Raw genomic sequence first — 144,179 nt, 5'->3', positions numbered from 1 at the left:
TGCCTGCCACAGTTGCTGGCGAAACGTCAGGAAAGAAAATTCCAAGACCACGGTTACACAACCCGGATAACCTACAAGAACCAAAGAAGCAATAGCCTTGCTGATACCAAAGGGAACTGCAGTAATCCAGATCTGGGCAGTTTGCTGATGCAATGCTTGGGAAGGTCCACAGGTGGCCTAAATGCAGATCAGGTGCAGTGGGTGTATATAAGGCTATGTAACTGTGATTCTGTAACACACCTATCTTACTTGGAAGAAGCCTGGAAGTAGTAGTGGAAGTAGTGTACGTGATGATATGTTTTATCTGTGCACTGTAAATAAAAGACACCGTTTCTTATAAAGCAAGACTTCTGGTGGTATGTCCTGGAGGAACTCCTAATCCACTTGCTTCCACGTCAGAATGATATTTAGGGATTTGTTGGCTGACACAGGAATCATGTCAACAGTGTAATTAATAATAAACAGAACAGTGTGTTTGCATAGGGGACTTCATAATGGTTACTTTTGATGGCATGTTTTGGTCCAGCAGCTCAACTCTTGATTTAAAAAAATCTGACCATCTCACACCCATTTTAAAACAACTTCACCTTTATGTTTCCAGGTTCAATAAAAGGAGCCAGCATGGTGAGTGGTTAAGAGCAGTGGACTCTAGAGAATTGGGTTTGATTCCCCACTTCTCCACATGAGTGGGGGATACTATTCTGGAGAACCAGACTGGATTCCCCACTCCTCCACATGCAGCCTACTGGGTGACCTTGGGCTAGTCACAGTTCTCTCAGAACTCTCTCAGCCCCATCTACTTCACAAGGTGCCTATTGCGGGGGCTGGGGAAGGGAAGGTGATTGTAAGCTACTTTGAGACTCCTTTTGGTAGAGAAAAGCAGGGTATAAAAACCAATTATTATTATTATTCAGCCTTTCGAAACCCAGGATATATATACTCAAAAGACCATTTCTCCCAATACGAAGCATCACTCTTCACAACCATTTCTCTGCTTGTTCCTCCAGGCTACTTTACTGTAGCTGTAATTTAATAGTTGACACTCACTCACTCGCACACACACATCAAAAATGAGCAACAGGGGGTTACCGCACTTGTATTCCCAGCGATGTATTAAGAGTTTGGAAATGTTGTAAAAAATACTGTTCGCACTTTCTATGTATTTCCACCAATGTATTAAGAGTTTGAAAACGTTATAAAAAATACTGGTTGCACTTTGTTTGGCCCCTTTAGCTGTGAAGACGTCTTCCAACCATTTATAAGCTGTGGTATCCAAAAACCCTTTTAAAGCGATGTTTTTTTATAACATTTTCAAACTCTTAATACATCACTGGGAATACAAAGTGCGGTAACCCCCACAGAAGGAAAAACAGAAGTTCATGTCATTTCAAACTCTAGTACTATGGTGTGCAAAAATATATTTTAATGGAACTTAAAAAAATAACAAACATTGCCAATGAAAATATACTTCCATTTTGAAAATTCAGCATACAGGCACTGAGGATAACAAAAAGTAGATTGCAAGAACACTATCTATCTAGCAGACTGTAATCTCAGCCTTTCTTTGAGGAGTTCTGGGCTCCATCCACGGCACTTCTTTATCCGCTTTACCTTCATAGCAATCCTACGAGTTATATGTGAATGAAAAACTGTGCAATCCTAAAACACTTTCCCTGGGAGTAAAGTCCCATTGAATAGACCTGAGTAGTATTCTCAGACCTGATTAGGATTGCTCTGAGTGACTGGTTCATGGTGTAGTGGTTAAGAGCAGTGGTTTGGAGCGGTGGAGTCTGATCTGGTGAACCGGGTTTGATTCCCCACTACTACACATGAGCTGTGGAGGCTAATCTGGTGAACTGGATTTGTTTCCCCACTCCTACACACGAAGCCAGTTTGTTACAGTTCTATTAAGAGCTCTCTCAGCCCCACCTACCTCACAGGGTGTCTGTTGTGGGGAGGGGTAGGTGATTGTAAGCTGGTTTGAGTCTCCCTTAAGTGGTAGAGAAAGTCAGCATATAAAAACCAACTCTTCTTCTTCTTCATGGCAGAATGGGTATTTGAACCCAGGTCTCCCAGATGTCAAACACCTTATCCACTATACCCTACAATGCAGTCCAATCATACTATGTCCACATTGCTGAGGAGGATGAAGTCTGTGGAGGCTGAATGAATCCTGCCATGTAATAAAGTCCACTGCAAGGCTCACCATTTATATATGGTGAACCGAGGTGGTTTGCCATTGCCTGCCTTTGCACAGCAATCCTGGACTTTCTTGCTCTATTTGCAGAGCCTTTGGTATCCCATCCAAGTACTAACCAGTGCTAAGCAAAGACTTCAGAGGTTCCACCTTCACACTTTATTGGTGCAATAAATCATAAAAAGAGCTCTCCAGAGCAGTGCTACCCAATAGACGTGTTGCTAAGAGGCAGTAGGGCAGCAAAACAATTACGTGAGAATTGTTTGGAAATGCCCTCCCTGCTGTCCATGCATTTGCCACTTCCACCCCCGTCACAAGGCAAAAACAAGACTCCTGTCTCACTTGAAAAACAGTACAGAAACAGGCTGATAACCATGTGTAATGACAAAAGTATATTGAATGTAACAATGTGCTACCAAGCCTATTGCATAGATGTGTGTGTGTGTTAAGTGCCGTCAAGTCGCTTCCGACTCATGGCGACCCTATGAATGAAAGTCCTCCAAAATGTCCTATCTTTGACAGCCTTGCTCAGAACTTGCAAATTGAAGGCCGTGGCTTTCTTTATTGAGTCCGTCCATCTCTTGTTGGGGCTTCCTCTCTGCCCTCCACTTTTCCTAGCATGACTGTCTTTTCCAGTGACTCTTGTCGTCTCATGACGTGACCAAAATACGACAGCCTCAGTTTAGTCATTTTAGCTTCTACGGTCAGTTCAGGCTTGATTTGATCTATGACCCACTGATTTTTTTTTGGGCCGTCCACGGTATCCGTAACACTCTCCTCCAGCACCACATTTCAAAGGAATCTACTTTCTTCCTATCAGCTTTCTTCACTGTCCAGCTTTCACACCCATACATAGTAATAGGGAATACGATGGCATGAATTAATCTAGTCTTGGTGGCCAGTGACACATCCTTATGCTTCAAAATATTTTCTAGCTCCTTCATGGCTGCCCTTCCCAGTCTCAATCTCCTTCTGATTTCTTGGCTGCAGTCTCCCTTTTGGTTGAGGGTGGAGCCAAGGAATAGAAAGTCTTGAACAATTTCAGTTTCCTCATTGTCAACCTTAAAGTTGTGTAATTCTCCTGTAGTCATTACTTTTGTTTTCTTGATGTTCAGCTGTAGTCCTGCTTCGGCACGTTCTCTTTTAACTTTCAGCAGTAGTCGTTTCAAATCTTCACTATTTTCGTCCAATAATGCAGTGTCATCGGCATATCTCAAATTATTAATGTTCCTCCCTCCAATTTTCACTCCACCTTCATCCAAATCTAATCCAGGTTTCTTAATTATAGATTGAAGAGATAGGGAGATAAAATACATCCTTGTCTGACACCTTTGCCAATTGGAAAGAATATCCTTTGGTATACATGGATTAATCCAGTCTTGGTGGCCAGTGACACATCCTGACGCCTCAAAATCTTTTCTAGCTCCTTCATGGCTGCCCTTCCCACCAATGTATATATATATACACCAATTGCATAGATACAACAAAGTATTTCTCGGTTCTGGGTGTATAACAACGTGCTGTTAGTACAGCCTGTTTCTGTACTAACTGAGGTAACAGCGCAGAGGTGTCGGTTTCTGCCCGCTCGCTTGAAAAACAAGCGGGCTCATCAATTACAGCGGGGATCGATTGCCTCTCCCGCAGAACCCCTCGCTCATCGGCGAGGGAACCCGCTCGATTCGTCAGCCCTGGCGGAGGAGATCCGATCGTTCCCCCTTCGCCCGATTCCGCCGCTAGAGGTAGCGCGGGAGCGTCAGGGTCGATTGGTTTAGCCTGCTCGTAACAGACGAGGGCGGGTGGGGGGGGAGGGAAACGAGGCGAGCCGTTTCTCCGATCGATCCAGGAAAGGTAGGATCGATTAGTTGCCCTGGGTTGCCGTTTGACGGGCCGGAAGCGGAGGTAGGAGCCTGACGGGCAGCAGCCCCTTGAGGTGACCCGCCTCCCAAATGAGGGGGGTCGTCTTCTCTCCCCCCCCCGCTGGTGACTGATGGGCGACGCGCTCGTCTGGCGTCATTCCCACACCCCTTTGTCGGCCCTCTGCGGAGAACTGGCGCTGAAGTTCCTAGAGAGGGGCTCGGCTGTTCCAGCCTTAGGGTTGCCAGGTGACTCCCCCTCCCCCCCCAGGCCACCGGCAGGGGATGGGGGGAGGGGCGTGTTGTGATGAACACTTGTGTGTTCGTCAGCAAGAAACGTGCTACGCGACCCTTCTTAAAGACGAACTAGGAGTTTTGCGAGACTCTAAAGACTTAGCCGCATTTTATTCCAGCCTCAACTTGGGTGGGTTAGAGCCCGCTTCTTCCTAGGGAATCCTTATGACGTAGGCCTTTTATATTTTATATAATTCCCAGCGGGTCGCCGTGTTAGTCTGTCTGCAGGAGTAGAAAAGGGCAAGAGCCCAGCAGCACCTTACAGACTCGCAAAAATATTTTCTGGCAGGGTGTGAGCTTTCGTGAGCCACAGCTCACTTCTCTTGCTGTATGTAGTAATAGAAAAGAGCAATAGAAAAGAGCAAGAGTCCAGTAGCACCTTAAAGACTACCAAAAATATTTTCTGGCAGGGTGTGAGCTTTCATGAGCCACAGCTCACTTCTCTTGCTGTATGTAGTAATAGAAAAGAGCAAGAGTCCAGTAGCACCTGAAAGACTAACACAAATATTTTTGGCAGGGTATGAGCTTTCGTGAGCCACAGCTCACTTCTTCAGGCACAGCTAGAATGTGAATCCATCTGTCTTTAAGTAGAGGAGAGTGAATTCAGACAAGCATCAGTATGTAAATGTTAACAGTACGTAAATGTGAATAGCAGGCGTGATGGGATTAGGTGTGGGTTCACATTCTAAGCTGTATCTGAAGAAGTGAGCTGTGGCTCACGAAAGCTCATACCCTGCCAGAAAATATTTTTGTTAGTCTTTAAGGTGCTACTGGACTCTTGCTCTTTTTTATATTTTACATATTTATCTTAGAAATAAAAATAAAGAATAGCGTAATGAGGTCATGGTGCTACTGGACTCTTGCTCTTTTCTATATTTTATATATTTATCGTAGAAATAAAAAAAATAAAGAATAGCGTAATGAGGTCATGATTATACAGGAAGCGCCGAGTGAACTGCCATTGCATAATTCCCAGTGGGTAGCCGTGTTAGTCTGTCTGCAGTAGTAGAAAAGGGCAAGAGTCCAGTAGCACCTTAAAGACTAGCAAGAATATTTTCTGACAGGGTATGAGCTTTCGTGAGCCACAGCTCACTTCTTCAGATACAGGATTCACATTCTAGCTGTATCTGAAGAAGTGAGCTGTGGCTCACGAAAGCTCATATCCTACCAGAAAATATTCTTGTTAGTCTTTAAGGTGCTACTGGACTCTTGCCCTTTTCTACTACTGTCATTGCATAGTGTTGCAATTTGTGTGATGACGTTTCACTGTGTGTTTCCCCGCATTTCATGGCCCCTGGATCCTGATGTATGTTTCAGACCTGCACCTGCTACATAAAGTGATCACACAGTAAGGATCCTCTCATCGCACCTGTGGGAGTGGGCGCTGGTCTTACAAAAGTTTGTGCTGGAATAAAATTTTGCTGTCTTTAAGAAGGTTCAAGACGCTTTTTGCTGCAGCAGAGTAACATGGATTCCCCCTCTGGGATTCCAAGACTTGTTACCTTGGATGAAGGTGGTTAAGACACAGCGACCCCTCTGGGATTTATTCACATTTATACCCCACAATTTCTCCAATGGGTTTAGTGTGGCACACAGGTGCTTTAATCCCTTTTCATTCGCAAAATAGCTGTGTGAGGTAGGCTAGGCTCAGAGAATCTCCTGTGAGATGACAAAGTGAAATTCATAGCTTAGTGGAGATTTGAACCCAGTTCCCCCCAGTTCTAATATACAAGCTTCACAGGCTCTCAGAATTTGAGTTAATTAAGAATATCAGGGTCTCTCTCAAACACGCTGGTTACTTTTCATAAATCTTTTGCTCAGGCTTCAATACGTTCCTTCTTTGGCCTAAGGAACTGAGGGCTTTGGTTGTATGATTTCATGTTGAACTTTGAATTGGGTTTCTCATCTCTAAGTGTACATGAATCACCCAGTGCAGCTTATTCCTACAAGCATGCTTGCTGAGAAATACATTACACTTTGTGCAGTGGGATTTGACTTCAAAGGAACCATGCATAGAATTGCAGGTTTAAGAGGGCCCTTAGAATACAGGTCACTTGTGCTTTTGATAACTGAGGAAACGGGGATTCCCATACATACCACTCATTGCCTCACAGTACCACAAAAGGTACCAGTGCGCTCTCTACTGGTGCTTCCTGTAAAGCTAGGACTTTTCACCATTATTTGTGTTGGGGTTTTACAAGCTTTTTCCATAACCTGTACAGACTAGGAACTGCTTAACTAAATTCAGACTTTAATTTGAACCTTAGGGAGAAAAATACAATGGAGCTGTAGGCATACAACCATTTAGAAGATTAGAGTTGAGGTCAGGTTCAGAATTGGCACATTTTGCCATGTTCTTCTGGGTGACCTTACATCATTTATTTTCTTGTGCTGCATACTTGATATTAAAATTAAGGTAAAGTGGAAATAATTGTTCTGTTTTTTGTTGAGCAGGTTCTAGTAATCGTTTCAGGGAGAGAAGAGTTGGGCATGTGATGCACGCTAACACGTGGCATTTCAGCATAACTCAAATCCATAATAAGTCGCAACCAGTCATGCTGGTGTGATTGTCTCTTGTTTCAGAGAGAGAATCATCCTTGGAACAAAGAGGCCCATGGAAATGGCCAGTGTAAGTAATATAGCCATGTTATTATCTTTTAAAAACTTCCTTTATAATAGCAATGAATTTCTACTGTTGTGCTAAGGCTCGAGTAACTTATAGGGTGTATGAAAAGTGCTTTTTTCAGTTCTTTTTGAGAAAAGTTTGAGAAAACAGAAATGGAAATGTCCAGACTAGAATTTTTAATAAGCCACGATGTACTGCCTTTGGGAAACTGAACCCGTGTATAGAAAGAGGGAGGTCTGATTCATGAAAGCTAATTCTGCAACAAATTTTGTTAGCGTTTAAGGTTCCACTAGACTTCTGTTTTATTTTGTATGAAATGTAGGATAAAATTATTTCCTTCACTATTGAACTGCCTTTGAAGAAGACACCAAACTGTTGTTTACTAAAACAAAATCATCTTTACTCAGAAGTAAAACCCACTGAGTTGGTGAGGGGTTAACTCCCAAGTTAGTGTCTGTAGAATTGCACGTTTACAGCCTGATGTTGTACATATTTACTCAAAAATAACCTTTACTTTTGTTAGTAGAGATAATGTGTGCATAGGATTAGGCATAAGTCTGCAATCATAAATTGTTTCTATGCCACGGTTTTCAGTGGGATTTTTATAGCTGTGCCAAGAAGTGACATTCAGTCTAAACATGATGAATATAGCTAATTCTCAACATGGCCCCACCTGTGAATACTTAAATCTGGAGATTGGGGGCATGGACATACAAGACCAGAAAAGCCTCAGATTTGCAAACAAACAAACAAACCTGAAATGTAAAAAATAAATAAATTGGGGAGTTAAAACTCTCCAAAATGGTAAAACAGCTCCTGTAGCTTTAAGAAATAAATGCCTCAGTGGCCATTGTTAGGCAACCACAACAGTATCGCCAGACTTCAAGCTTAGTTTCTGACTGAAAAAGACACAGGGAGCAGGGCCCTTTTGGCCTTTGAGGGAGGACTTATCAGAGCCAGTCCCCGCAGCAGCCATCCAGTGACTTACTACAACAAAACTTGCACAACTCACGCAGGCCCATCTTCTTGCTACTCTTTACAGCAGCCACCCTATGACATCCAGTGTGGTGCAGTAGTTAGATTTTCAGATTAGGTTCTGAGAGACCCAGGTTTGAATCGTCCCTGTTGCAAGGAAGCTCATTGAGTAACCTTGGGTCAGTTGCACATTGTCAGCCTAATCTACTTTACTAGGCTTTTGTGAGGAAAGAATGGAGGCCAGAGGCATTATAAAAGGTGCTTTGGCTCCTTTCTGTTTGTGGAGAAAGGCAGGGTATAAATGATCAGGATATGGGGAGATGCTGCAAGGAGGAGGGATAGAGGAATTCATATGGGGAGGGGGAAACAGGGCAAAGTGAGGTTCCCCCCCCCACAAGTCCACTGTACAACTGGGCCCAGCCTGGCCCAACAGTTGGCACTACACAACTTGACCAGAGTTTTCCTAGGAAAAGGCTGCCAGGGGGAGGAAAGGAGGGAATGCTAAAGACCGGGGGCGGGGAGAGATAAAAGTTGATTGTTTGGTTGGTAGGAAAGAGAGAAGAAAGCAGGGAAGGGGAAGAAGCTATGGGGACTTCCAGGAAAGGGAAAGAGGAAATAGTGGGGAGGGGAAAATGAGCCCCCCCCCCAACAAACCCTGGTATGACTATAATCTCATGCATGGAAGTCCAATATCTGCTGCAGACTTCAGAAGTCCTTTTCTGATTGTGATTTTCCCTCTCCCCTGAACCCAACTGCTTGTGGAACTCGGGACTCTAAGGGATGATCTCTAATACGACATGAGGAGCTGTGATTGAGTAGGAAATTAGACCAAACTAGATGTTACATTTTTTAAAGTGTTCCCGGACTTGACTGTCTCCTCACAGCCACACAGAAGCTGTGGAGACCATCTGTTTAAAAGTAAATGAGAGCCTGATTGAGCTGGGAACTGCAGGGGGGCGTATCTTGTCTTCCCTCTGTGCCTCTTCCGGACCAGAAATGGTGTTTTTGGTTGGCTGTTTCTGGCTGGGGAAAGGCATAAAGGAGAAGGCAAGAGCCCTTCCTGCCCTCACTTCCCAGCTCAATTCACTTTCCGGCAGCTGCTGTACTATGGAGAGAGAGTCAGACTCATTGGTGTGTGTTTTTTAAGCCAACATCTGGTTTGGCCCTCAGTGTACAGGCAAATAGTGTTGTTTATTTTTAAAATAAGCATATTCATTGTAATTTCAATTACACTTCTTCCTGTTGATTCTGCATGTAACAGGGACCATTTTCATTAAATCAGCACTATAGCATGTTACAGTCAGTTGAAAAGAAATGGTTCCGGGTTTTCTATGATAGATGCAGAGTAAAACACATCAGTGTCCTGCTATCAGCTGTTCACTAATGGCTTCTTGATATATATCAAGTAAATATTATTAAATGGAGTAGATATTATTAAATGGAGTTTTTCAGTTATATTTGTTTCAAGGAAGAAATTTTTATTAAAAGTGTAAAGAGATCTTTTCCAGAATCAGAACCTTAAAACGTAGACTAATTTGAAGGTAGTCTTTTTTTTTAAGTTCATCTTTTAAAACCAGTGCCTTCTTGCAACCTAGATTTATTCTGCTGCAAGTCATGACGTTTTCGTAGCAATAAATTGTTCTAGCCATGTGTGCGATTTAAATAATATCTGCACTGGCTACAACTATATTCACAAACGAAGGCTGCGCTGAATGAACATAAAAAGTAATCGTCAGCTGAGGATGGTTGAATTGTGAGCTCACAACTGTTTTGCAGTAGTTTTTGAAGAGAGGCTAAAGGTTATGTAAACCGGGGAGTCTGGGACTGTCAAATAAACACTTGAACACAGTGTCAGCCAACACAGTTGGTGGTACATTAGTTAATAATGCTGCTGGTTGTCGTTAGACTTCGGAATAAAGCCACATAGAAAAGGTACCACACATCTGAGCCACTATTGGTTCAAGCTGTTTTCAGATTCAGGAAGAAAAACTGAAGCTGTTTTACACTCGGTTTGTCTGAGTTTGTTGTCATTTTTAAGCTTAGGCATGAGTGCAGTTCAGTTGCATGAGGCCAGGGTTGAATTCTTTACCTCTAGTCACAATGGCCAAGCATTGCAGTCAGCTGTCCCTTGCTGGATTGCCAGCTTTGCTGTGGGGAATGTGAAATCTCAAGATAAACGAGTGTCACTAGCTTGTCATCCTCTCTGCTTAACAAGCCTGACCAGTAGAAAAAAATTGTTGCACATCTGCTTGCTCTCTTGATGCATTTTGCTTATCGGAGAGTAAACATGTATCTTCTGGTTTTTTCACAATACAACAAATGTTATTTTGATGCTTCACCATATAAAAAATCATGTCCAGAATTCCAGTTTGCAAAAAAAAATTCCGACTGAAATGTTAACGTTCAGCTACGTTCAAAGAAAACAACTAAACTAGTAATACAAAGAGCTAGGTTACACAATGCAGCGAATGGGTTTCTTTTCTCTTTTCCCCCCTAGAACGAGGCTCTGTGTACTAAGTCGTTGTAATTTGCAACCTGTGCTACATTCCGTTCTCTTTGTGTCCTCTTTAGGTGCTTTGTAACAGAGCTAGACTGGTGACGTACCTGCCAGGATTTTATTCTTTGGTTAGAAGGGTTGTAACTCCCAAGGCTTTTTCCACAGCAGGATCATCTGGCTCGGATGAGCCTTCTGTTGCTGCTGCACCTCCTGATATATGTAAGGACAATTCCAAGAATTTATTTCACTTTAGCTAATGTCTGAAACCGACTATCCGGGATCAGAAATCAAATACTTGTTTTAATACATCTATATCTTGTGGAACCTACTGCCTGATCCTAAACATACCTGCAGGAGTGAACCCCACTGAATTCAGTGGGACTGACTTCCTGATCAGTATGCTTAGAATTACAGCCTTGGGTTTTTTACTTGAACTTTACTGTCCTTTTCTTCTAGCAGCAGTATGTGCAGAAGGGTTCATTGTTTTGCTACTGAAAATAATGACTGTGGTTTTTAAAACGAGATACTCATATAAACATAATTTTTATTTTGACAGGTCCAAGAACTGTGTGGCCAGATGAAGTAATGGGGCCTTTTGGTCCTCAGGACCAGAGATTCCAGCTACCGGGTAACATAGGCTTTGACTGTCACCTAAATGGTACAACATCTCAAAAGACAACGCCAGTCCGCAAAAGATTGCCTGACATTCTAATGGAGCCTTTGGCGAGTGAAAGGCATGAGTTTGTGATGGCTCAGTACATCAATGAGTTTCAGGTAAGGATCCAGTGACTGAGTCAGATGGGGGCCATGGATGGTCATACAAGATCTGGAAAATGCATTGTCCAGCTCTGGAGCGAGTGCAGTAAATGACCAGAACCAGATGAGGATCCTTAAATGCTTCTGGAGGCAGAAATCTTTCATCTATACAGTAGGCAAGGACACAAGGCTATACTTAGGTCATTTATGCATGGTAACTTTAACCTCCTTTATTCCCCATTTCAGCCAGGATCAAAGTAACCCGGGTTGGGGGAAACTATGCATTGGCTGGAATGATCAGGGACGAAACAGTGTGCTGATGGAGGCATGAATACAGAAAAGCAGTCTCCCAAGTTCAAATCAAGTCCTGCCCCTTTAAATGCTGCTCTGTAATTGGCTGACTTCACAGTACTCACCTTGAGAGAAGATTTCCTTCCCCCCAGACCCAACTGCCGCATAAAAAAGCATTTTAAGAACAAAAAACGGAGCAATCTGAAAGAAGAGAGGGAGAAAGCCAAGCCTCGTTTTAAAAAAGCCTTTCTTTTGCTCAGAAAGAGCTCCCAGGAAGCAGGAAGCACTTGAATCCCTGCCTCTTTACACACTGCTTTGTGATTAGCTGTGAGAGAAGCCAATCTTCTGTGCTTCCCCTCTTTGGCTATGTGCATGCTGCCTTGAAGAGGGGTTTGGAAAAGGGTGGGGCGAAGCTCAACCCGAGAACAGAGTATACACGCTCTGTGACTCCAGAATGAGCCAGGATGAATGGTTTTAATTTGGGCCAGAAGAGGAATGGGAATAGGCGGGTTCGTTTTGGGTTGAAACAGCGTTGAGCTTCCAAGGAACGAGGTAACGTGCGTTCAGAAAAAAATGATCCTGGCTGAAACAGGGAATAAAGGAGGGTAAAGCGACCATGCATAAATGACCTTAGAGTATTTATACCTGATCAGGCCAGGTCTCATACTTCCTGCCAAGAATCCATGTTGCCGATTTCTGTTCCCTCTGTTGGAAGCAGCTCATGAGATCTGAGTGAACAAAGTCTAGGTAGTTCACTAGATTGAGTCCTGGGCTGCAGCAGGCTCCAGACTGACAAGAAGATTTTTTTTAACAACAAGATAGTTTTGGGTGGGTAGCCATGTTGCTGTGCAGTAGAAGAGCGTCCGACAGCACCTTAAAGACCAGCAAGATATCCAGGGTATAGATTTTCGAGAATCGTGAGAGCTTTGACTCCTAGGTAGAGTCCTGCAGTTCATCAAGAATAGAATTGCACTTCAGCTGTCCAGAAGCTGCCCATTATTTTGGTGAACTGTAAAATTGCAAATTACGGCACAAAATTCTCTACTAAAATACCCTGTCACTATTGGTGTTGTATTTTCAATGGGGTGGAAATTATCTGTTTTTCTTTCTTCAGAGTACTGATGCTCCTCATAAACAACAAGTTAATAATGAGAAAGTATACTTTGAAGCTGCCAAGGTAGAATGTGCAATACAAACATGCCCAGAACTGTTGCGCAAAGGTATGGATTTTGTCCTTATGTTTTTACCCTTTTAATTGGCTATAGTAGACTTTCAGTGCAGTCCTGCATAGGTTTAGGGAGAAGTAAGCCCCATTGTTTTCACTGGGAGTTACTCTTCAGTTAGCACGCATTATGTTTGTAGCATCTATGAATTATCATTGCTTGCAAAGAGTATTCGGAACTTTTTTATTAATAGTATTTGAATTAATTTCCTTGGGCCTTTTGTATGTGAGCAAGACATTTAACACAGCAATCTCAGAGTCCACTCAGGAATAAATGTATGTCTTCATTCTGGCTGGTAACTGTTAGGAAAAAAAATTGTATTTAAAATCAGGATGGAGGAGAGAAACATAACAATGTTTGAAGTAATTCACTTTGTTTCTTTGATTTCCTCCTTTGTAGATTTTGAGTCAATGTTTCCAGAAGTTACTTCCAATAATCTAACCATACTAACAGTAACTCAGAAAACTGCAAATGATATGACTGCCTGGAGTGAAGAAGTTGAAAGTGAGCGAGAGACTCTCGTAGAAAATGTAAGTCAATGTTTGTATGATAATAGAATACCTTTAATTTCCATTGAAGGCAGGATTATATGAATGCCCATGTATAGTATCATGTTAGTCCTGACACTCCATTGGAGGCGAGGCATATGTGTGTTCTTGGCTCTCTCACTGCCATGAAGTTCAGAGTCTGTCCCAAAACGGAGCTATGATACTGTGTTAACCAAGCTCTCTTCAAATGGATCAGAACATATGCGGAGAGCACTGGGAGAATTTGGTGTGCTTAGCATTTTATACCTGTCATGACCACGCAGGGCAAAAATAATCACTATAATTATATTTGGGGGGTATTCGCCTCCTGGCACTACATGACTTTTTCCGTGATTTTTTTCCTGCTTTGATCTAGAGTATGTCCATTGTTTTACTTAAAGCTTGCTACCCGGATTCTTTTCTCCCCAATCCAGTTTGAATTTGCTAAACACAGCTCTTACCTCTCACTTTGCCCAAGTGATTGTTTACAGAATTGCCACTAGAGGTCATCCTTCTTATGTTATTGACTTCTTTGTTTTTTAAAAGTATTGGTAGTTATATTGTGGCAAACGTTACTGCTGCTAGGTGTTCTGCATACAGCAGTACATGTTATTTCCCAAACTGTAGCTTAGTTACCTTTTTAAAAAATGGCTTTATCTAAACCTACCGTGTTTCCTTTCAGCACAATGATTTTTTTTTTTAAAAATGCATCTAATGCAGCTTATAGGCAGGCCACCTTTGAGACAGTTTCACTAACTCCTTTTGAAGGATTTTGCAATTGCCGGTAGCTTTGATGTAGCCTTTTAAGGTTATCTGATTGGGGGTGAGGGAAGAGTGTAGTATTCCAGCATCACCACGAACAATGCACAGAGAGGAAATCTCCATTTGAGTGTGTCGCTGGCTCTGTGTTAGTCATGGTCTGTTGGTTTTGGCCATTGTAATCTGGTCTAATTACATCTTATTTGTCCTCGGTCTTCCTTGCCCACCTTCCTGTCAATTCCGATACAATGACTGTAAGGGTGCTGGGATGGAAGACGTAACCTTCTTGCCTAAAGGTTCCCAACAGCATATTCACAGTAGAATGGTCTGTTTGTTTGCCTTGTGACAGTTCGGAAATCAGCTCAGGAGAACTAGCTTAACATGAGAGGCTTTGGGTGAAGTAGTGACAGTTTGTTGCAGGCGACGGTAGGTGTTGGAGCACTGAAGCCTCAAGCTGTTTTAATTGACATCGGCTTGAGCGACTGTTGTGGGATGGTAACAAACCACGATCAAAAGGGTCGAATCCATCAGCACTGTTGTCTAAATTATTGCTGGGGCACCAGCGACTTAAACTAAAATTGAAATCAACAGGTTGTTACAACTTGCAGTTTTACAACTGAGTGTTTGTAAAAGAGGTCCTGTACTGAGCGTAAGCTTGTCTCTTTTTAGGTTGTTCAGACTCTGAACTAGTCTCTATGTGAAACTGTCTGTGGGTTGTATACTTAAAGGAGAAATGTCAGGGTTTTTTATCCAAACCAATAGAAGGGCATGACTATACCATGCAATTTTAATGGTTCAAATTTATGTAATAAATACATCGGAAGGTTGATGGGATCTTTACATTAGAATAGATGGAGGCAATTAGCAGAAAATGAAAGCTGTACAAGTGTAATACGTGTATTGGTTTGAAAGCTACAAATTACATCATATCTTTGGCTCAGTTCAGAAACCATATAAAACTGTGATTTGATTAAGGTGACTGTGGTTGGTGTGATTGTTGAATGCAGGCTACCCCGCTAACTTTGGTTAGTTAGGCTCTGTCAAACCAGGATCTGCATTGGTTTGTTAACTGCAGTTAGTTTTAAAAATAATTTCATATGATGTATGAACATGTTGGCCAGCATGGTGTAGAGGTTAAGGTGTCAGACTAGGACCTGAGAAACCCAGGTTCAAATCCCCACTCATGCCATGGAGGCTTACTGGGTGACCTTGGGCCAGTCACCCACTCTCAGCCCTGACCCTTGCCAGTATTTGGATGGGAAACCTCCAAGGAATACCAGGGTTGTGACGTGGAGATAGGCAATGGCAAACCACCTCCAAATGTCAACCTACAGAGTTGCCATAAGTCAGCTGTGACTTGATGGCAAAAAAAGGACTCAGCCATCCTGGCTTAATCCTGAGTTGTTCCCCAGCAAGGCCTTTCAGGCTACCAGAGGAGGGGGGGCATGATTGCTCTCTTTAAGTATTTGAAGGGCTGTCACTTAGAGGAGGGCAGAGAGCAGTTCCTGTTGGCAGCAAAGGGGAGGACTCACAATAATGGGTTTAAATTACGGATGGAAAGGTACCAGCTAGATATTAGGGGAATTCTTTTTACAGTAAGAGTTGTTCAACAGTGGAATCGGCTATCTAGGGAGGTGGAGAACTCCCTCTCACTGGCAGTTTTTAAACAGCAGCTGGACAGACACTTGTCAGGGATGCTCTAGGCTGATCCTACATTAAGCAGGGGGTTGAACTGGATGGCCTGTATGGCCCCTTCCAACTCTGATTCTAATATAGTGAAACAGTATTCTTTGAGTGATTATCTGTGGGTGGAATCCTAGTTACCATAGATTAAGTTAAAATAAATCATGGTTTTGTGTTCTGTCTGAACAGAGCCTTCGGGTTGCTACATTAAGGCAGAAAGTGACTTTATCCTAGTTGTACTAAACTATATTAATCCCTTTCTGACTAAAACAAAGTATTTTACCTAAAACTCATGTGACTGGATTCTCCCCAGATAGGTTATTAAATTTAATCTTCTTAGTACTGTCATTCAGGTTTTTTAACCACAACTCTGTTCAGTTTTACAGCAATTTGGTGTAGGGGAAATGAATATGCAGTCAGCATAAAATTATATTCAATGTATGAGGACCTAAATTGTAACATCTCTGTTTCCCCTCTCCTTAGTTTATCAATGGTGCTAAGGAAATTTGCTACGCTTTGTTTTCTGAAGGCTATTGGGCAGATTTCATTGATCCAACTTCAGGATTGGCAGTAAGTAATTCCATCATCTATGATAAGAAAGGACTATCGAACACCATCAACTGGCAATGGACTGTAAATCCTTTTGCTGTAATTTTAAACTGTTGGTCTAAATTAGTTTCTGGAATGTTTTTTTCATTTCACTGTGACACTGAGAAACTGTCCCTATAGCTAGAACCTTAAGGAGCAGCCAAACAAAGGCAGACGAGAATGGCTTTTGTAGCACCTTAGACTAGTTACGCACTCTTAGCCTAACTTACTTCACAGGGCTGTGGTGGGGATAAAAAATGAGAGGAAGAGGATGAACATGATCACGAGGGAGGGTAATATGTAATATATGGACACTTTGCTGTGTGCTGATCACAGAATGACCTATTATAGTCTGTGCCTGGCTAATCTCTTATAAAACATATTTTTCTTGGTGTATAAATATACAAGGAATTTAGACATTTGTTATTGCTGGTGGATATTAAGGGATGGGTGCGTGGGCATCAGATGATCATGCAGGGACTGTTGACCATGGGAAAAGGCACTGTTCACTGACTCCTTCGTAGAAATGTCAGTACAAAAGCAGCAATAAGAACAGAAAAAGTGAAGTAGAATATTAAAAACAGGCACAGTGCAATAGACTTTTGCCCCTCTTAACCCGCTAATTTGAATTGACTTAGAAGGATGTTCCTCTGCTTAGGGATTTACTTTTACAGCCCATTCGTGAAAGGGGGAACAGTTAGGCCGTGCCTGGGAGCAGCGCAGCCACACCGCCTCCACAGAGGCTTCCTGGCTGGGAAAATAAAATTTTAAAAATGGAAAAATCCAAACCCCATGAAACTAACCCATAGAGTTTCACGGGGCTGCACCACAATTTTGCAGGTATATCTCGCCGCCTGCAAAATGGCACATTCCTGCCCAGAAGGAGGATTGGAAGCTGCCTAAAGGCAGCTCTGCCCCTCGCAAACGCCCCCCCCCCGGACACCAGTACAGGGACATACGCCAGGAAAACTCCGCTGGGGCAACAGAAAAAAACTCCGCACCATCCTCTATATGACAGTATGTTATCATATCACCTCTCAATCGTCTCCAGGCTAAACATACCGAGCTCCTTCAGCCTTTCCTCATAGGACTTGGTCTCCAGACCCTTCACCATCTTCATTGCCCTCCTCTGGACATGTTCCAGCTTGTCTATATCCTTCCTAAATTGCGGTGCCCAAAACTGACCACAATACTCTAGGTGAGGTCTAACTAGAGCAGAGTAAAGCGATACCATCACTTTGCGTGATCTCGACACTCTACTTCTGTTGATATAGCCCAAAATCACATTTGCCTTTGTAGCTACCACATCACACTACTGACTCATGTTCAGTGTATGGTCCTATGCGCCTTGCCCCCCCCCCCTTGTGGATTACATGGTTAATTTTGGATTTTAAACCAATTATAACTAATATATTGAAATCCTAATGCATTCAGCAGTGTGATTAATAATTATGACCCATGCTTCGTTTCTTTTCATTTCTCCAGTTTTTTGGCCCTTACACAAACAACACCCTTTTTGAAACAGATGAACGTTACCGCTGTTTAGGATTTTCCATTGAGGACCTTGGCTGCTGCAAAGTTATTCGGCATAATCTCTGGGGAACACATGTGGTGGTAGGAAGCATTTTTACCAACGCTGCACCTGACAGCCCTCTTATGAAGAAACTCAGCGGAAATTAATTGCATGGCACCGTGCAGTTATCTTACTCAAGCATTGGTCAATAAACACTGTTGGAAAAAATCAAGTGTTAAATGACACTGATTGGAAGATTTTTAAAAATCTATTTATTTTAGTCATAGTGGGATGTGTGTTGTCTCGACACAATCTATAATGGTAGTTCACTTTTTTATTTGAGAGATGCATATATGTAATACTAAGATATGTTGCTCCTGTTATAAATGAAATGAATATTCCTTTTTTGGAACACGAATCCTTGACATTCTAATACCATTTTCATCAGTATGTCTCTGACCAAATCTGTCATTTAGGTAAAGTTGCAAAATATTTCATAAACTGCAGGTACAGCAGTTTTAATACAGATTACAAATTAATTGGGAGTTTCTCTAATTTTGAACAAAACCAGTTTTGAGAGAAGAACATTCACAGTTGTACAATTGGCTATTATTAAAGAAAACTAATCACAACCCTTGATTTGTACCAGATCCCATATTATTTTGTTTCTGTTTTCTGTATTTATTTGGGGTGTTTAATTTATTTCAAGTCGGCATATATGACATATTTGAAAGCAGGGTGCTATTTCATGATGATTACAAAGCGCAACAGATATTGCAGAAGTTAAGTTTTACCCATTTTAACGGCTTTGGTCAGCCTCGCATTCAGTTAGTACAGTGAATCCATGGGTCGGATCCGCTGACCCATTAGTGGAATGTACAAGCAAATGTGGATTTTTGTCATGGTGTCAAAATGTGGGTTTTTGCCAAATTGCTTCCCAGGGTGGTGGGATCTGTGTGGATTAACAGCCATGAAGGTGAAGGGGCTAAAGTAAGGGGGGGGGGGAGTCCACATGAGTTCCACAACCCTGGGAGTCAACCCTGTGGATTAACAGCCATGAAGGTGAAGGGGCTAAAGTAAGGGGGGGGAGTCCACATGAGTTCCACAACCCTGGGAGTCAACTGTTCTGGAGCTGGAAGAGAGACCGCTGGGAAGCAGAAAATGTGACAAACAGCTACATTTTTTCTGCTGATATCTTCGCTATATTCAACTCCCTACCTTGAAATATGTTTCTAACAAGCCTAATAGGCTTAACCACAGAAATGCTCACCTAACTGCAGTATCCATTAACACACATACTAGATGAATTTGATGAAATCCTTTTTTTTTTTTTTTTTTTGAGGGGGGGGAATGACTGAAAACTCTTTTAAGATCTCATTGCTGCTGTTGGTAAACCATAGAACACTGTTACATCTTCCTCATACTTACACGCAAGATTCCTGAGATTCTCTTATCTCATGGCACAAATTTGCCCGAATGTTGAATACAGGTATGCACTGAATTCTGTCAATGGATGTCTTGTTTTGTCTGAGTGATTTTGGCTGTTGTGGAATTAGGGTGGGTCGTGTGTGTTTTATCTTGGTTCTCTGCGGAGTACTAAGAGATTAATCAACTAAAGGCCAGTGCTGATGTTAGATCTCCTTAGTATCATGGATTTCTCTGGTTATCAGTCATTATCTGGCTTCCTCCTGTTGTGCCAAACATGTCAATTAAAGAGGTAAGATGATATCCAGTAGATTTCTATGCAAATAATGCTTGCCATGGTTAAGTGACTGGAGGTCTGCCTAGATGTATGTTTCCGGTGGGATATTTTTTGTTTGATAATGTATTAATTTTTCCTAGTGTAATCTTGTTTACAGAGGTTAAAGGTGCTACGCGATGTGCTCTCATTATCTGCAGCCTGCTTTACACACAGAGCAGAATGAAGGGTCGGAAATGATATTGCAGTTTTGAATGATCATCTATGTAAAACAAATCTGCATCTAGAGAATGAGTGTAGAAGTGAGTAGACTGTGCTAGACAATTCCTTTCTGGTGCACTAGTTTGTTTTTTACTAGTGTGGAATTTGTTTTCACATGGGGAGCATTTTTTTTCAAAACAAAAACACACACACAAAACCAAAAAACACACAAACAACCCCCCTCCCCGCCCCGGTAGCGGTCTGTCCTCGCACCTCATTCTGCTGCATGTATAGACCAGGCTTCTTGATAATAATGTGTTTAAAACCCTCTTCAAAATAGTTTGCTTGCATGGGGCATGGCCCTTTCTAAATGCCTCCCTGATTCCTAAACTGGCATTTTACCTGCTGTCGAACAAGAAGATTGCACCTGTATATCTGCAGAAGCAACCCTGCACCACTAACACAGTTAGTGCCAGGGAAAACGGGGCTGCTCAGTTGAGAGTCTGGCTCACTCTTTCAACCGCTTCCCCCACACACACCCCAGCGTCTTTTTGTGACCAATCTGTAACACACATTGGGAAATCCTGAGTGCTTGAGAAGCCACACCAACAATCCATAGACAAGGACTATACACATAAACAATGGTGCTGAACAACAAAAGTGTACTATATACAATATTTACAACAGACACATCCATCAAGCTATTCAGCTTACTGATACTAATAATGTCCGTAGACTCAAAGCGCCCGGCTTCATCTGTTTCTTGATATTCCCTTAAAAGGGTAATGCCAAATGTCCGGTGGGGACCACAACTAAATCCAAATTGTTCAGAACCAGATCAGAGGAAGGAACGCAGATCCATGGTATTCATAGCGTTTCACCTAAGGCTTCATCAGCCTCGATTAGTTTCTCAAGTCGCCCAGTTCACATCAGTCAATGTTCAAAAATACATGCTCAGAAGAGATAAGTTGGTTTTCCAAGGCATCTGGTGGTGACTATTTGTTGTAAATATTGTATATAGTACACTTTTGTTGTTCAGCACCATTGTTTATGTGTATAGTCCTTGTCTGTGGATTGTTGTTTTGAATACACTTGATACTGTTTGATTAATATTGAGCCTATTGTTGTAATTTGTATTGAACTATTACAGCACAACTGGGAGTAATTTTGTTTTGAGAAGCCACACCTGCAGCAGCTGCTGGTCAAGCTTAAAGTTGTCATCGACTCTGAACAGGAGCACAGAATTTGTGCTGCACTGTCATGTGGGCTTTGGAACAAATTATTTTGAGAGTTCAAAGTGAAATGTTCCTATTATGAGCAGCATACTAAAGATTTTGCTTGTATTTTTCTATAGATATAAGTTTATTGTAGTGAGGTTATTGTTTTATGGAAAAAATGGGTTTTAGGCTTCAGTCAGATAGTTTTAACCGCTATTTAAACTATGCTGGATGTACACTTACTATTACACTAACCAAATGCTCCAAGGAGTGTTGTGTGTCAATGCTTACTGCAAGTGTTAACATTCTTTCTGTGAGTTGTGTGGTAGTAATACTGGGAGTGGTGATGTTGAACTCTTGTAGAAGAGAGCAGCCTGCTTAGTTTATACCTCCCAAGAGCCACGGATTCAAAACTACACTAACATAGAAGTAATGTGGTTACCATTAGCAGTATCCTTCCTGTATTAAGGCAAACTCTTCACGTTGTCAGCTTTGTACTGAATACAAGGGGAATGATTTACAACTAAGTTATTTGTTACTGTTGGTTTTGTTTTGTTTTTTGCCGATTAGGTACATGGTTATTTCCTAGCAATTTGTCAATACATCATCTTTCCCCAAAAAAGTATTATTTTATGTTTTTGCAACCAAATGGTGGGATCTGCTTGTTGAGTTATTTGTTTCAAACACTGTAATATTAGACACCATGTCATAGCTCTAAATGTTTGACTGGATGTTCAGGTTTATTGTGTGTGTTGCTGGGAAGCTTTGCTGTTCAGTCTGGATGCAAAAATAGCACGCATGAGCGAGCGCATGTCTAGACATGAATGTGATGTGTCAAAGGTAAGAGTGGCTAATAAACACCTTTATTTGGATCAGCCAGAAGACCACAAAGTAGTTACCAGTAGGAGTTACCAGTAGCCTTTGTTCAGGTTAAGTGTTACAAGCACAACAAAAAAGGAGTGGAGATGGATTATGTGGTTGGGCCTGAAGGCAAGCTCAAGTCTCCAGACTACCAGTCTTAAAATGGGAGTGCAGGTGGTGTGCTGGGTGCAAGGAGAGTTCTTGGGTTGTACCAAAAGCCACTAGGGCAAAGATGCAACAGCAGATCTCCCATTGACAATATAAATGGCAGCAGTAATGGAGCTGACATTGTAACGGTGTCTCAGTTGCCCTTGGGACAACTTGGATCCTTTTTTGCATTCAGAATCCTTCATCTAATCCTTCATTGCCCCTGTTGTGCTTCTGTTTAAGCTAATTAATCTCTTATATCCAGCAACCATTTATCTGCTTGATAGCCTTCCTGAAAAGTTCTAGTGAACTTCAAAGCTTGTTCCCTGCAGTGTAGCTTCCCATCCAGGGTGTAGGGATGCACTTGATAGCTTTTCTGCCCCTTCTCAGCTCATTCAAGGTGTGTGCTTTCACCTGCCATGTGTTTTCCTCTCCATTATCTTCCCAACTGGCATTGTATTTCACAGTCATTCACACATATATCCCACCCACCCCCATTAATCACAAATTCTCAGTAACCTGCTTTGTCCTCATCTGGCCATTCTCTACATAAGGCTTGCTAACCCAACCACAATTACTCCCAACATTTGGGACTGAGCAGCAATCTGCATATTGGCAGTTGTGCTGGTGCCTCAGTGTCTGGCTTCAGTCTCCCAGGCAGCAGAAGAGCCTGGTGCGGCAGAGAATTAGTCAGCATCACCAGATATGTGCGTGACAGGACCACTATCCAATAGAAGAGTTCCTGTTGATCAGCATTGTCCTCGGCAGGGCAAGGAGGGACAGGGTTCACTTGTACAAGCTGTGCTGGGTTGCAGAATGGAGGAACAGAGGCAGATGCTCAAGATATGTCCCCTCCCCTGTCCATAAGCATCTTACCTGTCCTGTAGGGAACATGAACACATGAAGTTACCTTATACTGAATCAAACCATTGGTCCATCAAGGTCAGAATTGCCAACTCAGACTAGCAGCAGCTCTCCAGAGTCTCAGGCGAGGTCTTTTGCATCACCTACTACCTGGTTCTTTTAACTGGTGGTGCCAGGGACTGAACCTGGGTCCTTCTGCATGCCAAGCAGGTGTTTTGCCAGTGAGCCATGGCCCCTCCCCTTAACAATAAGCATCTTGCCTTTCCTACTTGCAAATGCTGGCAGAGATGTAGATAGATCAGTAGGCAGGCAGGTTGGTTGAGGGGGGAGGGAATAGAGGCAGAGTCTGTGGCTTCTCCATTTCCCAACATAGCCTATGTTCCCTTTTAGGCTAGAGGAAAGCACTTTGCTTACACACTCAGAAGGGCTGTGAAGATGGAGAAGAGAGAAAAACACAAGCTTTGTCCCTTCAGCTATGGGGGGGGGGGCAGGGGAGAGAGATGTACCCCAACTCATTTATGTGTAAAGAAAGTTGGGTCCTTGTAAAATCAAACTGCATTGGGCAGGGGAGCTAAATCCTGTCCCATCTTAGTCTAAGCCATGAATCATGTTTTCTCCCAGCCAGATTCTAATGCGAGAAGAAGTCGGCTTGACTGGGTGAACGAGGCAGAAAGAAACAGAGCCGAATGCGGAGAAACTGAGTGTGGTTTAAGTTCCCATGCACGTGTGCTTTGTTTTTGACAAGTGAAGTCAAATGTGTACACCGTCTGAAAAGGCCGAGGGAACTGCTAACTTCAGTGCTAATTTATGCCTCCTTGTGCCTGCTCCGAAAGTGAAAATGTGAACAACCGAGAAACAGGGATGCTTACTCCTACTTGCCCAGAAGGTTGTGAGGTAGGACAGGCCCTTTAGTGAGACTTGTCATTCTTGAGAATTTCATCTAAGTTGCCGGGGGGCGGTTACATCTAGAAGTGTCTCCCAATGGAAACAGCTATCAAAATGATCCCTTAATATGAGTAGCTTTCAGAGCAATCCTAAGCGGGGGGTAGTTGGGATGGGCCTGGGGATGGCTTTGCCGCACTGCCTCCGGAGCGGCTTGGTGCCTCAGCACAGCAAGTTGAAAATGTAATTTTAGAAAACCCTGTGAAACTTCTCCATTGAGTTTCATGGGGCTACACCTCCCTTTCTGCAGGTACAAGTTCATGCCGGCAAAAGGGGGCATTCCCAGTGCAAAAGGCTTCAAGGAGCTGACAAAAGTCAGGAATGAGACCTTGTGCCGGGGAAATGCTGCCACGGTGGCTGCACCAGCACCCATGTGTGGCGCTGCTCCCCGGTGCCAGCGTAAGTGGCCCTGCGCCAGCACAGTGGTCACGCAGGATCCAACGATGTTTCGCGCCCCCCCCCTTTCAGGATTGCTCTGCCCATGTTCTTATATGTTTACAAACCACCCTCATAGCTCCATAACAACTGAGGGAATCGTTTTAACGATTTTTAGCTTTCTTGTCTCATAAATTTTTCAGAGCTAAAATCAAACGGCTCCTGCTAGGTGAAACAAATTTAACACTGATGTAAAGCTTTTGAAGTGGAGATGCTTGATAACTTGCTTCCTATGTTCTTGTGATTGAAGCTGGTTTTTATTAAGAGCTGCCATTATACACAGCAGGTTTATGCAACTTGTGCAAGGTTGTCAGTCAAGGTAATCCCTTCCCTCTGTGATTCAAGAGAGCACGAAAAATGATCTAAATAGTTGATCAGATCTTATTTAAGAGAGTGTAAAGTGTCCTAATAGAAAATTCTAGGCTGGATTACTGTAACTCGCTCTACATAGGGCTGCCCTCGAGACTGATTCGTAGGTTGGTTAAGAATGTGGCGGCAAGGCTCCTTACGGGGATCTCACCCCGAGAATGTATACAGCCGGTGCTCCGTCAGGTACACTGGCTCCAGCTGGAGTATCGGATCAGGTTCAAGGTGCTGGTTTTAACCTTTAAAGCCTTACACAGTCTGGGATCCTTATATCTTTGGGACCGCCTCTCCTGGTCATTGAAGAATGTTACATTCAGCTGGTCGCCGTTGTTGGTCGCCGGCCCGAGGAGTGTGCGGCTGTCCTCGACGAGAGCCAGGGCTTTTTCGGCCCCGGCTCCAGTCTGGTGGAAGGCTCTGCCGAGTAACATCAGGGCCCTGCGGGACCTGAAAGAGGTCTGCAGGGCCTGTAAGACAGAGCTATTTCGCCAGGCCTACAACTGAGGGCAGCCGCAGGTGTTATCCATGCTGGCCTCTCTAGCCCCTCCCTCTTTTTTCATCATTGATTCTGCACATGTATTGATTGAGGGCGTCCTGCCTGCATACAGCTTTTCAGCGAATGCCTTACGATATTGTGCGCCATCTACGGTTTTACTAGAAGATTGCTGTAGCATGTTTTAGTGTTTTAATTGTTTCATTGATATATTTATATTGAACATATGTTGATTTTATGGTTGCTACCTGCCTTGAGTCTCGGCCAGGGAGGACGTGATATAAATTGAAATAACACATAAATAAAATATTGTCTGATTACCATTACTATAATAAATAAAATAGCCTCAAGATACCTGGAAAGGTCAAAGACTCATTCAAGGGAAGACAAGCTCTAGCCTTTGACTACCATCATTGCAGGCATCTCTGCAAGTAGTTGAAGAATCACTCAACAAGTGATATTGCAGTTAATAAATTTCGAGCAAGCAGCCAATATGAATTCTAATGACTGCCATTGTTCAGAATCTTCTGAGCAGGCAGCCAAAATTATTTGCTGTAATTCACAATCAAATTAAATAGCCAATAAATGGATGTGCAGATCTTATCCTGATATTCTGAGAACTAATGTGGGATGTGTACAGGGTTAGCAAAACGTTCATTTCACCTAGCTAATGCTGACCTGAAACATGCCTCGTAACTTGTGGACAGAGTAATTCCTGAAGCTGGATGTGCTAAGAAACATGAGAAACGTAGATGTTTCTAAGAGTGGAGTATGGTTTTAAGGTCTATAAACTGAGTCTTAAGATAGAGCTGGAGAACATTCTTGGAATTTTCAAATTATTTTTCCTGTTAGGATTTTGTTCATGTGTTAGGGTTGCTTATTAAACAAAGATAATCTGAAACAAAAAGTTCATGGCAGGACTTTCTATGAAAGCTTGTAGTAGTAAGCCCTTGTAAGACAGGACGAAAGAAAAATTAAAAGAACAGAATGATGTTAGATAGGGGTTAATCCTCTGTTAGTCTCTTGCCATGAAAACCCCAAAAGGGGTTGCCATAAGTCAGCTGCAATTTGACGGCACTTTACACACACACAATGTGTATGGATGCTGTTCATATTAGATTCTGGTTCATATGTTTACCCACTGGCGTAGACACTAGGAAGCTGAAAGACATCGCTATGCAACCAGCTGCAACTATACTTTATGTGGGGGGGGGGGACTTCTTGGCCATTTATGCATGGTAATTAGCAGCGCGTTCCAGGCTGAATTGCCCTACATATTTTTTTAAAAAAATTCACGCTGAACCGTCATTCCAGAAGTGACTGCAAAGCCAGCACGCACCTGCTTCGCATTACTTAAGAACCCATTTAACACGACCTTTGGTGTTTGCCCTGAAGAATCCCCTCAAGGAACCATGCAAAATAACAGCAGCGCTTTAGCTATGCACATGCTAATGGCTATGCAAACAGGAACGAAGGAGCAGGCGAGTGGGATGAGTGGAATTTCTCCTTTTTTCTTGGGGACTGTGAATAGGCATTTTTAAAGTCGCATTTAAAAAAAGAGCTTTGAGCGAGCATCAGAATTGACCATGCATAAATGGACCTTGACATAGTCATCCAAAACCATATGGAAAGCTTGTCAAGCAAACAGCTGACAGAATTCCCATGCACTTCAGCTTTCCAGTGGACTCTACATCACCTTAATATTGGTTGGACCAGCTTGCAGTATTTCTCTGTAGTGATGGGCAATCTGAATGATATTTGTAAAATTTTCTTCTCTCTCTAGTTACAGAACTCTGATCTGGGACTGCTGACTGTCACAGGCGTCCAAGAGGCCAGTCCTATTCATTTTCTGCCCATTATATACTCAGTTCATGACTGGTCTGATGACTTTCTTCCTTCAATAGAGAAAGACTTCCTGCAATAGAGAATTACCTTTTTCTGATGGAGAAAAGCTTACTCTAAGAAAAGTTTCGTTGCTGAAGGAAGTCTTTCTCTGTTGGTAGAAAACTTGGTGGAAGGGAGAAAACTTGGTGGAAGGGAGCCACAGGACCCAACCCATACTCTCAAAACTTAAATCTCTCAAGCCACTTTTATCTGAAGGTGGCACTAGACAAACAAGATGGTGACCTCCATGTATGGCAACCTGTCATTCTCCTATCAAAGCTATTAAAAGCTCAGGTGGCAGTATCTCTTAATGATCAGTATTGACAGGGAAATTAGCTGCTACAGCCTCAATCCACATTGGACCTCCCTTTGACTGTTTTTAAAGACAAGACATCTGAAGATCCGATCTCCAGCATCTGCTCTAGTTGAGCCATAAGTCTGCAGACTAAGACTATATGACCAGTGCTACATCCATCCTCCTCTAATATTCCCACTGCTAAGTGTTTGGTAGAAATGCAGTTCCAGTTTTACCCCCATCTTCCTTTAGAAGGCTTATAGAATCCCAGTCATCTCACATCCTGACATAGATCAAATCAATGGCTTCTTAGCTTCGTCATTGTTATAGAATCACATCATTGTATTATTTAGAATTACAAAATAGGGCTGATTTCCTCCATTGCCTCAGTTGTATCCTCAATTTTGTTGTGTCATACCAATTTGTCTGTGAATGAATGGCATTTATTTATTCATTTACAGGCATATCTTAGAGATATTGTGGGTTCGGTTCCAATAAAGCAAATATCACAATAAAGTGAGTCACACAATTTTTGGGGTTTCCCAGTGCATATAAAAGTTATATTTACACTGTACTGTAGTCTATTAAGGGTGCAATAGCATTATGTCTAAAAATGTACATACCTCAATTTAAAATAATTTATGGTTAACAATGTGACATAAAGATATGAAGTGAGCACATGCTGTTGGAAAAATGGCGCCGATAGACTTGCTTGACATAGGGTTGCCACAAACCTTCAATTTGTAAAAAAAAAAAAAAAAAACAATATCTGCAAAGCGCAATAAAGCAAAGTGAAATAAAACGAGGTATGCCTGTACTTCATTTATAGCCTACCTTTCTTACTAAGACTATAAGTCAGTAAACAATGCAATAGGATGAGGTTTCCAGAGTTCACAACTCATAGTCTTATGTGGAGACAAATTATCACCCATTTTCTGCCATTATCCAAGGACTACAATTACATCATTGGAAAACAGTGTAAGCACACGGCTTTCTAAGGCATGACATGCTAAAAAGTAGAAAGAGGATTACAAAGGCAGAAGACAATACCGTACAATCCAGGTGATACAGACAATACGCATTAAAATGTACTACAACACTATATCCCCTGATCAGTGGATTCCCAGATAAGTCCGCTGAGTTCCTGTCTAAGAAGCTTCTGATGGGGGAGATTCCTCATCTTTCGCTCCCCACTGCTAAATTCCGCAACATTGCAATTAAAATACGCAAAAATAGGGTGGAAAAAAACTCTTTTATACTTTTATATTTTTAGTAATCTTAAATTGGCAAGCCATTTTGAGTCATGCACTAATTTTGTATATCTTATTAATACCAGATTTTTTATCAATTTTTGTAGTTTGCAACAGTTTTTACAGTTTTATCAAGTTGGACAATATGATAAACTAACTTCTGGCTGGTCAAATAGACCGTATTAATAAACTTGACTTGAGACTACAATACTATTCCCCTATAAAAGTACTTCTGAGCTGTCCCATTATACTAGAATTCTAACCCCTTTATAAAATGCTCTCCTGAACATTTCTGCTTTGCACAACCTGCAAAATGAAAGTGTGGAAACCTTCCTGATGTCCTCGGGTAGGCCATCTACAAGGTGGGAGTTACAACAGAGAGGGCACATGTACATAGCCGATCTTACCCATTTGCAGGGTAACACTCTCAAAAGGTTTTGCTCAGGTGAGCGTCACCTATTTCACAGTTTATCAACATTCTTTTTGGCCTCTCTCTCTCCCTAGCTAGTCTCCCCTCCTCAAAAGAGGCCTCTAATGTTGATTGTGTGTAATTTTTTTCTACTTTAGTTAACAGCTACTATGGTTTCTGAACCATGACAAATTAGACCCTCAGGGATTTATCTACCTTTTCATGGTCTTTTCCACATTCACTTCAACGATTGCTCATTCTTGTGTAACATTCCGTTGTAATGCTTGCCCATAACTAATGAAACTGGGCCTTGATTATATTAGTGTTTTGTTAGATGCTTATGAAATGCTGTACTTGCTATACAAATTGAGACTTCACTGTAGGGAAAGGAGAGAGAACAGTGTAATCAGACCTCTTAGGTAATAAGCAGCTCACACTGGTAGATAAAACAAAATATTTTGCTCAATTCGTCTTGAAAAGATCTCAAGAGGGGAAATAATGGCACGACTCCAGTATTTTACTAGGTATCCAATAGTGCATCTGGATATGATTTTATTTCCCTATTGCCCCTAAGTTCCTTGAGGCTACTGGCGTGAGCACAATGTGGATTAACTGGGTTCTGCCTGATTTCATTGGTAGTATAATTTAGTACATTGTGCTGTGGGTTGCAGATAATTTTCAGGTGTTTATACTGATTTTGATACTTTTTCTATGCTAAATATGTAGCTTTGTATAACAACAAGAATGTTTCATTGTTGTGGTTTTCTAGAGCAGGGAGAACGTGATATACAAGTAAGGAGTAACTTGGGATGTTGCTTTTTCTCATGTTATTCAGCCCCTTAATTAATAGTTTACTCTTGGTGAGCTCCCTCCTCTTTCCATACTGGGATGGTTTTCCCATGTCAGGTATAGCCTATGGAATCAACAAGATATATGAGTGTCAAAAGATGAGTGTAGTCAGACCTTGACTAAGAAAAACAAAATTGCTGTGATTTGCTGGCAAATAATATAATTTAAACAGGGTTTTCTAGAAGTTATTTTTTATAGGATCGTAATTATTATTGGTACAAGTAGGAACCCTCAAGGACTTGTGAGAAGCATCTCATTTCCCTCTCCCCTTTTTCCGTTTCCTTCTCCCCTTCCCACCTAACAACCAACCTACAGTTATATGCCCCTTTGTCTTCAGGTTTCCTTCCCCTCCCCCTGCACCTCTACCTAGGAAAACTATGGCCCAATTGTATGGTGCTCCCAATGTTGTTGTATTTTAGATTTCACATTTTTCTGCAAACCTGGGATGTTGTCCAGGTTTGTAGAAAGATCTGTTTTGCCCATTCACAACTCCAGTCACCAGATTTAAAAAGGTAAAGGTCCCCTGTGCAAGTACCGGGTCATTCCTGACCCATGGGGTGACGTCACATCCCGACATTTCCAAGGCAGACTTTGTTTGTGGGGTAGTTTGCCAGTGCCTTCCTCAGTCATCTTCCCTTTACCCCTACTCATTTGACCGACCTCGGAAGGATGGAAGGCTGAGTCAACCTTGAGCCGGCTACCTGAACCGACTTCCGTCGGGATCGAACTCAGGTCGTGAGCAGAGCTTTTGACTGCAATACTGCAGCTTAACACTCTGCACCACGGGGCTCTTTCCACCAGATTTAAGTATTCTCAAATTTAGCCAACTCCGCTATTAGAATATACAAGTAGGACCCACAAGGCATCTCATTTCCCCCTCTCCACTAGTTCCTTTTTTTTCCCTGAAAGCCACCATAGTCTCTCTTTTTTCCGGCCTCCTTTTCTCCTTCCCACCCAACACCCAACCTACATTTATCTGCTCCTCTGTCTTCAGCTTTCCCTCTCCCTCCCCAGCAGCCTCTAACTAGGAAAACTATGGGCCAGTTGTGTGGTGCTTGCCATTGGGCTAGGCCCACTTGCATGGTAAGGAGCCCTCAAGGATTTGAGAGGGGGCATCTCACTTTCCTTTCCCCTACCATTTACTCTTTCTCTTTCCTGAAAGCCCACATAGACTCTCCCCTTTTCCTGATTCCTGTAGCGTTGCCAGCTCCAAGTTGAGAAACTACTGAAGATTTGGAGGTGGAGCCTTGGGTGGAGGTTTGGGGATGGAAGCAACCTCAGCCTATTGCTATATAGACTGCTCCAAAGCAGTCTTTTTCTCCAGGGGAACTGATCTCTGTCATCTGGAGAGCAGCTGTAATTCTGGATGATCTCCATCCCCCACCTAGAAGTTGGCAAACCTAGTTCCGCTGGAGGAAATGGCAGTTTCTAGGGTGGAGTCTATGGTATTATACCCCTCTGAGGTCTCTCCTCAAACCCCACCTTCCCCAGGCTCCACCCTCCAAATCTCCTAATCTAGAGTTGGTAACCCTATTTCCTTCCGACTCAATAGCCAACCTACCTTTATCTGCCCCTCCCTGCCCCCCCCCCAGCCTCTACCTAGGGAAACTGTGGCCCAATTTTGTGATACCAGCCACTGGGCCTGGCTCACTTACATAGTGGGGAACCCTCAAGGACTTGTGGGGTGGCACCTTACTCTCCCCTTTTTTTCCCTTCCCCCCCACTCTATTTCCTCTTTCCCCTGGCAACCCCATATCCTCTCCCCTTATTCTTTCCAACCTATCTTTTATATACCTCCCCTATTCTGCTATATTATTTATTTACTTCTTTTTTACCCCACCTTTCCCCACCATGGGGACAAAACCAGCTGAAACTGTGACCCTATTCTGAAGCTCTAGCTGCTACACCACACTGGCTTTCATAGGGTGCCTGCTGTTGAACAGTAGCAAGCAGCCAGGCCTAGTTGAGTCATGTAAATTGGGTGATATCAACCCAGAGGTTGCCGCCAGGCCTGGGGTTGCCAATCTCCAGATCGAATCTGGAGTTCTCCCAGAATTACAACTTAGCTCCAGACAACCGAGATCTGTTCCCCTGGAGAAAATAGCTGCTTTGGAGGGTGGAGTCTATGGCATTACATCTGGCTGAGGCCTCTCCCCTCCCCAAACCCTGCCCTCCTCAGACTCCACCACAAAATCTCCAGGAATTTCCCAACCTGGAACTGGAAACACGAATCAGGTCTGGCCCCAATGTGCCCTGCCTCTAAGGCTAAAATAGGCCTGGAAAGGACTCTGCACTCTCCCTCTGCCTTTTTATTCCAAGAACCAAGCCTGGAATCTGTGGTTACCTAGCAATGGCCACTGAAGGAATCAGTTTCTTAAAGCCGCAGATGCTCCTTTTATCATTTTTGGGTTTTTTAAACCTGCCCAATCTTTTTTTTTTTTTAGATTTCACATTTTTCTGCAAACTTGGGGCCTAGCATGCCAACTGAAGAAATGCTACTGTTACTATTCCAGCCTAAATTAGTCGTGCTACTGAAGACCAAATGTTCTCACAGATTTTAACTTTGCTTTAAAAAACCAATCCTAAACAGGTCTACTTGGAATTCTACTCGGGTCTATTCAGTGGGGGTTACTCCAAGAAAAGTGGTTTTAGGATTGCACTGTAAGAATACTACCTAAGAAAGTTAATTTAAAAGAAACAGGAGAAAACACTAAGATTTCTCATTGGTAATCAGATGTTGACATAAATAAAAAGCAAACAATATGCTGTACTGTATTACTTTTGTTAGTTTGCTTTATTGTTTATTGGTAGGTGGTTATATTACCTTACAATGAAGAAAGAAAAAGGTCACAATCAACCAGCCTGAAAGACTTTTCAGCTCCATTGATTTCAGTTGGAGAGACTGAAGTGCAGACTTTCTACTCCCAGTGGGATGCAAAAGTGCTTAACTTTGACCAGATTGTGCCCAAGCAAATTTATTTTTCCAGGACAAAATATCCTCAAGAAAATTCAGTCTTCAAAGGGAATAGTCAATCAGATGTATGAATGCCCAAGACCAAGAATATGGCTTCTCGTGAAGAAAATACAGAACAGAAATGCAAATAATGATAAACAGAGACAATAAAATCGGGAGAATACAATAAACTCACTGAATCATAGACCTAAAATAAACATGACTCTAATATCCAAGCAAATTAAACTGGAGGCAAGTGAAATCCACCCCTAAAAAATGTTTAGAAGCTAATAACTGTGATGACAATACCAGGTACTTCACATTCTCATAGTATAATTGTGGGGAAGGGGAAATCGGTAATGATATAAAAACAGGTTTTATTGTTGTTGTCCAGTGAGGCCATGCAGTAAGAAACCCTTTGTTCCATATTATTTATGAAGTAATTTTGTTACATAATTTGCATACAATGAAAGAGCTAGGTTTATATCAGATAGGAAATGGCCATTTCATTCAATTTTATTTTTATGTACCCCATCTTTCTCCCCAGTGGGGACCCAAAGCAGCTTACATCGTTCTCCTCTCCTCCATTTTATCCTCGGATCAATCCTGTGAGGTAGGTTCGGCTGAGAGAGTATGACTGGCACCAGTTCACCCAGCGAGCTTCCATGGCATGAGTGGACATTCAAACCCGGGTCTCCCAGATCCTAGTCCAACACTCTTCACCACTACACACTGGCTCTAATGGAAAGAGAAGTATAACAGATAGGAACAGAGGCTGCATTCAAGGCTGAATGTTTGACAGTGGCTGTTACCGCACTTGTCTTCCCAGCGATGTATTAAGAGTTTGAAAATGTTATAAAAAATACTGTTCGCACTTTCTATGTGTTCCCACCGATGTATTAAGAGTTTGAAAACATAAAGAATCCTGTTCGCACTTTGTTTGGCCCCTTTAGCTGTGAAGACGTCTTCCAACCATTTATAAGCCGTGGTATCCAAAAACCCTTTTAAAGCGATGTTTTTTTATAACATTTTCAAACTCTTAATACATCGCTGGGAATACAAAGTGCGGTAACCCCCAGTGACCTTCAGGCATCAGCTGTGGACACTGATATCTTGATACTTTAACAGTGCCTCTTTCTTTAGTTTCATGGCTTATTTGCTAAGAATATAATAGGTTGGATCCCAGTAGCTTTTTCACAGTCAGAAGAGGAAGGAGGAGTTGTCTTGTTACTGAGCCCTATGCTTGGCCAGGTATATTTCGAAGTTTTTATCAATGACTTGGATGATGTGTTGGAGAGAATCCACCACATCATTCTCAAATATGCAAATGGTTTAAAAAAACAACCCCTGGAAGGATAGCTACTAAAACCTCAGAGGAGAGAGGGGGGAATCGGAATGGCCTTGATGGATTGGGAAGGTGAGCTGAAATTAACAACATGAAATTCAATTGAGACAAAAGGTATGGGTATCTGGGGAATACTTAGCTTGGCAGCAATACATGTGAAAGGGATCTCAGGACATAACGCTGAGCAGAGTTATGTGGTTGCAAAAGGCTAATGCAGTTTTAAGATGCATTAGCAACAGCAGTAAGATGTAATATTTTCACTCTACCTCTGGGCCATGGCTCAGTAGTAGAGCATCTGCTTGGCATGCAAAAGGTCCCAGGTTCAATCCCCGACATCTCCAGTTAAAGGGACTAGGCAAGTAGGTGAAGTGAAAAACCCCTGCCTGAGACCCTGGAGAGATGCTGCCGATCTGTGTAAATGATACTGACTTTGATGGACCAAAGGTCTGATTCAGTATAAGGCAGCTTCATGTGTTCATGTGTTCACTCTATAGTATGCTAGACAAATCTCACCTGGAGTCCTGTGTCCAGTTCTGAGTGCTACGTTTGCAGAAGGATGCAGGTACTGGAATGGACTCTGCGGAGGGCAACAAAGATGGCCAGGAGTCTGGAACACAAGTCCTAGGAGAAAAGGTTGAAGGAACTGGGTACGCATGTGATTGGATCACCAGGTGATGTGTCCTGCGTCCCCCTCCCCCTAGCAGTTCTTTTGGATCATGGGGAAGTGTATTCCTTTAGTTGCTGGACCTACACGGAGTAATGGCCATGCAGGTCAGGAGGCTGCAGCGAGGAGGAGGAAGGAGATGAAACCACCTTCCTGCCTCTTCCATCAGCATAGCTCTGTGACCCTAAAACCCTAGGAACAAATTTTCCTGAAGATGGAAATGGCTGCCAGGAATGCAGGTAAGATCCTCGATCCTTGTGTCCATGACTCCCTGGATCCAACCCATGTGTGTGTGTTAAGTGCCGTCAAGTCGCTTCCGACTCATGGCAACCCTATGAATCAAAGTTCTCCAAAATGTCTTATATTTGACAGCTTTGCTCAGATCTTGCAAATTGAGGGCTGTGGCTTCCTTTATTGAGTCAATCCATCTCTTGTTGGGTCTTCCTCTTTTCCTGCTGCCCTCCACTTTTCCTAGCATGACTGTCTTTTCCAGTGATTCTTGTCTTCTCATAATGTGACCAAAATACGATAGCCTCAGTTTAGTCATTTTAGCTTCTAGGGTCAGTTCAGGCTTAATTTGATATATAACCCACTTGTAGGGGTTTTTTTTGCATTCCACAGTATCGTAAACACTCTCCTCCAACACCACATTTCAAAGGAATCTACTTTCTTATCAGCTTTCTTCAATGTCCAGCTTACACACCCATAGCCTAGAGCATACTGGGAGCCCTAGTGTCAAACAGAATGCTTGACTAGATGGGCCACTGGTGTGATCCAGGAGGGCACCTCATATGGTCTAAGTGACCTGAAGACAGTAATGGATAATTTCCCCCATATTTTAGCATTCCTACTTTTGAATGTTCCTTGGGTTTCACTACTACAACATTCTCAGCCTGAATTATGCTAAAGAGGGGAAAGGGCCCTCGTTTCCTGAAGCATAACGTGTTCCAACCTTGCTACTGTGCATTGCGGTTCAGATGTATAAAGTAGCTATTGTCAAATATGTGACTGTACATATTTTTGTCAGCAATCTGGCTTCTGTATCTGAATATTTAAACACCCATACGTCATACTTAGTGAGCATCTTCTTTTCTTTTCTTTTTTCTTGTCATGAAAATGTCATCGCTAAGTACTAAGTTGGTCCAGTTTGGTTTTGTTCTTTTATGCTGTCTGTCAAGACTCCACACGGAGGTGGTATGGCTTGAGGCTGCATCAGAGCAGAACTGGCAAAACAGATGCTTTAGCTGTTAAACACACCCAAGGAGGTTTGCAGCCAAATGGGAAGAAGACGTTCATTGACTTCAATAAGGCCCAAGGGCAAGATTTCTACAAATCAGGAATGCTGTGGGTCGTGGGTTGTTTATCTTGAATGCATTCCTTTGGTGCACATACAATACAGATTTTGCATGCTGTGTTCCATTGAATAAATACATGGTGAGTGTATTTGAACAGGGAAACCCTGTGCTGCAATAGGAGGCCAGAATTTGGGATCAAGGCCTTTTGCTGTGACCCCCTGGTGTTTGGCGTTGCAGTTACAGACAAATATCACCAAGCCAGTGTATCAAAACTGCCAAAAAAACAAATCAGTGGGTTCTAGATCAAATCAAGCCTGAACTGACCCTAGAAGCTAAAATGACTAAACTGAGGCTGTCGTATTTTGGTCACGTCATGAGACGACAAGAGTCACTGGAAAAGACTGTCATGATAGGAAAAGTTGAGGGCAGCAGGAAAAGAGGAAGACCCAACAAGAGATGGATTGACTCAATAAAGGAAGCCACAGCCTTCAATTTGCAAGATCTGAGCAAGGCTGTCAAAGATAGGACATTTTGGAGGACTTTCATTCATAGGGTCGCCATGAGTCGGAAGCGACTTGACAGCACTTAACACACACACACAGTGTACCAAAATAGAAGTGAGGAGACCCAGATGCCAATTCCCCCTCACTCACTCAACAGTGCAATTAACCTTACCAGGTCTCCCACCCCTAGTCTCTGGCTTCCCCTTGCTTCATGGTACAGCAGTGGGGGGCGGGGATAGAGGGGAAAGTGCTGTCACGGTGGTGCCATGACTTCACTTCTGGTTGCATAACCAGAAGTGATGTGATGTGTCACCACAACAATCTAGTAATCCCCAAATCGCTGTAGTAAAATCATAGAGATTTAGGAGATTGTTAGAGGCTCATGGTGACTTGTGACATCACTTCCTGCTATGTGACTGGAAGTGACACCGTGACATTGCACAATGCCCAATTCTGCCTCCCAAACCTCCAGGTAATACAAGAGACTAGGGGTGGATCCAGCAGCGGGGAGGGGTCATGGCTCAGTGGTAGAGCATCTGCTTGGCATGCAGAAGGTCCCAAGTTCAATCCCTGGCATCTCCAGTTAAAGGGACTAGGCAAATAGGTGATGTGAAAGACCTTTATCTGAGACCCTGGAGAGCTGCTGCTGGTCTGAGTAGACAATACTGAATTGGATGGACCAAGGGTCTGATTCAGTATAAGGCAGCTTCATGTGTTCATGTGTACACTGACCAAAGGGATTTCCATCAACAGTACAGGACTTCCTCACCTCCTTCCCTTTCCCAATGCACCTCAAAATGCCTCTCATAATACCACTCCTGAGGAATGGGAGCCCAAGAACAGCCTGAGGTGGCCTGCAGTGGAAGGGGGAATCAGTGAAAAACTGGCAGCTCCTTTCCAACAGCACTCAGGGTGGCCAGCCAGCAGCTGGCACCCAGCGGGAGACTGGCGAGTCAGGGATGGGGGCGCCATCACTTGATGGCATGATATTTCCCAGGCCAAACTCAGAAAGTTATGTCACACCACTCCAGGATTCAGCAGAAACTCTATGGTTTCACGACAGCGTTCCTGCTGAATCCTAGAGCAGCGTGACTGACATCACTCCTGAATTTGGGCCAGAAATGCTTTTGCCACAACTGCATTTTTTTTCTTTAACCCCCCACCCCCCCACCGCCGTTTACCAAGCAGCAGCAATGGTCTGGGGGCTGCCAACAGAAGGCAATGCTAAATAGCAGAAATCTACTACAGGATTCAACCCTCAGTGATATTCGGCCAGTTGGTCTCTTTCACCCTAATCTATTAATAGGATTGTTGTGAAAAACTTTTCCCTTCCCGAGTCCCTGGAGACATACTGCTTGTTAGTGTAGACCAATGAATCTTAATAGGGGATATGTTCCTAGGGTTGCCGGGTCCCTCTTTGCCACTGGCGGGAGGTTTTTGGGGCGGAGCCTGAGGAGGGTGGGGTTTGGGGAGGGGAGGGACTTCACTGCCATAGAGTCCAATTGCCAAAGTGGCCATTTTCTCCAGGTGAGCTGATCTCTATAAGCTGGAGATCAGTTGTAAGAGCAGGAGATCTCCTGCTAGTACCTGAAAGTTGGCAATCCTATATGTCCCCCCCCCAACAGGTGATCCGCAAATCTCACAGTTCATTCAGAGGGGGAGGGCAATGGACAGGCAAGATTTTAGCCTGCCCTTCTCCCTTTTTGCATCAGCTTCTGTCAGAAAGCGAATTATAGTTATATATACTGCTCACCCCAAACCCTTAAAAAGGAGTCACGCAGCAAATAGGCATCACAGCTAAAATTAAGGTGTTGGCCAGTGACCCTCAGTTGCCAAGGTCTCATTGAACATATGCTTGAGATTTATGGATCATAGAAGATGTATCGCATAAATAAAGACAGCTGCTTTGTTTGGAGTGCTGTTTTTAGGAGCTAATTTTTAAATGGTTTCCTTGTTACAAGCCACCTCAGCACCCCTCAGGGCCACCTCATGGCTCTTTTTCAGAGGCAGCTCTGCCATTATGGAATGTACCCTCCAAAAGGCCCTCAGGCTGTTTATCCTTTACAAAAATTGTAAGGCTGTTCTTTCTTTCTTTCTTTCTTTCTTTCTTTCTTTCTTTCTTTCTTTCTTTCTTTCTTTCTTTCTTTCTTTCTTTTTCTTTTTTGAGGGTATGTTGCAGTTAATTGCATAACAGGGTTGTATAGCTGTGCTTTTCTTATCTGCTTTTAAAATTTCATTTGTTACCTTGTGGGTCCAGTTTTTTTAGTAAGCTGCCTTGAGCCACCATGGGCGGTGGGAAAGAAATTATAAAATATTCTAATAACTATATAAACACACAAATGAATAGGGGGGACATTTGATTTTATAATAAAGCTATATTCTGGGGGAGCAATGTGGATTAAATAACCACTGGAACAGACAATATTGAGCAAAATGGACTAATCAGATTTATTTTACAATACTTTTACATGTTCATGGTGGAACTTTTAATGAAAGTAAGTGTAGCTGCTCAATTTGGCACAAATGCTTTTCACCGGTGCATGTTTTATGTACAGCTTGATTAAAGCAAGAAATAAAATACACCGCCCACCCTTCTATTGTATGTGTGCATATGCATGCCTTTCTGCTCCCCCGATCAATCATATGCTTCCTCACTTGTGCTAACTGCCAGTTTGGGAAACCAGTGGGATTAAGCCCTTATTATGTTCAGGGTATGTGTTTTGGTTCCCTGGAGATCTTCCCTTGGAGCCCTATAAACCAGGCCATGCTCTGTTTCTTTTCCACTGAGCTGCTTGGCACCATGCCTGAGATAACAAGAAACTGTACTGGCCGAGTCAGTTGTGTTTTCCCTTCACCATACTCTTGGAGTTTCTGTCAGCCTGCCCTTGATCGTAGGAGGCTTGCTTGGACATGGTTTGAGACTTCCTTCTCTAATGCTGCATCTGTCCCATAGCAGAGTCAACATATCATAAACGGGCCTAAATGTATTTCAAGTGAGCTCATTATGGAACAGAATGAATAGGGGGTATTCACTCAGCAAACATGCTTCAGTTGAATTTAAATAAGTTGTTTGATTAGTCTTTAGTTACAGGATCCTAAAATAAATGAGAATTCTTAGAATAGACTAGTATTGAAAGTGTATTTCATGAGTTTAGAGTAATTTGGCTCAAGAAAGCTCTTTCGTACATTTTTTTCATCTTATGGTACCAGCAGCTTGTGGCCAAGCTGGAATTTGATTAGATAGGCTGGTTTATGGCGGCAAAGGTTTTTGTTTGTAAAATAAATCTTTACAGTTCGACATGGCCAAGACTTCTCATGTGAATCTTGTTAAAGTATGCGCTACACCTGTGGTGGGATGAGATTAAGACTTAAAAAAAAAAAACAGATTTATACCTGGGCAACTTTTCCAGCCGGGCCACAACATTCTTTTTGTGCTTGTCATTTTGTAGCAAACAAAACCACACTTATAACAGACTGATCCCGGTAGAAATTCAAGACCCTGATATAAAAATGAGAAAGGTGGGGAAGAAGGTTGAATGAAAAGCTCACACCGACGAGCTGCCAGAAACAACAAGGGAAAGAATAACGAGCTCTGTGTTCGACTGATATAGTCATTTAGAGATTAGCCCAGCTTGGCTATTGAATCAGATTGCTACCCAAGTTATTCGGCTCTTTTTACATGAGTTGCATACGATCCTATGCAGTGACCAGAAGATAAAATTAATGAACCCTCCAATGTGGTAATTGCACATCGAGGTTTTAGATGTTTGTCAGAGTTCCTCGACTTCCATGCTGCCACTCCTGTTTTCCAGTGAAGGACCTCAAACAGGTTGTCATCCCCTGAATTTTTTTATTATGTTTTATTTTTATATTGTGGGGTACAGAAAGAAGCAAGGGGGGAGGGGAAATCAGAAGAAAAATATGTCTGTGTCCGAGCTTCAAAATAATAATACATACATGCACCCTTCATCAGCGTTAAACTTGGATCGCTAGTTTCTAATACTAATTATTCATTTAGCAATCTTCATGATTACACACTGAAAAACGAAAAGGTTTGAAGCACTTAATTGATGATCAAATAGTGACTATTTCAATATAATACATACCCATTACTATATCAATTAAACTAAGGGCAAAAACGCATGTTCACTTTAGCCTCCTTTATTCCCTGTTTCCGCCAGGATTCAGCCAGGATCGAATGCAGTTCAGCGAAAACGCACATGTTCTATCCTGGCTGAATCCTGGCTGAAACAAGGAATAAAAGGAGGCTAAAGCAACCATGCGTTTTCGCCCTAAGACTACAAACTAATACTAATTTGACATTCTTCCTCTTTGCACACTAAAAAACTAAAGAGCTTGGGGAACGTGAAGTACCCCATATTTTTGAATCAAGTGTGAAATGATTTAACAAATTAATTTCATCCCATTCACTGTGTACCCTGTCCAATATACCCTTGCTTCCCCCCCCTCGTGAGCATCTTCAGTCCCCGTTTCCTGTTTCACACAACTGCCCATTAATGTGTTTGCCACGGATTCAATATTGATTTACTTGTGAGAGTCCTGGAAGTTTGCAGAAATTGCTGTGCTGTTTCCTGCAGGACTCTGAAAATGTTTGTACCACTGGAAGGATGTACCCTTCATGTCAAGGAGAAGGCAGGGATTCCCCCTTTCCCAGAACTCCACGCTTCAAGTCATTTCTATTAATGCCAAGTCATGTAAATCATATGGTATCTGTTTTCGATAATTTAGCATGGGTGATTTATAGTTGCTGCTCATGACAAAATGTCCTTCTCTAATTCAGAAATCGAATGTAGACGATAATTACATTTGGAGTTGGTATCATGTGATCGGGACCAGGGAGCATACAGGGTTTCTTCTCAGTTCTTCTACAGGTTCTCAGCCTTAGCTTTCCTTCATCATGTTTTCTAGGCCAATATTAATACAAAGAAACAGAATCCTTTAAAAGTTATTATCCCTTGTCAGAAATCGCCTCTTTTTCAGTTTGAAGACTTAAAATTCTACCTGTGAAGAGGTCCGTGTATACAAAGGCTGTAAGCACTGTGAATACTTAGAGATGCTAACAGGATTAAAAGAGTGAAATTTCAGGTGCCTTGTACAAAAGATAACCCCCCAAACCACAGAACTCAGTCAACCAAAAAATCAAAATCTCTGTTACTTCACTGTGCACTTTCGGTTGATTGTTCAATGCAATTTCACAACAAGCCACAGAAAATGGCAAAGCAGGAAACGGTGTGTGTTTCACAGAACATACAAAAAATTACAGTAAGTGTGTTACATTCAACAAGCCATCATAGGAGCAAAGAGTAATATGCACTATGATCTCATGCTACAATCTGTTGCAGCTGAAAACAAGATATCTAGTCATCATTGCAGTGACCTCTGCAAAGTTGGCAGAGTGTAGCATTACAGAGCAGTCCCCACAAGACCACGTCTCCTGCTGGGCATCTCTGCAGCAATTCCATTCAGCTGACTAGGAACCACTGGTCATTCCCTCCTACAGATAGTAGTAGTAGTAGTAGTAGTAGTAGTAGAAGGAAGAAGGAAGAAGGAAGAAGGAGAAGAAGAAGAAGAAGAAGAAGAAGAAGAGTTGGTTTTTATATGCCGATTTTCTCTACCACTTAAGGAAGACTCAAACCGGCTTACAATCTCCTTCCCTTCCCCTCCCCACAACAGACACCCTGTGAGGTGGGTGAGGCTGAGAGAGTGTGACTTGCCCAAGGTCACCCAGCTGGCTTCGGGTGTAGGAGTGGGGAAACAAATCCAGTTCCCCAGTTTTGCATCCGCCCCTCATGTGGAGGAGTGGGGAATCAAACCCGGTTCTCCAGATCAGATGGGTCAGACCCTCCGCAGCCCATTTTCAGGCATTCTCCATAATTGCCTCCCTGCTTTAAATTAGCTTTCCTGAACATACAAGGAGGGCACACTCACATGGTTTTCTAGAAAATGCATATTCTTCAGTGTGGTGCCAGGACAACAACAATAGGAACAACAAAGAATACATACCCAGTTCTTGGATAAGGGTGTCATAACACAATGTAACACAATGTTGTAACGCAAGAGGAGGACAGTGGAGAAGTGGCTGAGGTCTGGTTTCTATCCTGTCTCAAAATAAGCTGCCACCTATGTTCCACAGTCCATTATGACTTTGTGTCACCCCAGATTGTGTTAAGGGAGGGAAGGGCTAGACCTAGCTCAGCCCAGAGAGGGGTCTCATCACAACAATGGAGGGGTGGATCTTTCAGAATTCTTTCTGAGTTTATATTTCGCTGTTAACCAATGAACCTATACTATTCCATGCAATTCCTGGACCCTTTCTCCAGTCCTTCCGCTACTTTTTTTCTCAGACAAAGAACAACAGGCATTGCTACATCCATGGCAATTCCCCACCCCCAATTACTGGAATGAGAGAGAAAAACAGAATCAAATTGTAGGAGTACAGGGACATTTTCTCAGAACTCCTGGAGGTTAATGAAATTGAACCAGGTGTGCATGAAATATGGTAGTTCAGCTTTTCTTTTTCAACAGCAACCTGCTGCATCTAAGCACCACATATTTTCCATAAAGAAAGGTCTTGTCTCTTTCTGAAAGCATGTGCGAAACATGTTTAACTGACTTGTTAAGCCTTCTAATGGCTTCTCTTTTTGTCTGGGTTCGTCCCCCTCTGAAACTGTAACATTCCTTTTGGATCAAGGTACTTTCTGCCCATTCTTGGTCTCTGTGTTACTCGTCTGGTCTTGCTTCTCCTTTAAGAAAATTCTCCAAGGGCTTCTTTTCTAATCTTGTCTCCCTTCCTGAACATGCTAGGAGGGCACTCACATGGTTTAATTATATATTGCTCAGAACCCTAAGACAAAAACAAGTCCTCTTTGTAACCTTTGACCTTTTTTTCCTATAAAAAATAAACCACCCGGGATGTTTCCTTCTATTATCAAAAACTATTTAAACGTGTCTCAGTAAAAGCTAGCAGTTGGGTCAGGCATTGATCTGATTTAAATTGTTCTTCAGTAGAAGAAGACCAAATGGTAAGAGCCAGTGTGGTGTAGTGGTTACGAGCGGTGGTTTGGAGCACATTATTTTTGCTAAATTGTTTTTTGCTGCCTGTAACTAAGGAAGCCAGTTAATCCTTCCAAAGCATGGCCTCATTTTCTATACAATTATGCCTAGTATGTTGATACAGATACCAATATGTTTACCCCCAATGGGCAGATAGCAGATCCCCAAATAATGGCAGCTTTCGGATCACTTTTAATTCATCCTCACATGCCCCCACCATGGTCCTGATCCAAACTGGCATCCCACATACCCAGGGACTGAGGTGAGGCAGCTGCTAAGGTCCATGATTTCTGGCAGGGCCCACTACTAGTGTTGCTGGCTCTGGGTTGAGAAATATCTGGATATGGGGGGTGGGTGGAACCTGGGGAAGGCAAGGTTTGGGGGAGGGAGGGACCTCAGCAGGGTACAATGCCATAGAGTGCACGCTCCAAAGCAGCCCTTTTCTCCAGGGGAACTGATCTCTGTAGGCTGGAGATCAGTTGTAATAGCGGGAGATCTCCGGGCCCCACCTGGAGGTTGGCATCCCTGCCCACTACTGATGACTCTGTACTCTCTACTCACACCCTTCCACTTGCCGCTTGTGGGTGCTTTGTCACCTGTGCTCCCAGCTTCATATGCTGCCTAACCCTGCTGGAGAAGGGCGTGTGGGTGGTGCCCAAAGCATCAGCATTCCTGGCGGCCTCCTGGCACTCCTAGCTGCACCCACCCCCCATCACCCTCAGCAAAAGGGAATGCAAGCAGTGTAGGCAGCTGTGACTGCAAATAGTGTGAGAGCTTGAGAGTGGGCAAGGGATAGGGGCTTCCGGTGGTGCCGCTGGGGTGAGTGCCACGTTTCCCCAGGCTGTCCTGGGGGAAATCCAAGTTTGCGTTAATCCTGGGATGCTATATGCACCCCAACCCGATCCTTGCAAGTGGGTCGGATAGCAGGAACTCCCTGCAGCCCGCAAAAGCAGTTTGACCTCCCAAATACTCTGAGGGAGCTTCTTTAAGTCCCTCGGAGTTTTGGACGCCGGTCCTGCGAGGGCACCAAGGGAAGAAATCGCCAAAACGCAACTTCGGCACAAGGCTCTACCCTCCACCACCTTATAACCACCACAAAGACTACTGTAAGATAAGAACCTCACCTCTAGACGCTCAAGTGAGTACGCAAGAACCCTTCGTCTTTTATTGATGTTACTGAATAACCGGGGGGTAGATGAAGACATTTCCAGAATCCTTGTCCCTCCCTTAATCAAACTGGATAAGTTTGACCTATAAAATCCATCAGGATTAGAGGCAGGAGCCTTATCAAGTTGATCAGCTTAAACTAAAACAAAGAGCTAGAAAGACGCCTATAAGATGGACTAAAATCTCCACCAATGAGAAATACTTTTGAGGGAAGGGGAGGGTGAACTTCTCTCTTCCGGTGGAAGAAGAAAACGAAAAAAGGAGTCCTCCAGCCACGTTTGCAACAAGGAACTCCTTAATTCGGAAGACCCTCTATACCACCCTCTCTATCATCTGGCTTACAACAACAGGAAGCAACTCGTAGGACCGGATACACGTCGCACTCGAGCAACATAGAAATAGTTCCTGAAGGGAACAACCATCGAGAAGAGGCGGTAGAAGGTCCACGGTGAAATCAACTTCCGGAATACTTCCTGATTGATCCGACCTAGAGCCGCCGGCAAAACTCGCTGGTATTTCAAAACTTTAAAAAGCGGTTTTAAAGTGAAATAGGGGTCTTTTCAAAGCGAAAAAATTATTAAGCTGATCATTGAAACATTTTCTATCAACAACTAATCAGAGGGTCCTGATTGAGGACATGTATTTTACCAGCCTTACTTCAATGTAAATGTCTGCATCCCGACCCCGTTCTGGCTCATTACATAGCCCTGCCTATACAAAACTGAAAAAAGTGACACAAACCTTAACCATGGAAAAGAAGTTGCAAGACATGTTAGCCAAGCAAACAGAGGCAACAACTAAGCAGTTTGAACAGATGTCTACACAAATGACACAGCTGACTGCTATGATGACAAATCTTGGCCAAGCATCTCAAGCTATTAACCAAAAGCTAGATGTGGTTACAGAAGACCTTAAAGTTGTAAAGACCCAAATGAATACTATGAAGACGGATATGCAAGCAATGGATTCATCAGTTAAGAAAGTGATGGAAGAACACAAGGATACAAAGAAAAAATTAGCAAGCCAAGAGAAGCAGATTGAAACAATACAAACTAATCAGACAGCTGTTAAAGATCAGATAGCAATGATGGAGATGAGAGTTAGAGAAACCAACCTTCGTCTGCGCAATTTTCCAGATATGATGGGAGACAACAAAGAAACTGTAGTCCCAAATCTGGCTTATTTATTTCAAATAGAAGAACAAGAATTGAACCAAGCCATCAACAGAGTTTACAGAATACCATTACCTGCTAGAATGAAAAGATCTAAACCAAGAGATCTCATGATTGTTTTTTATGACACTAGGATCAAGGATAGGATCATGAAGATCCATTATGACAGTCCGGTTTCAGCAGGAGATATTCCTCTAATATTATTAAAGGACATACCAAGACATTTACTCTCACAGAGGAATAATTACAAAGAATTTGTGTCTGTCTTGAAAGCTAATGGTATCAAATATCGTTGGATTATGCCACAAGGCTTGGCTTTTACCTACAAAGAAATGAAAATGACAATCTTATCTCCATCGGATGTGGGAAAATTTCTGAGGAAATACAAGACAGAGCTTAAAGGACTAACCCTGGAACAAAAGGAAGAGGAAGAAGAAGAAGAAGAAGAACCACAGGGAGCAGAAGGAGGCACTGTGTTATAGACTGAATATTTTGCTTCAATAACTACTACATCATGGCAAAAGTAATTTCTTGGAATGTGAATGGTTTGAATGAAAAAACCAAACGGGCTAGAATTTTTAAACATTTACAGAAATACAAATACTCCCTAATTTGTCTGCAAGAGACTCATATAGCAACAAAACAAAAAATACCTGGATAGGCAAATGCTTGGACAAGCATTTGTTGCATCGGCTAAAACAAAAACAAAGGGAGTTGTGATATATGCTCATCCTAGCCTTAGTCCTGAACTACTGTACAAAGACAATGAAGGGAGAATTGTAATTATCAAGACCAAAATACTGGGGCAAAAGACGATTGTAGTAGGAATATATGCACCTAACGAAGGAAAAGCTAAATTTTATGGACAACTACATGAATTGATTTCTCAGTATGCAAATGATCAGATTCTTTTGATGGGCGATTTCAATGGTGTCACTCTCCCAATCTTGGATAAAAAATCAAAAGCAAAAGACGAAAATGAAGGATGCTTACCTAAAACCTTCTTCACCATGGCTTCAGAATTGGAAATACAAGACATCTGGAGAACAATGAATACAACGGCTAAAGAATATACTTTTTATTCAGCGAGACACGACTCACACTCCAGAATAGACATGATATGGGCTAGTAAATCTATTTTCACGCAACTATGTAAAATCCAAATTGTACCAAGAACTTTTTCTGATCATAATCCAGTTACATTTGAATGGAACAATAAACAAGCATTTAGATGGCGATTAAATGATAAACTTTTAAAGGATAACAAGATTCAAAAAGAACTACAGGATTTAATTAAAGATTTTTTTGAAATTAACCTTAATGGAGAAACTTCGCTGAATACAGTTTGGGATGCATTTAAAGCTGTTCTAAGAGGATTTATGATACAGAAACACACGGCCTGGAAGAAAACTCAACTACAATTTACCAATAATATACTTTGGGATTTACAAAATTTGGAGCAAAAACTGGTTATGGCTTTACATGAAGAAGAGAAAAATGATATACAAATAAAGATTTCTGTATCTAAACACCAACTAAATTTGATAATAATGGAGGAAATGAACAAAAATTTAAAATCTGCTAAACAAAAATACTTTGAACATGCTAATAAACCTGGAAAATTTTTGGCGACCCAACTGAAAGATTCATTTCAAAAGAAGATTATAACAAAAATTCAATCCGCTAAAGGACCAGTTTATACAACTACGGATATACAAAAAGAATTTGTTTCATTCTATACTAAGTTATATCAGAAAGAAAATATCTCAAAAAAGAAAATAGACAAGTTTTTAAATTCAATACAGATGAATGTCCTTTCAAAGCCCCAACAAGAATGGATAGATGCACCAATTACAAAGGAGGAAATACAAGAAGCAATAATGAAACAAAAAACGGACAAGACACCAGGACCAGATGGAATTACTGCACTATTTTATAAAACATTTAGTGACAATTTAGCGAACTTTTTTGTATTACTTTGTAATACAATTTTGGATAAGGGAGCATCCCCAGAGACTTGGTCACATGCATTTATATCGTTGATACCTAAGGAAGGAAGAGATCCAGAAAAAACTTCAAATTATAGACCTATCTCACTGTTAAATGTGGATTATAAGATTTATGCTTCAGTCTTATCGAATAGGATAAAGCATTTTATTAAGGACCTTATACATGAAGACCAAGCGGGTTTTGTTCCAGGAAGGCAAATTAAAGATAATGTAAGAGTTTTATTAGATTCATTGGAATATTATGATCAGAATATTCAACAAACGGCGGCCTTTGTATTTTTGGATGCAGAGAAAGCCTTTGATATGGTCTCCTGGGACTTTATGAAAAAGATATTGGAAAAATTAAATTTTGGAGACCGTTTCTTGAGAGGTATATCGGCCATATATACATCCCAACAGGAAAAAATTCTGGTGAATGAATCGATGTCTGACAACTGCGCAATCAAAAAAGGAAACAGACAAGGATGTCCTCTGTCTCCATTATTATTTTTGTTGGTGTTGGAATCACTATGCTGTAAGTTAAGGAGTATGGAGGACATTCGCGGAATAAAAATTAAAAAACATGAATTCAAATTGAGAGCATTCGCGGATGATCTTCTGTTAATCTTGGAGAACCCAACACAATCAATGAAGATATTGTTGGAAACTTTGGACGATTTTGGAAACGTATCGGGATTTAAAGTTAACCAAGAAAAAACAAAGACAATATTTAAGAATTTATCAGAAACAGAACAACAGGAATTCATATCATATACAGGTTGGGAGAAGGCTAATAAGATCAAATATTTGGGAATCTGGATCTCTGCAAAGAATAAAGACTTGATAACCAATAAGTATCTTAAACTATGGGACAAAATAAAAACTGATATGATCATTTGGTCAAATAAAAAATTGTCACTTTTGGGACGTATATCAACAGTCCAAATGAACATTTTACCAAGGATGCTTTTCTTATTCCAAAATTTGCCTATAATATCACATGTTAAATACTTTGATACCTGGAGGAAAGACGTATTAAATTTCATCTGGCAAGGGAAAAAACCGAGGATTGCTTATAAATATCTGGTGGACTCTATAAGTTAGAGGAGGTTTAGCACTACCTAACTTTCAACTTTATGCTGAAGCGGCCGCTTTAGTATGGCTAAAGGACTGGATGAACTTATCCAATTCGCGTTTGTTAGATCTTGAAGGATTTAACAATATAAGTGGATGGCATGGTTATTTATGGTATGGTAAAATTAAGATACAAGCATCATTTCGTAACCATATAATCAGGTCCTCCTTATTTCATATATGGATGAGGTATAAACATATTCTTGAACCAGCAACACCGATGTGGATATCACCTCAAGAAATGTTGAAATTACGCCCACTTAGATTTATGGGGGAATGGGAGGCTTGGATGAAATATTGTGAATATGAACTAGGACTGGGGAAAATGGAAGAGTACCTTTTAATCTGATCTAGAAGACATTGTTAACATAAAGAAACGTAATCAATTATATTGATAGTATAAAGTGATTGAAACCTAATTGAGATATAAGAATAATTAAGATCAGACCATATCACGATGGGATAGAATACTTTATTAAGAGGCGGACGGAGGTGATGGGGAAGTCAATAAATTTTCCTTTATTTTTTATTTTTATTTAGTACTTAAACAATTATAACAACATTACCTATGATTTAGTTTTTAATATTACGTATATTGTTGTTTGTTAACATGGAAAATTTATATTATAAAAACCAATAACATTTTCAAAACAAAAAAAAGAGAGTGGGCAAGGGATAGACACAGAGGCAGGTAGGGCACGCAGGTAGGTGGGCAAGAAGGGGGGGACAAGTAGTGGGCATGGGGGCCACTGAGCACTCTCGGCCCAGGGCCCCGCAAAACCTGAAACTGCCTTTGCATGTACCTGTTTTTGGAGAAAAAGAACTGCTGGGAACTGCTGTTCATAACACTCACAGCATCAGGCCTGTCTGAGCCCATTCATGAGGGATGGGACAGAAATTAGAGGTCCCCAATGGTTACAGGTTAAGTTAATTCTAGATGAAATACTAACATCTTATGTATTCAGACTGCAGAAGAGCCTTCATCCAACCACGTCATGCTTAAATCCCATGAAATCCCTTGGATTTCACAATAGTTGGTTGTGACTGTTTTGTCCATCCTCCAATTCCTATTAGTAAGGTATAAGAATTTCCCCCTTTCCCTTTTACCCTCCCAGCCTATTTTACTGATTTATCAGATCTTGAGTATAGAAAGGCCTTTTACTAAGGCACGTCTGGATACTTTACAACTGGCAACGGTAAGAGGTCATCATAATGAGACCCCATATAAATGAGGAAATCTGCTCTTGCAACCACAGGTCCACTGAGGATCTGGCTTATGTGATCCTTTGGTGCCCAGGGTTCGCAGTACATAGCAAAAGATATCTTGGGAACATTTTGTCACGATGTTCCAGGGAAGTCAGACCAGAACAAACTGGTGATACTCCTTGCAGATAAATGGGTAACACTTCAACTGGCCAAGTTTGTGGCCCTGGTTATACAGATACAAGCAAAACCCTCTGATGCAAGTTTGGTCAATGAACAGATCACTGGCTTTACCCTGGATCACTCCTTATTTTCATGGGAATAGTAAGTTATTGTTAATTCTGCTTCTTTTAGCTATCTAGGTTATGTTTTAAACACGTATTTTAATTGGATGTTTTATGGATTTTACTTGATAACGTGATTGCCTTGTTTTGTTTGTTTGTTTGCTATGGCTTTGAGTTAATGCAATACAATGAACTGATGGTGGTGGTGATGATATAAGCAAATGAAACTTTAGTTTGGAATTGTGAACAGTAGCCCTTATCTAAGAGTCTTGCATGCACCAGCAAGGGAAGGGCCTGTTGCTGTGATCAGACTGTCTTCATCAGTGTTGACGGTAGGGTAATTTGTTGCCCAAGACATCATCATATTCAATAAATCCAAGTTGCATGGAACAGAGCCAGCAAAGTTAAGATTAGATGTTCCAGAGAAACAAAGCATGCTCGTTATTACAAATGAAATCTGTCTCTCTCTCTCCTAAGGCACCAGAGCAGAGTGATTCTCATTAATAGTCCTCCTCTCTCCTGCTATGTACAACTGATCATAGTTTAGTAGCCCAAAAAATTCACTTTTGCTCATACTATGTTTCATTCAATAAATGAAATAAGTGATACATTTTTCTGAACTGAAATTGCAGCCATGTATGTAACTTCTAAAGGTTTACTTTCAAACAGTAACATACATGGCAGTGCTATTAATTAAATACCATTGGTTATTCATTTCAAAAAGTATAAATGGAAATCTTTCCATTCCCCACATATTCAAAAGACAATCCCAAACAATGAGGTGAAAGATATGATCCACAATGTACCCTGCAAAGTAAAGATACCGCCCCAAAACGTAGATCTCAACCTACAGAAGTTTGAATGAGTAATGTACATAGATATAGCCTGATCAGCTACATTCAATATAATAGTCCACTCTATGCACAGCCCAGGACTAAGTTTCTGGATGGGCTACTAGTGGGTACAAACCTCCACTCAGAAAAGGAGAAAATCATATTCTTGTTGTCTGACTCCAATGAGTATATTTCTCATAGAACATCATTGTTTGCTCTGGCAGTAAGGAAAATAAGAGCTAAGATAGTTAGCTCTAGAGCAGAACCCCACAAATGATGTTGTTTTTGGTGCTTCGTATCCATGTTAACTCTACTAGATTTTATTTTCTTGTACATGTCTTTTTTAAATATTGTATTACTTTGTGGATAATGTTTTGTGAAGGCCTATGGCCACATACAAATAAATTTCTCTCATTCTCTCTATAATATTCATATGCAAACATACCATAGATTGAATATACCATGTCCAATCAATAGAAAAATCCAATTATAACCAATCTTTAAAGCTGTGATTCACACATCTGTTTGGTTTGTTGAATTATTGCTTTGAAGTCTGAATATATCTGAAATGACTTATTGATGGGTCAAATTTCATTTACTTTCAATTGTATGTTTGCATATGGATATATTAAAGATCACTGAACCTGGGTATATTGCTAAATCAACACAGTAGTTAGGCCAACACAAGCCACTCAAACTATATCTTCCATAATACACCACACCCAAAGCAGACACACACACTTTAACCACACACATTTGTATTTTAGTAATTCGTGTTGTATTAAGAATTTAACGCTTGAGATACGGGACTTTTACATAAAATGAACTTTTAACTTATAAGCAGACTTTTCCCTAGCTAGAGCCTACTAGTTTAATGTCTTCACAGGCCTTTACTACAACCGCTGCTTAAAATCAAATTAACACTGATGAAATCCAGAGACCACCTATTAAAAGTAAGTGGTCCATTGCTAAATGTACATATTTCAGTTCCTCATTCCTGGACTGGAGTACCTTAGTATTATTACTTCTGGTATCCCTTTTGCCTCTGCAGAGACTATCAAAACAAAAATTCCTTTCACATCCTCTCGGACACCCCAACTAGCAGTGAAATATCCCATCAAGTTTGTTTTCTAGGATACTTCCTCCCTTCTACTAAATATATATAATATTATCTACACACTCTTGCAGAAAGGCCCAGGGCAGCAACAAGACATGCTGAAGCAAAGGTTTCCAGCTGCTTATGTGCGCTTATCTTTCTGGCACCTGAAGGCTAAGCATTTGCAATATTTAGGATAAGCATAACATTTCCCAGACATTGCTGTTAAAGGCGAAACTGGAAGACAAAAAGAGAGTGCTCCTATGTGACTTTGAAATACATTGGCCAAGTTCCACTGATTTCAATGAGATGTAGGACTGCTGAATTCTACACAGCCAACAAATATACATAGCTTGACATAGCTTGCAGAATACCTCGCATACATAAATTTAGCTGGGAAAGCTTTTCCCATCATTTCCGCTCTGAAGATCCAGGAGAAGTTTCACCTGTTTTCTTCATTCCTCACAGGAGGCCGCCCAGAAAAAAGAAGTGGGAGCCCTAATCACGAAACAAGTGGAACTGAAAGAGTCTGTGAAGAGACAGCATGTCTTTGGACAGGGTAACACTTTTCATTTAGTCATGTACATCAGCTAGAAGTAACAACATGCGCTTATTTTTATGTATAGCTGATACTGCAGAAACACAAGGAACTTCAAAAGGAACACATTCCTCTAGGTGTATAATTAGGGCAACAGAAAAAAAAAGTGAGGGAAAGAACCATAAAAGTACAGGGAGCCTCAAAGGTTGAGCTGGAAACTATAAAATCTTATAAAATAATTGTATTTATTTAGTGTACACAATAGAAATGATAAAAACACTGGGCCTGGAGTACAGGCTACATATAAAACCTCCAGTATAAAACATTACAGAAATATTCAACACAGTTCATAGAATCATAGAGTTGGAAGGGACCACCAGGGACATCTACTCCAACCCCCTGTACAATGCAGGAAATTCACAACTACCTTTCCCCCACACCGCCAGTGACCCCTACTCCACGCCCAGAAGATGGCCAAGATACCCTCCCTCTCATGAACTGCCTAAGGTCATAGAATCAGCATTGCTGACAGATGGCCATCTGCTTAAAAACCTCCAGGGAAGGAGAGCTTACCAACTCCCGAGGAAGCCTGTTCCACTGAGGAACCGCTCTAACTGTAAGAAAATTCTTCCTAATGGCTAGATGGAAACTCTTCTGATTTAATTTTAACCTTTTGGTTCTGGTCCGACCTTCTGGGGCAACAGAAAACAACTCAGCACCATCCTCTATATGACAGCCCTTCAAGTACTTGAAGATGGTTATCATATCCCCTCTCAGTCTTCTCCTTTTCAGGCTAAACATACCCAGCTCCTTCAACCTTTCCTCATAGGACTTGGTCTCCAGACCCCTAACCATCTTTGTTGCCCTCCTCTGGGCACGTTCCAGCTTATCTACATCTTTCTTAAATTGTGGTGCCCAAAACTGAACACAATACTCTAGGTGAGGTCTAACCAGAGTAAAGCGATACCATCAGTTCACGTGATCTGGACACGATACTTCTGTTGATGCAGCCCAAGATCGCATTTGCCTTTTTAGCTATTGCATCACACTGCCATGTTTAATACTTCTGCTTTGTTCTGACAACAGCTTTGTTTCAGATTTCTGCACCCCTAGCCCTGTTTGTTGCTTATTAGATGTAACATCCTACTGAATGCATTGACTTAAATGGTGTAATATACATTCAATCTCTGTGAGAAACGCAGACGATAAATAATGTAAATAAAATAGATGAATAAATAAGCAAGTACAGTGGTGCCCAAGGAGGAGGAATGTTGATCAATTTCATATTGGCCTGCTTTTTAGCATGTTAAGTTTTCCTGGTGCTGTGCGCTAACTCTGCAACAAAGGGAAAGTTTCTTGGGCACTGAATATTTTAAGCTGCTTGAGGTGGCGTTCTAATCTAGCTCCAGGCAATGTTTGGAAACCATCCAAAACCTACTAGCCGCGTCATGCAACATCTCACGGATGATCTTGCAAGAAATTGTCAGTACATTCTGGATGACTTCCAAAAAACACTTTCATTGCAAGAAGCTCAGACTCCCCCCCCCTTTAAAGAGCCTCATTCATATCAAAGAAGGAGGTTTCAGCCCAGCCCCAAAAGGATTTCTGTCCCAAACAAAAAGTCATAATCTCAAATACTGCAGATATTGCTAAACAGCAAATTTGTTTGCAATCAGCCAGGTCAATTGACATATTTGGGTTAGATTGAAATAATTGTGTGTTAAAAAAAACAACTATCAGCAGCTACTACAAACAAATTGCTGGATGTTTCACCCTAAGCTACCTTAATAGTTTGACAGAGGACGGATATAAATGCATACATTTAAAACATTCAAACAGGAAGAGAGCACCATAATTGAAGAGGCTGCATTAAATGAAGTGTGCCCAGTGAGCAGGACAGTGGAAGGGGAGGGGCCATGGCTCAGTGGTAGAGCATCTGCTTGGCATGCAGAAGGTCCCAGGTTCAATCCCCAGCATCTCCAGTTAAAAGGACCAGGCAATTAGGCGATGTGAAGGACCTCTACCTGAGATCCTGGAGAGCTGCTGCCTGTCTGAGTAGAGAATACTGACTTTGATGGACCCAAGGGTCTGATTCAGTATAAGGCAGCTTCATGTGCTCAAATCTTCCTGTCTTCTATCTTTCACACTCCATCAAAGTAGTAAGTAGACATTTAACTAAACAATCTTCCTTATTTATCCAGAGGTGCAAGAGCTGGCTGTAAATAACATAGCTATTATATTTACAGTGAATTCACAGTACCATAGGCCTGCGACAGAGTACCATGGACCTGCAGAGTTACTGGCATAGGATGTGTTCTTGCTGCAGTGTTTCCAAGGCATCTCATGGTGATGAAGAGGCAGGTGGTTGCCTGCTTTTGAAAAAATTGCAAAAAACAAGAGCATAATCTCTCCAATCCTGAGATTTTCCTGTGTTACAACAATGAATACATCTCTTCTGGCAACAAAGAACGCTGAGCATCGGTTACCAAACATACCTTTGAGCAGGAACATTCCCAGTTTCAGAAATTATGTATCCATCACTTGCAACATGAGAAGTCAGCAAAGTTAAACCTTCTCTCCACTGAAATGAATGGACACCAGGAAGACGCCAGCATTGTTCCCGTTCACTTACGTAAGGCATGTATAGAGATATTCCCCCTTTTTGCCTCACATGAGAAATACTCAGCAGACTTCAAATTTCATCCTTCGGATCATCTTGACGTCAACCTCAAAAGTCAGCATAAAATGTAAAGTTGCTTATTCTTGCTTTAAAATTTATTGGGGGGGGGCAGAGCACCTGCTGGCACAATAAAAATCCACAGTTTTAACATGGCTGGTTATGGAGGGGGGGAAATACATGGGAAGGAACAAACTTGGAAAGGCATTACTCTTTGGCTTGGAGCCATAAAGCGCTAAAGTTGCAGCCTTGCACCCTGCATACCATTAAAACCCTAGATGGCAGAAACGGAGGAGGAGTGAATGGGAAGGCACTTGCTTAGCGAGATGACCAAGAGCCAAAGTACAGGTGGCGTTTTAACGAGAACTCTGCAGCTCCAAAACTGGGCAAATAACTTGCCCCCGGAGCCATTCGGGCACAGGAAAATGGTGCAGGAAGGAAAGGGCTATTCTTTCCCCACACCCTGGTCCCCTGGGCCAAACTGGGTTCTGTAGTTCCTTAAGCTGTTCCCCACAACTACTATGTGGCTACATTAAAAGTGAGTCAAGTCTGGAGAACCTGGGCCTAACTTATTAAAAAAATGTAACATGTAGTTTGGCCCTAACAATGTAGTCCCAAACAGAGGCTGTTACCGCACTAGGTATTCCCAGCGATGTATTAAGTCTTTGAAACTGTTATAAAAAATACTGTTCACACTTTGTTTGGCCCCTTTAGCTGTGAAGATCCACAGCCTCTGCCCAAGTGCTGGGCAAGAAGGAAGCCTAAGGTTGCAGATGGTATCAATCCAATGGGGGCTGCCTAAGAAACAAGTAGATGAAGAGCAGGCCAACAAGGGGTGGGTGCAGCAAGGGGTGGAGGAAAAGAAGAAAAGCAAACAGTGGGTAAGAGATGGGGGTGGGGGGAAAGGACTTGGAGAAGAGAAACTGAAGGGATGAAAAATTGCACACAGATAGCATTCCATAGGAGTGAGGGAGAGAGAGAGAGAGAGAGAGAGAATACAAGAGTGCAAAAGAGTCCTAAAAAAATGGAGGAGATAGCCAGACAGAATTAAGATGGTTATGGTGGGGAAGAGAAGGAAACTAAGAGGGAGTGCGGGAAGAAAAAGAATCTCCCAAAATACTGATTCCTTCACAAGTGTCTTAAAGACCCTGATGGATCACAGTTGTACCCTGTCTTCTGGAGCCATTGTTCATCCTATCCCTAGTCAATTGGATAAAAGAAAGCATTTTAGCATATAATGTTTAAAACATCATTTATTTATACAATATACAAAATGTACAACATTAACAATTGGGAGCACTATTTACACAGGAACACACTGACAGGATACAAAGCATTAGAAGAATAACAAGACAGAGAATTGCATAAATTTGGTTTTGGCTAACCCTTTACTGCATATCCATTTAGGGAATAAAATGGTAAGCAAAATCATTATTCGCAGCCTTTAAAAAAACCTCAAAATGATGAAATGATGTTCAAAACATCGTCATGCTTTGAGAGTAAAATTTTAAATTAAGGTTTACTTTTAGAAACCTGTCACAATTCAACTCTTACAAAGCATTACACCACTTCCCTGGCTAATGTGTTGTGTTCATGGCCACAAATAGAACAATTCAAGCTCTCTTGCTTGTCAACATTAAATGAAGCTGGCATACGAGGGAGTTCAGGGATGTTACATACAACCAGATCATGCAAACGACAACAAACCCAGCAGCGTTACAGAGAATTCACAACGCAACATGCATCGCCTTGTAAAGTACAGACATATTATCTTAGGGCTGATCTACAGATGGACAATCACATCATGGGGAGCAATCGATCATCATCCCCCACGATGACTTTTTCATGACACCACTGTAACGTAACCACAGATAACCACATTTCACCCTATTCTCAGGACAGCATCAGCTGACCAACAATTGATGATAGTGAAACATGAACTTCAGTACCCATCACAATCATAGTGATGAGATGCTAGGTTGGTGATTTTTGCCCATTTCCCTTCCTCCTGCTGCAGACCTTCACTATCTACCCCACATTGTTCCCGGATCCCTTGATTCCCAGGAGCAGAATTTCAAGGGGCTCAGTAGGCTGTAGTGGGTGTGTGTGTGTGGGGGGGGAAGGGAAATCCTGTTCTGCCAGTTTCATTCTATTGGCAGTACTTTGACTCCAACCCATTGTTTTTAGCCATTTACGTGTGAATGAAGTGGGTTGATGGTTCTTGAGTTGCCAGATAACATACTCCCTTTCTCCCAGTCTCTCAGGAGGAGGAGAGGAAGATCTCTATCCAAGATACTGATGTATCCTACGTATTGGATGTACAGCATTAAAAGTGTGGAAACTGAATCCAGGAGTCTTTATTTTTGCATGTTTGTTTCCTCGCACTAAGTTCCCCCCAAAAAGTGTATGCGTTTTTTGACATCATCAGGTCATCACTATGTGTATAAATCATACAGCACACATATTCAATACAGACAGATCTACAAAACCAACACTGACAGCAGAGGACTGAAATCTCAACAAAAATAGAAACACAGAATATTCGCTCATCCATAGAAGGAGCTACACAAGCTTTTATTTCCAGCATTTAATTAACGGGACTGCCCATGATGCCACATGAAGCGGTTGGATTGATTTAAAAGCTTGAGGATATCATTCAACGCAGAAAGAGGATGGAAGATTGGTTTGAGACAGAGATTTATCATCAAGCACCTGGCGTTAGCGAGGGCTTCTTCATTCTTAGAATACTTTTCATCGTATAAGTTCTTGCCTTCCTTTCTCTCTGACTCACATGCGCACACACGCATGCATGAATCTGTGTTGTAACTTGATAAAGTGCCAAGTTCCTCACTGACTGATGGTAGCCCAAAACAATGATAGAAATCATTATGACATTGGCCAAAAAAACAACTCATAAAAATCATTAAAAAGTATGGTTACATGCCTGTACGTCATATAAAGTTCCACCTAGCTTTTTATGTTGCAACCAGGCAATGACACATATCTGAGTTTACCTTAACCTTACTAATGTCTTCATTTTTATTTTTGTACCACTGTTTAAAAATAAAAAAAATGAAGGTAAATTATCACAAAATATATTTTACATGTCACAAGACTAAAGCAACTACAGGTGATGCTACTATTAAGAAAGGAACATTTTACAATCCATTGTCCATCTTATCATACAAAAATAAATACTGTGATCTACAAGTAAAATAGGGCATATTGTGTGACAAAGTATCACCAGGGCCAGTAAAAGAAAATTTGTACTTTTGGCATTTCCTTACTGAAAACAAGAAGTTTGTCTTCTGTCATAGTACTGATTAAAAACAATTCCTCTTTGTATTTGTTTCAGAGTGAAAATTATGGCAGTCAGATACTTCAACAGAGAAAGCTCCATATGGCCAATGGGGCTGGGCATATAGAGCTACTCTAAACACTGAATTATTGGGGTCGCCTCTGCCAGCTCTACAGAAATAAGGCTGTAACATGTGAGGCACAATCCTAAATAGGGATGTAAAGGCCCACAATAAGGGGGGAGGGGATGGAACACACACCCCGCCAGCCGTTGTGTCCATTGTTCCCACAGAAAAACTAGAAATTTGGGCGCACAGTGAAAAGAGCTCCTATGAAAAAATATTATTTTGGAATAACTGAAATAGAAGAAGAAGAAGAGTTGGTTTTTATATGCCAGCTTTCTCTACCACTTAAGGGAGACTCAAACCGGCTTACAATCACCTTCCCTTCCCCTCCCCACAACAGACACCCTATGAGGTAGGTGGGGCTGAGAGAGCTCTAACAGAGCTGTGACTTGCCCAAGGTCACCCAGCTAGCTTCGTGTGTAGGAGTGGGGAAACAAATCCAGTTCACCAGATTAGCCTCCACCGCTCATGTGGAGGAGTGGGGAATCAAACCCGGTTCTCCAGATCAGAGTCCACCGCTCCAAACCACCACTCTTAACCACTACACCATGCTGGCTTTCTAAGCCAGTTTTTCTTGCAATGAGCAGCAGAAAAAGTTTTCCTCTTTTTTAGATCAGTATTAGATCATGCTAATTCCTATAGACATATCCAAGGATGGTTTTTTTGTTTAAATGCAATAAATTTGGGCAACAGTGTGATTATAATAAATTACTGAAGAGTTCAGTTGTTTCCATGTTATAAATTTAACTGTATATCCACATATGTGTTGGTAATCCTGTGACTGTGTGAGAATGTGGCTGCATCCCAACAGCAATGATTTTCCATGTTCCTTCTGATGCTGCTGCAAACGCACAGGAGCAACATATTGTCCACACCATGCTTGACCTTGCACTTTCCTTGCACCAGCACCCCACAGCCACCATTTTCCTACCATCACCATGGTTTTTGGGGGGTTATTTAAACCAATAATTGACACAAAACTATAGTTAAACATTTGTAACAGATATAACTTTCTAGCTGAATGCAATAGTGATAAGTCAATTACCATTTTTAAAAAGCCCCCTGGTGGTACGGGGGTGGGGGTAGGAAAAGCAGTTGTGGGGCCTCAGTCAAAGAAAATGGCACTGCTGTGGGTGGGGCCTATAAAATGCACACCTTCTTTTCCAAAGCGCAAAGGCACTTTGACTGTGCCCTTTGTAAAAAGACCGCGCCAAAGCTGGTTGGGAAAAGATCACAGCAAAGCAGGGGGAAACACAAGAAACAGACGTCTTGTGAATGCTCCCCCAACACACCTGTTCCAGGTTAGACAAAAAAGCAGAGCAAACCTGCCATCTGGAAGCAGCCTATTTATATCCAAATAATATACTTCCTGAGGAGCCCCATGGCGCAGAGTGTTAAGCTGCAATACTGCAGTCAAAAGCTCTGCTCACGACCGGAGTTCGATCCCGACGGAAGTCGGTTTCAGGTAGCCGGCTCAAGGTTGACTCAGCCTTCTATCCTTCCGAGGTCGGTGAAATGAGTACCCAGCTTGCTGGGGGTAAAGGGAAGATGACTGGGGAAGGCACTGGCAAACCACCCGCAAAACAAAAAGTCTGCCTTGGAAACGTCGGGTTGTGACGTCACCCAATGGGTCAGGAATGACCCGGTGCTTGCACAGGGGACCTTTACCTTTACCTTTAATATACTTCCTATTATCAAGTTTTATTTTTTTCCTGCTAACATATATGTGATAAGGTAGCACAGGGAGCAACAGCTTGCCGTTCTCTCTCAATTATTGGGTACATTTGTGATTTTGCTTGTAGAAAACTAAAGCATTTATACATTAAAATCCATAAACATGCCAAATAGTACAATTTTAAATGTTAACTGATTTATAAATGATGTTTTTTTTATCTTGCTAAAGCCGTTAAATATGTTTGCTTGATAAGGATGTATTGCCTATTTTTCCATCTCCTGCCCTCCCCTCCAAATACAGAAGAAACTTTTCACATGGCTTCACAATTCCCCCCCCCCAAAAAAAATCATTTCTAATCCTAAGCATGTTTTCTCAGACAGAAGCTTCCATTCAACCCAGTAGGACTAAGCATGCACAGAACGTCAGCCCTGGTTGACTAACAGGTCAGAGTCATCCGTTAAATCATTAAAATCAATTTTAAAAAGTGCCTCCGTTATCAAACAGCAGGTTTTTGGAACATTATATTTAAGTATAAATGCTTAGAAAAACTACCAATGATGGCCTTCATCAAGCAGAGATATTATTCCTTTTATCAGGTAGAAAAAGAACTGTATTAAAACACCCTCTTTGGATAGAATGTTAAAGAGACCGCATGATGTGGTCTCTCTGATATTCACATATATCTGAGGACCCAGCAAGATTTGCCTTCGAAGAACTGACAGACAGCAAACTTCCCTCATTTTCAAAACACACAGATCAGAAAGTATGGCTTTCAAACCATTCAAGGCTAAAACAAAGTCAAGAAGTAAATTTAGAAATGTGAGGAAAAAAAAGTAAGATTTGAAACATATATTAAATTAAGGTAAAATATTTATGCATAAATATTTTCATCCTTGATGCACAACCAGCAACTTATCCTAGGACACCCATGAAGCAAAGGCTAACAGAAGAAGCGACATCATCACCGATGCATTTTCCCAATGTCTTTGGGTGTGGTTTATGGGGGTCGTGGTGGCAAATACTGCATCGCTTGCATTTCTGGGCAATGGCAAATTGCAGATGTTTCCTTCGCAGCAAGAAGTGCAGATCTGCAAGAAAAAACAGGACTTTTAGTTGGAGAACTGGCCCCATTTCTGAAGACCCCTTCAGCGAACAGCAAGTTCATTGTACGAGCTACATTTCCAGCCAACTTCGAGGGAGCTGGAGAAGGTGCTGCTGCCCCCAAAGAACGGTTGTGACCCAGAGGGACAACTAGATCTTATTACCTGGGATGGACTAGGCAAACATCTGGCTGGTGAACTAGCGGGGGTGGGGAGGCAGGATCTTGTTATACTATCTTGGAATGTAAGGGGCTGGCTCAATAGAACAGCTGATCCAGATGTTCTTAGATACCTCACTGGTTTCGATATTATTATGGCCCAGGAAACATTTCCAGGAAGAGATGACTGAGGGCAGAAATGGCAGGGGAGGGGTGCTTAACCCTTTACCTATTTGCCTTTATTACACTCTCAATGTATTCCTCAGGCCTTTGTGTCCTCTTTAGGTTATAAAAGCACTGCTGAAACAATTTGGAGATGCCATGGGTATGGAAAGGGTCAATTGCCCCAGCTCCACTGTTTCTTTGATTTAAATTGCCAAAAAACCTTTTCATTTAAAAAAGGATATCACCACAGAGCTACCTGCAACTGTGTACACATGCTTATAATTCCTAAATGCAATCTGAACGATGGTTAGCTATAAAAAAGAGAAATAGTCCAGTAGCACCTTAAAGACTAACACAATTTCTGGCAGGCTATGAGCTTTCGTGAGCCATAGCTCACTTCTTCAGATACTTCTTTAGATATAGTTAGCTAGGATTCCTTGTAATATATCATAGGCTAAAGGGTTAACGTCCTCGTTTAACATTCTCCGTGAATGAGTTACAAATATATTACAAGTACATAAAAACTTTGCTTATAGTTACTGTAATAGTGCTCTGCTTTTTTCATCAAACAAGTTCTAAATTCTCCCCCAAAGCAACAAGTTCATACCGTAAAAAGGTCTGGCCACATTGATAGTTATACAAGATGAAAGACGAGCAATCTAATTCATTAGGGAGGTTCCCCCTTGTACTCGTTTCCAGTCATATTTTTATGTTCCCAACGCAATTAATACAGCGATTTCTGAAGCTTATATATAGGGGCGAGGAAATCTTATTTGCATTTCATGGATAACTGTGTGTGTGTGTGTGCTAGGGTTGCCAGGTCCCTCTTAGCCACCAGCAGGAGGTTTTTGGGGTGGAGCCTGAAGAGGGCGGAGTTTGGGGAGGGGAGGGACTTCAATGACATAGAGTCCAATTGCTAAAGCGGCCATTTTTTCCAGGTGAACCGATCTCTATCAGCTGGAGATCAGTTGTAATAGCAGAAGCTCTCCAGCTAGAACCTGGAGGTTGGCAACCCTAGTGTGTGCCAAGTGCCATCAAGTCCCAGCCAACTTATGGTGACCCCGTAGGGTTTTCAAGGCATGAGACTGAGGTGGTTTGCCATTGCCTGCCTCCACATAGCAATCCTGGACTCCCTTGGGGGTCTCCCATCCAAGTGACCAGGGCCGACCCTGCTTCGCTTCCAAGATCTGACAAGATCAGGCTAGCCTGGGTTATCCATTTCCGCGGACACAGACCAGCCACTGCTCCCTGGGCCTTCCAAGCTCTTATTACAAGAAGGGTTCATCTCATCACAGTAAAGTCCCTCTCTTTCAGTGGTATAGCCCAGGGGTGCCTCTTTTACTGCTTCCGCAAGCCTACTCACATGGGATGCCTCCAGGTAGGTGGAAACGATCCTGCACTCTCTTCATGGCTATTAGTAAAAATGGATACTAGTCATGATGCATACCTATTCTCGCCAGGATCAGAGGAGCATGCCTATTATATTAGGTGCTGAGGAGCACAGGCAGGATGGTGCTGCTGCAGTCGTCTTGTTTGTGGGCTTCCTAGAAGCATCTGGTTGGCCACTGTGTGATCAGACTGCTGGACTTGATGGACCTTGGTCTGATCCAGCCCAGCCTTTCTTATGTTCTTGTGTTCTGCTCTGCCTTTTACTGATCCTGGCCTGCCAAACTGCCCATTCTCCCCCCTCTGCCTAGCTGTTGGGAAGCCTGCATTTATTCTCGGATCAGTCAGCCCACAGATGGTAAATGCAGCTTCCAATGAAGGCCTAATAGAATTCAGGCAAGCTCACAACATCAGGAGATATTTTAAATAAAAGGAAGTCTTTCTCATGCAGGCTCGCTTCAGAGAACCATACAGCTAGTGCTAAACTCCCAATGGTGTTCTGGGGTTATGCTACATAAACAACAGCTCCTTAGACACAGAGGACTTTTGAAAGCAGATTGTGATATAGCATAGTATAATCCAAGAAAATTTGCCACTGTGCCGAAAGTTGCTTCTTTGAATCTCAGACGTCGTTATGCATGCAACGGTCACAGTCAATCTGGATAATCAAGTTTCACAATTTCTTAGTACGTTTAAATCCTGCCACTCCAGGTATCTGGTTTGAAGAGACAAGCGGTAGGATCTTCATGCATCCAAAAGAAACTCATGCAGAAGAAAGGTACTTATCCATTTGTGAAAGGTATGCAAACTTTTGTGAGCTTTGGAAAAGTGGAGAAATTCAAGAACTGTGGAAAAAATCATTGGGACTAGAATGGATTCAAGGTCTGAAGTCAGCAGACACACCCACGAAGGACCATTTTCAAGATGCATGGCAGTGTGCCTACATCCATGAGGGTAACAGCTATACCATGAGGAGAGAGATCTGCAGCATTAGTCCATATGTGGAAGAGAATTTTACCATACTTCATTTCCTCATTGGTCCCACTTAGTGGAATGCTCACCTGTCCTTACCATTGTCACTAGCAGAAGCCCCTACTTAATTACACGGAGTCAGTTTTTGCTCACGTGTTGTTCTTCACGTGATGTTTTTCCTTCACTGAACGCTCAATATTTTGGATTGGTTATCATATTAAAAAGTAAAAAAAAAAAAATTCTTGTGACTAGATGGCAGCATCATAGCTCTATGCAATAGTTAAACATGTGTTGTGTGAGGAAGGGCTACCATATTGAGCAGTCTGCACAGTAACAGGTACAGGAGTTTGGATTCTCACCTTCAGTCCATCTGGGAAAGCCAGGCATCCTGTGGCCAGACAATGTTCCAGACGCGCACAGCGCTTTGTAACAGATATGCTCTTTCCACCGGCTTCCAGCATGTGTTCTGTGTAACAGTATCGTGTGTCTAAAGAGAAAGAAAATCTGATTTGTGAGGACTAATTATCCAGTTATGCTTCATCTGATGGACAACATGGGAGACAGCCTAAAATCAGGGATCTGCACCTTATTGTGACCATCTGGTAACTTTTGGTTCTTCATGTACTGCAACTACAGTGGGCACACCAGAAGACCTCTTCTTTCTAAAAGCTGTCTCGATGGGTAGCTGTGCTAGTCTGTCTGCAGCAGTAGAAAACAGCAAGGCCATTTATACATGGAAGGTTTTGCCTTGGATTTGCCGCTCTCTAGATGCACCTTTTCCCCATCCAAATTCTCAAAACTTTGCATGGTGGCTTTTTTTTGAATTTTGACCGTTCAGATGGGGAAAATGTACATCTATTGAGTGGCAAATCCAAAGCAAAACCTCCTGTGCATAAAAGGCCCAAGAGTCCAGTAGCACTTTAAAGACTAACAACATTTTTGGCAGGGCATGAGTTTTTGGAGGCGTCAGCTCACTTTAAACTTTTAAGTCCAGTATGTTCTAGTCGTGGGTGGGTATCAGTGGGGAAGAGTTCGCAGGGAGCTTTGCAGTTGAAAATAGGCATTGGGCGTTCAGCATGTCTCACTCTGTCTCCAGACTGAGTCGAAGGTCCTACAGCTGAGCTGTAAGTTGTAAATTAGACGTTTGGCATCCAAACAGCTGGGCGTCTTTCGCTCCGTCGCCAGACCTAGTCGTAAATTAGGACTTCTGCGAAAACTCCTCCAGTTGGTGGTAGTTTAGGCAGTCCTCTTTCTGCAACTGCTAACAGAAGTGCAATAAAACTCACTTAAACTGCAAAAAAAAAACCTTCTCTGCAAAATGGGAGGTCTTAGCTACTGCTCCTGCTGCGACGCCATCTTGCCTCCCCCTCCACAGCTCACTTCTTCACGTAAGGCTGTATCTGAAGAAGCAAGCTGTGGCTCACGAAAGTTCACACTCTGCCAGAAATTTTGTTAGTCTTTAAGGTGCTACTGGACTCTTGCTCTTTTCTACTGCTAAAATCTGTCAACATATTTTACGGCAGCAGGCCGAGTAACTTATGTATTGTGGAAAGGAGACGGTTACTAACAGAAATCCAGTGTGATGTAGCAGAGTTTCAGGCTAGGATTTGGGATACCCAGTTTCAAATTCCCACTCAGCCATGGAAGCTCACTGGATGACCATGGGCCAGACACTCTCGCCATAACCTACCTCACAGGGTTGTTGTGAGGATAAAACATAGGAAAGGAGAATGATGTTGTAAGCTGCTTTGGATCCCCACCAGGGAGAGAAAAGCAGGGCATAAATATCTAAACAAATAAATATAGGGAAAGGCAAGCCAAAAGAGTGAGACTTTGGTGGTGGGAAAGTACCATCAAGTCACAGCTGACTTACGATGACCCCATGGGGTTTTCAAGGCAAGAGACATTCAGAGATGGTTTGCCATTGCCTGCCTCCACATGGGCTGAGAGAGTTCTGCGAGAACTGTGACTAGCCCAAGGTCACCCCGCAGGCTTCATGTGGAAGAGCAGAGAATCAAACCCAGTTCTCCAGATTAGAGTCCACCACTCTTAACCACTACGCCACACTGGCCCTGAGATTGTCTTAAGGGCACCTATTTAAGGGAGTTTACAATTGCCTAAGCATTTATTCTGCCCACTGAATTCCCAGCAGTCACAGATATCTCATGCCTAGGCAACACTGACCCCTCAACTGTCTGCACAGAATGAGCAATGTGGGAATTATGGGCCATGCATGGGGCCATGCAGGGAAGCAGCTCACGTCTATCATGCCTAATCCATATGCCACATATCCTTGTTTCCCTAGGTGCTTCTTTTTCCTTCCCTTCCTCTTTAATACTCAAGTACCAAAAGCAAATCAGGGGAAGTTATCAAAAGAACAGCTGCTTGTACATTTGAGTCCTTTTTCTCCCCCACCCCACCCCTTAGGAAACGTAAATTATTACAATGCTGCTGTTTAAATATCCTGTCCCCGCAAAAAGAAGAATTTAGCCACAATGAAGACACATTTGGACACAAATGAATTTACATTGTGAAGATCAAGATGGTCAGAAAATACAATGCCCACCAAGCTCTCTGTCCTCAAGTCCAACAGTCAGTGGGGCTCCTGAGATATTTTCCTTAAATAAAGAAGGAGGGTTGGTTTTTATATGCCGACTTTCTCTACCACTTAAGGAAGAATCAAACCGGCTTACAAACCCCTTCCCTTCCCCTTCCCACAACAGATATCCTGTGAGGTAGGTGGGGCTGAGAGAGCTGTGACTAGCCCAAGGTCATCCAGCTGGTTTCATGTGTAGGAGTGGGGAAACAAATCCATTTCACCAGATTAGCCTTCACCGCTCATGTGGAGGAGTGGGGAATCAAACCTGGTTCTCCAGATTAGAGTCCACCACTCCAAACCACCACTCTTAACTACTACACTATGCTGGCTAAACTGAACTGAGCTTTCTTCTCTGAAAACCAGTTGCTCATGAATAGCACCCCATTGGGTTGAACTCTTTTCAGATGTCTTTGGGGAAGGAATCACAAGAGCCTTCTGTCCACTCCTAAGTAAAAAGCAAACCTAGCTCTGGTTAAATGTATTTTGTGCAATTTGATGGTTTTATGTCTCAATAAGATGTGCTATGTGAATAAAATGTTAGGCAATTGCACTGGGTCTGAGCATGTTTTGGAGCCATTGCTGAAAAGGTAAGCGATGGATTAGATTTTCCACCAGGTCAGTGCCAGCTTCCAAATCCCACATTTTGTAAATACACAGTGATCTCGCTGTGGCCAAATATAAGAGACTCCTAGTACCTTTCAAAGCAGATAAAACAAAAAGAGCTTTAATAGAAGCCTAACGATGGGAAATGTATCTCTGCTCGATCATCAAAAGCAGTTAGCTAGAAATTGCACAAATAAATCAAGGGGAGTAATAGAAACAGGAGTTCAAGATGTAACCCATTTTCCAGCCTAATTAGCCAAGCTTCTTTTAATGTTCAAATCTGTGGCCTCTTTGAAGAGGGGAATGGTTTTCACAAGTCTATGCCAAGGTTCACCTGGCTGTGTTGTACTGAACAGCCCCTTGTAATGCAGCTTTTAGCGAGAGTGAAGTCAACCACTAATTATCGTTTCTCGCCCAGGGTAGAACTAATTTATATTATCATTCTTAGGCAAAGGTCCATGAAGGATGGGCAGTGTCCAGGGATGGAGAAAGAGAAAAGAGTCTTTGGCTCTGTTCTCTAGCTCCCTCCAGCTTATACCTATTCCCGTTTCATCCCATTTTGCCCACCCGCAAATTTTAGCATCTGCTTGCTTTATCACTGGCAATCACCGCCTTGCTCCACCCCATTGGGAGGTGCTGAATGATCAGAACATCCACCCTGATTTCTGCTTGGCTGCCCCATCTGGAAGCCACCAGGCAGGGCACAAAGTCTCCCTGGGGTGCTTTCCAGCAAGTTGGAAGAAAACAAGACAGGCTACCTGCCCTTGATGCTAGGTTGGCTCCCCGTTTTCCCCTTCCATCGAACTGGTTCCCCATATTCAGATCTGGAATGCTGGGAATGTCTGCAATCTGTGTGATCAAAGCTGCCTTGTCATAGGTTTGTGTTTTTCTGGTGCTACAAGCATGTTTGAAAGCTTGACGTGCACCTTAAAGGCTCACACAGAAATGCTTTCAGAGGGTCATTACCATGCTTTTTTACCACAATCTCATCGAAATCAATACAACTATATTAAGGTTTGTGGTCACCAATTCCACCCTGATAATTGCCCACACTCTTAATGTAAAATGTATGTTGATCCACAAAAATAATGCATGTTGATCTATAGCTGTCAAAGTTCAGAGTTGGCAATTGACTCTGAGGCAGAATATGCTAAGATTGCCAAGAAACTTTCTAGAATCCGCTACAGGTTCTCCCCAGTATTAATTCCACATGGGTAGGTGTGTTAGTAGCAAAGTTAAAAAGGAGTCCAGTGGTTTAATTCCAGCATAAGCATTCATGAGTCAGAGTTCACTTCAGACACGTTGGATGTATGACAGCAGTTTCTCCCAGTGTTATAGAGGCAGTTTCTCTCACCAACTTCTTCTGCCCTTGCTAGACTTCTATAAAGGTTGGATCCTACACAGTGGGAATAAAGCCTCTTTGTCACTCACGTAAGGAAAAACCTCACAGGCTGTAATCCCCCCTATGAGCCTCATAGGTCCCCCACTTGTGCATCTATAATTTGAAGCCTGGAAGATTATATCACAAACCCCCTGCCCTAATTATTATATAACTATGTAACTTACTGAAGCACACAAAGGAACAGGCATGAAGTACACGCTTTTAAACAGATTTGCTCATTTTTCTCCTCTCTGAACTTTCTTCCCCAACGCTTCAGTGTTAAAGGCAAATTAGAGTCATTTACTATTAGCTAATTTCTTCTCCAGCATACTCAGGTTGCCGTGGGCAGCAATGGAAGCGTCTAGGGACAGGAAATGGAGGAAAGTCGGAGTTCGGGTATGGAAAGGGCTTTCTTCAATCTTCTACACATGCTCATTTATTGACACTGCACCAAAATCAACATTAAAAAGTGAAATTCCCTTCTTCAATTATTCTGGTAAACTGTTAACAATTACGTCTTTATTTTTAGGTGGCTGGAATTGGGGAAAGGGGGGGAAAACAGGAGGGGTTTTCCCATGGAGAGATTTTGGGTTCATTCCTTATATCAGCAAATCCTGCCTAAGTCCCTGCCCAGAGGCAACAAGTACCTAAATAATTAAATCTGTGAGGAGACAGGAAACTGCAGTAATTCAGTGGTCAGGACTTACTCCTAGAAAACAAATTCCCAAGCTAAGCCCTGGTGAGGTCTTGATACTTACGTACCTTGTTACAAATTACGTACATGGGGTAATGAAACACTTAACTGGCCCTGTGGCCTGCATACCACCAATTAGGCCTTGTCCCACAGAGAGGACTCCATGGGGTAAGGGTGGTAAAGGCACAGCTCTTGGGAAGAATTTCTGCAGTAGGGTTCTGTCAGCCCTACAGTTATTGTCAACCTCCAGGTGCTAGCTGGAGATCTCCCACTATTACAACTGATCTCCAGGCGACAGAGATCAGTTCACCTGCAGAAAATGGCCGCTTTGGAAGGTGGACTCTATGGCATTATACCCCAGTGAAGTCCATCCCCCCCAAATCCCGCCCTCCCCAGGCTCCACCCCCAAAATCTCCAGGGATTTCTCAACCTGAAGCTAGCAACCCTACCTAGAGTGGGACACACATCCTGAAAATGCCTTAGGTGGCAACAAGCAGCTCGTTTACCTTTGGGGCAATAGATATCTGGAGCCCACTGGTTGCATTCATAATTGTCTATGGCTTTTTCACAAGTGAAACATTTGAATCCACCAGGATACGGAGTGGCTGGGAAGAAAAAGACATAAAACCAAAGTGCAATTAGCTTATCAGCCCATTTTGGTCCATTTGTTTTAATAAAAACCAGTATATGCTTGTAGATATAACCTTCGCCTCGGAAAGGCCTCATCTACCGTGATAGACCCCTGCATTAATTTCACCAGCTATGATAAGCACAGTTCTAGCTTCAACTTATCTAAAGGCAAGTACACTAAAAGCTTTGTTAAATGCCATCCATGGGGAATTGGGACTGCCGATTAACCAAGTAGAAGTTTTTTCCTGCACCCACCCAAGGCATTCAAGCCAGCATGCTGGTTAACCAACTGCTGGTTCAAAAAGCTTTCACTACAAATAGCATTCAAAAGACAAGGCAACATTTCATATTTGCAGCAGGGAACAGAGACATGAGGACTGGCATGTATTAAAGAAATTTTTGTCCAGAGCTGAACTATGTTTTTAGAGGAACATAAGCACATTTTGCAAATCAGCATTTCAGTCAATGTCATTCTTAATATTAATGTCTGCTTTCCAGGAACACGGCAGATTATATAGGTACTAGCCAGCATACACCTTTTTTGGAAAGCCCTTAAAGCATAATTGTGACTACCAATATTCCCTAGAAGCTGTCTTGGGAAAGATGAAAAGCTACTATAGTGATTGTACATTGGCAAGCAGCCTACATTAGTATCATACATCATACAAAACTCTCTCCCTTTTTCCAGCCCCTGAGGTGCCTTGGTACATTCTTTCAGTTCAGATCTACGCAATGAGATTGAGAACTGTATCTTTCAAAAGTCAAAAGCAGTGACACCTTTTTGTCTTCTGTCAAGGCTGGGGGGTAAATAACCCGACGCCTAGATATTCACTTACAAATATGATGTGGATGCTAAGAATACAGTACTAATACCAAGTTACTTGGAAGCCATTTTTTCCAGCCTTCCTCTTCCCTGATGTACCTCTATAATATTTAGTTCTTTCAATCATCCTTGTACCAGACTTGCATCTGACAAAGGCAGCTTTGGCCCTCAAAAGCTTATACCCTGGAAATCTTGTTAGTCTCTAAGATGCCACTGGATGCTAACCTTATTCTCAATCATCCTGCTTTCCTTCTGCACAAAGACACAAGACTGTTTGGAGATGGTGAATTTTGAATTGGCACATAGGGATGATGTGCATGCCCCACTGCGAGGAGAGACACCCACCCACCCACACATGCTGAACTGCGGCACACTAGACTGTCTTTCTTGGCACCCAGGGGTGGTTCTCCTTCCCAAAGGTCTGGGGCAAAGCCCTGAGATATTGGCATTACTGTTGGGACCCAGCTTGTTCCTATTGTGTCTGGCCCAACAGAACTCTTGCCTCCTTTCCCTTTGTCAGCTCACCAGCATTTGGGATCCAGCTATTCATAAGCAGAAAGCAAAATGTGTTCAGTGCAGTTCTGCTTGCAAAAGGGCTAGAGCAAAACACATTATTATAGTGTGCATGTAGAGCAATGAAATGTATGGTTTGCATGATTTTATTCAGTATGTTTTTAAAATTATCAGAAGAAATAGCTTGTGCTATACCTTGGGCACACAAGAAAAGAAAGTAGGGATGCGATGGAATAATTTTAGTGCTTCCATTAAGATTGTTTGTTTATTTGATTTACTTCATTTATGCCCCACTTTTCTCCCCAACGGGGACTCAAAGCAGTGTGCATCCTTCTCCTTGCCTCAATTTTATCCTCACAACAGTTCTGTGAGGTAGGTTAGGCTAAGAGTGTGTCACCCAAGGTCACCCAGCAATCTTCCACAACAGATTGGTAAATTGAACCTAGGTCTCCCAGATCTTAGTCTGGCACTCTAACCACTACAGCTCAATGATTCTGTACTATGCATGTAGAAATCTTCCCTAGGATCCAAGCCAACATCTTCACTAGTAGACAATGAGAGGTTTTTTTTAAATTCGTGGATCAAACATGCTTTTTATCCCTAGTTTTATGTTTTTGCAATCAATTATGCCAGGGATGGGCAACAGTGATTTTGAGCCACTGGTCTTGGTCCAAGCTGGAATGCCGAAAATCCTGTAACTGCAGACACATATAAAAATATGTTGGAAACAAGCAACATAAAAGGCTGGTTCCTAAGTCCATATGTCATGATTGTTCACAGGCCAATTTGGGGTCAAATTTTAGTTTTTGAAACAGAGTTAAAAAGCAGACTATCAAACAGTTACATACATATATTTTGTCAGCTCACAAAATAATGTCCTGCAGCTAGAGAATCAGCATAATATGGCACAACATAAATAAGGGTCAAACCCAACAGACTGTTAGAAAAATCATGATCAGCTCTCCAATGCATTTTTCATTAGTGACCAGCAGCCATGAAAAAAACCCAATTCAGATCAGGACCATAGTATTAGGGTGTTCAACTCTTCCCCTCCCCCCAATTTACCAAGGGAAAATGTATTGGAGATCTGGATTGTGGATCTTCCAGTGTCTCATCCGGTTTGGCCCTAAGAGTATGAACTGAAGACTCCTGGTTCAAACCTCAGATCAGCATTAAACCTGCTGGATGACTTCAGGCAACACATTAAGCTTCAGCATCTGTAATACACAGCAAAACTGGCCTATATTACAGAGCTTTGTTATAGGTGTGAAGTGCTTTGAGTTCTCCAGAAGAGCACTATATTATTTAAGACAGCCGTGGCACCCTCAGCTCACAATGTATTTCCAAGTTAGCTTAGTATAAAACAAGTTACTGTCATGACAACTACATTCCAGCCACACAAAATCTTCAACAAAGACAGCTGCATCAAACTTTGTCAGTAATCGTCAAAATGGATTATCACATAAACCCAAAAGTAAGATGACCCTGAATGCAAGACAACGCCCCTAAAAAGGTTATATACAAAAGGTTCATTATTGCATATAACTGTAATGTGTATGTGAATTAAAGTGGAGGCCTTTTCTTCTCGATGGCACACATGAAAACGCTAGTGTTATGTTTAGATAAACTATATACTGAACGTGTCCAGAGGAGGGCAACAAAGATGGTGAGGGGTCTGGAGCCCAAGTCCTATGAGGAAAGGTTGAAGTAGCTGGGTATGTTTAGCCGGAAGAGGAGAAGACTGAGAGGGGATATGATAACCATGTTCAAGTATTTGAGGGGCTATCATATAGAGGATGGTGCTGAGTTGTTTTCTGTTGCCCAAGAAGACTGGACCAGAACCAACAGGTTGAAATTAAATCAAAAGAGTTTCCGTCTAGACATTGGGAAGAATTTTCTAACAGTTAGAGCGGTTCCTCAGTGGAACAGGCTTCCTCGGGAGGTGGTAAGCTCTCCTTCCATGGAGGTTTTAAAGAAGAGGTTAGATGGCCATCTGTAAGCAATGCTGATTCTGTGACCTTAGGCAGATGATGAGAGGGAGGGCATCTTAGCCATCTTCTGGTCACTAGGGGTGTGTGGGGGGGAGGTAGTTGTGAATGTCCTGCATTGTGCAGGGGGTTGGACTTGATGACCCTGGTGGTCCCTTCCAACTCTATGATTCTATATATTTTACACAGACACACACCCTTCAGAGAACAGCACATCTTCCACATCTTCCTGCATCCAGGCCCTTTGTGTTATGACAACTGTATGTTAGACTGAGCAAAATTTAACTCCATTCTAAAGGCAAAAGGGGACTGCTCCAATATCCAGAGATGAGACAGATGCTCATATGAAGTAGAGCGACTGTTTAACTGTGTGTGAACACTTCAATCAAAAAGAACAGAAAAAGAAACCCGAGGGAGACTGTCAATGCACCCAAGGTGCTGAGAACTTTATTGTTTCTCCTTTTTAAAGAAAAAAATATTATAGTTTTCAAGAGTTGCTGCCACAGTTGAGAGAGACACCCTGTTGGCACATGATCAGAGAAGTTAGTGTCTGATGTACTGTGGTTCAGGGCACTAGGCCGAGTTCTTCAAGAGGGCAATTCTAGAAGAAACTAGAAACTGCCCAGTGCCCAGAAATCGCCTGTAACTATATCTGGCCATTAACCCTCTCGGTCAACAGTCATCCACTATAAGAAACCTGTAGAAAGGTTCTCTTCATTGAATCTTTGTTTTCAGAAATTCAGAAGTAGCAACACTTGTTAGCCACATTTTAAAATCACCTGAATACTGTGTAGATGAAAGCCTGTCTCAAATGTGCATGTTACATCTCATATAGGACACTTCAAGGAATCACTGTAGAAGTTGGGGGGAAAGAGAAAGAGAGAATATGGGGAGAGAAGCAAAAGATCAAAAGCCCCATGTTTACAGCAAAGGGCACTTTCTTGCATCCATCTGTGGTCCACTTTGAGTGTCTCCTTACAAGCTTACTCTGCAGCCGCATTCTTTGGGACAACTGCCTTGGAAGTGAAGGCATGAATAAGGTTCGTGATTTCTTCCTCCCAGGTTGTTGTTGTTGTTTCTTCTTCTTTTATTTGTGGAGGGGTACTAAGAATATTGAAAGGAACTGCATAAATGTGCTCTTGTGCAACCCAATTGTGCCTTCTTTTAAAATACGGATTTCTTGATTTGTTTGTGGTCAAGGAGTTTACCTGTAATTAGGTAAAGCATAATCAAGGATGAAGGGGAAAAAAGTAAATCAGAAGGATTAAAAAAAAAACATCATCCACAGGCAAGAGACTGGTATTAGATGTGCAGATTTCCTATCACATCTTTCTTGCAGAAGGATTCTTGATAGAATAAGGAAAGAGGCTTAGCCCTAAACCAGCATTTCCATGATCTATTAACTTGCCACTATTAGCACCCCATACCATCTTTCCAGAAGTGCTTTGGGGTTGTTGTGGTCTACTTTATTTGGAGGGAGCAAGAAGGACACATTCAGCAGTATAAAACACCCCACTCTTCTACTATGTCTTGTTTAGTCTCCAATATGTGTCTCGTTTCCAGAAGGATTTTTAAAGAAAGAGGTCTTTATTCATCCATCTGTCTAACGAGGCTATAGCAGCCAACAAGCAGCACACACATGCTGGTGGTGAATGAAACAGGTATGCTGTCTCTGAAGGTTCCACTGAGCTATCTATCATGCTTGACGCTGAAAAGTTCTTCAGTTGTTTATGTACAGTGCCAAGTGAACAGCTTTGAAGATTTGCAGGCTTGGAGTAAAAGGCTGAGGGAGTTGGGAATGTTTAGTCTGGAGAAGAGGAGGTTGAGGGGGGATATGAATGCTCTCTTTAAGTATTTGAAGGGATGTCACTTAGAGGAGGGCAGGGAACTGTTCCTATTGGCAGCAGAGGATAGGACTCGCAATAATGGGTTTAAATTGCAGGCGGAAAGGTACCTGCTGGATATTAGGGAAAAGGTTTTTAAAGTAAGAGTTGTTCGACAGTGGAATCAGCTACCTAGGGAGGTGGCAAGCTCCCCCTCACTGGCAGCCTTTAAGCAGAGGCTGGACAAGCACTTGTCAGGGATGCTCTAGGCTTATCCTGCATTAAGCAGGGGGTTGGGCTAAATGGCCTGTATGGCCCCTTACAACTCTATGATTCTATGAGGGCACTGGCTGCCCCCACTGCACAGGTCTTCCAATTACACAAAACCTTCTCATTTTAGAAAGCCATCTAGCCTATTTGCTGTTTCTGCACTTTGAATGTTATCTGGTCTCCCCCATTCATAGTCTTTGCACAGGGACATGACATTGCACAGGGACATTAATATTAAGCGGCTCCATGAGTCTTACTTGAAGGATGAAGGTAGACAATGTCTTTCACTGTAAAGTCTCGGGCTTGAATTACTTTCATGTGGCTGACAAGCAGACTAAGAAGGGAGACCCAGGCCAACAGGGGCCAAGATTCCATGGCAGAGGGGAAGCCTCAAACATGCGGATTTCTTGGGAGTAGGTTCTCCTCGTCTCCAGAAGGAAAATGCACCTAGAATGCACAAGTTGGGAAAAAAGAGAAAAACAAGTGAGTTAAATCTAATAGCCAGGTATTGTACTTGTATACTCCTTGAATGTCTGAGCTGTGCAAGGAAAGGTGAAACCCAAATGTACTTTCCTGATGAAGAACAGTAACTATGCCATTGCCCAAGGGATTTAGCATCTCTGCCATAACTTGTTTTTCCATACTTGATTGCCAAATCACAGGGATCACTATGAAGATACACAAATGTCAAGGCATGTTATGATTATGCATGTCTATTTTACACACGTACATGCACTGAGAGGCCACCATTAGCAGGTTTCCAATTGATGTATGAGCTATCCTGGGTGGCAACACAAATTGAAGGGGGAGCAGGAAGTAGCGTATTGGCCCTGCCACCAGCAATGCACAACTGCTGGAATATGATCACAGCATGCACAAAGTGTGCATGATGAGGGACATTTGAAAAAGCCAACTTCCCTTTTGGATGGAGCCATGCTCACATTCTGGTGATCACATGCAAATGAAGGATGGGACCCGTTCACTTGTTCCTACTCTTTCTATACATATTCTTTTAACCCTACATATGTTCTCTGAAAAGGGTTACAGCATAATACAGAAGGTACATTACCAATATAGCTCATTCTTAACATTGCCAGATCTATGGATACTTAAATCCAGAGACTGAACCCATGAACAGACAAGATCTTTCTGGGGTGGAAAGTCCCATTAAGTGGCAGCTGACTTATGGCGACCCTGTGAAGCTTTCAAAGCAAGGGACATTCAGAGATGGTTTGCCATTGCCTGACTCAACACAGCGATCCTGGGCTTCCTTGGTGATCTTCAATCCAAATACTAACCAGGGCCGACCCTGCTTAGCTTCCAAGATCATGCTAGCCTGGACCATCCAGGTCAGGGCAAGATCTTTCTACAAACCTGAAAAAACTCCAGGTTTGCAGAAAATCTGAAATTTAAAAAAATGCATTGGGAGTTTTAAAAAAACCCAAAATGACAGAAGCAGTGCCTGTAGTTTAAGTAATGAATGGCCTCAGTGTCCATTGCTAGACAATCAAAACCGTATTGCCTTCTGTGTCAGTCCCGTAAGTGATCCAGATTGATCCCCAGCTTGTCGCTCTATATTGGTGACATTTTGGCCTCGTTTATGTTCAATGGTCAGGGAAAATGAAGACAATGGCTTCTTCTGAAGCTGCCAAAATCATTCGCCAAAGAGGCTCATCCTGGTGAAAACTTGACAAACCGATATCACTGGATCGGTGGATCTTTTCATGTTGTCCACATGAGGTCCCATGTAGTTTCTTCCACACAATCATGTACATGTATTTATGTAGCAGCTGACTCATCACATGTACAGCCCTGCCCATGTACAGCCCTGTCTCTCTGCAATCATGTATTCACACACATGAGGAATTTAGCAGGACAAAAGAAGCCCTTCAAATTCAGACAAACAAGTGCTCCTCCCTTCCCATGAACAATTAGAAGTACTTTAAAAAGAGGGACCCATTGTTTGAAGGTGAATGACAAGTAATAACCAATGGCTGGTCTACTTGTTTAAAAAAAAAATCTTGTTCAACAAGGATTGTCTGCAGCCATAATGGGACAGATATTGTCCTGTGAAGTGATTGGCATTTAAAACTGCCTGCTCCCAAGTGTCTAACAGACTTTGCAGTGTCTTGCTATCCTCATTCATTCTCCTGAAAGGATGCAAGGGTGACCCTCCAGTCATCCTTAGCAAGTGGCACATTGAAAGCAAGGAGATATAAAGAAGAAGGAACATTCAGAAGTAGTCTAGAGTTGCATTATTCAGCAGAACATAGTAGAATTTTCACAGAAAATGTGGTCAAAATATATGAACATACATTCTTTAAAAGAAACAAAACAGCAGAAGAGCCTTGCACATGAATAGCCCAGTATAAATTTTACATTGGCCTCATTTCCTTCCCCATCCACCCCCTAAGGCAGACCTGTATGTAACAACTGCAATAAGGCAATGAAAATAAGTGGTTGGCCTAAAACTATAATCCTTGAACACTCATTTCAATACTACAGATTCCTTCAATACTACAAATCCCTGCACTACTCACTCCTCATATATGCATTCAACACAATGAAGTCATATCCGTGTAGATTCTGCCAACAATTTTCAAAGCAAGCCATTCATTATTACATCTTTAGTGTGGATCCACTATCGTAAAGCTGTTCTTTCCTGGGGTCATTTAAAGTTTTTATTCTCTTTCTTTCATCCATAGCCTCTTGCATATTCAATTTGAATGAATGCATACTATGAAAATTATAACGTATACACATTTCCTCATTATAGTCTCACCCCAAAACATAAGACCTATTTAATATGTTCTCACGTTCAGTTTATATGACAATCTGATTTACAGCCCAGCTAAGACTCAACCAGGTGGGCTACCGCTTACTGCTACTGCGTACCAAAGAACAGGATCAGATTAGCAAATTCCTCCCACTTCAATGAGACTAAAAAGGAAGACCGGGTTATTACTGACCCATGGGGTGACGCCACATCACAACGTTTACTAGACAGATTATGTTCACAGGGTGGTTTGCCATTGCCTTCCCCGGTCATCTAAACTTTACCCCCAGCAATCTGGATACTCGTTTTGCCGACCTCGGAAGGATGGAAGGCTGAGTCAACCTTGAGCCGGCTACCTGAAACTGACTTCCGTTGGGATTGAATTTAGGTAGTGAGTAGAGCTTTGACTGCAGGACTGCAGCATAGCATGGGACTCAATGAGACTAAGGGCTTCTTCAAGTGAAATTGCATCCTCCATATGAACTGTCAGGATCTTGGGGTTGGTAAATGTAGTTAGGCCTTAGGCGCTTGCTTGCCAAGTAAAAAATAACTTTTCCTTTCAGATAAAAAAAAACCCCCAGTATTCTTTAATATGTAACAGCAACTTGATAAGAATAATGTAAACCTGAAGGACTGTCCTTGTTAATTGCAAACTTACAATATTCAGAGGCTTTTCTGCCTGCGTTCTCAGGGGAAGGGGAATATCCTGTTCCCTGCACTCCAATATAGCAGCTCCCTTTGTGGACTCTCTTGAGACTAGCTGTAGGCAGGCTGCTGGGGTCTAGCTATCACCACGGCTATTCTGCCCTCCCTGGTCTACAGAATCCTCACCTCTTCAGGCACCTTCTATGTCTTAAGGCCATGTTGGCGAACCTATGGCACGTGTGCCGACACCGGCACGCGGAGCCCTCTCTGTGGGCACGCGCAGGGGGCGAAGCTAGCCAGCAGTGCGGAGAGAGGCCCCTTCTTGGCAGCCCCCCCTCCCGGAGCCATCTGGCAACAGCTGTGCCCTCCAGAGGTGCCCAGAGCCCCCCTCCGCTCTGGCTGTCTTCACTCCCTTCCGGTCCCTGCTAAATCTCTGCCCAAAGAGGCCCGGCTTCAGAGGCCACCTGTCAGGGGTGGGGGTCTTCACCCAGCCATGACGAATGCTGCAAGAACAGACCGAGGGAGGACCCCCACCCTCTTCCCTTCCCTCCTCAAGAGGCCCAGCGCCAAGGGTGGGGAGGCTGGCCTGCCAGGGGCCCGGCTTCCTCGGCCCCCAAGGGTGGGGAGGCTGGCCTGCCAGGGGCCCTGCTCCCTCGGCCCCCAAGAGTGGGGAGGCTGGCCTGCCCAGGGCCGCCCCCCGGGTAGATGCCTCTCCTCTCCATACAATCCCCCCCAACAGTCCCCGCCTGAAACTCAGAGGCTCCCTTCCACCCAATGTGTGTTATGCCTGGGAGGTTTCGCCTTGGATTGGCCACTCTCTAGATGCAAACTTTCCCCATCCAAATTCTCAAAACTCAACAATAAGCCCCCCATGGAGAGTTTTGAGAATTCGGAGGGGGGAAACGTGCATCCAGAGAGCGGCGAATCCAAGGCAAAACCTCCCAGGCATAAATGGCCTGATCTTGAAGCGTTTGAGGCTGGGGGGGGGTGTTTTCCATCGCACCTTTCTCGGCAGCCCGAGTTGGCCGAGGGTGGGGGGGGGCGGACGAGGAGTTCCAAAGGGGGGGCCTTATCTGAAACCCGACCAACTTGCAGGGGGGGGCTACTGCTTCAGCGCCCTTCTGGAGAGCATCCCCCTAACGCCGCGTTGGGCTGGGTGGGAAGCGGTGAGTAGCAGGGTGGGGGGAGAAGGAGATGCAGCTGTCTTTGGGGAGGAGCCCTTTTTGGGGAGGGGGAGAGAAAGACACCCCCCCACACACACACACACATTATTAAGTATGATATCAAGTTTTATTCAGTGTACCTATAGTTTAATTAAGACTTTAAACTTTAATTAAAGTTTATTAAGTTAATAAACAGTGTACCTACCTATATAGTTTAAGTTTAAGAAATTTGGCTCTCAAAGGAAATCTCAATCGTTGTACTGTTGATATTTGGCTCTGCTGACTAATGAGTTTGCCGACCACTGAACTATACTGAAGCGAAAGCCACAACCCAAGGTTCTAATTGGTCTGAATGAAGTAACAGCCTCCTAGATTTGTTCCAGATAATGGACTGCAAATCACAAAAAGCAAATGATACTGAGGACAATTCCTTGTTATCAGCCTCAGAGACAGCTTGGTTGTCTGCTGTACAGATAAGGCTGGCTTGCTTCTGGAGCCATGACAGCCCAACACTAGGATTCCCAGCTGTTTCTCTCATCATCTCTGGTAGAGGAACTTGGCTCTTCCAGCGAGCCAGTCTCCAGCTGCTTCCTTTCTGCTGAGGGCAATTATGTTCTTCCCTGTTCTTCCTCTCCCTTCTCAGCAACAGTAAGTTGCTTTCTCTTATCCTTAGTAGCTCACCCTTCTGCATCAGTTCCCTTTTTCCTCTAGCATGGTGTAGTGGTTAAGAGAGGAGGACTCTAATCTGGAGAATCAGGTTTGATCCTCCGTCCCTCCACATGAGTGGCGGACTCTAATCTGGAGAGCAAGGTTGGATTCCCCACTCCTAGACACGAAGCCCCACCTACTTCACAAGATGTCTTGTGGGTGGGGGAGGCGATTGTAAACTGCTTTGAGACTCCTTTCGGCAGAGAAAAGAAGAGTATAAAAACCAACTCTTCTTCTTCTAAGCCAACTACTACGGTTCCATCCTAGCCTATCTCTGTTGACTGCATCCTCACATAGTATTGATGGTAAGCGGTAGCCCAGATGTTAGGTCAAGAACAGATGCTAAGGCTGTCTTTCTCAGTATTTGGGGTAGGGCAGCCAATACTGCTTGTTTCTCTCTGAAAGCAAATTGGGATGGGGATGAGGCAGACGCACTGGAAGGAGTTATAACAGCAGTGTGGTTTATACAACCATCACACTAATGTATTTATTCTTGAAACCCCGAGGAGGTAGTAGTAGTCAAATTTAGATGAGGGTTTTAAATAACAGTTTTATGAAACCCAGAGAACAATGATTGGAAGAACATTCTCTTCCAGTCCATAATCTACATATAATGTGTATCAATGGCACAGACTAAAATGTGAAGCCCTCAGTATTCAAGACTAGAAAAACCACCCGTGCAGCACTATTCGGGCACTGATTAGCATAACAGCTAAAAGGCAATTTAAGATTGGATTTGTCTTGTTTGATGGAAGCATGCTGCAGAAGGCAAGGAGTGGTTAGCACTAGAAAATTATGGTTTTGTCTTATCACTAGAAGTGACTCTCGATGTTCTGCACTTTCTGCTGAAGATGTAGCAGTAGCTTCAGGCATGAAAGGGACACGGTATTAAAAAGACACAACACCAGTGGTTTCGGGCTAGCAATTCACTACCTGTAATGAAACAGACAGAGAGCACAGAATGAGCGTAGTTGGTATAGTGTCACACTATGAGCTGGAGACCCCAATTTGAGACCTCACTCTGGTATGGAAGCTTGCTGAGTGGCCTTAGGGCAGCACGCACTCTCAGCCTGATCTAACTGCTTGTGGGGATAAAATAGAGGTGAGGAAAATGATGTAGGCTGTTTGGGGGTCCCTGCTGGGGAGAAAGGTGAGGTATGAATGAAATAAACAAAATAAATTCTTTATAGGAAGAAAACTGATGCACGTGGAAACATCAAATGGTTTCAGCAAAAGGACGAGAAGAACAACAGTCACTATGGATGTCACTGCAAAAATTCTAATGCCATTATTCCAGGTTATAAAGGATGTGGCCCCAGCTGATGAACACCCATTCTGGCCATTATCTAGGGTGGGGGATGGCAGCAATTCTGCTAACCAAGCAGTCTTCAGCGTATGAGATGACGCCCTCAAGTAGGTCATGAGTTGCCAGCAATTCAGCCAGCAATTCAGCCAGCAATTTTTTCTGTTGTTTTCCTTTGGACAGAGCAGCTGCTAACATGCATGCATGGAGTGCAGTGATGCCACAGCTCCTGCCAGTCTTTACATGCAAAGCTGAGAAAAGCAACAAGACAGAAAACCAAAAGATGGCTCTAGCACTTGAACTTGTCTTGGGTACTAGATAGCTTCCAGCGTCTGGCTTCTGGTTCCTGTCCCCAGCTTTCTTGGCTGGCTTCCCACTGCCCTGGCCATGACACCCCTGAGGTCCTAGCTCTGGCTCCTCCCCCTTCTTCTTGTCATGAGACTAAGATGCTGCATACTTGCAGTTAGTGGGTCTAAAGAGGGAACTGGAGGCGTGGCTGTTAACTCACAGTAAAACAAGAGCAGCAAACCTAGCAACACGGCCACCAAGCTATTCTTGACAGCTGTGTTGCAGAACGCTCCCAAATATATAAATACAGAAAAGGCTGCTCAAAAAAAAGAAAAAGATTAAATAAGCTTCCAAATCTTAAGGGAGAGCAGAGAATATACTACCAGTGCCCCGAGGCAGAGCTATTCTAACATACTGTGTGGATATTTACCACTAACTTCCACAGCCTAAGCAGACAAGTCATCTGGGTCTTAGTCACAGCTGCTCTTATAGTGAAAACTCATTTACATGCCTAACTGTGGTATTTGCAATTCATATTTGTAATCATTTTTTTTCAGAAGTAGAAAACACAAAGCAAGGCTGGGCAGAGATTTTTTTTTTCAAAGCACGAGTTATGCTTCTTCACTCCATAGGATTAACATATTTTAATGCTGTAAAGGGCTTTCTAGAAAATGCATATTTTTCAGTGTGGTGCCAGGACAACACAAAAGCAGGACAACAAAGAATACATACCCAGTTCTTGGATAAGGGTGCTCTGTGAAGCAATGTAACACAAGAGGAGGACGGTGGAAACAATGACAGAGGCCTGGTTTCTATCCTGTCTCAAAATAAGCTGCCACCTATGCTCCACAGTCCATTATGACTTCGTGTCACCCATTAAAAATGGATTTTAATTTCAGATTGGGTTAAGGGGGGAGGGCTCAGCCTAGCTCATCCCAGAGAGGAGTCTCATCACAACAACGGGATGGATCTTTCAGAATTCTTTTTGAGATTGTATTTCTGTTTGTTGACCAATGAACTTAGCCTATTTTATGCAATTCCTGCATAAACACAGTTTTTATAGTGTTGCTCACTGCTCAGTGCTTGGATTTGTTCTTCTCTGGTTTGACATTAGTCCTGTTAAGCTTGCAATGCCATAGTGGCACTGGGTTCCTCTAGGCCAGGGGTTCTCAACAAGGGGGGGCGAATTCCTCCCCAGGGGGGAATTTTAGGGTTCCAGGGAGGGAATTGGGACCACTATTCAGCAAAGTGTGATGTCTTGTAGATTATGTACAGTCTGTAAAACTGTAGCTTGTTTTTTTGAGTTAGACTATCTTGGGAAGGGGGGAATTATATTCTGAACAATGGTGAAAGGGGTGAATGGAGCAAAAAAGGCTGATAACCACTGCTGTAGGCATTGTGCACATTGCCATTTGTTCTGCTGGGCTTGAAACCCCCCCCCCCAAGGCTTGGATTTGTTCCGCTGTCTGTGATTCTTTGGATGCACATTAGTCTTGTTGATCTTGCACTGCTGCACTGGCACTGGGTTCTGCTGGGCAGGTAAAAGTGCCCCCTTCCGTTTCCACTCAAGAGATTCTCTGGTTTGACATTGGTCCTGCTGATCTTGCACTGCCAGAGTGCCCCTGAGTTCTACTGGGCATTCTGTACACTACCATTCGTTCTGCTGGGCTTGCAAAAGTCCCCCCCCCCCACCGGAAGTTTCCACTGCAGAGACTCTCTGGTTTGATTTTGGTTCTGTTTGGCTTGGCATATCAGCTTGTGGTTCTACTGGGATTACTGGATTCCATAATGGTTCTGTTGGGCTTCTTGTGTTGGTTCTTCTATGGGAGGCATGATTTGACCACTGATTGCTGCTTGGCATGGCTTTTGCCTGGAAGTAGCTTGGAGGGTTTTTGTTTGTTTGTTTTCCTCCATAAGAAATAATGGAGCATGGCTGGGGCTATCATGTTCAGGGACCTATAGAATTGGACCCGTTGGTCCACTCTACTTGAAATTTGAATTTGGGGACAGGCACTAGCAGCTTGGCTGCAATTTAGGTGCCTGTACTTTCAAAAACAACCCCCAAACACCAGAAATTTCCCCATAGGGAATAATGGGCCCAACAAATTTGGCTCCCCCCCCCAAAAAAAAAAAAAACCAAAATTTGAATACCATATCAGTATCAGAATTTGGGAATACCAATATTTTTTATACCCAAATCTGGAAAAAGTGGGATTAAAAAAAATCCCTATCCACAACAGCCTGGTGATTTTAAAGACAACGGCAATACATAACCTACTCCTGACACTCTGGCATGAAGTCCAGGCTAACTAGAAATTCTCAGCATTACCCACTTTCTTGGCAAGCAGCAACACATCCTCACTAATGTTCAAGAGGGTTGGCTCCTCCCTGCCCTTTCGCTCCAAAAACAGAGCTACTGAAGTCGTCTAGTAAATTCACCAAGAAATGATACAATTGTTCATTTGTCAGATCTGATTAAGATGGTGACATGTTGTCTTTGCCATCACCAGCCCAGCAGACAATAGAAGGCTGAGGGGTAATCAAACAGTAGCAAGGATATTTCCATGTGCAGGAGCAATAATGAGACGCTTAATCCTCTTGAAGGTTGGGTGGGTTTGACAGGAGTGAGCGTCTCACAACATTCTGTTGGTTCTACCCCAGTTAGTTAGCTTCATATACTATCCAAACTATACTAGCACACATTTTATTTAATGGATTTACCACTTGCAGCTGATTGGTTTTCAGTGGCAGGTCTCATTGGCTTGAATAAATCTGCATCTGTTGTGGAATGAAGTAAATATTCCTATTAGTAAGTCTACCTCAATCTGCCTAATTTTTTTTTTACATTTTAAATTTGAAACCGATATTTAGAGCACTTAATAAGTAGATTTTTGATTGAATGGTTTTTGTCTGAAAATATGTTTGATTGCTACGAAGACTGCAGGCAAAGTATTTGAACCACAGAATATGTTCTGTACAATTTTCTATATGAAAAAATGATTATATTGAAAACTAAAATCAGTATCAAGATAATATTGCACTATTTTGACTGCTCTCTTGATCATAATAAATGTTGAATGAGAATATTGCACTATTTTGACTAGTTTAATGCCACATAGTAAGTATGTTTTGACAAGTCTGTATCATTTTTCTGTGGTTTTAGATAGATTGTTTTATTGAACACATTTCTAAAGGGTTTCAGTGTTATCCAAGCAACCAAACAAGATAAAGTTATGTGCACAGCAGAAGTGACTTTAAATTGGATTTCTTGTTTGCAAACAAAGGTTTAAATACTACCTGCATACATTTCTCCAAATATATACTTCCTTCTCCTGAAGCGGTTTTTCACTTTTTAAAAGCTACGACAGGGCTCAAACATGTACTTGTAACAAATCAGCCGGTGCATTCGCTTACAAACACGAGCGAGCCCCTTGTATAAAGCTATCACCACATGACACATGACAAATGTATTGATGGTGAAGCTATATAATAGAAGAAATTCTGAACGTTCAATAAAACAAAACATTATTTTTCATGTAACTTTCAGATGCTCTTAAATGTAGGTGGATATTCTCTCAGGTAGAGAAGAAGCAGACTGAGGACTGAGCTATACAACCGTTTTTGATTATGCAAGTATTGCCTTTTGCTTCAGTATTCTCTTAGTCTTGTAATATTACCCTTACATTTAACTAGGGGAGGCGTTCCTTTAAGTAGGGTTGCCAATTCTGGGTTGCGAAATTCCTGGAGAATTGGGGGTGGAGCCTGGGGAAGGTAGGAGTTGGGGAGGGGAGGGACCTAATGCCATAGAACCCACTCTCCAAAGCAGCCATTTTCAACAGGAGAATGGATCTCTGTCATCTGGAGATCAGTTGTAATTCCAGATCTCTCGGCCCCACCTGGAGGTTGGCAACCCAATAAAGAGAATGGCACCCTGCCCCATGAGGCTCAGCTGTCCCCAGCCTCCTCTTGCCTGGCTGAAGTCCAAGGGAGGTGGTGGCCTGCCAGCTTCCTCTTTAGTTAGTGTTCAATACAGACTCAGGAGAAGTGAAGGCCTTTTATGGTAATCCTTGGGGAAGATTCCTCCAAGAGGAGTCCTTGGGGAGGTGGGGAAAATAAGGAAGGACTGACAGACTCCACCAACATTGGCCTGCTCCTACTTCCCGCTCCTAATTCCACCTGCAGAGCCTCACCCACTGCCTAGAGCAGGCATAAAGAACTGGGGCAGGAAAGGGAGAAGCTGCTGCTGCTTTGGGCTGCAGATTGCCAGCTAGTCTAATTGTAGTCTCAGCAGCTTTTTGTGGCGCAGTGTTTTATCCAAAGATTTTCGAGATGTGTGGCCGAATTCTGTGCTGCTATCTATAAGGCCCGAAAGGATATAATGTACAAATAGGTACAATTTGAATAGATAAACGTTTTAGAAGCTAGTTTGCTTACCTTTTTAGAAATGGGATTTTATTGATATATTTTATTTTGCGGACTTTTCAATTGTCTGATATTGTTTTATTACAATTAATGTAGCTCTTGATTAGATGTTCTACTTTTGGTCAAATGACCATAAAATAAAGACTGATTGATATCCAAAGATTAGCTGCTGCAGCAGAGCTTTTTGCAACTACTGAAATCTGAGTGATAGCAAGAAAGGACTGGGGACTAATCCGAGGTCTGTAGTAACAGATGTCTTGATGCGTTTGGATTTTAAGCATGGATCCTTTTGTTCTAAAGCAGGGGTGTCAAGCTCAATTGTTATGAGGGGCGGATATGACATAAATGTCACTTGGTCGGGCTGGTCCATGCCTCGCCAGCCCAGATTGAGAGTGGGGTGTGTGGGGCTGCCTTGGCTGGCTCACGAGTCAGATAAGAGCTCTCAAAGGGTTGGATCCAGCCCTCGGGCCTTATGTCTGGCATCCTTGTTGTAGAGGGTCTATGACTTTGTAATTTGTAAGCTGCTTTGAGTTCTGAGTGTCAAGAAAAAAACGGCATGTTCCAAATAAACCAATAGTAAATAAATAAATGGATTCTTATGAACTCTACCAACCAATTAGGAAGGCAACAGAGGCCTTCACACTGGCCCAGTGAGTTAGTGTGCTCAGTGGATGGGCATGGTTTGGCCTAGGCCACCTGAGTGTACACACTTTATTTATTTAATATTATTTATGCCATCTCTCCAGGAACATGCCCAAGGCAGCTTAGAACATTTTAAAAAACATTAAAAGATATTATTTAAAATCTAGCATTGGCTTCCCACATATGGAGCAGCTCCTTTCTGCTTGGCCAAGAGTACTTTTGTTGCAGATATTCTCTGGCAGAGGTGGAAAGTAGTAATCCAGGATGGGTTTGATATTTGGTGGAACTGGATGCTTCTTCTGGCTGCTGGTTTTGTTCAACCAATCTATGTAGCAATTTATGTTGGTTTGTTAAGGTTAGGTCAGTCAGTGCAATAACTGCATATTTACAGAGTATGAACGGTGCGTAGAAGCGCAGTCTGATAATCTGTAGTTTGTTATTATATAGTTTGAAGACAAATAAGTGAGTTATAGATCAAATCAAGCCTGAACTGACCCTAGAAGCTAAAATGACTAAACTGAGACTATTGTACTTTGGTCACATTATGAGAAGACAAGAGTCACTGGAAAAGACAATCATGCTAGGAAAAGTTGAAGGCAGCAGAAAAAGAGGAAGACCCAACAAGAGATGGATTGACTCTATGCACGAAGCCATGGCCCTCAGTTTGCAAGACCTGAGCAAGGCTGTTAAAGATAGGATGTTTTGGAAGACATTGATTCATAGGGTCGGCATGAGTCGGAAGCAACTTGATGGCACTTAATATACAGTTTGAAGATTAGGAGTGTAGGAACTTGCCATCCTACCAGCCTTAATGGGAACCAGACACCCCTGCTTTTAACCCTAAATCAACTGTAATTATACGGCTTTCTTTCCTAGCAAAGAGTGATCATCAACCTCCCCCCCACACACACACACACAATTGCTATTAATGCATTCATTTTATTCATTTACATATTGTGGTACCAGTGTATTATCATACAGCTAGGGGTATACTGCAGAATGTTAGGGAGTGGGTTGATGCTGGTTTCCTTCCAACTTTCATCTCCCTTTAGAATTTACAAGGGATTAATCTGAAGCCCAATTCATCTGCAACAGCAACCCAGCAGCCACTTAATATGAACTGTGTCCAGAGGTATTCATCATCCACCATGAATCTTGTTTTTAGTAATTTTGTGGTAACTTGGAAAAAACTACCCAGATGACTCAATTAACTGTTCTCACAAAGCATGCAGCATCTGTTGAGTCTACTCCCATTCACACTTCAGGAGTCCACCACAACTGGGGGCAGACTAAGAAGGCTCAAGCCCCCACCTTGTACAGTTTAGGAATCAGACAGTGAAAACTACACCACAAAAAATGTAGGGGTAGAGCCTCTACGAATTATTGAAATACAAATGCATTCTTGAAGGATGTACACTAACACTTTCCTTTTGTGGAAAGCAATAATCACTGAAGAACTCATAATTCATGCAGGGCATGGTCATTTTCTTTACCCTGTCATTCCTCATCACCTCACCGCTCATTATACTCTTATATAAGCAATACCTGAGAGGAAAAAAAACACTAGGAGACAAAGCTCCAAAGAAATGGTCACACGGTGCTGTTTCAGAGTACTGAGACTTTTCCAAATATAACAGTAACAGGAAGAGTTTCATTGTGTTTCCTCTACAGTAAGGACCAGTACGGAGAAATGGAAAAAAGAACTGGGCAGAAATAAACAGGGTGATAAGGTAAATGGCAAAGGCAAAGCCATAACAGCTAAGACCTATCTGCCAGATAAGGGTGAGGAAAAGGATGCAGAAGGTACAGCCGATACTAAGTTGAATAAGCAGCCTTTCCAGATGTTTAAACAGTAGCCCAATTTTACTCTCAGTACAACACTCATGCTAGCCTCAATCTCGCATCACTACTGAGATAATCCTATCCATTACATAGTCCGCTAGTGAAATCTCTGCTTTATTGTTGATCTTTTCCCTCAATTCTCTCTTGGTCTTTATCCTTTCCTCCAACCATCCAGGGCTGCCAATTTGAGATTCTTAACAACAGCTTAAAGCCCCTCCCCAATGCCTCCAAGCATTTAAAAAAAAAAATCTTTCCAGCAAACCCCCCCCCCCCTTCCCAGGCTTGGGAAAGGTCAAATTTATTCTAGCCGTTTTGACGTCTCTGCAGACTTCATTATATCACATTGTCATTAGTTAAGACCCAGAGTAGACCCGGTGAAAAAGTTCACCATCCCACCTCAATTACAGTAAGTAACCATGGTCAAACAGTCAAACGCAATTAGTGTACTAATTACACTCTGAAAAGTGTACCATCTAGTCCTCTTGCTGCTAATTACAAGCAGAGTGCATTGATCTAAAACCCTAAAACATTTTGAGTGCCATGTGAATACACTCTTCCTAAATGCTTTCTAATCTAACCAAATCTTTTTTTAAAAAATACCCAAATGTGCAATTCTGTGTGTATCAAAAATTTACAAGCTACTAATGCCCTTCAGAATATGCACTTTATTTACATTTTCAGTGCTATCTACATAGGGATTCCTGAGCGTTTAAAAAAAAAAAAAAACTTTTTTGCAATCCAGATATATAAATGAAAAGTTTAATTTTATCTATAAATTACAAGTCGTGTTTCAAAAAAATATAACACAAGCCTTGAAGCTGTCGTCTCTAGTATTGGCTTCTAAGGAGCCTTTCTCTCTCAGGGCCCAATTCCCTAACTGAAAACCGCTAAAAGAACTTACAAAATGTTTCCCCCCAACTTTGCACATAGAAAGGAATTGGGCATTTGGGAACTGTTTAAACAGGCACATCCAATAAGTCTATACTGTCCATCTAATGCATGCGATTTACGGTATTCTAGCTACGGTGATTTGTGCACCAAAATTGGTTTATGCATTTAGATCTACTCTGGTGGCAAGATGGACAGTGCCACAGAAAAAAGCAAAAAAGATTGCTGAATCTCCCTTGCACAACTGGGGCTCACCCCCATTGCAGTGTTTCGCTCATGGATATCTGGGGTATAAGATAGGATCCTGGAGACCCAGGGTTGAATCCTCACTCTGCCACAGAAGCTTGCTGTATAACTTTGGGCTAGTCACTCTTTCACCCTAGCCAATCTTATACGATGGTTTTTGTAAAGATAAATTAGAGGAGGGGAGAATGATGTTGTAAGCCACTTTGGTTTCCCATTGGGGAGAAAAGAAGGGTACGAATACATAAATAAATATATCAAAGGAAGCCTTTTGCAATACAGACCCAAGTATGATGAAGTCCAAGTTACTGGACTGGGGTGCCTAGATTTACCCAAGGTACCTCTTTCCTCTCCAGCCACTTAAAAAGTGTTTTGTATTATGAATGGATGGATCCACGCAGAATTCTCTCAGCCACTTGGGAAATCACATAGGAAGAGAAAAGATTACACGCAAGCTGACTCTAGGGGCGGATCCAAAGAAGATTGGGGCTGCAAGACAGCTTGAGTGATAGCTTGTAACTAGAAGAGAAGGACTTTGGACTGCAAATGGTTCCACTGGGAGGAAAGAGAGGCAACTACCCTTCCTCACTTGGGAAGAAGTATTCCAGTTAAAAACACCAGTTTAAGCATCAAAGGGAAAGAAATACATATATGAGGGGAAGAAGGGATCCCATCCATGTATATGGAGATCAACCTGGGTTATGTTTTCACTCCACTCAAGATCACAAAGTTATACAAGACAAAGTTTTGCTTTGAAAAAGTATCCCTATATCAAAATCCAACCCCATATTTAAAAATATTAACCCATGTCAGACATTTTATTCATAAACTGCACTGTTTTAAGATCACCATTTTCCTGTCAGTAGCTTTAAGAGCTGCCTGGCAGTCCAGGAATTAGGAAGTAAAATCTTACCAGCATGCAGATACCAAAAAGGGGGAAGTCAAAGCTATTGAATTTTCAGCTGTCATGCAGTGACTAAGGGCACAGAAAGGGAGATCTTCCGAACCCTGTTCTAACAATCCCTCATCAGCGCTCATAAAACAGGGCCATTGTCATTCTCCATATAACAGCAAGAACACATGTTGTGGCCACAATTTGGGGCCACTTTAAGTCCTTCAAACCCGTCCTTGTTTCTGGCTGGCAGGTTGCTCATGCGTATCTCTTTGTAATAACACAGTGGGCAATTTCCCCCACACCACCAGGGAATGGCCCAAAAAAGGGGGGAGACACAAAAGGGAGATCTCTATCAGCAGCTTTCACAAGTGCACCGGCCTTAGAGATCATACAAATATCAGTTCTTACTTCTTTTTCACAAAAGCAAACTGCCTTTTACGAGATGAGGTTGTGCTTGCGCTCTCTCCCCCCTTGCTGAATCAAGCTCCCCAACTAAGCTCAGTTTCTAGTCCACCAGTTAATTTGCAAGTTTCATTCCCCAAAAGCATATGAATATTTTATATTTGTTAACACAGCCCTGGGAGAATGGGGTGGGGAGACCATTCCCGCTGTTTAAGAAAGCTTTGAAACGAACATCCCCGCACAGTTCGCTAAGCCACGGCAGCTTGGGCTAAACTGATCTTCTAGCGTTGTGTCTGGAAGGATGGAAGAATGAGTGTAAGCCAACATTCCTTCAAGCTAGATCAAGGCACTGAAATATTAAACATGATAGCGCCTCTTTGGGAAAAGTCACGAGTAACTTGAAATCAGGCAAGTTCCTGAACGGATGCCTTATCCCTTTTCTGCAACAATAGACAGATGAACAGCTTGGTTTGCACTGAAGAATGGGACGGAGAACCACATCTGATCTGCATCTTTATTCTGACGCACCATTTCGTACACTTGGCATATTGTTTTCTGGACTGCGTCAAATCTGAACTACAGCAAGCAGGCATACTTTTTGTTCAACATTTCCCCCACTGAAATGTGAAAAATTCAGACTCTTGGAAAATAGATAAGCTCGGGAATTGTTAGCAGCTAAAAACCCCTCTTAGCCCGCTGCTTTTCCTTGTGATTGGTTGAGAATGCTGGCTGGTAATAGGAGGAGGAGGAGGAGGAGAAAAGGAGCAGCCAGGGAAAGAGCTAATCATCCTTCTCCTCCATTACTTGAAAATTTTGGTTCCCCCCTGCCCCACCATTCTGCAGCTGCTTGATGAGAGACCTGGTGTGGAAAATCTGTTTCTCCACCAAGTGTGTCTTTCCATCTAAACTGAGCATGGCTGCATGAGACCCCCTCTAGATCCCTTGATCCATTAAAACAAACACTTTAAGCATAAAATGAGGGCATGATGAAAGCAGAACTGGCCACAAAGGCATAAAAGCAAATATTCTCCCATTGTCACCAAAACACTAGTGTGAACAAGTGAATCCTGAATTTTCTTCTGAAAGAGAGATACACAGCCATTTTTTGCTAAGATTCTTCAGCCAAAGTTTCTGTATAATGTTTCTTCAGTAGTCTGTTCACGTTTTGGCACCATTAGGTGCTTTACTTACACCATAAGAAGAGCCATACTGTATCAGATCAGTGGTCTGTCTAGCCCAGGAACCCGTTTCAAATAGCAGCTAACCAGTTACCCTGGAGGGCAAACGAACAGGTCATAGAGGCCAAAGCCTACTTCTGATGCTGCCTCCTAGCACTACTATTGAAAGGTTTGTTGCCTCATATTCCCCTGTCATCTTCTTCTAAAATGAGATGCCCAGACTCTTAAACCTTTCCTCTGAGGAAAGAGGCTCCTACCCCTTGATTTTAGTTGCCCTCTTCTGTATTTTCTCCAGCTCTGCAATATCCTTTTTGAGATACATTAACCAGAACTGCACACAGAAACTCCAAATGTGGTCTCACCATAGAGCTATAAAAGGCCATTACAATATTGGCCATTTTATTTACACTTCTGACATTTCATGGAAGGTCCACAGGGAAAGTGTAAAAAGATGCACATATCACCATGGCGATGGGGAGCATTCTATGCTTCCAACAACAGAACATTCACCATTGAGACCATGGTAAAAGCATGTGCACCCCTTGGAAAGAGACAAAAAGCATAAATCATTCATATCTCCTCTTTCACCAATCCTTCGGATGTCTGCATTGGCCCTCACTACTCAAACAATCTCTGGTCAGTCTTCTTCAGACAGGAGACTAACAACAGCAATGCTAGCCTATCTTCTATTTCCTTTTCAAATCTCCACACCACAGAGGTTAATTTTCTTCAAGACAAAAATGCATCATCTAAATTTTGAACTGGGGTATTTTGACCACTATTACTTATCAAGGGAACACAGAAGGCAAGCTTAACAAGAATTTGAGCGCTAGATCCAGCCACATGTGTCTGAAAATAGTCACCACACACTAAGCTACTGCTAGTTTCCACTGTATGTGTAAAGTGCCGTCAAGTTGCACCCGACTTATGGCGACCCCTTATAGGGTTTTTAAGGCAAGAGGCTTACAGAGGTGGTTTGCCAGTGCCTTCCTCTGTATAGCAACCCTGGACTTCCTTGGTGGTCTCCCATCCAAACACTAACCAGGGCTGACCCTGCTTAGCTTCTGAGATCTGACGAGCAGGCTAGCCTGGGCCATCCAGGTCAGGGTGCTAGTTTCCACTACTGAACTAATATTTGGCAGATCCAGCTTGGGTCAGTCATGCTTCAGCCTAATCTAACTCACAGGGTTGGTGGCAAGAGTAATGAGGAAAAGAGAACCACATACAGCGCCCTGAGCTTTTTAAAGGAAGGCAGAATAAAAATGTCCTTGATAGATAACAATGGGAGGAGTAGATAGGATGTTGTTTCACATCTGTTTTTACTCAAAGATGAATATTGTAAACCCTCCAAATTTCTTTGTTTTAAGACTAAAAACAACTACTGGGTTGAACCAAATTGTACCTGATGGGGTTAAGCAAAAGGTGACTGTACACTGTTCTTTGTGGGTTTTGGCTGAGGAAGTTTATTATTAATAAAGAAAATGCACTTTAAATATTTTCTCATCTCCCATTTTCCAATGTAAGCAGTCTTTACAATAGCCCCAGGAAAAGTGATGAAATTCTAGTTAAAAGTCCAGATGGAGAACTTCATAGTAACAGAAAGGAATAGGGGCTTATGGGACTTTTTGTCTGCCAACAGAACCCACAATTTAAGTATCCCTTTGCCAAAAAGCATTTTTACAATACTTATTGCAACCCAGCACATTTAAGACACTTTGCTCGCAAATGCTGGGTGGGGGGAATGTTGAATTTAAGTCTGCCTTGATGTGCAATATAGTTCAACACAGAAAGCTAGAAGCAATTAGAGTATGTAAAACAATAATACCCCCTTTTGGACACACACCTTAACATGGTGAGGGTAGTTTGTGTGTGTCAGTGAAGCTAAACTCAAGGTGGAATGGTCACAGGTGAGACACCAGATGAAGATGTATCTACCCCCTTCAGGGATCATAGAGTTGGAAGGGACCACCAGGGTCATCTAGTCCAAACCCATGCACAATGCAGGAAATTCAAAACTACCTCCCCCCCACACCCCCAGTGACCCCCTACTCCATGCCCAGAAGATGGCCAAGATTCCCTCCCTCTCATCATCTGCTTAAGGTAATAGAAATCTGTTTAAGGTGATAGAATCTTAGAATCAGCATTGCTGACAGATGGCCATCTAACCTCTTCTTAAAAACCTCCAGGGAAGGAGAGCTTACCACCTCGCGAGGCCACATCAGCAGAAGAGAACAGACAGTTCCAGTGGTGATGGGGGTGGATGCATCCTTGAAGGGTAGCTACTGGGCAGCAGCAGTAGTGGAAAGTGACAATCATAAAACCATAGAATGATAGAGTTGGAAGTGACCACCAGGGTCATCTAGTCCAACTCTCAGCACAACATAGGAAATTCATAACTACCTTCCCCCCACACACCCCAGTGATCCCTATTCCATGCCCAGAAGATGGCCAATGGCCAATGGGGCCGGAGGAAAATCACTTCCTGACCCCAAAGTGGCGATCGACATTACTCTGGGCATATAAAAAAGGGCCATGAGAGCCAAACACTGATGCAACCCTTCTTGCCCTCCCTCTCATGATCTGCCTAAGTTCACAGAATCAGCATTGCTTCCCCCCTTTTAATATACAAATCCAATGCCTCTGTGACTGACATAATGCCTTTTTTACTAAGCGACAGGGACCCCAAGGCTACATTGTCAGTGGCAGGATTTGTTTCAGTTCTTATATCTCTCCAACACTAGATATATGCTGCTCAAGATCAATTGATCAAGGAGCTTCTAAGGGATAAAAGGAAAGGAAAGAATCAGCATTGCTGACAGACAGCCATCTAGCCTTTGCTTAAAAACCTCCAAAAAAGGAGAGCCCCCCCCCACCTCCCGAGGAAGCCTGTTCCACTGAGGAATCACTCTAATTGTCAGAAAATTCTTCCTAATGTTTAGCAGGAAAATCTTTTGATTTAATTTCAAACTGATGGTTCTGGTCCGACGTTCTGGGGCAACAGAAAACAACTCCACGCCATCCTCCATATGACAGTCCTTCAAGTACTTAAAGACAGTTATCGTATCACCTCTCAGTCATCTCCTCTCCAGGCTAAACATACCAAGCTCCTTCAACTTTTTCTGATAGGACTTGGTTTCCAGACCCATTACCATCTTCATTGCCCTCCTCTGGACATGTTCCAGCTGGTCTATATCCTCCTTAAATTGTGGTTCCCACAACTGAACATGGTACTCTAGGTGAGATCTAACTAGAGCAGTGTAAACTGATTCACTTTGTGTGATCTTGACACTGTACATCTCTTTACCCAGCCCAAAATTGCATTTGCCTTTTTAGCTACAGCATCACACTGCTGACTCAAGTTCAGTATATGGTTCTCCAGATCACAAACCATCGCTCTTAACCACTATACCACGCTGGCTCCCTAACCATTTCAAGAGACACCCAGCAGAAGTCAGAGCCAGCAGTCAGCCCCAAGCAAAGCAGATCCTTTCCAATCAACCACAATCACCTTCTGCAATTAAATTCAATCAACACTCTAGCAGCTCTCTTTCTCCTTCCTTCTCAGAACCCAGCTGACTGGCGGAGGATCTTTCATAGGCAACAGCAGTGCCACTTCAGCTAACCCTGGTTAGTACTGGCACAGAAACCAGAGGGAATTAAAAACTGTAGAAATTGTGAACATCGCTTGGCAATTGTAGAGTGACACAGGATGCCTCTTTTTGGGATATCTTGCTTGCATTCTGCATCTACCTCCTCCATCACCATGTTCTCCCACTCCAAATAAAGGTTAATTAATATAAAAATTGTGCAACTTCATACAGACCAACAGTTATAGATAAGAAGATCTCAAGATGACTCTGAGCATTTTGGTCGGGGCCAATAGCATGTCCCCAGCACTAAATAAACCTATGCCCAATCCTCAAAAGAAAACAACTATTTAGGATCGCATTTACTGAGCCATAGATTACACCAAAGTTGTACATGGTATATTACATGTGCTGTAGACAAATATACAGATGCAGGTATTCAGAACTAAAGTGACAAATGAAGTTCTTCTCCCCAAAGTAACAAGATTAAATTTAATCTGTGTAATATATAATTTACCTTCCATTTTCTCTCCAGTAGAAGAAGAGTTGGTTTTTATATGCTGACTTTCTCTACCACTTAAGGGAGACTCAAACCGGCTTACAGTCACCTTCCCTTCTCCTCCCCTCCCCACAACAGACACCGTGTGAGGTAGGTGGGGCTGAGAGAGTGTGACTTGTTCAAGGTCACCCAGCTGGCTTCATGTGGAGGAGTGGGGAATCCAACCCGGTTCTCCGGATCAGAGTCCACCGCTCCAGACCACCACTCTTAACCACTACACAGAACTCACCCCTTTTTCTTATATATCTCTGTCACCAAAGGATGTCATTCTTCAAACAATTTACGACTATTAACAAAGCACACATTCAGTACACGCATTTGTGGATTCCCCACACAGCAGAAAAGCAGAACAGGGATCCACCTACAAATCGTGCTGCTTTTGAAATTCAGCAATGTATTGGATGCCAATCAGAACCAAAGAGTCTGCATAATATACAGTATGGAACACAGGCAGGATGGTGCTGCTGCAGTCGTCTTGTTAGGGGCTTCCTAGAGGCACCTGGTTGGCCCCTGTGAACAGACTGCTGGATTTGATGGGCATTGGTCTGATCTTATGTTTTTGGCCTTTCTTATGTTTTTAATGGTATAGAACCCCTTATTTCAAACCAGTCGTCTTGAGTCAGAGAAAGTGCAGGGATTCACCTAACTGAAGTGTAACTGTGAAGCTTTGGGTCAATAATGAAACAGCATCTTTGTGCTGTCATGGACTTAAATACTTCCATTTCATTATAGTGTAAGGTGAGGTTTGAACAAAGCTGTACTAAAAGCGTGTTTGTTTTGGCGAAAACCCTGCTGTTCGGAGAGAGCAACAGGGTGCCCAACTGAAGACTCTTCATCGAGAGAATCACTGTGCAACTCTGGCTGTGGTAACAGAGTTAATGGAGCGGCCATTCCCACACATTGTGAGGTCACTATTAGTAGTAACAAATTACTTTTACTGCATCTGTGCTTTAAAGTCTGGAAGCAATGCTTTAGCAATAATATTTCCCTACAATGCATGAAATACTGTAATACCTTGCATTTCAGAAAAAAATATCTTTAACGATATTAAGACTTAGGGGGGATCTTGCTTTTTGAATTCTTTGAGTAACTAAATAAATCCACATGGTCAAATTGGGAAGGATGTTTCAGATTATTAACAATACTACTTTAACTAGTTAGAACTCAATGCTACAACATTTTGAGAATACCACAGAAAGGGAGCATACTCTTTACACTGTAAGAGGTACAAACTTTGAGAGGAAGTTGAAATACAAATGCTTACTTTCTTATCAAACTGGAACTTACTACTTTAACAACATAAAATGCATCATTTGTAACTTAGCATATACATTTGTACTACCTGGAATATTTATGGAATTTAAAAGTATAAATGCCATAGTTACAAATATTGTAGTAAACAAAAGAAAATGTATTATTTGGGCTGAAAGTTCACACATTTGCGATAGGACTATCAGCACATTTGGATACTGAGTTAACCTTTATAACACTGAAAACAGTGAATGCTTTAATAATGCATTATCATATTACAGCATATTAACAGTTGCCAGAATTACTCATATTTAAACAATAAACATTTTATACAATATACATATATCATATATGCCTACAGTATACATAAGAATTATAACCTAATGCTGTAGATTTTAAATGAGTAAAACCTTGTCTTAAACAAAATTTTATTCATTTCAAGAGTTAAAGTATTTTATAGGAGTTCTCTTGAATGCTCCCCAGAATTCCCCAAATTTCCACTGGAAAAATTAAGGGGAAAATCTTTGAAAGAAATAGGGGTGATTTTCCCAGGTCTCTTTATTTTTAGAGAGAACAGGCCATGTGGTGTAGGGGACTGCAACAAAAGAAGGGAAATTTTTGTTCTGTTCACATGATCATATGGGAAAATTTCAGCTAATTCTTGCCATAGTTTCCCCCATGCTGCATATCCTACCATTCTGGAGAGTCCTCTAATCTTCAGCAGTAGCTTTGTGTAGGAACCTCCCTAATTTTGCAGAAGGTTTGGATCCAACTACCAAATTCCATGCCAGTGAACATTTTCATTCCCCACTACTAGGTAACCACAGCTGCTGATGTCACTGCCACTACAGTGGTTCAAGCTTCAGTGCTTTCCTTTTTAAAAGATTAACTACAATTGATAGACAGCTTAGTATCATATCCCACCCTTCAGAAGACCTCTTCCTTACAGTGGAAGACATTCTGTTAATACCCAGCTCCCTTTTCCCTCTGTTTTCATTCATGTCGTTGTTGCAACACGTAACAGTTGGAATACCCCCCTCCCTTTACAAGCCCCCCAAGCTTGAATAAACTCCTAGGGATCTTCTGATCCTGGTGGAGAGAGTGCAAAATCCAGAAAATAAAACACACTTTGATGTTCATAAGTATTTTCTACTTTGGGATACATCAAGTAACATTCAGATCTTGAATCAAGTATACTTGAAAACTTGTGGCATCAAAGCTAATCTGGTAATGTCTCCATTATTAAACCCCTCAGTTCCACAAGTTAATGTTGAAATATAGTACAATGTTAACCTGTATTTACCCACACAAAATGCACAGTATGAATATTACAAAAAACAACTTTACAGCCATAGATAAATCCCGTGTGTCCTGTAGTCCTATACAACATGGTTCCAAACATGTTTAAGTCACATTTAAACAATTTTGTCTACAATTCATTTGCCATAATGTGTATGCTATAATTTGAGGGGCTGTGGCTCAGTGGTAGAGCCTCTGCTTGGCAAACAGAAGGTCCCAGGTTCAATCCCCAGCATCTCCAGTTAAAGGGACTAGGCAAGAGGGTGAGGTGAAAGACCTCTGCCTTGAGACCCTGGAGAGCTGCTGCCGGTCTGAGTAGACGATACTGACTTTGATGGACCAAGGGTCTGATTCAGTATAAGGCAGCTTCATGTGTTCATGTGACTGAAAAGTTCCATTTTATAAAGTTTAACTTGATATCCAAATATGCTGCTAGTGCTACTGTGATTATACAGAATTGTTTTGATCAACATACCACCCTATTTTTTGACACTCTGAGGTGTCAAAAACGAAGATGAATGCACTAAGATAACAAGCTACAGCAGGTTTCAGCTATCTCTCTCTGTATTATTGGGTATATTCAAAACTTTTCATGAACAAAAGTATTTATAATTTTAAATGTCATTAATATGTCAAATAGTACAATTTGGTGTGTTAAGTTACATAGGATGTACTTTATGTTGTTAAAGGTATACGTTAACGTTCGATAAATATTGTGTATGTATTTAAATTTCCTCTCAAGTTTCCATGTTTCCTAGAAAAAGGAAAAAAATATTTTCTGAAAAGTTTGAAAAGTTTGTCCAAGTATATGACAACAATATTTCCGTTGTCTGGAAGCCTTCCCTCTGTCCTATTAAAAAACCTAATCTTTTTAAGTTCTTGTAGGTTATCTGGGCTGTGTGACTGTGGTCTTGGTATTTTCTTGGACAGTCCTTCAGTGTTACTCCTCTGAAGATGCCTGCCACAGCTGCTGGCGAAACGTCAGGAAAGAAAATACCAAGACCACGGCCACACAGCCCGGATAACCAACAAGAACTGGTGAACTCTGACCGTGAAAGCCTTCGACAATATTAATCTTTTTCTTTGGGAGATGCTTCTGACCAACTATTGACCAATTCCCTTTTGTTACGTAACCAATTTTCTGGTTCTCACTCAATTGGCGGCCCTTTGAATGGCCATATCCTGGACTTGTTTTCCACTCAAAGCACCGTGGTCACTCATGGACCTTCCCCACTCAAAGAAAATCTACCACTCAGGTCAACAGAGATAAAAAGAACGGGCTGAAGGTGAGAAACAGACAAGCACCAAAGAGAAGTGAAAGAGGTCAAAACAATGGCAATAACTGACTCTGCTTAATTTGACTTTGTTCTGTAACCAAGCCATTAATTTGTAAACCAGACTAAAGAGATAATTTATAGTTTGAGCTACTACAACCATATATCTTCACCCAGACAGGCATAACCCCATTAGCCAGGAGTTTAGCACACAACAAAACTAGTACCCTTACAGGGGAAAAGAAAACCTGACAGACATCAGTGATAATCATTAGTGGTCTTGTGAAGAAAAAAATACATGTCACTGTCTTTTCTTCAGAGTCCCAGATCTTACGTGGCCATCATAAATACTCACCTGTTCCCCAGGGAATCTGTGATTATTCATTAGCATTCATACCGGCCTTTGAAGATGAAGCAAGGGCTACGTAATACCTCACCAATGAGAAAGATCACAAGATTTGTTTATTTTTTGCCCAAGTCATGAGCTCTGAATAGATATTGTGAAGATCTCTTGAGACAATTATGCTCCATGAGTGTTAAAAAAACCCCTCATAGTTGGTTAGTTTCTACAAAGCAAAAAATCAAGGAAGTCTGCTTTGAAAATACTTCCTCACACCTGGAATTAACCATTACCACCATCTTTAGCATTTATAGCATGCATTCCTAATATTGAAAATGTTTTACATGAATTATTGTAGTACACTATGCAAAATTGGCCTTTAACACCCTCATCTTACCCATCTAGAAAGTTTGTGGGAGTGGTGAGATTTTGAACCTGGGGATTTCCTGGTTTACAGCTCACGTTCTAGGAGCAGATCCACATTAAAAATATATGTTCAAGTTTAATTAACATATCTCCAATTAATTTGGGGGATTTTAATTTGACAAAAGTGCTGAAAATTTCATTTACTGCAGATTCCTACCACCTTCCTATCTTCATGAACTACAGTTTCCCTGGAAGAGAGAATGGTGTGTTAAGTTCATAGTGTAGATGTACTCAGGGTCAATCCCAGAGAGTGGATCCCTGCCAAAATGACCAGTGTGTCTGCTGTTCATAAAAGGGCTGCCATTCCTATTTTGGAAAGAGCATCAAACAAGTTAAGAGGTGGGTCCATTTCGTATGTGTGTGTGTGTGTGTGTACGTATGTGTAGCGACCCCTGGTGGGGATTTAAAGGCAAGTGATTATGCTGAGGTGGTTTGCCATTGCCTTCCTTTGCAGAGTCATCCTTGGAGGTCTTCCTTCAAAGTACCGACACAGCTTATTTTCCCGGGCTCTTTCATAGGGCTCTTTAATCAATTTAAGCTTCTGAAGGCAAACTGATTTTTTTTAAGGTTTGACACAACTTAAGTAATGCATGTTCTTTTGTTAACTTTACTGCTTTAATTATCTTTTTAGGTAAGAGACTAATTTTAATTTGCTTGAAGGATAATGTAGGATACTGTTGTTTGCTAATTATTACTGCTAATTGATTTTATGTAAGCTAAAGTTTCTTAACATGTAGTTCATGGAAGAGATGATACACCATAATCGCACAAAGCAAGCGTAATACATTATGAGGATTGTATAAGGCTGGGCTATGGGACAGAGACAACCCTGGTAGCTTTAGTTGATGACCTCCATCTGAATGTTGACATGACCCAGAAATTACATGGTAGGATAATACATACTACACAGTAGTATAGTCGGCAGTTCTTTCCCCTTCATTAAATCATCTTTCTGAATCATTCTGTTATACCAGGAGTCCCCAACCTTTTTGAGCCTGTGAGCAACTTCGGAGTTCTGATACAGGGTGGGAAGCACAGCGTCCTTCAAGATCTCAGTGAACAAATTGAAATGAACTCTTAACAAGACAGAGGTAGTGCTGAATGGGAAGATGGAGATCTTGAAGGACACTGTGCTTCCCACCCTGCAGACTATACTACTATGTATACAACATACTGTCTGCTGTTGTTTGTATTATCCTTCCATGTAATTTCTGGGACATGATTTAACATGTCATGTCAATACTTACACTAGAAGGAGGAGGAGGAGAAGACTTGGTTTTTATATGCCGAATTTCTCTACCACTTAAGGCAGAATCAAAACGGCTTACAATCACCTTCCCTTTCCCTTCCCACAACAGACACCCTGTGAGGTAGGTGAGGCTGAGACAGCATGACTTGCCCAAGGTCACCCAGTTGGCTTTGTGTGTAGGAGTGGGGAAACAAATCCAGTTCACCAGATTAGCGTCCGCCGCTCATGTGGAGGAGTGGGGAATCAAACCCGGTTCTCCAGATCAGACTCCACTGCTCCAAACCACTGCTCTTAACCACTACACCACGCTGGCTCTCATGGATGTCCCATTCTGTTGATTCTATTGACTTACACTGTGTAATCCGCCTTGAATCTCAGTGAGAATGGTAGATTATAAATGCAAAATCAATAAACTGTTTTCAGTACTAACAAGCGTAATAAAAGCAACATCCTAAGGAAGGAAGGAAAATGTACTTGTAGTGCACATATAAAACAAATCTCTTCAAAATCCAACAGAAATGCTAAAAGAGAAGAGGATCAGAAAAAAAGAAGGAAAACCTAACATTATGCAAAACAATATTTATTGAAAATCCAAAAAAGCTCTTGGGGGGGGGGATAGCTCTCCAGGGAACAAGCTTTATTCTGCAAGGCTGTAGGCTCTTGTGAGCCACATTTATATAATTCTTTTAAGTTCAGAACCAAAACATTAAAGTTGCATGACTCTTCATGCATCAAGAAAATTTCACACTCAATTCTTGCTCTGGAGTTCTCTTCAGTTTATGCAAAATATATAAGCTTCAAAAGGTGTTGTCTGTGGGCTACCTGGAGCCTACACTGTGAACCTTATCCCTTTGAACTTCTTACCAAGTTAGACAGCAGTTTAAAGTCCGAAGAATTAATTAGAAGGCAGGTTTCAATGCAATTGTTCCAACAGTGAATTATGCCCACTGTTTCCACTACAGTGTTGTTTGCTACAAATCAATAGCTGCAAAAACCTAAGGGGTTTAATATTACAATGTAGAATAGATCTTTTCCAGTGCTTTGAATTAACTTTTTCCGGGGCGCGGAGTGTGTAAATGAAAATGTAATATCGAGCACACCAGAAGGCTAAGAGTAAGAAAGAATTCAACTGATATAATCTGAATTAAAATGTACATGTGGCAAGATTATTTTTATGTCATTCAAGGCTAACAGTATTATCCTAAGGAGGATATTTACTCAGAGGTAATTTCTATTGAATTGTCTGACCTATTTAAATTGCACAAAGGGGTTAGGCAAAGATGCATTTCAGCACCTTCCCTGCTCAATTTTTATATAAATGATCTTCCTGACAGGCTTAGGCTGCCAAACTCACACGCTTAGGGTTGCCAACCTCCAGGTAGTGCAGGAATCTTGCTACATTGCAAATGTAACTGTTCCACGGTTCTGTTTATCCTAACTATATCCTCTATAGATTTTAAGTCATATGGGCTATTGCAATTGCCAATGGATATAGTTATAAGATTTATCCCTAAGGGGAAGAAATGAATTTTTGAACTTTGTGTATACCTTTTGAACTGCATGAATTTAATGTAACTGATAAAGAATGAAACGATCGTCTTCCTTTTATAATAGTCTTTTACACATTTGCTGAGTTCTTGTGACCAGCTATTGGAATCTTCTTGGATCTATGTACCCTTATGGACTATTGAAGAAAATACATTTAAACATACCTTTGTGGATCATTGAAATATTATTGAATATAGTATGTTTGTCCTTTTCCACTATTGTATGCATTGATTACATTTTGATGTTTCACTCATTTGTGTTGTATTAATTATAGCCCAAGATTCCTGCACTGCTTTCCTTATCTTTGATATTAGTGCAGAGGTGTTGATTTTGGCTTGCTCAACCTCCAGGTAGTAGCTGGAGATCTCCTTCTATTACAACTGATCCCCAGCCTATAGAGATCAGTTTACCTGAAGAAAATGGCTGCTTTGGCAATTGGACTCTATGGCATTGAAGTCTTTCTCCTCCCCAAACCCCACCTTCCTCAGGCTTTGCCCCAAAAACCTCCCACTGATGGCAAAGAGGGACCTGGCGACTCTACACACGGTAGCAAACTCCTCTATTTCTACTCTTATGTATGCTGACGATACCATGTTAATAGCTCGCTCCCCAGTCGGATTGCATAGCCTGTTGAAAGCATTTGGAGATTATTGTAGCAACAAGGGTTTAACCATAAAGAATGATAAGTCTAAAACAGTAGTATTCACTAAGAACCCCCGACCTACCTCCTACACTTGGCATCTAAATGGTAATAAATTGAAGCAAACAAACAGCTACAACTATTTAGGTATGAAATTTCAATCTAATCTGACTAGGAGTAATCATCCAAGCCTTATGAAAGAAAAGGCCTTAAGATCGTCAGAAAGAATTTAGCATTTTCTTTTCTTTTCTAGAGGCAGACAATATATTCCTTCTGCTATCATGCTCTGAAACAAAAATAGTTACCCAGCTTCTTTATGGTGTTCCTTTGTGGACCACTTTAGTAGGCGAGCATCTTGATGCTATTCTGCATAGGTTTCTAAGAAAGTTACTGGATGCTCCTTACTGCGTGGCAGGGATTGCTATTAGAGCCGAGCTGGGGATTCATTCCCTGGAGGCAAAAGCCTGGGCTTTAATTTTCAGCAATCCATTAAAATTTCTCTTTGCTCTTCCGGAGGGTAGGCTTCTACGTTTCTTATCCAAGGACTCATATCTTAATCCCTGGTTTGGGTGTGTAGATGCTAAACTTCAGAGGCCAGAATTGGAAAATATCATTTTGTCACTGTCGCTTTAGCCTCCTTTACTCCCTGTTTCAGCCAGGATTCAGCCATGATCAAACGCACGTTTGGCGAAACGCATGCGTTCGATCCTGGCTGAATCCTGACTGAAACAGGGAGTAAAGGAGGCTAAAGCGACCGTGCGTTTTCGCCCTATGTCTTTTTCTACAGCCTTTAGCGAAAAAAAGATTGTTCCAATGGGACCTAAAAAGCACTGCTCTCCATGCCCACCGTGTGTGCTCTCCTGCTTTTGGGGGGCTTACACATTCAAATTCCCGATGTCCATATATTGATTTCTTAACCATCCCAGTTTACAGAAGAGCTTTCTTTTTAGAAAGATTCAGTGTATTACTCACAGCCGTTTTGAGTGGGCGCTATTCTAAAAAGCCCTATGAGCGTCTATGTGGATGTGGAACTGGTTCGATTGCAACCATGGAACATGTCTTATTGTAGAAGATATAAGCACTTAAGAACACATCTGATCAATCCATTAATTCCAGGTATAGACATGTCTGTAGCTAATAAGCTACCATTTCTCCTGGGTGGTTGTGATCCAGATATCACAATTCCAGTAGTGAAATTTATTTTGGGTTTATTTGCATTTAAGAGACACGAGGATAATTTAAAGAACATATATACAATTAAATAAATTCTATTAAATAAAACAATTTTAAAAATTCTGCCCAGCAGTTCAGTGTGGCTAGCTCACAGCCTATTGGCTAGGAGATGTACCATTAAAGGAAGGAAAAGAAAGTGTATCATTTGGACAGAAACTCTCTCATATAGTAATAATAGGTAGGACCGCCAGCATGTTTGGATAGTAAGCTAAACTTTATAACATTGCAAACACTGTTCTCTAAATAATATATTATCATTAAAACGTTTTAGGTGTTTTTAGGATGTACATTTGGAGTCAGGCAATGGCAAACCACCGCCAAACGTCTCTTGCCTTGAAAGCCCTATGGGGTCGCCATAAGTTATTTGAGACTTGATGACACTTTCCACCGCCAACACATTTGGAATGAGTCAAAGGTTTTTGTCACTCCAAAAGAGAAACTATTTCATAGGAAGTTTTTTTTCCAGTGCTACTCCACATCGGAAAAGTCCCCATACTCTTTCATGCTATATATTTTGAAAGTGGAAAGCCTTGCCTCGCAAAGGAAACAGAAATTTCTTTAATACAGAGCAGAAGCCAGCTCTATTTTTATCTGCCCTCATGTTCTCCCATGTGCAATTAGCCAGACCGGATTGTAGCTTAAATTGAATCCCATTTAGAAATATGTGCCTTTCATTTTCCCATCTGAAACACCGAGATAACAGTATTTCCTAGCCATACTAATAAGGTGCTTGGATGGTACAGCCTAGGACTATAAAGAAAAGAGACCAATATAGATGGCTGCCCCTCGTATAAGAACCTAAGAGCAGCTGGGCTGAATCACATCAAGGACCCAGCTAGAGCAGCACAGTGGCAAGCCAGATGCACAAGGCCTCCCACAGGTGGGGAAACAGTAGGGTTGCCAACTGCCCGGTAGTAGCAGGAGCTCTCCTGCTAATTCAACTGATCTCCAGCCGATAAAGATCAGATCACTTGGAGAAAAATGGCCACTTTGGCAATTGAACTCTATGGCATTGAAGTCCCTCCCCTCCCCAAACACAGCCCTCTTAAGGCTCTGCCCCCAAAATCTCCCACTGGTTGAGAAGAGGGCCCTGGCAACCCTAGGAAACAGGCCAAAGCCTCCCTGTTGTTGCTCCTTTCAGCCCCTGGTATTCAGACGTATATTGCTTCTGACCATGGAGTGTCACTTAGCATCACGCTAACAAGCAGACATTATTAGATCTACCTATTCATGTCAAAAGACAACCATCAATTCTAATAGTTTGAAGGGGGAGACACAAGGGGGGTTACCGCACTTGTATTCCCAGCGATGTATTAAGAGTTTGAAAACGGTATAAAAAATACTGTTCGCACTTTCTATGTATTCCCACCGATGTATTAAGAGTTTGAAACCATTATAAAAAATACTGTTCGCACTTTGTTTGGCCCCTTTAGCTGTAAAGACGTCTTCCAACCATTTATAAGCTGTGGTATCCAAAAACCCTTTTAAAGCGATGTTTTTTATAACATTTTCAAACTCTTAATACATTGCTGGGAATACAAAGTGTGGTAACCCCCATTATCAGCCACTCTCTCTTCATCAGGCACAGTTGAACAAACCTTTTGTATACCCTCTCCTTAGTCCTTTCCCCCCCCCCCCAAACAACAAAGCTCCTAAAGTATATTCCACTTACACCAGGGGTAGGCCCACTACTTTTAAATAAAACAATTCAAGAAAATATATACATGTAAGAGTATCCCTTATCCAGACATCCCATATTCGGACTGATAAAAAAAAACCTGGACCCTTCGAGCCAGCATGCAGGCAGATCCATGCTGCCTGCTTTCAATGTTTCCTCTCAACTAAAAAATTAAAACACAGTGTACACTGCATCGTAGGTGCAAAGCCTGCCATTGTTAGTTTGTTGTTGCTCTTGTTTAACAGCTGATACAGGTATTCTGGTGAGATGGTTACACCTTTGCTTTCTGATTAGGGTTGCCAACCTCCAGGTAGTTGTGCAAATAAATAGTAACTGGCTCTTGCGATATATGCAAATTAGTGATGTTATTATTTACATGTGCAAAAACATATAGTAGCTGGTTGCTACTCAAAGGATGTCTTGCTTCAGCTTCAATTACGCTTCAAAATTTTCATCTGGAAAAAGAAAAAGACTCGATAAAATAATAAGTTTTTGTACTTACCTTGTAAAGTTGTTGTCAACTGAGACTGACTTCCTTTGAGTAGCAACCAGCTACTATAAGTACACCATTGTACTGCTTGTTGTAACCTTGTTATTATTTACATGTGCAAAAACATACATCACTAATTTGCATATATCGCAAGAGCCGGTTACTATTTATTCGCACAGCTTGACTTGTTAGTTTTCGGTGCTTCTTTTTGCTAAACCTCCACGTAGTAGCTGGAGATCTCCTGCTATTACAACTGATCTCCAGCCGATAGAGATCAGTCCACCTGGAGAAAATGGCTACTTCAGCAGTTGGACTCTATGGCATTGAAGTCCCTCCCGTCCCCAAACTCCACCCTGGTCAGGTTCCGCCCCAAAAACCTCCGGCCGATAGCGAAGAGGGACCTGGCAACCCTATTTCTGATGGTTCAATGTATGCAAAATTATTAAAAATATTGTTTAAAATTACATTCTGGCTATGTGTATAAAGTGTATATAAAACATAAGTGAATTTGGGTCCTATCCACAAGAGATCTCATTATGTATATGCAAAAATGCCAAAAAATTCCAATATATGGAAAGATTCAAAATATGGGCCACTTCTGTTCCCAAGCAGTCCGGATAAGGGATACTCAACCTGTACTGTCAGTCGGTCATGTTTATTGCGTGTAGGCCTTTACAATCAAGACAATATTGCAACAAATTAAAATATATATAAAACCATTAACCTGTACTGGAAAATTTGATGTCCAAGGGAAAGTCTTGTTTGACAAATGGAAAGTGACTCTTAATTAGGACATACGAAGGTCACCTACTAACCGCTGTTAGTAAAGTTTAATAAGAACCTGTTGTTCAGTTTCAAAAGAGCTCATTTATATTCGTTATTTGTAAAAGAGGTTTCATTCCATAAAGCTTGGAGTTGCCACCATGCCAGTTCTATGAGGTCATATGACTTCTATGCCAAGTTCAGCAGCATCATAAACTCAAGTCATAATAAGCTTCCCTGCTCCGAGGAAAGGATTTCATCCAAAGCATTGCCCTGGAGTTAAATGATAGTTCAAAACTGTCCAAGGCAAGCCTCAGTTGCTACCCTATTATTTCCAGCTCCATTTGCGAAGCATACACATAGCCTAGAATACATGAAGCAGTCTTGTGCCAAGCCAAGGTCAGTATTGTCTACCTTGACTGGCATTGCCACGCCAGGATTTCAATATTACAATTATTCTTTAGCCGGGGGGTTGAACTTGGGACCTTCAGCATGAAAAGCACATGTTCTGCTATTTAGCCAAAGCCCCTCTTCCTGAAATTATTCTCTATTTTGCAGTCTGATAACAGTAACAGTACACTGGCTTGACATGGGAAGATAATGACAACATAATGGGACGCTAGAGATCAGCCAGTGAACTTTCTTTTAAGACAGCCACTTAAGGAAATATGTCACAAGAGCTCACGGCATACGTTTACAAGTGGTCTTTTAAACCTTCAGAAACCATGCAGCTAGAAATTGCCAGTTCTTTAAAGAGGGACCCAGGTACAGGGCTGGTGCCAGTCATTTTTGCGCCCTAGGCAAGGCTAACTGCTTGTGACACTCCCCCTTCCATTGCTAACCAATTTTCAAAAGCAGATGTCTTGTAAAAAAAAAAAAAAAAAGCACAATTTTTAATGTGAGGTGTGTTAAGTGCCGTCAAGTCGCTTCCAACTCATGGCGACCCTATGAATGAAAGTCCTCCAAAATGTCCAGTCTTTGACAGCCTTGCTCAGATCTTGCAAACTGAAGGCTGTGGCTTCCTTTATTGAGTCAATCCATCGTTGGGTCTTCCTCTTTTCCTACTGCCCTCAACCTTTCCTAGCAAAGACTGTCTTTTCCAGTGACTCTTGTCATCTCATGACGTAACCAAAACACGATAGCCTCAGTTTAGTCATTTTAGCGTCTAGGGTCAGTTCAGGCTTGATTTGATCTAGAACCCACTGATTTGTTTTTTTGGCAGTCCACGGAATCTGTAACACTCTCCTCCAACACCACATTTCAATTTTTTATAAGACTTTATAATTATATTTCATAGCACTGTTGTGATACTTATCTTAAAATAAAAAAACATAAATTGTCAGTTGCATTTTTTTAAAGAAACTAATTTGTATAAAACGGTGCCCCTCAGGCCAGTTCTGCGCCCCTCTGAGGTCTGCGCCCTAGTTTGCCTAATGGTAGCACCGGCCCTGCCCAGGTAGAAATCCAGGCCCTATTTTTGGCATAACACTTGGCTCAGATGCCCTCTGCCTTTACCCCTAACTCCAGTTCAGCCTCAAGTCATTACCAACTCAAATATCACTCCTTCCAGCTTGACAACCTGTACACTCCCCACCGCTCGCAAGGTCCTGATCCGCAATCTAGTCATTACTGGTGAAGGATAACAACTTTTCCAAGCTATCAACCTAATTGTCTTACATATGGTCTAGAAAGTCACAGAGTAATAAAGCACCTGACACTATCTATCTATCTATCTATCTATCTATCTATCTATCTATCTATCTATCTATCTATCACCTGACACTGAGAGGTACTAAATATGGCACACAAACAGCAATGCAACATTCAGCCAGAAGAGTTTGCTGATGTTTCTGCCCAACTGAAGCATCCTGATTAGTTTCTACTTTCTGCCACTCTTTGCACCAGCTCAGTGGCTGTCTGATTCCATGCAAACAAGGTCCTATTTGTGTGAAGGCTGTAATTATCTTGAGCTACACCTGTGAGCCAGCAGCAAAGAATTACCTGCACCCAGTGGCAGACAGGCAGAGACTGGGGTGGGGGGAATAAAGGTAGTGACTCAGGCTTCCCCATTCATCCACCCCTGACTACAGGCAACACAAGCAAAGGACTACAGCAAGAAATTTTTTGCTTGTACTACTGGGAGGCAGGGCTGCTGAGTGCAGGATCGTGGCAGGAGACAGAGATAATTCTCCACCAGCAAAAATAAAGTCACTTGCCAGTAGTGTTGTTATGGGGAGGGGCATTTCCCCCCCGAAATTCAATTTTTTAGACATAGCCACTGTTTCTTCTTATTCTCCTTTTTATCTTTTTAAAATAGGGTTTGCTCTTTCATTTCTTTTTGAAGAAAATCAATACACCCTTTTGTAACTCCAACACTTGCAGTTGTTTTATGTTGCACAGCATAAAGTAGTGCTCTAATAGGAATACAGGAAAGTTTAGGGAAGGCATTGCCTTCCTAGGACCATCTACAGAGTGAAACTCTGAAATTTTGCAGGTCCTCCCTTCCTGCCCCTCCTCTCTTTGATCAAAATGTTTTTTTAGAAACTGACTCCAAATGCCTAAAAAGAGGGAAAGAAATTGATTGTTGGAGTGGAGGGAGAAATTGGCTGAAGAGGAATTAAGAAAACTTCTGTTAACCCTACTCACCAGTGAGTGAGGTTTGATCGCAGTATGGCTCATTGTGGAAGGATCGCACAGCACAAGATTCCTCAACATCTTAATTTCATGTAAAAGAATGGAACAGTGGTGCCTTTCCCCACAGCTGTTAGGAGTAGGGTTGCCAGGTCCCTCTTCACCATCGGCAGGAGGTTTTTGAGGTGGAGACTGAGGAAGGTGGGGTTTGGGGAGGGGAGGGACTTCAATGCCATAGAGTCCAATTGCCAAAGCAGCCATTTTCTCCATCTGAATGGATCTCTATTGGCTGGAGATCAGTTGTAATAGCAGCAGCTCTTCTGCTATTACCTGGTGGTTGGAGCAACCCAAAACAGCACTATGACAATATAATGCAAATAAGTGAATTTTATAAAGTGCTAAAGTGAATACAACATGTACAAATAGGAGTACAACCAGATACAAAATTTTACAAAAAGCAATCCAATAAATATGACTGTCCAAAGGATATCACGGATCCTAATTCAACAGGTAAGTCAAAGTGTATGACCAATTAGGATATCATTTTGATGTAAAAGTCTTTGATTCTTTCAAATTGTTTTTAGGTTTCAGTTATTGGAGCAAAGCCACAGGAAGAAAGATGTCAGACGTGTCGTCTAGATCGGAACCACGTTTCGCATATGGCTTCTTCGGTGATCTGTATCAATAATATATATATATGTGTGCCTCAGTCGGTGTCGTCTCATAGGGACCGCAAAGGTTTGTATCAAGGTCTCCAAAAGGTCCAATTATCCTTACAGCACTGAGCCTTTATTTCTTGTGGATTACCTGGTGGTTGGCAACTCTACTTATGAGATCTTGGGGGGGGGGGAATGTGTTCAGGTATAACCGGAGTTGGAGGTGGTAGGCCTATTTTAAACAAAACTGGAATGCATGGGTGAGGAAAGCTGAACTTGCTCCCTGGTGTGCTTCAGGGCCTAACTACACGATAGATTGCTCCCAGGACTGCCAAGGAAATGCCTGCTGGGAGATCATGGGTAAAACTGGATTCTCAGGCACCTGCAGTTCCAGTCCAAGCAGGACCCCATGCACGCGGGAATCAAGTTTCACCTGGGAGTTCCCAAAGTACATCTACTTTACTGTCCCCGAGGCAGAGCCAGGAACAATATATATTCTGTAATTAGGCGCCTACTCCAGCACCGGAAGAATTTTTCTCCCGGTCAGTCCCTGAAACCTGTCATCAGCCAGGATAGGAGAAGAATGCTGAAGTCTGAGCACCACAGAATAAGAGGTGTGGGGGGAGGCTTGGCTCCCCTTGCCTACACATTCAACTTTCAATTAAAAAGGGACTACTGTACCCCCTTTGATTCAGTTCAGGGGGAAAAAGGGGGAACTGACACCCCACTTGATGTGTTCCTGTGCCCATTTTACAAACACAAATTTACAACTGACTAATCTTCATTTAACAGAATGAAGTCTGGAACAGAATCTCTTCAGTCAGAAGGAGAGAAGAAAAAGAAGAGCTGGTTTTATACCCCTCTTTTCTCTACCTTAAGAGCCCCGTGGCGCAGAGTGGTAAACTGCAGTACTGCAGTCAAAAGCTCTGCTCACAACCTGAGTTCGATCCCGGCGGAAGTCGGGTCCACATAGCCGGCTCAAGGTTGACTCAGCCTTCCATCTTCCGAGATCAGTAAAATGAGTACCCGGCATGCTGGGGGTGAAGGGAAGATGACCGGGGAAGGCACTGGCAAACCACCCCGTAAACAGTCTGCCTAGTAAACGTCGAGATGTGACATCACCCCATGGGTCAGGAATGACCCGGTGCTTGCACAGGGGACCGTTACCTACCTTTTTTCTCTGCCATAAGGAGTCTCAAAGCGGTTTACAATCACAACCCCTCCCTCTATTATCCCCTGATAACTTTGTTCAAATTGTGCTTAAGCCCACACACACAAAAATTAGAAGTGTGTTTTTCAAAGGAAACCAATAGAAATAAACAAAACACAGAATCCGAAAAGTTTTAATCATTATACAGAAATATATTTTGAAAAACTAAACTAAATGGCCCAAACAACATTTCTATGCACATCCTTACAAGTTAAATTTTTAAGTCACTTACACGCTATTCAAGAAAGCCACCTAGAACAAACTGCACCATAACACCTCAGGCACAAATATATACCTATCCCACAAGAGAATTGCCACACAATAAGTTCAGAAGTCTTGTTTAAAGAATGTGACTATCTGAGCAACCCTTATCAAGGTATCTAGACAATAAAACGCATCTCGTAATTAGAGAGATTTTCCAGTAATTCAAAATCCCCCATCTTTCAGCTAGGATGAAAGCTTCTGTACTGTTTTAGTGTTTAAGCAATACAGTCATTTACGTATTCAGCTAATTAACTGTGTAGCTAGCAATTAATGTTATGTACTTGATAATGCTCGCTTTTAGATCATAGGAGTGTTTCGGGAAAGCCACAGAGGTGCACGCAAGGCTACATGGAGATCTTGGAAGCCCCACCCAAAAAACTAAGAGAGTTGTTTCTTACAGCCATGACCTGAAGGAGAGAGACAGGAATAACAGAAGAAGTATTAGGCTGGGAAATATTCGTAGTCACAAGAAAGCTAGATTTTAAGAAACTGGGTTGTCATCCAATTAAAGGAATCTTAATGAGTTTTAGCCAATTCATATGCAAATATATGCATATTTAAAATTATACTGTTAAATATTTGCTTTTAAGTGATGCCTGGTACAACACAACTACATCTCAGAAATGTGCTCCTTCAGCCCTCATACACACGCGGATCTCCAAAGATAAGTGTCTGCTGCTATTCACAGTTTGCGTAATTAAAAAAAAAGCCACTGTCAAAAGGCCTGCTAAAACAGGAATGCCGTCCAATCAGTCAGAAGGTTTCTAATAATCGACCCTGCAGCCACATTAAGCGATAGTAACCAATTTTTCAAACTGTGACAAAAAACCAAATACCTTTACCTGAATATTTTTTTAGGTGGGAGTGTTTGTCACTGATCTCCTTTACTCACTTTACAGATAACGCCGGAATGAAGCAGACTTTGAAGATGAAAGCTTCCTGCGCTATTAAGCATCAGATTTTACAGCCTAGCACAGAGCCCAATGCAGGGGTGGTCTGGACCTGCTCACTGGCGTTTGTAAACAGCTTCTTGAGGAGAAAACTAGATCGGTTGCACAAGCGGTTGCTGACAGATGGCTACACTTGCTCCTTATTTTTACCCCTCCAAGCAATACAGGCCAGGCCACCCACCTCCTACCTAATTGCTTAGGTTTCCCATAGCGCCTAAGGAATAGCTATCGTTGTCCTAAAGCAGCCTTGAATGGGCATGTGTAGGCTTAAAACTGGATTGCACATTGCAATACCCAAGAATCCTAGAAGTAATTTTAAGTATTTCGCCTAACCAAAATGTTCTGGCTAAGCATGCCGGCTGTTTTAGCGTTTGGCAGGGTAGAATAATAGTTAGTATTAATGGCCAATATTCTGGTAGCTACTGAAACATCAGCAACATGATTATTCAACTGATCCAAAGTACCTTATCACATGAAAGGGAATGACATACAGTTAAATACCATCAAAGCTTTATTCCACACACCTGCCAAGGGTTTCAACAACAGTACTAAGAATGCTTTCTGCACATAACAATTGTGGTTCACATCTATGTACTCCTGATCCAATGATAAAGGTCTTACACAGTGCCATACTTAAAGGTCCCCACAGATACAACCTTAAAGTGCAAGTATACTTTTGCAAGTACAAGAAGTTTTCCTAACCATCACCAAAAAAAACAGGGATCATTAAACACCGACATCGTTCTTGCAACAAGAAAACACCACACAAAGTACAAAGCACTTAAACACTATGTTGATTAATTTGCAAAGCTTTGGGGCAATTTCCATTAATTGAAGCTTTGGTTAGGCTACGTAATTATATCTGATGTAACAGGGATGAGGTTAGCAGCATATTAAGACTTCAATATAAAAGCAAATCTGAAACATTAAGCTCAACTTCCATGGCAGCAAGCCACATCAGACTCCTGGATCATTCTGCAGCATACTCACCAAAATTCCAGGTTCATGATTTCCACTGCTTTTCAATCTATCCAATCTATTGACAAGTCTGCTCTGGTGCTATTTATCCTGATCCTTGACCAAGCTTGTAATTGCTTATCGTTCCTTGACGCATACTGTTCCGTTCGCTCAGAAAATACCAGGAGCCTCAATAATGCTAAACATCAATGAAGCTTTTGTTTTTTATGCAAAGAGGTATACATGCCTGAGCAAGAAAACCATTCCAAATTATTTTTGTATTAATTCTTTTAGTTACCATTTAAATTATATCCAGTTTTTTTTTTTTTTAGTGTTTTGGAATTATAGTTCTTAATGTTAACACCACCATTTCACCACCATTACATCAAGAAAGAAGTCTTGCCAAATTGGCCAGGATCACAAGAGAATTCCAGCCAGCCACACATCTAGGATTGTCTGGACCCACACTCCAACCACAGCCCATGGGCAAGTTGCTCTTAAATACTGGGGCACAAAAAGCTACAGTTGTAACACCACAAGAAGAATGCTGAAGGATCAGACCAAAAGGTCTATCTGTACCTTTATACTGTTACCCTCAGAGGTTGCTATTCTATCCCAGCAAGTTGTGTGTGTGTAACATGCCTTCAAGTCGCAGCCGACTTATGGCGACCCCTTTTGGGGTTTTCATGGCAAGAGACTAACAGAGGTGGTTTGCCAGTGCCTTCCTCTGCACAGCAACCCTGGTATTCCTTGGTGGTCTCCCATCCAAATACTAACCTGGGCTGACCCTGCTTAGCAAGTCACTCAGCGATATACTGCCCTAAGCATGGAGGTCCCATTTAACCATCAAAGTCAATAGTCATGTCTGGATTCATGAATTTCTCTAATTATTTAACGTAGTGGCCCATCACTAGATTCCATGGCAGTGAATTACCCAAGTTAATTATGCTGCGTATGAAGACATACTTCCTTGAGGCAGCCCTCAACTTCACTGAATGCCTCCAAATTCCAGTATTTTTGAGAAGAAAAAGTTCTCTATTCACTTTCTCAACACCATGCATAATGTGTACACTTCCGTCCTGCTGCTTCCCTTGGTCCTCTTTTTTTTTGGGGGGGGGGGAGGGGAGTGAAAAGCCTCAAACTCTTTAGTCCTTCCTCATAGGGCAGATGAAATGCAATCATTTTGGCTGCCATTTTCTGCACTCCTAACAGCTCTGCACTATCCTTTAGGAGATGGGGTAACCAGAACTGTACGTAGTACTCATGGGGCCATACCACAGATCTACACAAGAACTTTATATTATTGTCCTATTATATTCACTCTGCCTTAATAATCTTTTGCTAAACTATTATATCAATATAACATTATTCAATTGTTGAATTTAATTTCTTTTTTAAACCCAGTGGTGGGGGAGAAAACGGCCACTGCAACAGCAAAACCTCCCAGAAGTCCTGGAGCCTACCAGCTCATCTGCCATTTTCTGTCTGGGAGGGCAGATTCTGCAGCCTCCAATGCTGGCTGAAGGGACAAGCATCCAATAGAGGCTGACCTCTCTTTCCCTCTACACTCCTGCTGCCGGGGGGGAAGATGACAAAAAATAACGGTTCCAAATTTTCAGCACCCAAAAAATATACCCAGAAAAAACATCCCAAAACGGTGTCGACACTTCCGAAAGATCAGGATAACGAAAACAGCCTATCCGAAATCCACATGGGAAATTATTACATCTTAAAGCTATACTAAAACTTGACTATTGTTAAACACACATCTAAATTACACTCAAAACCTAGCGGGATTTTATTCACTATTATATATAAGCCCATTACAGTCCCTTAGTTTAAAAAGCATTGCCAATGAGTTAATTCAGTAAAGTAAATGCCACTAAAGAGGGAAAATGTAGACGTTTCCCAATCGATTTCTGCACAGAACTATTAATGATTCATGAATCTTAATCTAAAAATGCTTAATATCTGGTAAAAGACAAGAAGAGGTTCATTTTATCGAGATGCTGCTCCGTATAAAAAGATAAACAGTTTTGTCAGTGCCTGAATGGGGCATGGCTTGGAAGTCCCATATAAGTCCAGTAAGAAAAATGAATAGTATTTACAGAAGTCACCCAAAGAGAAATGGGTGTGTATGGCAAATGGGACGAACAGCTGGGTACCACATGCATTCTGCTGGTGGAAGGTTCCTTCCCTGAAGAAGCCCCTAACACCACAGTCCCCAAAAATTCACTGGTGGACATGGCAGACAAAATACCATGCAGGCCTGAAGGCTGCAATAAAATTAGGGTATTAGGCAAGACTGTCTCTCCTCCCTCGCCCATCACTGGATTGCTCAAAGAACCCAGCACATATTATTTCCCCATCTTGCTTACTGTCCCTCCTCTAAGAGGCTTTAAAATACAGGTAGAGTGTCCCTTATTCGGACATCCCATATCCAGACTGATCCAAAAACTGGACCCTTCGAGCCGGAATGCAGGCAGATTCGTGCTTCCTGCTTTCAATATTTCCTCACACCTAAAAAAAATAAAATACAGAGAACACTGTATCATAGTGGGAACTGAAAGCCTGAAGTTGTTAGATTGTTTGTTGTTGCTCTTGTTTAACAGCTGATACAGGTATTCTAGTGAGATTGTTACACCTTTGATTGCTGATGGTTCAGTGTACACAAAATTATTAAACATATTGTTTAAAATTACATTCAGGTGATGTGTATAAAGCTTATATAAAACATAAATAAATTTGGGTACCATCCACAATATTTCTGATTATGTATATACAAAAATTCCAAAATATTGAAATACAGCTGTGGCCCAGATGGTTTTTTTCATTCTTCACCAGGCCCGGAAGTTGGTGCCTTATCTCTCCTGCCCCGACTTCGCCACAGTGATTCATGTGAGTGGTCACTTCCAGGCTAGACTACTGCAACTCGCTCTACATAGGGCTGCCCTCAAAACTGACCCGAAAACTCCAGCTGGTACAGAACACCGCAGTGAGGCTTCTTATAGGGGCCCCGCTGCGGGTGCATATTCAGCCAGTGCTCCGCCAACTGCACCGGCTCCAGTTGGAACACCGGATCAGGTTCAAGGTGCTGTTTTCGACCTTTAAAGCCTTCGTATCTGCGAGACCACCTTGCTGGGATGCCCCCCAGAGAACGTTATGTTCTTCAAGTAACAATCTGCTGATGGTCCCTGGCCCAAAGAGTGTCCAGCTGTCCTCAACTACGGCCAGGGCTTTTTCTTTTTTTTTACTTCAAACATTATCCAAGCCTTCCTCTCTCAGTATGCCCCTTCCCTCCTCGCCTTGTGACCCACTGGCAACGGAGTCATGACTTGACTCATAGTTCAAGAACCACTGATTCACATCATTAAGTACTGTGAACTGTAGACTATATACACACACACACACACAATACAGCTCCGCCTTTTTGAAGTTATCAAAGTAATTCTAAATGATTTCAAATTGTGTGCTGCAGAAAATAGAACGTAGAATATATCCAGATTTATAGATACATTGTACATCTTGTAAATAGCTACTTGATTCATAAACATATCAAATCTAATTGATGAATGGGCTGCTATGTAAAGCCCTGGAACTGCAAACTATAAAGTGTGTGTGTTTTAATCATACTGTTGCCACTGAAGCATATTCTCAAGGACTGTCCAGTTCTATCAGAAATAACACTTATAACAATGTATTTGCATAGAGCTTTCAAGGCACTGCACATTCATTACTTTGTCATAATCCTTGCAACAACAAGGTTAAGGCAGATCAGTGTTACTATCCAAATACTGCAGTTTGGGAGCTGAGGCAGCATCCAAACATCATTAGACATGATGCTAATTTTTGCACTACAGCCATAAGTCCACACAGGAAAATCCAGTTGTAAACGATTGCTAAAGTACAACAGTAGTTCAATACTCGATTACGAGTGTACACAGGCTTGTGGGGGAGGAAGGGTGGCCAGGCCACAAAAACAGGTTAATGGCAGAGGCTGGATTTAAACCCAGGACTTCCCACTTGGTAGATCATCCCGTTTATCCCTGCAGGTCATTGCCATATTCTTCAACAACATAAATGCTAAACGCTGCCAGAAAGTCAACATCATCCTCATTCCTGATTCTGCAAGAGAATCTGCTTGCACACTGCTGTGATTAATACGTCCTCATCCACACGAACATAAATTCAGCATTTCAAGGTAGTTCTCCTCTGCCTGTCAGCAAATCCACCATACGTTGGCACGCTGAGGTCTTGTTAACATCAGGGCCTGAAATATCTGCTTAATATCTGTCCCCCCCTTTTTATTTTGTAACATCTGGTCTGGTAAGGACTTCTGAGGAACTCAAAAGCTAGCACTGTTATGTGTTATTGGGTTGGCCTTCATAAAGGCATCACATGGACTGCGCTCTTGGCTTTCTAAAAATAACTAAACCCACTCACTGGAAATGAGACTATGAACCCCCCCCCCCAAAAAAAATAGTGAGAAGCATATACAAAATATGTAAAGCTGACTATTATGGGTCCAACCCAGCTGAAGTTAAGGAGTTTTAAACTCCACTGATTTCAGAGAAGGAGACTAAAGTACATACTTAATTCCCTCACTGAAATAGATGAGACTTAAAGCCTCAAATCTGTGGCAGGATCATACCTCCACTGTGAGCTGATGGGAGAGCAGAAATGGCTATCATTCTTTAAAAGCCATTAATACTTCACATATATTTATCTTTCTATAAATAATCATGACAAATAAAACCACATAGGCACACTCCCTTGCCAAGTCCTTCATCATAAACAAGCTTAGCACTGATGATACACACCATCATTTTTAGGCCACAAAGTATGAGTTAAACGGATGCAGGAAATGCACAGTACTCTTTGAAGTGTTATAGATACTAGAGTCCTAGTCAATGGACATGCACCACAGATACCTTTTGAGAGAAGGCGGACTGTACAATACCATCTGTACTGCGACAGAAAAAAATAATTTGTGAAGCAGACTCCACTTGTAGCATCGACTACTACTCAATTTATTTATGATTCTCACTGGACGTGTTTCACAGAGCAATCAGCCTTCCATCACTTGTACCCTTACAAGTATCTATCAGTTCTGAACATTCTTTAAGGGAGAACAGCCCAGCTTCAGAGCAGATTTACATCAAACGGTGGGAAGCAACATGTGAAATTCAGAAGAAAAAGAGATATATACGCAGTCAAACATTCAAAGCAGGTTAATGAACCTAACATTGTGAGCAAATTTATGAAAACCTGGCCCAAAATCCAAACTGGAAAGACAATAACAGGGGAAAAGTTGATATTGTTGCTTACCCTCAGTGATCGCTATCACTGTTAAGTATAGACCAATGAAAAATATACGGTCCTTCTAAAGTTTGCGAGACTAAATTGACTTTGATACAAGTATTTCCACGGATGCTCTAAAATTAAGGGTTTCCTCCCTTTACTAAAACAAAACATTCCCATATAATATAAAAAGACCCCCACCACCGTGTTTCCCAGGAAGGTTTCGGAATTGACTAAATTGTCCGCCAGGCCGAGCAACATGTGGCAGTCCCCAGATTCAGGGATCGTTTTTTAAGCCACTTTATACAGACACTATGTGTGTAGGGTTGGGGGGGGGGATCTGTCTCCCGTGGAACGGCCCGGTTCCCCCCCATTGGCATCCCCCAGACCGTCTGCGAACTTCCCCAGAGGAGCATTATTGCTTGTCCGTTAGCTGCCACCAGTTTCTGGCCCTGGACCGACAACGACACTATTGCAGCGAGCCCCAGGCCGAGGCGAGCGAGCGCTTGGACGCGCCGATCCACTAGCCCAACATTTCATCTGTTGCTGCGCGCCTGGAAGGCAGCCTGCAACAAAAGCCTCGTCCGAGGCTCCGCCGCGCCTCGCCCCTTGCTGCACTTGACTCCCCACCACCACTTCCCCTGTCTGAGTCCCCCCACAGACCCAGACGGAACCCCCTCACTCACCAGTCCCACGGCCGGCCCCCCGCCTCCGGCCAGCTGCCCCATCCCAGCCGCGCACAATGCAGCCAGCCAGCCAGCCAGCCGGGCGGCGTGCACTGCAGTCCTGCCACGGCGCGTTCGGGCCTCCCCACACACTCCCGCCAGCCAATCGGGACGCCGGCGGCCAGGCTAAATTCTAGGCCGGCCTCGCCATTGGCTGCCCGCCCAGCATGGCTTGGCTGGTCAGGGCGGCAGGGCTGGTCGCCCGGCTTGCAGGGAATCGTTCGCCGGCGGAGGCGCGCCAGGCTCCCATCCAGCTCTGGGGCGCGCCTGGAGGCAAGGGGTGGCGTTTCCAACCCGGTTACGCGTGCCTTCCCGTGCACAACATCCCAGGGACTCTTCCCAGCTATGAACCTAATTCCCAGCGGGTCGCCGTGTTAGTCTGCAGTAGTAGAAAAGGGCAAGAGTCCAGGAGCACCTTAAAGGTTCAATCCCCAGCATCCCCAGTTAAGAAGATCAGGTGAAAGGTCACGGGCAAACTGGTCCATGAAATGCAAGAAGTACAGGGCCAAATACGTCGATGAACACATGAAGCTGCCTTACACTGCATGGTCCATCCGTCAGTATTGTCTACTCTGACCGGCAGTGGCTCTCCTGGCAGGGTATGAGCTTTCGTGAGCCACAGCTCACTTCTTCAGATACACTGTGAATTATCTTAAGAGGTAGGTTAGACTGAGAATGATTGACTGCCCAAAGGTCAACCCAGTGATCTTTGCATACCCTGCCAGAAAATATTTTTGTTAGTCTTTAAGGTGCTACTGGACTCTTGCCCTTTTCTACTACAGCTATGAACATATTCGAACTCTCATAAGATTTTGATGTAACTGATTGTCTTAACAAAATCTGTGGCTCCCCGCCTGCTACAGGCGTTAACCAGTGTAGCACAACTGGCCTCTGATTTTTTTTCCCTGACTGGATCTGAATTTTACAGGGGAGGGGCTGTGGCTCAGTGGTAGAGCATCCGCTTGGCATGCAGAAGGTCCCAGGTTCAATCCTGGGCATCTCCAGTTAAAGGGACTAGGTGATGTGAAAGACTGAGACCCTGGAGAGCCACTGCCGGTCAGAGTAGACAATACTGACTTGGATGGACCAAGGATGGACCATTCAGTGTAAGGCAGCTTCATGTGTTCATCGATGTATTTGGCCCTGTACTTCTTGCATTTCATGGACCAGTTTGCACGTGACCTTTTACCTGATCTTCTTAACTGGGGATTGAACCTTCTGCATGCCAAGCAGATGCTCTGCCACTGAGCCATGGGACCTCCCCAGCTCCTTGACCCTGTTTGGTTTTCAGGCCTCCAACACGAAAGGACTGCATAGTGAGTACTGGTAGCATCTGAAGAAGCTCTCTCTAGAACATGAAAGCTGATGCTGGAATAAACTGCTGCTAATTTTTAAGACATCGCAAGACTCCAGTTTAATGTTGCGGTGGTAGACTAACAGCTACCCCTCTGGAATAAAAATCCTCTGTCCTTCTTACATTTTCCTGTGTCTCCTCCTCCCACCCCACAAACTTTTCCAGCTACCAAAGAATTCTTTTATTTAATTCCCCTCCCCACACACACACACACACACTGTATGTATTTTCTAACACCACAACCACCATGATGATAAGATGTACCTTGATCATGAAAAATCCTGGGCTGATCCTCTTCTCCGTGCAATCAGAATCCTTCTTTAAGCTTCAAATCTGCTGGAAGAAGTTCCAAACTTCCAAACAAACAATCAGATCCCACAGACACCTTTTTCAGGAAGCTGATAATGCCCCCAAACCCCACACTACCACTATTTCTTTCCTGCATCTCTTTACTTCCTTTTCTCTGTAATACACAGTTTCATCCTTTGCCTAGTCTTCCGAGTTCCTCTTTGCATATGAAGTGGGCTTTACTCCATGAAAGCAGATGCTGGAATGAATTTATATTAGTCTTTAAGGTGCCACGAAACTCCTGTTTATCCTTTCCCTCATCAATCGTAAATCACATTCTGGCTCTTACTCACAATGTCCTCATGGGCTTTGTCTTCTCCAGTTGCAGGTTATTACACGTTTACAGTTTTATGATGCACCAGTAAATGCAGAACCATAGCCGTAACTTCACTTAGGTGGCTCTACCACATTTCTAGGTGAGGCAAACCTGTGTTCTAGGTGGCATCAAGAAGCCTCACCCTGGCTGTGACCCTGCAGTGGCATTAACCACAGATACTGCCTGAATTAATCAAAAAGAATATTCTGATTAGTTAAACTCTGTCACATCTTAGCATGTAACCTTTACTATTCAAGATTCCTTGTTACCAAGAGAAAATTTTGGACTTTTTAAAGTTTTACTAGCTTAAAGAGTAATGTGTTGCTGAGGACATCACTGAGACTGTATCAAGTATGTCCATCTCCAAACTACTGTAGCCCAGGTGTTCGGTTACTGGCTACATCCACTCTACCTAATACGCAAACTAGGTAGTTGCATTGCTCCACTCAACAGCCTATATACCCAAAGCTCTACACTGTGCTTCATGTAGAAGATTTGTGATTGCCTCTCACAACATGTACACTTTCCCTTAAAACCAGCCATGGGGGGGATATAATTAGATCACTAGTGTTAGGGCAGTGGTTGATCAGCCTTTTCTCCACATACATACTGTTCCCTTAGCCAAAATTGCCCAGGGAAACTACAAGTAACTGCTATTTTTACACTATGAATAGAAGAAGGAGAAGGAGAAGAATTGGTTTTTATATGCAGACTTTCTCTACCACTTAAGGGAGCCTCAAACCGGCTTACAATCACCTTCCCTTTCCTACAATAGACACCCTGTGAGGTAGGTGGGACTGAGAGAGCTCTAACAGAGCTGTAACTTGCTCAAGGTCACCCAGCTAGCTTCATGTGTAGGAGTGGGGAAACCAACCCGGTTCTCCAGATTAGCCTCCGCCGCTCATGTGGAGGAGTGGAGAATCAAACCTGCTTCTCCAGATCAGACTCCACCACTCCAACCATCGCTCTTAACCACTACACCATGCTGGCTCTCACTGCAGAAATAACCACTGCAGAAATAACCAGGGAGGTGAATATTAACCCACTCCACCCCAGCACCACTGCTCTCATCAAGTTCAGAGTCCACTGAACCCATAACAATAAAATTAGATCTGATCATAGACCTTGCACTATATGTTCTTTGACCCTGAATCAGGGGACACTGAGGCCGAAGGGCTTCTAGTTTCTGGGCTGTAGCCAGGGTTAGACATAGCCAGAACACCTCTCTTTATCTGATGGCGGCGAGGCACAAGAGTGAAGTGCCATTAAAAGGCATCAAAATGGCAATGATTTCTATTATGATTATTATATGTTTATGTCATATTTGATTTTTACCTCAGATAATAAAATATCTTGGAACATTTCCAGGTAGAGTTCCGAAACCTGACTTTTTGCATATCCATGGCTGATATGTGGGATCCTTCAGCAAGCAAAGACTGAATTCACAGGACTCAAACTAGAGTGTTCAACTGTGTATGTTTAGCAGTACATAATTCAGTCCACGCAGAGAAAAGAGTATGGACTCATGAGCTGCTGAATTAGTCAGAAGAGGAAGTCAGCCAATTTCCACAACTAGGCCCCAGGGATTTCTCCATCAACTTGAAGAACAGTGCAGCCAAACTGCAGGCGAAAATCTTGTTCATTGTTTACTTTTCCCTCATACTTTCCAAAAGGTTAATTAAATGGGACATAAAATGAAAGGAGAATTTGGCACAATGATTGTCAGGTTTGGTTCATCAAAAGGAAAGGTCTATTTTGTTTAGAGTGCTTGCATACTTACTCTAATTTAAAGTCATTATTATTATTATACTTTATTATGGTCAAAGACCAGCATAAATATGATTTGAAGTCAACGTGGCATGAATCTAGGGTTGCCATCCTCCAGATGGGGCCTAGAGATCTCCCAGCAGTAAAGACTACAGAGATCAGTTCCCCCTGGAGAAAATGGCTGCTTTGGAGAGTGGGTTTTATGGCATTATACCCTGCTGAGGTCCCTCACCTCCCCAAACCCTATCCTCTCCAGGCTCCACCCTCAGATCTCCAGGAATTTCCCAAACTAGAGTTAGGAACCCTACATTAGCCAGAGATGCATTCTGTAGCTGAATGACTATGGACTGTTGGGTATGTTATCTTTATGAAAATTTAAGTTGCTTTTTAAAAACCTCACAAGCAGCCCCATGTCCCAAAATTATATTCCTGTACTAAAGGCGGAAACAATTTTTTTAAAACCATGGAAGTTCTTTTCCTGTGTCCAAATGTAGACTCTTTGAAAACAAACTTAATCAACGGTCGTTCAGAATTGTCTCTCCATTCACGGTGTAGTCTTCATAGTCACAGATACACTGCCTTAAAAGCTTTGGGTGTATACAGACAAGTGTATGACACATATACTTGCAATGTAGTAAACACAACCATGTGGGAAGCTGTACTACCCGTCCTTGTCCTGAGCAGAATTTTAGCAGACACCTTCTATTGATTCTCTTTTATGACAAATAAAAATACAGTATATGTGGTAAAATTTTCCTGACAGCATGGGTGGCTCCTATAGAGGAACAGCTGCCCATGTGATTACACATATGTACTATCAAGTCACAATAAACTTATGGAGACCCTAGCAAGAAGCTTTCAAGAAAAGTGAGAAGGAGAGGTGATTTGCCATTGGCTTCCTCTGCAGAGTCTTCCTTGGTGGTCTCCCATCCAAGTACCAACCTTGTTTAGCTTCTGAGATCGAGCTAAAGTATGCTACCTTCCCTCCCACCCATGTAATTGCATAAATAAAATTTCCATTTGATAAACTATGCTGTGTAAGTTACCTTTGAAAAACAAACGTGACCAAGCAAACCGCTCTCCCTTTCTACAAAACGTTGGCCTCTGAGATGATCAAGAATGTCCACTACTGTTTAGGCAAGGTTAGTCCAGTAAGGTCTACCAACTGAACCTTTTCTGTGTGCTGGCTCCAATCCACTTTAATGCTGCTAAATCTTAAACATAAACCTGGGTTGTTGTATGTGGGTTTTTGTGTATGAATTTCAAGCTTCTGCTTCCCCCACTCACTTCAACAGACAGGAACTTTTTGCACAAATCAGATCACTTTGCATTCATACAGCAGACCTCTCAGTTTACATTTCTGAGAAAACTCTTACAAGCAAGCAGAAATGTGTGTATTTTAGCTCTAGTTCCTGAAAAGAATCAGCAGGTTGAAGTAATAATGTGCTGGAGATGATAAATCATATTTTTTTCTTAACTGCCTTTTTGATCTCTCATTTTCTGGGAATATAACAGAACACATTTCGGTATAGCAAACATATGTGTTGTCTCGCCAGTCAATGACATACGTCCACAGCACCTTGCAAAACCCGGCTGTGGCTGCTCTGTAACCTTAACCTGCTTGTGGGCTGGAGTCTCATTTGAGAATATCAGCACATATCAGGAATCCTTTTAAAATATTTTCATGTAGCTTTTGATTCTCCCCCTATCCTCAAAGCTAATATGGCCCATCACTTTTTCAGCATAGACAAGACACTGTTGAGTGTATTTCCTACATATTCACGTGTTAGATGTTATTCCTAATTGTATTCATTGGTGATGTTTTGTGCAACTTGATCCTATGCATATTGTTCACCTCTAAGCCCCATATTTGGCCTACCCCAATGTTTGTATGCATCCTTAGGGGAACTTTCTCTAAATGCCACTTTGCCCTGATCACTAATTTCTGTATAGGAAAGGTGTTCCTTGATCATTTGTCAGGATCAGTGGGGACCAAGTTCAATTAGACCAGCTTGGCCAGAGGCAGGCAGGCAGCAGGGTCAGACAAATGGTATGGCTGGTTGTCAAGAAGATGAAGGAACAACAAACACCCAACACAGAGTTGAGCCTTTTCATGCTGGGTGGGTTGCTAGGACTCAGAGGTCCTAAAGCTTTACCCCTACCCTGATTGTCTCCTTCCCCACCCCCACCCCACCAAACACTCTCCCTAATGTTCCTTTCTGTTTCTTTTGTTTTAGACCTGTATCAGGTTGGGAGGATAGCAATGGAGAGAATCCCATGACAGTAGTAGTTGTACAGCTAGATTTGAGTCCAGTAGCATGTTTGAGACCAATAAGGTTTTCAGGTAGGGTTGCCAGGCCCCTCTTCACCACCAGTGGAAGGTATTTGGGGCGGAGCTTGAGGAGGGCGGGGTTTGGGGGAGGGGAGGGACTTCAATGCCACAGAGTCCAATTGCCAAAGTGGCCATTTTCTCCAGGTGAACTGATCTCTATTGGCTGGAGATCAGTTGTAATAGCAGGAGATATCCAGCTAGTACCTGGAGGTTGGCAACCCTATTTTCAGGGTCTGAGCTTTTGAGAGTCAAAGCTCTCTCTCCTGCCGACCAACATGGCTACCCTCTAAAATCAGTAGTAGTAGAGTCTGGCCAGACAATATTGAAAAGCTGCTTGATAAGTATTTTAACTGCAATACTTCTTACAGTATGTTTGTATGTTACATAGTTAGACCAGTTTCAAACAGTACAAACTTCTTATATGGAAATCACCTCTGTACAGAAAATTGCATACATTCCACATGCATAAACTTCCTTATGTATGGGGGTGATGGCTTTCCAGCACGTGAGTGTACGACAACGTGCTTATGTTCAAAATAATTGCTGATGATTTGAATAATTACCCGCATTCTGTGTCAGAATTTTGCAATATCTGAAGCAACGCTAAGCATGCAGCTTCTCCAGGAAAACGAGGCTCTTCATCTTCTATCAACCAATAACAAAGAACCTTGTAAAAAAAAACGTAATTCATCACTGAATTTCAAAGGTAGTCATGCTAGAACATGTCCACATTATATGCCACTATTATCCCCTCTTCTATGTGTGCCGAATGTAAGCTTCTTCGTTGCATTCACTATTTTTTCTACATTTTCAAATTTTTGCAAATACAGGGTTGGATTGATTTTGTCTGAACCGGGGACCCGGTCTCAGTGCATGCCCGTGGACGAAAGAAAAATCCTTTTCTATTAGGTCAGAACTGTGACACAAACACCTCATTCATTCTGTTTGAAATTTTAATGAAATGCCTTTTTTAAAATCTCAAGACTGTTGTGGCTAAATGAAGAATAGTTTAAAACAACTCGCACAGCAGCTGGAAAAGGATGCCCTGATAATTACAACAATGAAATGTGGGAGTGGGAGTGAGGCGGACCCTTCAAAATTAGTTCCCCTTTGTGCTGTATGGGGGGAAATGCCAGTTTTTGTTAAATTCTCAATGGCTCATTTTCTACTTAGCCATATGCACTATGGTTCATCATTCAAATGTTATCTCAATGTCGCTTATTATTTCAACCTCCACCTTTCATGCTTTGTCCATCTCATTTGTAACTAACTCATCTGCCCCTTACTTCCTCCTCCTTCATGAATATTCACTTTCGTAATTGGAAAATATGTAGAGTGCCCATGAAAGCAATTTGGCAGGGCACAGTTCACGCCGACTATTTGTTTTTTGTGTGTATCCTTTGGCTCGTAACTCGAGGCATTTGATTTTTCACATTCCCATTGAACACCCTCTGCCAATGGGAATCTTTCAGGTCATTGTGAGCTATTATGTGTACACCATACTTGGGTGGGGGGGAGTGCTGAACAATCTGTGGTCAAAGAATAATTAGTTCAAAGACGGATCTTTTCGATGACTGCTCCCAAACAGTGTTATTGTGAAGCTTGTCTGTTCCCAAAGTGCGTTCCAACATGCACAATTCAAAATTCATTTTCTTAACGTTGATGCCTAGCAGCTTCCATTGGATGATCTCAAATCCTAATATAGAGAGCAGGCAGATGTGAGCAGCTGGCTGTTGTGCCTTCACCTGCCCAAGCAGACAGTGAGGACTGCTGAAGCAGGAGCAGCAGATTCCACCATCTAGAACAATGGGTAGATAAGTAGGGTTGCCAACCTCCAGGTACTGAAGGAGAAAAAAGACACCTCTGTACTATTATCAGGAGGATGAGAAAACCAGTACAGGAGCAGTGCTGCTAACAATGCCAATATATTATAGCTACATATACACTTTACAGTATGTGGTAATGAAACCACCAACAACACATACATTCAGTACAACAGTGGATGTACAAAATTTCCACAGCTCATTTGAATTCCATCTGGTAAGTATCAAATAAGTCCTTTAAAGTAATTATCTTAGTCTTTTCTCAAAACAGATGCTGCAAGATGAACAGTCAAGGAGAATACGATCGTTTCGGAGCACAAGGGCTCAGTTCTTCATCAGTTCTTCAAAAGATGCAATGCATGCAATCCTATATCAACATCCATTATATCAGGTTTCAAAGAATAACCTTTTCCAGAATAAAGTGCATAATACTTCCCCAGAGGGGTAAGATGCTGAGTTCCTTCCACTCCTGGTAAGGACTCAAGTGGTGAAGAAGAACTTGGCAACCCTATAGATAAGTGAGCAGTAGCAGATACTGTATACCCAGGTAGGTGAATGAGAAGCAATCACAACTAAGCACTACAACTGCCTTCACTTATCTGCTCTTTCTGTCTCAATTGAGGAAGAGGCATTGATGGCATCTTATGTGCACTTTCTAAACTAAAAAGCCCCAAATGTTTTATCTTGTCCTTGTAAGGAAGATCCAACCACTTGATCGTTTTAGTGTTGTTGTTGTTTTTTGTGATCCATGATGGCTTTTGTTTCAATGGCATGCTGTTTAATACCTGGACTATCATGACATCTGCCATACCAGCTATGGCTTGAGAGGTAGATAAACCATACTTTTATTTATTTATTTTTCCCATTCTTCTGTGTAAAAGTACTGGAGGTATAGACTACCCCAGAACCTGTACCTGGCCAAATAACCTCTCTGAAGTAGATTTTCTGCAGAAAAAGGACACTTCTGGACCAGCCACAAAAACATTTTCATCATGAAAGAAAGGATTTAAAAGATTAACAGTGCGATACTATACAGAGTTACTCCATTCTAAACCTAGTGAAACTGATGGGCTTATATTCTACATAGGATTGTGCTATTGGTGATTTTTGTGGTAGGTTTGACCATGGGGTTTACATTTTATCTAGATGCAGCTAAGAGCAAAGCCAAACAATTACTGGCACAAAAAAACCCTTGGCAGCCCACTCTTAAAGGTGAATCTCTTTACATACCAGCATGAAAACTAATAGGTCTTCCAATGAGAAATTTGGTTTGCAACACTGTGGACTTTTATTACAGTCTGCTGGCAAAACTCGGCATGAACCGGATAGTTCTGTGTCTCCAAATCTGAACACATTCCTCTTTCAAAAAGAATGCTCTCTTTGACAAGTGGATCCTGGTGATCTAAGGCTTCCTCACGTTGTGTGTGCCCAATACTGGGCAGTCCGCAGTCCTGGCATTACCCCTCAATGCTAAACACATTTAGTTGGGAAGAAGTTCAGTTGTCTTCAGTGATTGTGCTTAAAGTGTCTGAGGGAGAACTATGCATTCGGTGATGCAGTAAAGAGGCTGCAAAGAGACTTACAATTCCAGCACTTGCAAGGCGATACTAAACCTCCCGCACCCCCTACTTTCCCCTCATGACCCTTCTTCTGAGTGCTTTGTCACCAAATAGCCTCCCAGACTCAAAAAGTGCCTGTCTGGAGCAAAAGCACCTAGGGAAAGACAGGGAAGGAAATGACAGCTGGGGAAAGGATGCGGCCCTCCTACACTCTACTGCTTCCCTGGAAATCACCCTCCCGCCCTGCACCTCTGTTTGGCGGTGCCCTGTGTTTGAAGATGGATCCTTGCTGTTCTGCATAGTTCTGCGTTTCAAGTAGATTTGCATCAGCACAGTGGGAAGCATTCAGCACACAGCCACAATTTACTCATTTGCTTAGATTATGTGTACTCCAGGGTCATCATGGATGGGGCATGCATATAATCTGCTATATTTTCAATGCTGTTCAAAGCAGAGTTATACCTCTAAGACCACTGACCTCAATCGGTTTAGAAGGGTGTAACTCTGATTAGGATTGCACATAGGGTTGCCAGGTCCCTCTTCACCACTGGCGGGAAGTTTTTGGGGTGGAGCCTGAGGAGGGTGGGGTTTGGTGAGGGGAGGGACTTCAGTGCCATAGAGTCCAATTGCCAAAGCCGCCATTTTCTCCAGGTGAACTGATCTCTATCGGCTGGCGATCAGTTGTGATAGCAGGAGATCTCCAGCTAGTACCTGGAGGTTGGCAACCCTAACTGCACGGTAAGAGTTGTATGTGTTCCTTTTGGGCTCGTTCAGTTAGCAGCATTTGTTGTGATGGCGCCAGCTCCAAGCTCACTAGAGTACTACAGTACCTAAGCGGCAGTGTAAATTTTGCAATCCAATTTAGAAGACCATGTTTGGTTTTGCGAGTTAGGCAACCAATTAAAGCAATGGCGAACTGCTAGAAGGATAGATCACACTCCTTTTGTGATTATCTCTACTTTCCCCAATAGGTTTCATATATTGCTACTTGTAATTGGAATGTACACTGCAGTCATTTGCTTTACAAACACATTTTTCAAGATCTCATTTAAATTCTAAAATAGACAAAAGCAAGTACAAAACAATTTTCAATAAATATGTAAAACTGGGTAAATAGGACTGAGCTTTGAAAGTAAGTATTAGGACACTCTTGATTGCAGGTAATATGTACTGGACTAATGCCCAGTAATTCAACCAAAACAGTTTCAGCAGTATGCAGGAGACTCCACTTTTTCTCCGTTGCTGCTGGCAATGCCCCCTCCAGTTGAGCAGTTCAGCCACAGATATTGCTTCCCTCATTTCCGGCTAAGGGTGTGGTGACTGGTCATGGCTTGGTTACAATATCAACCGGTGAAGGGTTTTTAGGCCCTAGCCAAGAGCAAGTGAAGCTTCTCTTCCAGCCACAGCAATGCCTCCAGAAGAACAGCAGCCGAAACACATATTATGCCACCCCAGTTATGGCTGGTGTTGCCAGAGCTGGGCAGATGGGCCGTACAGTGAAATGAAAATATTATCAGCCCAGGGCATCCCAATATCCCAGTCCACAGTTACCCTGACAATTTATTATCATCATATAGATAACCTGGTTGACCGTAAACTCTCTACTGCAAGCTATATTGTGGGCCTCCACTGTTTTCCCCAAGTCCATCATTCTGCAGGCTTTCATCAGTTCACCTGGAGAAAATGACTACTTTGGTAATTGGACTCTACGGCACTGAAGTTCCTCCCATCCCCAAATCCCACCCTCCTCAGGCTCTGCCCCAAAAACCTCCCGCCAGTGGTGAAGAGGGACCTGGCAACCCTACAAGTCATAGAGACCAAGGCCTTCCCCTGGTGTTGCTTCTTAAAACAGGTATTCCAAGGTTTACTGTCTGGAGGTAGAGTTTACCATTACTCACCATGGCTAGTAGCTATTGATGGATCTAACTTCCATGAATCTGTTTAACCTCATTTTAAAACCATCTCTTATAGTAGTCATCCGTGTATCCACTGGCAGTTAATTCCATAACTCAATTATGAGTAAAGTAGTAGTTTGCTTTGGCTGCTGCATCAACTTCATTGAGTGCCCTTGAGTTCTAGTATTTTGAGGGAAGAGGTTCTGTCTATCCAGTTTCTCCTTCCCACACATACTTTTATAAATGGGTACAGGGTTCCTATGCTGATCTCTAAATGATTATGCATCACCAGTGTAATGAAATTACTTGTGCCCAGATCCACTGGATCAGACATTTCTACTTCTCACTTTTTGACTGTTTTGGTTCTATACATTATGATGCATATGTCTAGAGTGTAGAGAAGAAGAAGAGTTGGTTTTTATATGCTGATTTTCTCTACCACTTAAGGAAGAATCAAACCAGCTTACAATCACCTTCCCTGCCCCTCCCCACAACAGACACCCTGTGAGTAGGGTCACCAAACTCCAGGTACTAGCTGGGGATCTCCTGCTATTACAGCTGATCTCCAGCCAATAGAGATCAGTTCACCTGGAGAAAATGCCCGCTTTGGCAATTGGACTCTAAGGCATTGAAGTCCCTTCCCTCCCCAAACCCCGCCCTCCTCAGGCTCTGCCCCCAAAAACCTCCCACCGGTGGCAAAGAGGGACCTTGCAACCCTACCTGTGAGGTAGGCGAGGGTGAGAGAGTTCTGAGAAAACTGTGACTAGTCCAAGGTCACCCAGCTTGCTTCATGTGTAGGATTGTGGAAACCAACCCGGTTCTCCAGATTAGCATCCACCGCTCATGTGGGGGAGTGGGGAATCAAACCCAGTCCACTGCTCCAAAGAGCTGGCAATATATTTTCTATCTATTTATTGATATACCCGGCCTTCCTCCCAACACAGTCAAGAACCAAGGTGGGTGACAATCGACAAAATACAAACATATTAATATTAAATTCACACACACCATTAAATCAGGTAATTAAAAACATAACTAAAACAGATACTTACAACAGTGAAGTCAGAACCCATTCAAGCTGCCCCTTTGAGTTCTTTTACAGCTGTACCGAAAGGCCCCAGGGGTAAGTGCCTGCCTTTATCAATGATACCTTTTATCTATGATAAAACAAAATCTTGAATGTGATGACACTCCTTTTAAAAGACAAAATAGCCTGCATTAAGAAAGGAACTAAGGGGGGGGGGGAAGTCTCTTTAATATTTCCAAAACTCTGTTTAGTTCCACCCAAGTTTGTTTTAAATAAGCATTTGCTTCTTTTGTGGGCTCTTTTGAAAGTCCACACAGAACTGGTTGGTTTCATTTAGGAAATAATGCCCTTCATTCTTTCTGTCTTTCCCTATTGGCTATAGTAGGCAGAAAGCTGCTTTGAAATCATGCCAGAAAACACAAAGACAACGTAAAATATTTCTAAGTGAGGATCACTACAGAAATTGGGAGGAAAGCTTCTCATAGACCTAGATTCTGTGATTGGTGCAAATTAACAAGAAGCTTTGGGAAGGCTGTAAAGATCTCATTAGGAGATGATGTCAGTCCAGGATTACATCTTTGTTTTCTTCTCTTTGCTTTTAAATCTAAAGACAGAAAGGGATGGGCAGCGGTGAATCATATTTTACAGCTGAACAGTTTAGAGATCAGCCATTCATTATGCTAATTTAAGTAGGGGGGAAATGGAAAAATGCCTTCCGTTCTTTATGGAACATCCAAACACACCAAAAAAAAAAAAAAAAAAGGAGCTTCATCTTCCTGCCACTTAAACCTCCCTGATGTGGACTGGATTGGAACCAACACTTGTGAAATTAATTGAAAATAACATCTGGTGGAGTACACTGTGCATATTTCTCATGCATACGCATTGCTGGCCAACCATATCTGAGTTTTACAGTGCCATCCTAAACAGAGTTAACAGCCTTCTCGCCTGTTGAAGTCAATGGTCTCAGAAGGTTATAACTCTGCTTCAGAAGGCACCGTTGGAAAAGCTGTTAATATGCCAAAGTATCCAGCAGTGAGCTTTCATGAACAATTGATAACTGTTGATGGGTGGTTAGTAATTGGTTTGCACTGGGTATGTTAAAATTACTGCTCAGTTTTTCTGGCAGGTGACTGTTCATGCACATTACATGATATTGTTCTGATCCTCATGTGCATGGCTGAAAGTGTTTTGATTAAAAGGACCCAATCCAGCCAAGTTATGCACTTGAGAAGTTCTGCTTCCTTCAAAAGGAAAATTAAGCTCATGCTTATTGTTTTCAGGATGTGACAAGACACTGTACAGCTTTGTTCATAATTTAACTGATTATTAATGCCAACAGAACTACATTACATACTCTTGGATCCAGAACAGTATTTCCATGAGCAGAAGGATTACCACCACCCTCCCACCCATAGCAGCTGGAAATGCCACCACAAATCTGGGTCCTAGGAATATTCTGTCTCCAAGGAACAGGATTTTGAGGGGATTTAGGGGTACTGGAGGAGGGGGATGGGATCAAGTTGATACAACTGGAATATTAGGATTGAGAGGTACAACTTGTTTAAAAGAGATAGACAAATAAGGAAGGGGGGAGGAATAGCATTATATGTCAGGGATGAGTATACTTGTGAGGAAATACATAAATCTGAGCTTGGAAGTTCAGTTGAGAGTCTCTGAGTAAAATAAAAGATTAAGAAATAATAGAGATATGACTGTGGGGGTCTGCTATAGACCACCAAACCAGGAAGAGGACTTGGATGAGACACTCCTAAACCAGATTATGAAGTTCTCAAAGGGACGGGACACAGTGGTCATGGGATATTTCAGTTACCCAGATATCTGCTGGAAGCCCAACTCTGCTAAAATGAAAGGTCAAATAAATTCCTGCCTTGCCTTGCTGAGAACTTCATTTTCCAGAAAATGGAGAGGGAAACAAGGGGGTCTGCTATCTTGGACTTGATTCTCGCCAACAGGCAAGAACTGGTCGATGAGGTTAAAGTAGTGGGCACCCTGGGTAGTAGTGACCATATAATTTTGGAATTTACACACTTGGGTAAGGGAAAAAGCTGTATGTAGACAGACATATAGGTTGGACTTTGGGAAAGCAAATTTTAACAAAATTAAATCCATGCTGGGTAGAATCCCATGGTCAGAAATACTTAAGGAGAAGGGAATTCAAGAGGAGTGGGAGTTTCTTAAGTGTGAAATGTTGAAGGCACAATCACAAATGATTCCTATGAGAAGGAATTCCAACTTTTCCTCAGTCTCCTCTTGCGAGGGAAACGGTGCTCAACATGGCAAAAACAGAACAGATGATGAGGGAAGGGAGTTGCAGCCTAGGATCAGCATGTGGTGGTACATAAACACCTAGTTTCTTTAAATGAAATTAAGTCCTCAAGGCCAGGTGAATTGCATCCAAGGATATTAAAAGAACTCGTGGTTGTAATTTCTGAGCCTCTGTCCATTATTTTTGGTAACTCTTAGAGAACAGGTGAGGTGCCAGAAGATTAGAGGTGGGCAAATGTTGTCCCCTTCTTCAAGAAGAGGAAAACGGAGGATCCAGGTAACTACTGACCCGTCATGGTGATCTCTTACAACTTTATGATTCAATTATTCTAATAGCCTGTGTACAAACTAAAACATAAAATTGCTACAAGTTAACCAACAGTGCAATCCTAAACAGAGTTACTCCCTTCCAGGCCCATTGAATTCAATGGACTTACAAGGGTGTGATGCTGCCTAGGACCGCACAGTAAATCTGTTAGTCTGCACACAACTGCTCTTGTGATCTGCTTTCATATCCTGGAATGAATGATGTGATTATGAAAGTGAAGCATAATTGTGATTAATATGTTTTGGCTTTCAGTAATACAGGAAGGAAATCACACCTATTAGCTTTCTACTCATCTCACCTCAAAAAATGTTTGGAAAGATTTATGACTTCAGAGCAAAGAAAAGCATTGAGCTGGATCCAACCAGCTTTGCTACTGGTGAAGCAGTGAAGAGAGGGTCCCCTTGGACCACCAAAATGTCTAAACCTGGGGTCATGGGACCGGCATTAGAAAAGTAATGGGTAATGTGTGCTGTAATGAGGAAGGGAATTAGAAGAGCTTGAATAAAGAAGTTGGCTGGATCCAACCCATTCCCTCCCATTTCCTAGTTTGTGCATTTTATATTGTTCATTTCAAGCACTGCAATGGTCATTATATTGTTCACTATATTGTTCATTTTAAGCACTGAATTAAGAATATAATGTCATCAAATACCACCTACAATCAACGCCCCTCCTCAAAATAAGTTAGGCAAGAACAGATTGTCTTTCATTTTAATTTCAGCCCTTTTGCTAGGCAAAAATTCCATGCAGATTTTTACTCTCAGCACAGTGTAATTAAAGACCTGATCCTACATTTAATGGTAAGGTGAACTGACAGTACTTGATATGAGGCAACCTTATCACCTGCTCTCGAAAACAAATTAAGCACATTGCATTACATCCTAGATGAGTTATGCGGGGCCTCTGTTTAGCCAACTATCTCACATCTCTTACATGCCCAACAATGCAATAGCAGCTTCTCCTGTTTCTACACTGATTTGTTGGTCTATTCATGTGTTTAAATGTAGCCACATGCCTTTGGGGGGGGGGGCGTTCTGGACTGAGGCCCAAATCGCTTGTCTGGCAGTGGACACGGTCTCATTAACTGCTTTTGTGTGGATTGGCAATGAGCGGGACACAACAGTTACCCAGGCATAGTATGGTTCACACATTGAATGCTGGAGGACAGCCATCTGTTTGGGATGTGTCTTGGAAAGGTCAGAAGGTATGGAATATTCACAGCATCAAGAAAGCATTGTGTGAACTCTATTGACAATAAACAGGCAGTGGTCTGTGAATCCCATTTGGTATTCTGAGTTATACAAATTAGGACTCCTCATTATTTTTAAAATCTGTAATTCCTTTTCATAGAACAAGTATGCTCAATAGTTTCGCCTTTCTGACTGAAATGCTGGCAGGATACAGACAGATCTGTAATTTTGCCTGTCTGGAGAGGACAATCTGCAGAGAAGTATTTTCAGTGCAATCCTAGGCACATTCCTCCCAGTCTATGCCCCAATCTAACCCCCGTCCAACCACATCCTAAGCTTGCTTCCTCAGAAGTAATCCTCCTTGTGGGATTTACTGAGGGCCAATTGGTCTTTCTTTCTCTTTGCCTTCCAATTAGAACAGGGTTCCCTGATGTGGCTCCCATGGTCACCATAGCATCTGCCAGTACTTCCCTTGGTGCCCTCCAAGCTTTTCAGAAAATGATTGGGGCCATTGTTAAGTCAGGGGCTGTTATTAGCTGCCCTCGTTCAAATTAAAGGTTTTCCATTGGAGGATTAGGGCGGGTAAGCTTTCTTTAATCAGTGTGTGGTTTCATATCTCCTTCAGGATTTCCTTCTTTCCAGGAGATGTGAGGAGGGGGGTATTCCATTTGGGTTTGACTGAGGCTCCTATGGCAGCCATTTTGGGGGGGCACTCAACATTCCAAAGGTGCCTGCAGGATCAAAAAAGGTTGTGTGTACGTAAAGTGCCATCAAGTTGCAGCTGACGTGTGGTAATCCAATACGGTTTTCAAGTCTAAAGACTAACAGAGGTGGTTTGCCATTGCCTGCCTCTGCATAGCGACCCTGGAATTCTTCTGTGGTCTCCCATCCAAATACTACCAAGAGCTGACCCTTCTTAGCTTCCAGGATCTGATGAGATCAGGCTAAACCTGGGCCATCCAGCTCAGGGTCAAAAAGGTTGACAGAGATTAACATAGTCTTGCTGCTGAGATAGGAAGGGAGAGGCTAGAGTGTAGCACCCATCGACTCCATTTCCTTGCCCCCCAATTCCATTGCTATTGCTGCTGCACTGAACGGGCATTTTTAAAGGTATGTATACATAGGGATTCCAGTGCGCACACTAGAGGTGTAATCCTAAGAATACTTTCCTGAGAGTATGTTCTATTGAATAAATTGACAACGCTTTCTTCCTGCATCATCATTTTCATTCACGAACAGACCATAAATGATCTGAAAATAATGGTGGTGGGGCAGACAGTTGGACCATGAGGTTCAGAGTTCCACACATCCACATCTAAAGCCAGACTTCTAGGTAAGACTAGTCAGTTTTCACCCAAAAGCTTCACATTGTATTGGATGCTGACTGTAAAAATTGCTACAAACCAGGACTTCAAAACAAATGGGAGTAACAACTAGGAAAATCAGAGAATGAAATTTTTTTGGAGGAACATCTTCTGGAATAATGAGTGGGAACAGGGTCTCAGTGTTGGCATTTTAGACTAGAAAGTAAGCAGATTGTGGTGATCTAGGAGACAGCTAGTTGACGGCTGATATCACATGATTAAGTGATGACTAATGCCAGCTCATCATGACTCTGCAGGAAAACTGGACAGAACAGGTTTTTACCTGGGAGCTGGGCAGCTATCCGTGGATTGGCTGATAGACTGGGTCAGTATTGTATATAACTGTATGATACCTGTACAAAGGTGTGGGGTGTATGGAGAAAGATACTGGCGAAGCACTTTGATTCACTGTATAATAAATAGCACTATTTTAAACTGTGCTGGACTCTGCTGTATTCACTTGGATTGGGTGGCTAACAAAACTGACAAACGCCATCAGTCAGCTGTGGAGATTTTGCTTCTATTTTTTAAAGAAGTGAGCTGCTCTGATTTAGCTACATTGGATAGCAAGAATGAAGAAATAATCCTCTTTTCTACTGCCTGTTGTGAATTCTAATATGCTTCTATGGGCCTCAAAGGTGCATGAATGGTTTTCAAGGGTGTGAAAGGCAACTCTGCCCTTACCTCTGCACCAGCCATTCCATATCTCTCCTCATGAAGGTCAAGAAGGATGGAAGAGTAACAGAAGTTGCTCCAGCATGTCAGCACTAAATATACTTGTGGGTCAATGCCACAACCCTGCAGTCTTCATCCCTGCCTACCATTAATTTATTGTTAAAGATTAAGGATGCATGCTCACTCTGCATGTATTAAATGCATGTGGAATCATCCCATAAGAGGCAGAACCCCCTCCTGCTAGGCATAGAACTGCAAGTGGAGCCCCTAAAAGCTAGTGTACTTCTTCCCACACCTTCACGACTGCCTTGGCACTTCCAAGTATACAGCATTGTAAAGGTAAAGGTCCCCTGTGCAAGCACCGGGTCATTCTTGACCCATAGGGTGACGTCACATCTCAACGTTTACTAGGCAGACTTTGTTTATGGGGAGCTTTGCCAGTGCCTTCCCCAGTCATCTTCCCTTTACCCCCAGCAAGCTGGGTCCTCATTTTACCAACCTCGGAAGGATGGAAGGGTGCGTCAACCTTGAGCCAGCTACCTGAAACGGACTTCCGTTGGGATCGAACTCAGGTCATGAGCAGAGCTTGGACTGCAGTACTGCAGCTTACCACTCTGTGCCACAGGGCTTTTATACAGCATCATAGCCTATACATTTTGATCCTACCCTACCCTTCCTCTAGACACAGGACACAATGGCTTGGATCCCACCAACAATCCCCAGTGGTACTAAGGATTTTCACCAGCATAACATTTCTCTGCCTCCACCTCCTACTGCAGCCCAAAATGCCCCACAGAGATACCCAGGAACCGGCACGAGGTGTGAAACTGAGGTCTGCTGCAGAATTGGGCAACCAGCGAGCCCAGAAATGATTGGATGGATCCAGCCCATGGTTCTTCCTCTCAATTTTAACTCAATAACTCTGTGAGGCAAGTTAACTGAGAGAGAGACTGGCCAGCCCAAGATAGCCTAGTGAGTCTTACAGCTGAGTGGGGATTGGAGCCCAGAGATTCCCAGTCCTAGTCTGACATCCTGACCACTACACCAAAATGACTCCCAGGAGAGGCCTTTCCATGCCACCCTTAGAAAGCTTCAGCAGTTTCCCCAGGCCCTCATGAGCAGCTCTGCTCCTGCTTTCTCCAGGAGTAGCTGTCGGGCAGAAAAAACAACCAACTGCCAGGTGCTCTTGAGGAAGCAAGGATGGAGTTCTCTCCTTGAAGTGAATACGCTTGCTGGGATGCCCCACACACCTGGCAGCAAAGAGGCTCCCTGACAAGGGAAGGGGGATTTACATTGCTCCTAGGGGGCTCTTAGGGGGCTGCTCTGCTTGCTGCACTTTGGCTGCATCCCATCCAAATGACTTCCCACTTATATGCGTTCAGATTTTTTTTAAGGCCACTGTTGTGTCTTACTGAATTTATTTTGTTACAAAGACTAATTTGTAATTTATAATTTCATATACTCCTACATCTCCACAGTCCATGTAAATTTAGGAAGAGATCAGTCCACAATGCAGAATTACACTTTTGGTTTTTCTGCCAAGTTGCGGAGTAATTTCATTTCTCCAGGACTGGCTTGTTTTTTTTTTAAAGTTCGTCTTCCATTTGCATTATCTCCCTGCATTTACCAGCCATAATGTAACAATGAGAATATTGAAGACATCCAAAGGCAGAACTCAGAGCTATTGAGCTGTCTGGTGTATCACAGATTGTATCAACTTCAATGTCTAATTCAACCTTCTTCTTTACTTTCACTTCAAAGGCTACCGGCAGAGCCAAGCAAATTTCACATAATTGCAATGCACTTAAAGGTTTCAGAAGAAGAATCTACATTTCAGTGTACTTATTGTACAAAACACTGAAACAAGCACACAGTGAAGCCTCCATTAGCTATCCTCTACTTAGATCTCATCCCGTTCATTATTTGGCTTCTTGTAAAAATAACTAGAAAAATAAACAAAGGAAGATTATACATAGTGCATTGAATCTACACATGCCCCATGATGAAGCTGCTTGGCTATCTACCTAGCAGATACCACACTGATCAAGGTTTTAAGGGAAGGGAGGATATCTGATTTGTCTGTGAACAGTTTTTAATTCCCAGGTTATATTCCATTTGTGGTTTTAGTTTGAACGTGTTAATTTCCCTTAATAAAAAAGTAGTATTTTAAAAATGAAATTAAGAGGAATTATGGGCTAGCAGCAAAATAATGGAATCTACACTTTTCTCCATATTGTATTAGAAACTCTGTGAGTTGTCTAGGGTTTTGATGCTTGTTCATAGGAACATAAGAAGAGTCTTGCTGTATCAGCCTGATGATCCATCTAGTTCAGCATCCAGTTTCACATAATGGCCCATCAACAGCCCTGGAAGGTCAACAAACCTATGGGCTAAGACTGTCCCTTGATGTTGCCTCCTAGAACTCATATTCAGAAGTTCACTGCCTCTGGATGTGGAGTCACCATGGCTGAATACATCCAATTCCTCCCTGAATATGTCCAATCCCTTTCCAGTGCCATTTAGGCTAGGTGCCATCACATTCAAAAGAGCACTGGTGACTGGTGCCTTATGTGTGCAAGACACACCACCTCCTTACTCAGAAACATGAGATGCTGCTTTGGACCAAGTCAGACCATTGTTCATACTGGTTGTGATTCTCCAAAATCTCAGCCAGAGAAGAGTCTTCCTCAGTATCTTAGATCTTTTAACTGAAAAAGCTAGGGGCTAAACCTGGAATCACTACCACTGAGCTACAATCTTTCTCCACAGAGGAAACAATTTTGGTATGTATGCACCAAGGGAAGCAGGGAATTGGAGTGTTTGCAGCTGGCTGACAGGAGGAGACATGGAGAATACCAAGAATATGCAAGCATTGTCCCCATGTTCATACTGTCCATTTGTAGGTAAGCAGATGTCACAGAACCCATATATTTCCAGCACTCCCCTACACACATACACAACAAAGCGGAGCCTATGCAAGGTCCCTTCTGGAACATCTTGCCACCCAGGCTAGTGGAGAATGCAAAGCAGTATGTCAATGGGAACTCCAAACAAGGGTGCATGTCATTGCTAGGAATTTGGATCTATGGTACTGCTGCAGTTGGAACAGAGTTCTGTACCTGACAATTGATATACTTTTGAATTTGTCAATAAGTACACCTGATGAGACAGGTACAAGTTTGCACTGGGACTTTACAGCTCTGAAGAAATTATGCGGGGGTGGAGGCTGGAGGAGAAGACATACAGTGAGGGAAAAAAGTGTTTGATCCCCTGCTAAATTTGCCCGTTTGCCCTCTGACGAAGAAATGACCAGTCCATAAGTTTAATGGTAGGTTTATTGTAGCTGTGAGAGACAGAATAACAACAGGAAAAACCCCAGAAACCCAGAAGACAAAAGTCAGAGATTGATGTGCATTATAATGAGTGAAATAAGTATTTGATCCCCTATCAACCAGCCAGATTAGGGTTAGGGTTAGGGTTCTGCTGTTGACAGAAACAATCAATCCATCCGATTCCAAACTAGCCACCATGACCAAGACCAAAGAGCTGTCCAAGGATGTCAGGGACAAGATTGTAGACCTGCACAAGGCTGGACTGGGCTACAAGACTATTGCCAAGCAGCTTGGTGAGAAGGTGACAACCCTAACCCTAACCCTAACTGTCAACCT

General features: G+C 42.3%; 2 protein-coding genes across 2 annotated transcripts; one reads left to right on the top strand and one right to left on the bottom strand.

The window, feature by feature from the left end:
- The first annotated feature begins 6,919 nt into the window (after positions 1–6,919).
- Positions 6,920–18,061, top strand: MMADHC (metabolism of cobalamin associated D). The gene is made up of 7 exons (XM_056861361.1): positions 6,920–6,973; positions 10,517–10,661; positions 10,999–11,216; positions 12,604–12,709; positions 13,112–13,242; positions 16,165–16,251; positions 17,755–18,061. Exons 1-7 carry the CDS (start codon positions 6,959–6,961, stop codon positions 17,947–17,949), a joined length of 897 nt encoding a protein of 298 aa, XP_056717339.1. The 5' UTR covers positions 6,920–6,958; the 3' UTR covers positions 17,950–18,061.
- A 43,354-nt stretch (positions 18,062–61,415) lies between these two features.
- On the bottom strand, positions 61,416–122,251 carry LYPD6 (LY6/PLAUR domain containing 6). Its single transcript, XM_056861501.1, has 5 exons — positions 122,206–122,251; positions 76,077–76,266; positions 70,279–70,377; positions 64,855–64,982; positions 61,416–61,802 (listed from the first exon to the last, which is right to left on the bottom strand). Exons 2-5 carry the CDS (start codon positions 76,192–76,194, stop codon positions 61,632–61,634), a joined length of 516 nt encoding a protein of 171 aa, XP_056717479.1. The 5' UTR covers positions 76,195–76,266; positions 122,206–122,251; the 3' UTR covers positions 61,416–61,631.
- Between the last annotated feature and the right edge of the window lie 21,928 nt (positions 122,252–144,179).

The sequence above is a fragment of the Euleptes europaea genome, chromosome 15 (genome assembly GCF_029931775.1).
Source record: "Euleptes europaea isolate rEulEur1 chromosome 15, rEulEur1.hap1, whole genome shotgun sequence".
In the NCBI taxonomy this organism is placed as follows: Eukaryota; Metazoa; Chordata; class Lepidosauria; order Squamata; family Sphaerodactylidae; genus Euleptes; species Euleptes europaea.
Note: the sequence above shows the minus strand (reverse complement) of the source record. Positions and strands in the feature narration are given on the sequence as shown.

What these genes read in the sequence shown, in the direction of transcription:
- MMADHC (XM_056861361.1), top strand. An exon ending in GAGAGACTCTCGTAGAAAAT is followed by an intron (nt 13,243 to 16,164) that starts GTAAGTCAATGT and finishes CCCTCTCCTTAG; the next exon opens with TTTATCAATGGTGCTAAGGA. An exon ending in ATCCAACTTCAGGATTGGCA is followed by an intron (nt 16,252 to 17,754) that starts GTAAGTAATTCC and finishes TCATTTCTCCAG; the next exon opens with TTTTTTGGCCCTTACACAAA.
- LYPD6 (XM_056861501.1), bottom strand. Translation starts at nt 76,194, where the DNA reads ATGGAATCTTGGCCCCTGTTGGCCTGGGTCTCCCTTCTTAGTCTGCTT. An exon ending in AGATATCTATTGCCCCAAAG is followed by an intron (nt 64,983 to 70,278) that starts GTAAACGAGCTG and finishes CTTTCTCTTTAG; the next exon opens with ACACACGATACTGTTACACA. An exon ending in CTTTCCCAGATGGACTGAAG is followed by an intron (nt 61,803 to 64,854) that starts GTGAGAATCCAA and finishes TTTTTCTTGCAG; the next exon opens with ATCTGCACTTCTTGCTGCGA.